This window comes from Mustela putorius, unplaced genomic scaffold, assembly GCF_011764305.1.
Source record: "Mustela putorius furo isolate JIRA1106 unplaced genomic scaffold, ASM1176430v1.1 tig00003853_pilon_pilon_pilon, whole genome shotgun sequence".
Taxonomy (NCBI): domain Eukaryota; kingdom Metazoa; phylum Chordata; class Mammalia; order Carnivora; family Mustelidae; genus Mustela; species Mustela putorius.
In genome coordinates, this window is record NW_025422005.1 from 2652187 (window position 1) to 2792752 (window position 140566).

General features: G+C 57.9%; 1 protein-coding gene across 1 annotated transcript; it reads left to right on the forward strand.

Moving 5' to 3' along the window:
- The first annotated feature begins 16544 nt into the window (after positions 1-16544).
- Positions 16545-119484, forward strand: AJAP1 (adherens junctions associated protein 1). Its single transcript, XM_004768703.2, has 5 exons — positions 16545-16714; positions 69451-70262; positions 115049-115136; positions 117344-117586; positions 119318-119484. The coding sequence occupies exons 1-5, from the start codon at positions 16686-16688 to the stop codon at positions 119388-119390; spliced, it is 1245 nt and encodes a 414-aa protein (XP_004768760.1). The 5' UTR covers positions 16545-16685; the 3' UTR covers positions 119391-119484.
- The last annotated feature ends 21082 nt before the right edge of the window (positions 119485-140566 follow it).

Genomic DNA, 140566 nt, shown 5'->3' on the forward strand with positions numbered 1-140566 from the left:
TGATGGACCTATCCGTGCTCCTCAAAGTCAGCAGGGTAGTATCCTTCTGTCTGCGGCTCTGACCCCAGCCTCCCTCTAAGGAGGGCCTCTCTGAGGCCATGGGGTCCGACCGCTGATCCAGGACCAAACTCGTCACCTCTACAAAGTCGCTTGGCCCTGGAAGGCCGTGTACTCCTGGGTTCTGTGGGTCAGGATGTGGTTATGTTTGGGGCTGTCCCTCAGCTTACCATCTACGTCTGTAAGGTACTTAGACACCAGACTAGGTGTCTCCTGAGGCAGGGACCTGCTCACGGCTGCACCCTCAGGTCCTACTAAGTGTGGACACGTAGTCAGGAATCTGCACAGCTGCGTGAAGGGAGGGACCCAGGCATGCTTGCTGCATGCCTGACATTGAGCTTCTCGAGAAGGGACAGAGGGAACAGAAGGAACAGACTGGACCACAGGGAGGCTGAGAGTTAGCTCCATGCAGGTGAGTAGATCCGGCGCACCTGCGGAAGATACTGGTCATGGGGGCTGGCGGGTCGGGTCACAGCCTGGAGACCAAACAGTCCCAGGATTGCTTCTGAGAAATGTGGACAGGTGGTCCCAGGGAGGGGGGGAGGCTACAATCCATCATGGAGGTTGGTTCTCCCACCCTTGTCTCCACAACATGGAACACAGAGCTACACTCCCGCTCTGGCTGTCCCACTGCCCCCAGGATGCTCTCCTAGCCAGAAATCTTTGAGACATGGATTACCTGGAACTCTGGGAAGGGCTCTGGCTTTGGGGAGCCTGACCCCCTCTTATAGCCTGGCAGCAGGAAGAGACCAGGCAGGACTTGGATCCCCCACTGTTCCCTCCACATCAGAGGGCTTAGGGGTGCCACTATCCCCAGTCCCATCAGTCTTCTCTCAGTTTCCAGAAGATCCTGCATCATTGCTCGTTGGTCACCCATGTGACCCTGAGTTGGGAAGGAAACATGGACAGTAGTGGGGAAGATGGTGTTGGTTAGTTCTAGATAAACAGCTGTGTCCACTACTTCTCCCTGGCTGAGCCCCCATGGCCTGTCCTTCCACAGGGAGCCCCATATCTCCATGCCCTGGGTCTCCCCTCTCCTGGAAGGTGGGCTTGCTTGCTTTTGGAGTGAATCAGACATCCTAAACTATTGTGCTTTGCTCTTCATTTGTTTTTAAAAGTCTCCAGAGCCCAAAATAGCATAAATTTCCTTGGGCACATAAAGGCAATTTATGAGAATTTTCCTGTTTTTACAATACCAGTGTCAGAGAGGCAGAGCCCCGTGGAGATCCTGTCTGCAAGCAACCCCTATCCAACCTCTCCTCTTAGTTAAACCAGCGTCTTATTCTCAGCCAGTCACTCCCAAAGTGCAGTCAGCAGCCTGATGTTTAGCAAAGTCTCTGGGTGTCACGTGCATCCAGAATGCATTCACCATTTATGATATTTAACAATGGAGGGAGATGTCTGCTCATTGGGAACCTCCCTAGAAATGACTTCCCTAGAAACGTAATAATTTGTCAGAGGGTTTTATGATGACATGAGGAGAGTGAGTCTGCTAGCTGACCCACGGGGCCTTTCTTGCAGGACAGAAAAGGAAGGAAGCAGCCCTCCCCCAGCTTTTGCAGGAATGACCCATGCTCCCAACTGAACACTTGCCCACACATTCACCACTCCACTCATCCGTCCAGGCATCCAGTTTACCGCCAACTCAGCATCCTCAGCAAGCCAGACTACGAGTGGCACTTCCATGCCATCTTTCCATGACCCCCGAGACACCCAGTGAAAGAGGGAGAGCATCACAAGAAGGGTGGACAACACCTTCGTTCATAAACCGCAAACTCTATGTTGAGGCTTATATGTTCCTAGTAGAGTCGGGAAGGGCATTTGTAAGGACCTGCTATTAAGACTGTCAGTTCAAGTTCTGCCCTGGTGGAAAGGATGGACCAGTGGGAGGAACAGCAGATGATGGTGATGATGATGATGATGATGATGATGGTGCTGGTGGTGATGATAATGATGGTGGTGGTGGTTGTGATGATAATCATGATGATGATAGTGGTAGAGGTGATGGTTGTGACGTTGGTGATGATGATGGTGGTGGTGGTGGTGATGGTGATGGTAATGATGCTGAGAATGATGGTGATGATGATGGTGATGATGATAGTGGTGAAGGTGATGATGATGATGGTGATGATGATGATGATGATGATAGTGCTGGTGGTGATGACGATGATCGTGGTGGTGGTTGTGATGATAATCATGATGATGATAGTGGTAGAGGTGATGGTGGTGACGTTGATAATGATGGTGATGGTGGCGGTGGTGGTGATGGTGATGGTAATGATGGTGATGGTGGTGGTGATGATGGTGATGATGATAGTGAGAATGATGGTGATGATGATGATGATGATGATAGTGGTGGAGGTGATGGTGATGATGGTGATGATGGTGATGATGATGATGGGCTTGAGGGAGAATATGTAAGAGAGGGACAAGGAGGAAAAGACCCAGCCATGGGTTGTGGCTAGGAAGAGGACACATGAGCACACAGGTGGCACATCTCATCCCACAGGGATGAGTTGAGGCAATGTTCCAGAGGAGGTGACAATGAACCGAGTCCTACAGGACCAGGGCAAGCTGGCCAAAGAACATGAGCATAAGTAGGGGGAAGCCTCCACTGGGGACCACTGGCCAATACAGAGGCCTAAGGACAAGGGGGATGGTGTGGGGCTGAGCTGGGTGGGAGGTGGGGTGAGTACCCAGGAGGGAAAGAAGGCCCAGACCCTAAGGAGCCTCATGTGCCATGTTGAGGGTCTGCATTGTATCCAAGCAGTAGGGAGCCACTGTTGGATTTTTAGCCAGGAAATAGCCTCGCCATGACCATCACCCATGTCCTCATAACTTAGAGGGTACCTACTTTGTGTCAAACACCATCCCAAGGGCTGGGCCTATGGTAACTTCATATGCTACTTTGAACTCCCAAGAGGTAGAAACTGGCATTCATCTCAATTTACAGAGGCACAGAAAGGTTAAGCAATTTGCCCAAGGATGCCCAACTGACATTTCCTGTGCAAAGCTGGTGGTGGAACCCAAGCAGTCAGGCCAGAGCTGCAGCTCAGCCGTGCCTCTCCACTGCAACATGGATCTGGTTTGTCCTTGACCTTCAGTGGACGCTGTGGCTCCTGGGAAGGGGACGGGCCTGAAGGGACAGAGTTGGCTGCAGAGAATTTCAGAAGCTTAGACATCCAAGGTCCCCATCTTGCAGCATGTGGGGACCTTTGGCCACTGACATCGATGCCCGGACCACACTTACCAGACACATCCCTTCTCAGGGACTCTGTCATCCTATTAATCATGCTGGATAGAAATCAGAGTTTTTTTTTTTTTTTTTTTTTCCCCCCATCAAGAGTCTGAAAGCTCCATTTTCAAAAGATGCTTCTCATTGTACAAATGAATAGCCATCTCCTTAAAAAGCATTCTGCTTTGAAATTCTGGGATGAAAGCGCTGGAGCACCAGTGATTGGAGTGGTGGGAGTGACGGGAACAATAATCATGATCATCATAGTGCTCGGTGATTTTATTTTTGAAGTTAGGGAGGGCTAATTAGTGCTCTCTGACTTCATGCTCGAGCCCTGTGCCATGCCCTTCCTAAAAGCCGGAATACTATCAGACCGAGGAAAGTGTCTCATGCAGAAATAGGGCTTTGGAAAATTAATGCTCTCACCTTGAGTTTTCTCTTCCTTGCCCTGGGTCTTTTGAAGTTCCAGCATAAATGCATTAATGCCATGCAGGAGCCCCTGGGACCACTGGGGACTTCAGTGTGTTAGAATCCAGGACAAATTCCATAGCAGCTCAGGGTCACATGTCTACCTGTGCTGCTGGCCTTGGGACATGGTGGTTTCAACTCTGCCCCAAATCCAGGGAAATCTCTCCCCTTGGGCAGGGCAGTTAGAGCCTCCAACAGTGGTGTGTGCGTAAAGGCTGAGAACCACCTGTGCCTGGAATGGGACAAAGGGGAGAAGTGACCCACAACCCCAGAGGAAGAGTCCGGCCAATCACACAGGATGCTGTTGGCCGCACCCTCTCCCCTCCCTGCTGTCTGCCTCCACGGCTCACTGGGAGCACAGAGGGCTGCCTGCGGGACAGGCTGGGTGGTGAAAGATGTCCTGAGATGCTTACATCAGTGGGCCATTCCGCTGTGAAGTGGGCTATGATCTCCAGCCAGGAAACACACGTAGGCAAGCCCACCATAGGGAAGCCCTGGAAAAGGGCAGGCAGGATGGCCCTTCGCTCTGAGCATTTCAGAGTAGGTGCCCCATCCCACTGGATTCTGAATCTGAGGGACGTGGCCAGTAGAGCAGGTAGCACCTGGGGAGGGCTGGGTGGACTCCCTGTGGTCCTGTCCCGGTCGGCTCAGACTGCTGCAGCAAACTCCACCCACAGAGGCTTGGAAACAGAACGGTAGCTCTCACAGACCTGGAGCTGGGAGTCCAGCCCTCTGCTCCTGGCAAGATCTCTCTTCCTGGCTTCATGCCGGGTCCTCGCTCTCCAGAGAGCATGAGCTCTGGGGTTTCTTCCATCCTTGTAGGATCGCTCTCTCATAACCTCATTTAATACCGATCATCTCTCAAAGGCACCACCTCTAAATACCATCACACTAGGGGGGTTATGGCTCCAACATATGAGTTTTGGGGGGGGGGGTGGGTGGACATTCAGTCCCTAGTACCTCCTAACAATCAGGAGGCAAATACAACCATCATTCTGATTTTGCAGGTGGGGACATGGGGCGTTGTCACTGGCCTGAGGCCTCGCTGCTGCTAAGTGGCTGGGCCATGATCTGGGTTTGGCAGCTGGCTCTTAACCACTGGACTACCTTACCCCCCATAGGCTGGCCAGCAAGCCAGCAGGAGCAAAACAAATCCATCAGGACGTGGGTGAGTTGGGCGGTCAAGCGGGTGTTCTAACTCTGTTCCCAGAACTACATTTCTGCAGCGGAGTCCCATCTGGAAGCCTGGGAAGGGGCTAGTGTTCCCCCATATTGAAAAGGCAGAAGGCTATGCCTCGTACCCAGGGCTCACCCTGGGCTGCCTCCCGGGGTTGATAATACTCTCACATTACAGCACTGCTATGAGAATAAACAGCTCTAGTTCACAGAGCACTTGACACATAGTTGCTAGTTTATACTAGGAGCTAGAGTTGATACATTTATCATCATCTTCCCCACCAGTCTGGCAGAGGGAGGGCATTCAGTGATTTTTCTGAAGGGATGAATGAATGCATCAAAGAATGAACAGCTGCATTAGGTCACTGATCAGACCACGCCCATTTTAGAGCCACAGCAGGGAGCCTGCCACTGGGTCTCCATCTCTTTCTTCCTAAAAAAAAAAAAAAAAAAAAAAGAAAGAAAGAAAAGAAAAGAAAAAAAAAAGAAGCAGTTGATGATGTAGAGAACATTTTGTGTTGAGAATACTATTTCCCAGTGGAAGATAAATCGCATAAGACATCTGGATTCTCATATCTGTGTCCTTATTCAGCCTGATGGTGGCTTTGGTTAAAGTATATGAAGAAAGCCTGACCTCAGGCATACACATAGTCAGGAAACAGTCTTTTTGGACAATTGTGGGCTTCTCGTTTGGTACTACACCAAAATTTGACAATTAACAAATTAAACATTTGTTGCAATGAGAAATTCCACATCCACAGCTTTTGCCCTGTATTAAATTAAAATCTGTTGGTCTGTCTTACCTTGGATGGCTCTTTCACCCAGGCATGATTTTTTAAATTAAGTTTTCAATTTTAATTCCAGGAGAGTTAACACGTAACAGCTTTATTGAGATAAAATTCCCAGCACCAATTCAGCCATTTACTGTGTACAATTCAGCGGTTTGGGGAATATCCACAGACACAGGCAGCCATCACCACAGTGAATTTTAGGACATTTTCATCACCTCCAAAAAAGATCGTTCCCTTTGGTTGTCGCTCTCCTGCCTTCCCCGGCACCAGCCCCACAGCCCTAAGCCACCAGGATTGCTCTTGGTCTCTACAGATTTCCCTACTCTGGACAGTTTGCATCAAAAAGTGGTATTTTTTTTTTCTAGCATAATGTTCTTTCTCTAGCTTTATGTTTGCAAAGTTCATCCACACGTTGAGGCACGAGTCGGAGCTTTATTCCTTTTGATGGCTGAGGACTGTCCCACGCCGTGGACCGCCACCTTTGTTTACACACTTGTCGCCGATGGACATTGAGGTCATGTCCACCTTTTGGCTACTGTGAATCATGTTGCCGTGAATATGCATGTGGAAGTCTCTGTGTGGGTCTTCACTCCTCATTCCTCAGACCTTCTGGTGATTTACATCCCCCAGGTGGGCTCTCCCAATGCCTGAAAGCTGCTTATGTAGGAGCGCTTGTTTGATCGGGTCAGCACAGAATACACAGTCCAAACTGGGACACTTTGAAGGGGAGATGGGGCACGGACAATGACTCCAGGACAACAGGCCCTGGCAGAGCGGGACATAGGGTTACCCTGCTTGCTGAGAGCCTCCCTCTGCCACACCCACGTCCCCCAGATTGACGCTTGCCTCCCTAAATACTGGGGAGGCTAACTGCCCCCTCCCCATTTTCAAGCAACCTGTAGATTTTATTTATTTATTTGACAGACAGAGATCACAAGCAGGCAGAGAGGCAGGCAGAGAGAGAGGGGGAAGCAGGTTCCCCGCTGAGCAGAGAGCCTGATGCGGGGCTCGATCCCAGGACCCTGGGATCATGATCTGAGCCGAAGGCAGAGGCTTTAACCCAGTGAGCCACCCAGGCACCCCTGAAGCAACCTTTAATAGTAGACACCCCAATCAGAGGGTTTCACAACTATTCCCCCGGATGTGTGGGGTTTGAGATTTGGCCCAGAGAATCTGGGCCTGGAGAATGTCCAATCTCACCAGCCTCTACTCCCAAGTCCAGGTTCCAAAGGGATGTTTGTCTAGTCTATGTTTTCTGGAACTCACTGGAATGCTCTAGAGAGCCTCCTGGGCAGACCTCACTTGCCTGATTCAGCAGTCACAGAACACATTCTGGCTAACTGAGCGGACGGATTTAAGAACGGCTGACCCTAAGCTTCTGGGCACTCTGCCTAAAGGGAAGCTGCCCCAAATGTGCGTGTGTCTCCTCTTCCTCCAGAGCTCTCGGGGCACGGGTGCCTTGACACCCCCCGCAGCTCGTAGCAGAGTGTTGTCTGCAGTAGGTGGGCGCTTGATTCCTGTTGAGGAAGGTGTCAAACTCATGGACACGCGAGGGCGTAGCACCTGCTTTCCGGCAGTGTCATTCTGCTGACTCTCTCCTGAGACCCGGACACCGTCCCTCCGCAGCAAGTCACAGCATCCTACCCTCCTGCAGGAAGGAGGTAGAGGGGCATCGCGCGAGGCCGTAGCCTCTGAGAGCAGGCAGAGCTTAGAAGGGGCGTGGGGCTGAGCACGGGATGGGGGCCAGCTGACGGCCTTCAGAAGATTGTCGCGGGCAGTCACACGTTTGTGTCTTGTGCACCTGTTAATCGTTAGGGTCCTACCCTGAGCTACAAGTCCCACGAAGGCGGAGATCAGGTGTGTTTAACTTAACAAACAACTGCTAGCTGGGGCCTTGCCCAGTAAAAGCTTGTTGTATCAAGAAAAGGTTAATAAGTCGTTGACGCTGACCATGGGCTGCTTCCTAATACGGCCAGTGTCCAACCCAGAAGAGCGTTCCAGAACTCATCTGATTTAACCTTCCTTTACACCCCACGTTCAGGACGTGAGGACCAGTCTGGGAAGTGGTGTGACTGGTGTGACCTCGCGCAGCGGGCAGGTCGGGGAGGCAGGGCCTGAGCTCCTCGTTTCTTCAACAGACAGGGCTCTCTTCTGACTACCATAGGCTTCCTCTCGGTGGATACAAGTGTCCGTGCCGATTTTGCAGATCTCAGCGGTGGGTGAGTGGGAGGGGCTGCGGGGGGTGGTGGGGGGAGGAATTCTAGTACAGTTGCTCCCCGAAAAGAGATCCTGGATTGCTGCCTTCGCTTTATATAGCCGGGAGCGATGAAACTCCTCAAGCTCATTTGGGAAGCCGTGGGCCTGATTCAGCTTTTAAACACCTGCTCCAGACACGGTAGGTCTGTGCTGCCTTCTCCAGAGCCTTTGGCTGGCTCTTGCAACAAAGGAGAGCTCGGGAGCCCCAGACATCAAGCCCGGAGCCAGGAGTCACTGTCTCCCAGGAGACTCGGCATTTGCCTGCTCTCTGAGTGAAGCCTTCGGAAGCCTGGAACAAAAAGCCGAGGAATCTACCCCCACCCCAGGTCAGAACTCAGCCGGAAATACCCGTTAAGCATTGGTGAGTTAGGCATGCCCAGTGGGTGACGTGAAACCCACGTGGAATGTTTCTGTTTAGCCGGCTGATTCCAGCTTTCTGTCCCCCTTTGACTGGGACATTTAGTGGGGTAGTAAAATCCCTCCCCAGACCATCGAGAAGAAGCTCAGCCTGTGCTGAGGGTTCCCCAGCCTTGCAGGGAAGCATTGACCTACTCCACTACATGGGTCCAAGGGTTACAGAAAACAGGAATAAATTCTAGCTTAAACTAAGACTGACTGACCTTTCTTGCCTACTAGAGAAGTCTATAGGTAGGTTCCCATGGACGTCCACGAAGCCACGGAGGCCCAGACTGCTTCTGTCCCTTCACTCTGGTGTTCTCTGCTTGTAGCTTCCACCCACATATCTGCCACCTCATGTTGAAAGCATGGCTGCTGCGTCTCCTGCATCCCATGGACATTCCAGGCAGGAGAAAGGAAGGCAAAAGTTGTGTGTGAGAGAGTCAGCCCTCTCCCAGAGAACTTTGCAGGAAGTCTTATCAAGCGGTGTCTGCCTGCACGTTGCTGGCCAGGACTTTGTCACCGGCCACCCCAGGCATGAGCGAAGCTGGGGCAGATGCACTCTGGCCTGGCATATTTGTCACTGCCCGCCCACCCCCAAGCACCACGGTAAGTTCTGTCAGTAAGGATGAAGGGGAGAATGGGTATCGGAAGGTCAGCTGTGGGTAATGGCAGCCACACTCCCCAAAAACACTAAACAAAAGTGCACGTTTCACACAAGCACAGTTTCAAAGGCGAGAATTGGAGACTGTTTTTAAGAGGGTCACGGCCCAGAGCCATGACTGGTACTCTTTGGATATTGCTGCCTTGAACCCATGTTACCTACCAGGTTCTGCTTTGGGACATATTCAGAAAGTGGGGAATAGAATGGAGGAGATGGGTTTTGCCTAAAGTACTGCCCATGTGATGCATTAAATAGACCCTTGGCTTGGACGCACTGGGGCTGGATCACAGAGCCATGCCTTCCCTGCTGGGTGATCTTGGACGATCATCTTTGAACTACTTCTGTGTACATACCTATGTGATCAGGCCCGAGATTCAGGAAGTCTGCCCGAATAGTACAATACTACAATGCTGAGATGTCTCCGTGTCGGTTGGAAACAGCTCCTGAACATGCCCTGCCCCACCCCACACTGCTTCAGCCCCTCACTCAGAACCCCTGCTTGGCTCCATGGCCATAATCCAGCCTCCTCCATTCCAGTGTTTGAGCTGCACAGTGCTTAATATTTTAAATGTTTGGCTCACCTAGGGTGATATTATCAACCTCTCTTCATTGTTGTGGTGGTTAAATGAGATTAGAAATGTAAAATTCATCATGGTGGCTGATGCTTATAGACTGGGGTGAATTTCAGGCCACAGGGGAGCAAGCCAGCTGAGTATTTGCTCTGCATCAGGGCACTCAATAAGTGACATGTCTTCTTTCCTCCTTGGCATGTTCCGGAAGCCTCTTCAAGCCTGAGAATAACAGCTTGGACAAGGCATCGTTAGAGGAAGTGGCTTTTCTGCTTGATTACTCTCTGGATTGGCTGTGAGCAGCCCTGACGTCACCTGAACTGCTGCTTGGGGGAAATGGGATCTGAGGATCCCTGGCCAGAAAAGGGGGCCTTAGAAGGGTCAGATGCCTTTGGTGTGCTAAGAAGGGGTCTTTCAGTAGATCCCAATCACAATAAAACTCTTAAAGTTGATGATTATGGTGATGACGACGGTGACGATGGAGATGGGGATGGTGGTGATGACGATGGGGATGATGGTGACAACGATGATGGAGACGGTGATGATGATGATGATGGAGATGGTGATGATGATGATGATGATGGAGATGGTGATGATGATGATGATGATGATGATGATGATGATGGAGATGGTGATGATGGTGATGGTGATGATGGTGATGATGGTGATGATGGTGATGATGGTGATGGTGATGATGGTGATGATGATGGTGATGATGATGATGATGGAGATGGTGATGATGGTGATGATGGAGATGGTGATGATGGTGATGGTGATGATGGTGATGATGGTGATGGTGATGACGGAGACGATGGGGATGATGATGATGGAGATGGTGGTGATGGAGACGATGGAGATGATGATGATGGAAATGGTGATGAAGATGGTGATCATTGGGGTGATGATGATGATGGTGACTACTATGATGACAATGACTTTTCTTGACTAATCACAGCTCTCCCCCCTAGACAGAAGCATAGCCTCCAAAGATACATTATCTGACCATGGCTATAGTTAGGGATAAGCAGATCACCCCACCCACCCACCCAACTATAGTTGGCAAGTGTCTGCCTCTGTGCTTCCAGCATTAGGTAGGTGCCTGACTCCTCAATGGATGATGCAATCAGGTCCAGAGTCCCCCCAGCCTCCCAAGTCAAGAATCTCTCTAGAGTTTGGAGGTAGAAAAGGTGTGCAAACTCAGTGTGTCTACCAGAAAACATGCTCCTTCCTTTGAACAGATTCTGGCATTGTCGAGTTTAGGGTCTCAGTGAAATTGAAATACAAGCGATCCTCCTGAATGACAGACATCTGGTGGTATCTGTAGGGGACTGTGGGAGTGTGCAACGTATCACTGGTCCCTCCCTGTGTGAGCTTTATGGAGGCTCAGCCTCCATTGTCAGCTTGGCCATCTTACTTGCTTTGGCCCATGAAATGTGCATAGAAGTGCCATGTGTTCTTTCCCAGTAAAAGCTTTAAGGGCCAGCATGAGCTTCCACCATGATGCTGTACCCTCGGTTATGGTACTGTTCAGGTAAGAGCAGCTTACCTGAGCTGGATGTTCCGGTAAGAGCAGCTCCTTCAGGCTGGGTCCCAGAATGAAGACAATGTGTGCAGCAAAGCTGATGGCAAACTATTGGTGGTCATGAGCAAGGAGTTGACCTTTTTTGGGTTCAGCCATGGAGCTCTGGGGGTTGTCTGTTGCTACAACATAATCTAGTCTGTGCTGACCGATGTGGCTTATGAATCACTTGAAAAGGGACATCAATAATGGAGCTACATTGGCATCCAGCTTTGCCTTTTCTGCCCAAGGCCAGCCAGCGGCAGCCACCGCTCCCAGGTCAGACCGCCTTCCGAGGGCAGTCGTCCCCATGTCAGGAGTTTCTCCACTGAGGCATGTTTGTTTCTGAGGAGCCTCACTCACGGGTCCTTTCTGTATGTGCTCAGGGTTTATTCAGCAGGATGAACTCATCCTCTTACGACCAGGGGTCAGAAATTTGGGTGCCAGCGAGGGACTCGTGCCCCAGAACAACCAAGGGTCTGATCTCCCACGTGCCTGATCTCTCTTCACCTCTTTCCCTTAATATCCAAGTGAGCCCCATCCCTAGGACGTTGTGAAGTCCAGCACGCTTGCCTCTCCCTCCCAAGGCCCAGTGTCTTCTGGAGTATGAGAGAGGATTGGATTTTCCTCCGATCTTCTGGCTCCACTGGCCCGCTGGCTGCCTCTTCCCAACCCTCACCTGCCCCACAGCAGAGACCACCCCTTCCATCACTCCCTGACATACCTTTAGCAGGAACACAACTGCCTCGGAGCAGAGCCACAGCCTGGGACAAAACCTGCAGACTTTGGTCTCAGCCATAGTTACAAGAAAATGTGAGGACTCCGCTGGGCACTACGCCCCTTCTGGGGTCACCCCAGTCCCTGACCAACCTCTGCCCACCTCAGCTTACCTGAGCTTTCTTCTCTCCACCCGCAGGCCCCCAATCTCCAGACTCCACAGGGCCAAGAGACTGTGTGCAAATGGTCACTCCATTTTACAAATTAGTCTTTCTCCTGTTTCTCCTCATCTTTGCCCATCTAAATAGAAGAAGCCGACCTGTCATCCCAGTGAATCCCCAGAAGCCTTGAAGTGGGGTTTTTCCCTCCATCCCAGGCCCGTTCAAATCCTCAGGCAGTCCCTTTCCCACCTGTCTTCAGGGTCCATCACTTGCACAGAGCGAGCGGAGGAAGCAACTGTTCCTCTTTCAGATACACAAGCCCCTCCGAACGGACCGGAGAGGCCTGGCATTGCTCTCTTGCTGTCCCCGGGCTGGGCTGACTGTCCTGTGAGTCATTTTGTCTGCGGGAGTCTCGGCTTCTCTCCCCGGCCCCGGACACGGCGGCCTCGCTCTCGCGCACCGCGCACCGGCTGGAGTTCGCAGCTGTGGGCCCGTCTCGCGCAGAGGGCAGGGAGGGACTCTGCAGCCCGGTGTCTCCCTCCCCCCCCCAAGGCCAAGTGACCTGGAATTCCTTCCCCTCCTCCACGCACCACAGGCAAGGTTTCTTGTGTGGGGGAGCCAGTAAGGCAGGGGGCAGAGAAGTAGTAGTGTGAATGCTTTAAAGAAACTTATAATAATTTTAATCAGCATTTTTCCTTCCATTTAAAATCACAAACTTAGCCACTTAATCAAATGTCATGCTTAAGACACATTTGCCTCCTTGGGAGAAAAATGAACAATGGCAGCTCAATTTGGCTTTGGATGGGTTTTAAAAATAGTCGACTGTGTGAAGGCCATTAGGTAAATGGCCTAAGAGAGCTTCAGAGAGGACCCCTGCAGGGGGTCCGCTGCGCCTTGGCTGGGAAAATAGGGCAGGGCAGGGCAGAGGCAGGGGCTCCCAAAGACCAGTTGGCTGCTCCAGGATTCTAAGGTTTCAGGGCGGGGTTTGCTCCCAGGGAGGGGGCGGGGAGAACCTTCCGGAGCAGCGTCCACTGAGAACTTCCCTTTGGCACTTGCTGAAGCCTGGAGGCCTGTGTGTGTGTGTGTGTGAGAGAGAGAGAGAGAGAGACAGTGTGTGTCGGGCGTGGGATGTCGTCCGCCCACCCTCCCAAGTCCCTAGAGAGGAGGAAAATGAAAAGGTCAGAGATGTGAGATGGTCTCCAAGTACAGAAAATCAGTTACATTAATGGTGACATAGAAGTCCTGGCTTTATTATTTTACAGCATGTAAAAAACCACAACGTTTTCGTCAAGAGAAAAATACAAAAACAAACAGAATATCAGGTGGGTGCTTTCTCTGGAGGGAGCTGCGCCGTAGTTATCAGCGCCCAGAGGGATGCTCCAGTCCTTACTGAAGGGCCGGGGCCTGGGGGTCGGAGGGAGGCCCCTGTCCGCACAGAAGGCAGAGCCTGCCCTCACTTGGTGAACACCGCTACCCCTGCCAGCTTCCTCCCTTGCTGTTTTCAGGACACTGTCCTCTTTAGCCAGGGGTCATACTGCGGTCCGGGGACCCCCAGGTTACCTGGGTAGAACCCAAGGGGTCTTTAGACATGGGTGGGGAAAAAATGATATGTTTATTCTTGCAAATTCCAACTGAAATCCAGGATTTCCTTTCATTACAAGGGCAGGCAACAGGCCGCAGGGGCACGAGGTCCCTGGGACCTGCTCTCAAACCCAGAACCTGCCGGCATCTCCCATCACGTGACCGACATTTCGGATGTCTCAAAATATCATTGCTGCGTGTCTCTCCTTCTAAATCGTGCAATGTTGTGGATACGCCCCCTCATTACTTGACATAATATTAAAGGACGTACATTGCTGTTTCAAAAATTTGTTTTAATAGTTTGGTGACGCATTGCAATATAATTGACTTCCTAATAACTCTTCTCAGTGCATTTTAGCGAATGTGTTTATGAACATTCTGAGACAAGGTCAACACTTTGCACACGGCTGCTGAAGGGGTCCCTGGAACAGAGGGGATCAGGACCTTCTGCGGCCCCCAGACCTTCTGGGGGGGGGGGCGCTACTTGAGGGTTATTCTGGCTCCTGAAAGGGCCTCCCTCCTGCAGCACCCTCACTGTGTCCCACTAGGTGGCAGCACTGTGGGCACCCCCTTCTCCCCTGACTATCCTGGGCCCAGCACCCCCGTCCCCCTTGGTGGGGTCTGTTCCCCCAGCTCTTCAGGGAGAAGGCTCCCAGGGAAGACCACCCAGGAAGTGCCAGGCAGCCAAAGTGCCGGCTCAGCCTGGTGCGTCTTTGAACCCTAATAGTGACGCTCTGTGTGAGGCCCCATCATTTACTCCCCAGGAAAATGAAACCCATTTTGCAGAGAAGGAAAGAAGGTCAGAGAGGTATAGCAGGCACCCCGGCCCCTCAGTGAGTAAACAGCACTGGCTGGTGTGCTCATGGCAAACCTTGGGTTCTTGCCACCACAGGTCTTTGCCTCCTGCCTCTGCCCTCTGGGATCTTCGTGGGGACGCCGGTCCCCCACACCTGCTGTCTGGGCCCAGCAGGCTCCTGCTTTCAAGACCCGAAGCCCAGGGATGAAGGGCCTGCCTGGGAGTCCAAGTCCCAGGCACACAGGCCCGATCTGCCTCCCCACCAGCTGCCCCTTCTCGGGGAAGCCCCACCAGTAAAGTGGGGTGTCTGTGCTGACCTTACAAGACTGGGGGGATTCCGGAGCTTGGATGAGGGAGGCCACTGCGTGGCTCAGGTCTGGTATTAGTTAACCTTCCTTCCGCTCCCGGGACCGGCTTCCACGGTTGCCACAGAAGAGCTGTGGCAGGTGACCCCGAAGGCCTGCGATGCTGCAGGGCTTTCGAGGGCACCGAGTGGATACCCAGGGCTTTGCGGGTGGTTTCCCGGAGGCGCAGAGCACGTCTGGCCTTTGGTCACTTCTCTCAGTGAGAGGCCAGCAGCCAGGGCCCTTCCTCCTCCAGCCACTGTCCAGCAAATCCAGCCTCACCGGCAAGGCAAAGGGAAGTCGTGGGTTGGGAATGGGGCCGGGTTACTCGCTGCGACGGGGTCTGGGAGGCCGAGGACTCGGAACTCTCCACGACACCTCCGGGGTGAGGGCCTGGCGGAGCAACGGCTGCTGCCTGAAGCTCAGCCCCAGAGGTTGCGGGAGCCTGGACATTCAGGTCCGGCCTGGGCTGGGGCAGAAAGTGCTGAGCTCTGACCTGGAACGCAGGGGCTTGTTCCGCCAGGGCCCAAGACGGGGGTGGGGGGCGAGGAGGCGGGAAGAGAGGGACCCCTAGCCGCAGACCCTCCAGCATCCCCGACTCTGGCGGCGCCTCTGGTGCAGCTCCGCCTGGAGGAAACTTTCTGCGCAGTCTCTCGCTCCAGGCGCCCCCCACCGCCAGTGCTCCCTCGGGAACGCCCCCTCCCCAAATTAGCTCTCCAGGTCCACCGGGCGCACCCGTAAATGGGTCGGAACCTCAAACTGCTTCGCAGGCCATCCGGTTACCGTGGCAACACCATCCGGCGGCGCCCGGCGGTCCAATCCGAGCCCGCGGCCTCTCCCGAGCCTTTCCCAAGGTGGGGACTGGGACGAGGCCGGGGCCGGGGACCCCGCCTGATGTGTCGCCGGGCCCGGCACAGACCCGCGCGGTGAGGTGGGGCAGAGAGCGGCAGCCGGCGCCGGGCAGGGGGCTCGGGCTCCAGTTCGAGGGGCGGGGAAGGCGGGTGACGTGAGCCGGGCCGGGCGGGCGGAGTTGGGACCCGCTCGGGGAGGCGGGGGCGAGCGCGCGGAGAGGCAGACGCGCGGAGGGAGGCGGCCGAGCGGCGCGGGCGGCTCTGCGGCGGGCGCGGTGGGCGCGGGCGGCGGGGCCCCGGGATCCCCGCGCGCCTCCTCGGCGCGGCGCCGCCGCCGCGCGTCCCCACGCCCCGCGCTCCACGGCGCCCTCGCCCCGCGCGCCTCCCGCGCCCGCCTCCTGCCGGCCTCCGGCGCCGCGGCCGTCTGCAGAGCGAGCGCTCAGACGGAGCCCCCGGCCAACTTGAGCGGTGCCGGCCGGCGGCGCACCCCCGGCAGAGCCCCCTGACCTGGCGGCGCGCGGAGACGACCCGCGTCCTTCCGCGTCGCCGCCGCCCGCACCCCCGGACCGCGCCGCCCCCTCGGCGCGGGGCTCGGACCGGAGGCGAGAGCCGCGCCACGAGACACGCACCGTGCGCGGCGGCGCCGCCCGGCCTCCCTCCCCACCGCCCCGGAGGGCGAAGCCGCGTCTCCTCCGACTCTCACCGCGCGGCCGCAGCGCCGGAGCGCGCCCCTCCCGGGCCGGCCGTGGGCGCCCCCGCCTCGCTGCCGCCTTCGCTGGCTCGCCCCCGGAGGGGCGGCGAGCCCCGCGCCCCGGCCGGAGGATGTGCGCCCCCGCGGGCCGCCCCGCCTGAGCCATGCGCCCCAACGGCGGCGGCGCGCCGGCCGGCATGGAGCTCCGCGCGGCCGTGCTCTGACTCGCTCTGCGCCCCGCGGCCGGCGGGCGGCGGGCGGCGGCGGACCGAGAGCCGGAGACCGGCGCCGCGGGACGGAAGCGAGCGGGCGCGGGCGCCGCGCAGATGGCCGGGGCGAGCAAGGTCTGAGGCTCCGCTCCCCGAAACGTGACCATGTGGATTCAACAGCTTTTAGGACTCAGGTGAGCGACACGGCCAGCGCCGGGGTGCGTGTGGGTGCGTGGGTGCGTGGGTGCCTGGGTGCCGGGCTGGGCTGGAGCGGCGCTCTCCTCAACGTTGCAAATAAAGGGACCCCTCCCCGCTCCCCGCTAGCTGCCAGGAGGGGCCCCAGGAGCTCGGTCGGGGTGCCAGTCCGGAGCTCGGAGCTCCGCGGCCCCGCAGGGAGCGGCCGGCTCTCCCGGGCTGCGCGCGTCTGGGTCCGGCCAGGGGCGCCCGCCTCAGCTCCCCGTGCGGCGGGGCTGGCCCGGCGAGTCCGCGGCTCCCGGCGCCAGCAGCGCAGTGTCCTGGCCTGCCGCCCCGGCGCGCCTCCTCCCCGGGGCCCGGCGGGCCGTGGACCCAGGGCGGGGGCCGGGGCTGCCAGAGAAAGCTAGAGCTCCCCCGGCTGCCGGCTCCCGGCTGCCGGCTCCCGGCGAGAGCTTGGAAGACGGAGTTGGAGGGAACCAAAATCAAACAGCCACTCCGCCCTCCCTTCCCCTTCCTCGGGGCCCCAGGGCTGAGCAGGGGCCTCCCGGGCTCCCAGCTGCCCATCCAGCTGTTTGCGGGTGACCTCTGGGCCCGACCGGCGCGCACAGCTGGCGGGCAGCTGGGGCGGGAGACGCTGGGGCTCTGGGGGAGCTCGGGCGGGCACCCCCTACATCCACACACGCAAACACCCACGGGAGCGCCCCGGGGCTTGTCTGAGTCCAGACTCCAGGGCCAGCTGGAACCAGGGGATCGAGCCCGGAACTCGCAGCAGGGGTACACAGGAAGACCCTTTCCGGCAAACTTTGCCCGCTTGCTGTGGGGCTCGGGCTTTCAATCCGTGCCCGGCGGCTTAAAGCCCCGTCGTACGTAGCTGTCCCCTTGGCCGGGCAGGCTGCCTGTAGACCGTCGCCCGCCTGCCGGTGGGGCGGAGAGGGGAGAGGGGGGCTTCGCGGAGCTGGTGCGTTTTTGGGTCCCGGGTTGCAAGCCAAAGCCAAGGAGGACATAGGCGGAGGCGGAGAAAGCGGTGCGGTTCTCAAGTTTGTCCACTGGGATGCACTGCGCTCCCGTGCTGGGGACGAAAGGGCCGCGAGGTGCTGGAGCGGCTGCCTGCGCCGCCCCCACCGCCGCCCCATCGGAGCTGGGGGGAGTGAGCCGTGGAGACTCAAGTGCGCGTCCTGATTTTGAGAAATCGGAAGCGGACAGAAGCACCACGTTCTCTAGCAGCCTTTGATTTATGAGACAGTCCCCCATCCCGGGGGTAAAGACTGTTTAAAACATCGCGTGAAAATTGCCAAATGTTATTATCAGCCTTTTTCTGGAAAGTGGCGTTCTTTCTCCTGGTGGCTGGATCTTGTTTGCCAGCGTGGGCTTTACAAGGTTAATGGTGGAGCGGATCTGTTGGGTCTTGGCGTGGCCTGAATCGATACTGTGTGCTTGGACTAGATAAGGTTTAGGCTCCTGTTCTGGGACGCAGACAAAATGGAGCGAGGGCCGCCTCTCTTGGTGACCCCTCCCGGCGTCCTGCCCTCTGCCTCTCAAGGCTTGGCCAGCCCCGGAGGGCCGCGGGAAAGATCCGAGGGTCCCCGCCCTGGCTCTGGGTGCACCTTTGGCTCCCAGATGCTTCTTCCTGAGCTACTTTCTGGCTGCCTGATTTCTGATTGACTGCTGGCAAGTTCTGTGGGGCTTTCTTTTGTTTTTATTACTAAGTTGCTAGATTGAAAGATTAGTACATTTTGGTAAGGGGAAGAGAAGAGTAAATACCACGGAAGGAAACGTTTGTTGGTTCAGAATTCACGAGAACAGTTCTCTAAAGCATCCCCCAGTGAGAGCTCCTTGGGATTTTGCTGTAGGAAATAGTTCTGTTGGTGATTTTGAAGTTTGACCTTTAGCTTTTTTTTTTTCCTTTCTCTTCAGTGTTAGCACAAGAGATTTTCTGTAAGTGTGCCTCTAAGGACGAGCTGTCACCTGTCTAGGAGGCTGACAGGAGAGAGCTCTGTCATGTCTGTGAAAGCCATCCCCTGGCCAGCAGAGGTGTCTTGCTGGGAGGGTCTGTGCTGTTCCCCTCTCACACCAGGCAAGGGTACTGGTAACAGAGCCAGGACTGCTTGCCCAGCCCTGGAAATGCACTTCTTCCTTGGAGAAAGCCCGTCAGCTTTGCTTACAAGCCCCTCTGTAGCTCCCAGGGTGAGCCCTGCACCTCCCGCTCCCGAGCTTCCAACCTGGTTGGAAGAACGCAGGGCCCAGGTCTGTGGAAGGCAGCTGGGAGCATTGCCTGAGCGACAAGCCCTCCGCTCGGGCCCCCGAGACAAGGTCCGGGCCGGGTATTTTGCTGCTGCGTGTGACGGGACCTGTGCATGGAGCCTTTTCTTCTCACGAGGCAGAAACAGATTTCCGTCTCACGGAGCTGTTTTCATGCCTTTCTGGCGGGGGTTGTATCAAAGCCCCAAGCATGGATAAAGGTATCTCTCGAAGGCAGCCCGGTCTCTGGACCAGCTGCTCTAGAGCTCAGACGGGAACGAGCGCCGGCCCGGCTCGCAGGGGTGCTTACTCAGCACGCAGCTCAGTCCGGCTGCCTTGCGCTCAAGTGGCCTCGGAGCCTGCAGCCCACAGCAGCGCGGCTTTGTCAGGGCTGGGAGCGTGCGAGGCCTTTGCTAGGAGTCGTCCGGCGTGCCGCGGCCAGCCAGCCCCTGCCGCTTCCCAGCCCGGGCTCCTGAGGGCCGCTGTGCCCATTCTCCTGCCCACCGAGGCCCCGGGGTGTGTGTGTCCATTCAGGGGTGGGTGTGTAACAAAGTCACGTGACTTTCTTTCTCCCTGGGGTGTTTCGCAGTCCCCCGAGCTCTGGCCAAGCGCGCGGTCCCTTGTTCGGGCCTCACCACCAGGACCCAGCTGGTGGGCTGCCACCATCCCCGCCTCTGAAGTCCAGCAGCCCGGGCTGTGCAGGGGTTTCCAGAGACGGACGGAGTCAGACGCTCTGTCCACAGACATCGCCCTCCTGGGGAGACCTGGCTCGTGCCTATTTCCAGCTGCTGCTACCAGATTGTTTGCCGCTGGAACCCACCGCGTGTCAGCCGCGGGGATGCTCATCGGGGACAGTGACGCTGGAACGAAGGGCCATTCGGGGAGGGAGCTCAGATCTTCCCAGCACTGGGGCATGTCCCCCTCCCCTCCTGCCACACCCCCCCAGGGGAGCCACAGTCCAAGTGGAGAAGGGGCTGTCGGGCTCCTCCTCGCCCGTCCCTTCTGTTGATTTATTGTCATCACCTGCTTGCTTTTCTTCTGTGTGTCCGAGAGGGCGGTGAGCAGGGAGCAGGGCCAGCCAGCTCACAAGTGGAGACAATTCCAGGCCGCCCCGAGGCGTCTGGCTCCGGCGTTCTGCGGGGGAGCAGCCGTGTCCCTGCTGTGGCCTGCATCCTCTACGCTGGGGTGGTTCAGGTGTCCGTGGCCGTGGTGGTCGCCCCGCCTGGCCTCGTCGTCCCCCAGCCTGCCGGCCCGGGCACCGGCAAGATATTCTGGCACAGGTGGGCTGGCCTGCATCCTGACGCCTTTACTTCCCAGGGCTTCTCCCGGCAAACTCCACTGCCCCGTCATGTGGCTAGAAGCCGCTCCCCAGGCCACCGCTGTGGGTAAACAGCCGGCCCCACCCACCAGGGGCTGCCGCACCTTCCAGAGCCCAGGGGCTCCTGTCTGGGGTTACGTAAGAGTCATCGCCTTTCCATATGGGTGGTTGCCAAGTTTTCTTCAAAGGGCTACAAGTCAGTAGAGACCAAATTGATGTAAAGATTAGCTTGGAAAGCCAAATATATCCTTGATCTAGATTTTCATGTTTGAAGTCTGGCTCGAGAGGGTTTCTCCTGCCCGATGCCAGTCAGACACAAGGGGGAGGCAGGAGCCGGGGCTGGAGCTGCAGCCGACAAGCCTCGGGGCCCACTGACTCTCTAAGACCCCCTTCCAGGAACTCAAAGGAGTCGGTGAGTCATAAGGCCGCCGAGTGGGGAGTGGTAGTTACGTAACTCAGATTAACTCTCAGTTAATAGAAAGTCAGAGACCGTGGCGTGCCCGTATCGGGGCCTTAGTGTGGGGGGCACCCCCAGTTCTCTGAGTTCTCTGTCCATGTCAGGACTGGAGCAGATCTGGCTGCCTGAGGAGGCCTGGCTGCTCCTGCCCCCTCCCTCCAGCACTCAGGGAGAAACGGTGGGTTTTTTTTCAATGCCAGCTCCCTGATGCCCCTTCTGGAAGAGGGTGCAGGCTTCAGGCCCTGCTGCTGCTGGGGTGGGGGCAGCTGCCTCCCTTCCCCCAGCAACATCTGGGGAGGCTGAGTTAATAATTGGGACGCCTGGCAGGTGCAGAGAAGTGGCCAGCTGAGCTGTGCAAGGGCCCCAGGGACAGTGAGAAGCCAGAAACCCAACATTCCTGGGGGGGAGGGAGTCTTCATCATTATGAGGCTGTCCCACGGGGCCGAAAGAGAGCCCCGAGCAGGGGCAGAGTGCTGGGGTCGCGTGTTGGTGGAGGCCAGGGTCTTGCTGCTGGACCAAGGGGACCTGGTGGTGGCGGGGGAGGGGCTGGGGCTCACGTGTGCGTTTCCAGCTCCTGCCAGCACCCTGCAGAACGGTGCTCACTTTATTTCTTCATTCGCTTCCCTCCCCCCAAGAGCAGATTGGTGGCAGCCGTGCTGCGCCCATCTGTGCGTCTGCCTTACCAGCCTGCCCTTCCCTGTGCTCATTCTGTCCACTCACTGGGACGCCTGCCACTTGTCGCACTCTCCCTTGGGTGGCCAGCCAAGAAGGGCTGGCATGGCGGGGCCTCCTGCCGTTCCGCCCTCTCCCAGTGTTTCCAGCCCGCGTGAGTGGTTGCCTGGGCCCTGAGGCTGCTGCCAGCCCTCCCTGTGCATGACCTCAGGGCCTTCTGGAGCAGGTGACCTCGGGACCTGGTGGCTGGTGGTGGAGACCCGGGGCGAGGGGGTGTCCACCGGAAACCTGTGTTCAGGCTTCCTGTCTGACGCTGAATAGGAGTGCTGGTCTCTGGACTGTGGGCCTGAGAGGGCAGGGACGGAGCCTCATTCCTCCTTAGCCCTGGAGAAGAGAGCGTGGTATAGTCCCTGCTCGGGAGATGTGTGTGTGCAGGAGCAAACGTGCTTTCTGCCCGGCGCACTGCCCTGGCTTCATCAGTCTTGCCCTGTGGTCACTCGTCCTTAACTCCACACTGAGACTTGGGCAAGGAGTTCCCTGCCGGGGCCCCCCTTGTGTTCAGGCCCTGTCCTGGCCCAGACAGACAGACAGAACGCTTCTTCCACCTCCCTTACTGGTGCTCACGTTTTCACCATTAGAGAGTCTTTCCTTTGCTGTGAGATTTAGTCCTGACTGGAATGCAGATGTGTTTAGGAAAAAGAATCAGTTCAGCAGGAGTGCAAGCAGCTGAATTTTAAGTGCTTGGGAGGAAGAATGGGTCTAGATGGGAAGAGAATGTGGAGGCGGGTGGCACAGGTGTGGGGTTGAGGGGAAACGACCAGAAAGGGAGGACAAGGAGGAGTGGGGGGAGGGCGGCTTGAAGCCAAATGCCAACTATCGGACTGAGTTCTCCCTTCCCTTTGGCTTTCTTGGGCACTGGGACAATTCCTACACCTACCCGGGACCAGGAAGAGGTTAACTTGAGACAGAGACAGTTCATTTGCCAGAGAAGGTTCTGGTCAGTACGGGAGTGCACAGGTGGGCAGGCGGGTAGACGCCGAGGGCAGGACAGGCAGCAACACGTCCCCACCTCTGGCACCTCTGCTCCTGCCCCAGACGGGAGCCCAGAGTTTGCATGGTATTCAGGGGGAACACGTCTGCGTTTCCTACACGTGGGGCTGTAATGGACACACAATGTTAAGGCAGTTTCAGGCGTGCAACCTAACAGTTGCGAGCTGATCGCCACGGTGATGCCTAGCTAGCATCCATCCCTTCACACAGTTACAGAAATTTTTTTTTTCTTGTGATAAAAACTTTTAAGATCTGCTTCCCCCATCGACTTTCCAGTATGCAAAACAGGCAGCAGGCTGGCGGTGGCTGCGATGGGGGGTGGGGCGGGCAAAAGGGGTGACCGGGCTCAAAAGACGCAGACCTGCAGTTATGAAGGAGATAAGTCACGGGGTGCCGGGCACAGGTTGGGGCCTCTGGTTAACCACACGCGTCCACTTCAAAGGTCTGTGTTGCGTGGAGAGGACGCTCTGATCTCTGAGTTTACTCATTTGATCTTTTAGACACACCTTTGACTCCCTGCTCAATTCTTGCACACCTGGGGATGGGCGACTGTGAGCGGATGTTGTGCAAAAACCCAGAAATGAGTGGGTTTCTGCCCTGGGAGACCCCGCCGTGCAGTAGTGGAGAGGGAATATGTGCGGGGATAAAAATGCTGTTATCAGAGTGAAGACCAGCAGTGGCCAATAGAAATAATATATGGGCCGCATTTGGGGTGCCCAGAAGCCTCGTGGGGTTGCTGGTTGTCATATTGGACACTTTCCTGAAGAAACACAGAAGTGAAAAAAGTAAGCGTTTTCAAGCCTGCTGCCCTCCTCCCAGCCAGTGTCAGGCTTGGCACCGTTGCTGTTACTGTGAGCTCCCAGAAGGGCCAGGCAGTCCAGCGCTCCTCCTCATTCAACAGTGGACATTTGACATTTGCTGAGTGCCAGATCTGTGCCTGGTCATGCCAGTGCCAGAGACAGAACATCGAGCCAGGGCTGCGGCCGCCTCCTTCAGGCCAGCGGTCTCATGCCATTGGTTCAGGCCAAGGCCAAGTTTCTTCATACCTGCTGGAGTAATTCTCAGACTGGGCTGTCATGAAGTACTTCGGGGAACTTGAGGAGGGAGTGGCAGAGCCTGCTCACTTACCGCACAGGTGTCAGAGGGCAGGGTGACAGTCAGTGGAGGGGTAAGACCAGCACATGGAAGAACAAGAAGCCAGGTCACCTTCCAGAAGGGAGAGCTGACCTCCTACAGGGTCGGTTCTAGGGTTCTGCCTCAGGGTGTCCCAGAGCCAGCACACATGCACCAGATGTGACCTGAGTGCGGGGCCTCCGTCCCCTTCCCTGCACTCAGCAGTGACCACCAACGTGATGCCAAGGGTCTGTGCCACCCTGGGCCTCATGGGAGTAGGAGAGATGTGAATTGCCAAGGTCTGATTCCCGTGGAGACATTTAGGAACCTTGTTCCAGACATAGGTGTGTGGGCACGTGAGTATGGGTGTGCACCCATGTGTGGTGGGCACTTTGGGGACCTGTGGACATCAGAGCACCTATATTAGGAGCTCCAAGTCTAGGTGAAGAGAACAGTCATTAAAACAAAACTCCTCCTGTAGAAGGAAACTTGCTGTGTTCACTGGAGCGAGAGTCTAAGTGAGAAAGGACGGAGGGCACCGCATCCGAACTTGGCTGCCGACCAACAGAAAATGAGAAAACTTAACAAAATATTAGCACACAAAATTCAGCAATAGATAAAAAGAAGCATATATCATGGCCGAGTGGGGTTTAGGCCATGGACACAGGGATGGTTCAATATTTGAAAATCAATCAGAGCAATCTATCAAATGAAAGGCTAAAGAAGAGATATCGTGGAATCCTTTGTGTTTGATAAGATCAGCACCTGTCCACAAGAAGGACCGCCAGAAAAACTGGAACAGAGGAGTACTTCTTCAGCTCGATAAAGGACATATCCAAAAGCCTACAACTATGTTCACACTTAATGCTGAGAACTGAAAGCAGTTCCCCCTGAGATCAGGAACAAACCAGGATGTCTGCTTTGACCACTCTTACTCAGTGTGTGCTGGAGGTCCTAGCTGGGGTGACAAATGCAATAAAAGACATCCAGAAAGGAGGAAATAGAACTGTCCCTGTTTGCAGATGATGTGCTGGCCTACATAGAAAATCTCATGTAATCTGTTAAAAAAAAAAAAAAAAAACTTCTAGAACTAATGAATGAGCTCAGGGAGGTTGGAGGAGACAAGATAAATGTGTAAAAATGAATTCTGTCTCCATCTGTTAGTAATGAACACATAGACACTGAAATAAAAAGTGCAGTGCCTTTTACAATCACCCCCAAAATGAAATATTTCAGTGTAAGCCTAACAAATCGTGTTATGCTGCTGACTCACATGCTTGGAGGTACGTGGTACTGGTGGAAGAGTACCACTCTGTGTGATGGAAAGTCATACCATGTTCATGGATGAGAAGACCCAAGGAAGGAGTCACTTCTCAAAGTGATGTAGATGTTTAACACAATTCTTATCAACATCCCAGTAAAATATTTGTTTGCATAGGTAAAGTTATTCTAAAATGCATATAGGCAAGCAAAGGGACTAGAAATACAAAAATAGTCTTGATAAAATTATAAAATAATAATAAAACGAGAGCAATCGGTCTGATGATCAACATATTACGTAGCTGTCCTATTGAGACGGTGTCACGTTGATGGAGGGATAGACAGATTAACGAGACAGCCGAGAATCCACAGATTTCTACACATATGCCCGGCTCGTTTTGGGTAAAGGCGCTAATCCAGTGGAGGGAGGATAACCTTCTCAAGAAATTGTACTGAAACGATGGGACGTTCTCAGCCAACAGCAAACAAACAAGAACCTCAATGTTAAGTCTCACACCTAATACCAAATACCAAATTAGTTCAAAATTGGTCCCATGATTAAATCTAAAATGTAAAACTAGAAGGTTCTAAGAAAAGAGAGAAAAAAAAAAAACAACTAAGTAGAAGGTATTCAAGATGTGTGACTAGGCAGAGAGCTCTTTAACTTGCCACCAAATCAGGATCCATAAAAGGAAGATATCTGATCGATTGGACGTCATCAAGAATTTATCATTTTCTCTGTGAAAGACTCATCCAAGAGGGTAAAAAGACACTACAGACTGGGAAAGAATATTTGCAGACTGCGTTGTGACAGAGGGCCAGCATCCAAAAAACCAACACTTCTCAAAACATAACCCAATTGGAAACAGGTGAAAGCCATGAAGGGACTTATCCCCAGAGGGGACAGTCAGGTAGTCAGAAAGCACATAGAAGGATGTTCAGTGTCATTACTCGTTAGAGAAATGCAGGTTAAACCCACAAATAGCACCACTCGTCTACAACAGTAAGTGGCTAAAATAAACAAAACTGACAGTACCAAGTGCTGGCACGGGTGTGGAGAACCTGGTCCCTCCCATGCTGCCGGTCACGTGGGAAGTGGGACCATGTAGGGGAGCTTCTCACTCCTGGGCATTGAGGCCAGAACCATGCAGACATGTTCACCCAATATCTGTACACACCCGGGTTGTATCAGCTTTATGGGTCCTTGTCTCAAGTTGGAAAGAACCCAGATGCCCGACAGTGGGCAGGTGCTTCCTTGACTCCATGGAGCGGTGCTCAGCGGTAGCAGTGAGAGGACTGTTGGGATGCCCAGAAACCTGGATGAGTACCCGGAGAACGACGCTAAGTAGAAAAGACGGTCTAGAAGTTTGTGCTGTATAGGACGGCTCCCTGATGCGCCTCAGGATAAAACAAGAGAAACGAACAGAGTGGTCGTTGCAAGGGGAGACGGTGTGGGTGCGTCAGGGCAGCACGGGGGATCTTCATGGTGAGGGGATCATGCCGATGTCCTGCTATATCTTCATACCCCAGTTTCCTAAGATGTTACTGCTGGGGGATCCAGGTTAGTGGTGCAGGACCGCTCTGCGTTACCCATTATGGGGCTTGTGAATCTACAATTAACTTAAAATAAAAATTTAATTAAAAAACGGGTATTCTTTACTTTTCTGCCAAAAGGTTAGCGTCCGATTGTTTGTGTGTGTGTGTGTGTGTGTGTGTGTAACTTGAAGGCACTGTGTACTGGGATTTAATGACAGTCAGGCACTGTGGGAAGGGGTAGGAGGTAAAAACATGGCTTTACTGAATTTGCTCTGTTGTGGCTCTGCCACTTTTTTTTTTGAACGGGAGATACAGCAGCATGTGATCGTTTGGTGTTGCTAATGTTGCCAGACCCACCACCAGTGACAGTAATAAATGACCTGGCACCTAATTATTGGATAAGAAGAGCTGTCCAGATCCTTCTATAAATCAGGTCAGCTCTGAAAATAGAGCAGCCTTTTTGGGGACAGGCCCACTTTCCTACCCCAGCACATAGGGTAGCTTCAAAACCGTGCTCTGAGGATTTTAAGTCAGATGCAGGAACAGTTGGCTTCTGGTTACTAGATCCGGGAGACACGAGCCTTGAGTTCGTGAAGGTCTGGAGTGTTGGTTTGTGGCTTTCCTGCCTTCATTTCCTTTTGGTCCTTATGACAAAAGACCTGCAGGGTGCTGTGTCTGCACACGTGTGTGCATGGACATGTGTGTGCACATGCTTGTGTATGTATGCCCGTGTATACTCTTTAAATGCTTGTTGGACGGAGCTGTTTACTGCAGTGGGAAGCTCTGCCTTGCAGTTGGCTGTGAGCTCCTGAGCTCACAGGACGGGCCACAGTAGTTCCCGACCCTTTCGAAGCTCTCGTACCCCAGAACTTTGTGCTAGGTATCCGGCCACGTGCCTCCTCCCTGTCCAGCCTCTGGGCCGTCACGATGAGCCCATGGAGTGGCTGCTGTAGCTCTGATTTTACGAATGCAAAGGAGGAAACTGAAGGTCAGAGAGGCTACGTGATTTCCCCAAGGTCACACAGGCGGTAGTGGACAGCTGAGGTGTGGACCCAGGGTTCGTGGACTCCCAGGCCCGTTCGTGCTCTTCCCACTGCCCTCGTGGCTCCTGTGTTTTATCTGAAATCTCCTCCTCACTTCTGTGGTTGAGCTACACACTGGCCTTTTGGGAAAAACAAACAAACAAATAAGGAAAAGACATGAAACCAGGAGGACCCGTTGGCTGGGATGTCAGGCCGGCACTTTGAGGGTCTGGTCCCGGTGTCCAGCTTGTGCTGGAGTCACAGGTCCTTCTGGCAACCAGAGTTTTCGGTGGAAGTTGCCTGGTCTCAAGCAGAGATTACTTTGTAGCAAAGAATTGATGAAATGTCAGGAAGGCATGAAAACATGTCTGTGACACAGATACTGTTACTCAGGCTACTGGATAATCAAAAATAAGTGTGTCACCAAATCCCCAGGGCCCTCTTGAGAACGCTGGTGGGATGATGCCACCCAAGGTAATGAATGAACACGGTGACGCGGCAGGGTTCACGTGACCCATGTTGGGGCTGAAGGGTCGGCGGCGGCGGGCACACACGTGTGTGTGCGTGCTTACTTACTGGAGGATGATTTATATTCCCTGACATTCACCCATTTTAAGTGTAGGATCCAGTGATTTTCAGCAAATGTGGCCTGTGTGCCAACGCTTTTGTCGTGCCCGCGAGGATCCCCAGGGGCCTGTACGGTTAATCCCGTTTCCGGCCCGAGACTCACGCAGCCGCCCATGGGACGCTGGTCTCTGTAGATCTGCTGGTTCCGGGCCCTCCCTGAAGCCGGGAGCACACCAGGTGGCCTCACGTCCTTGAGGTCTTCCTCACTTTCCACATTGTTTCTGAGGGGCCCTGCGCTGGTGGACGGACCGGCGGTTGGGCCCCTCCCTGGCTGGAAAAGGCTCTTGGCTCCTTTCGACTTGGCTGTTCGTGCACGCTGTGCACCTGCCGCCCGGTGTCCTGGGTCGCCGCAGACCGAACGGCTCTGAGGGGCTCAGAGGAGCCCTTCGCCTGATGAGGTCAGTGGGGGTGCTCGGGGCAGGGGCCCAGGACTCCACCTCTGAGTTTGGATTTGCTCCTTCTCTTCGCTCTCAAGGAAGAGCTGGCGACACACGGACCGTGGTCTGTTTGTTCATTTTTCATTTGATAAACGTCTACTGAGTGCCAGGGGCGTCTCGCCGTGGCGCTGCGTCGTGCTGAGATGAAGACTGTGAGGCTTTTTGTTCTGCCGCGGTGTAGAGAGGCCGCGAGTGGAGGGACCTTGGACCTGTTAGAAGGGCTCCGGGCGGCCCTGTGGGCGCAGTGCCGGGGCAGGAGGAGGGCCGTGCAGGGCCGGGGACCCTGGCGGAGGGTCCTGGCAGGGGGTCCTGCACACCCTCCCCGGCCCCTGAGCTCTCCCTGCTGCTCGAGGGCAGCGCGGCCCACGGAGCCCGAGGGAGGCCCCCGTGCCTGTCTCCGACCGTGGGCTTCCTTCCAGGGGCCAGTGGTGCCGGGAAGCCCACCCTCACGGGGGGCCTTGCAGCCGAGGGCTTTAGGGTGTCTTGTTAGATGAGAGAGTCCGTGCCGAGTCCATGAGCATAGGACGTGCTCACAGGAAGCTTCCCTGGGGGGTGAGGGTAACTGGACGGAGGATGCCCCGTCAGGGGCCGGATGGGGCTAGTTCCAGGGGAGCCGCGAGCTTTGAAGAACCTTGATTTGCTAAAAGGAAAAAGAATAAGGCGAGTATTTACCACTATGGGGGAGACAGCACACTGGCTGGTTATCCCTGAGCCTGGGTTTCAGGCTGGGCAGGAGGAGGCTGGGCTCCTGGCAGGCCTCCCGGGCGGGTCCCCCGCACAGGGACAGGAGTCGTGGCCAGGCTGCCCCTGGAGGGTCTTGGCTCCCGGGTGCCAACTTAGCAGCTGGCATCGAGAGTGGGGGCTTCCTGACCTGAGGCTGGCGAGTGGATGGGTTGTTCCTTCCAAGCCCCTTGTTGAGGAGGGTTCTGAGCTTTCCTGAGGCTTAGAGAGAAGAAGCGGCCTTGACCGTTTGTCGTGTCTGTGCCGGGATGGGTGCATCCGCGAACTCCCCCTCCCCCAGGGGGACGGAGGATGGGGCTGGGGAGCGGCCATGAGCGGAACACCCTCACGGAGGCTCCTGGGGTCACCGCGTGCCAGCACACTCCAACGCTTGACGCGCCGTGCTTATCCCTGCGACACTGCTCCGATGGCGGCCTTGAACGGCGTCCTGTGCCCTGAGGAGGCTCAGAGAGGTTGAGTGATTTGTCTGAGTCACACAACAAGGGGACAGCAGAACCAGGACTCCCACCCAGGCCGCAGGGCTCTGACGTCTCGGCCTTACGCCCAGCCCTTCCTGCTCTAGAAGACAACATGGATGTTGGGTGTATTTAAGGAGGGTGACGTCCACCAGGCCCCCGACAGGCATCAGGGCGGGGGCCTGGAGCCCCGCATGGAGGGCCAGGGGCCTTTCTGCCTGGCTCCGTCTGCGGTTAGGATACAGAGCTGGAAATGGCACGTCCTGACCTTCACAGGCCCTGAGCCAGGTAGGAAAGGTGATGCTTGTGGAGGGCGCAGCCAGCCAGAGGTCTGCCCATGTGCTTGGGGGGCCAGCGCCCCGCAGTCAGGCCTGCCTGCAGACCAGCTGGGTAACCACAGAGGAAGGAGTGCACCCTATCAGCTCTGCCCCACGGCTGGGCGCCGGACCTTCAGACTCTCCTCTTCTGCTGGGTGGGCAGGGAGCACTGGCCTCACACAGGTCAAGGAAGGCCTGGGGACGTAAGGGTGAATTTGGTGGGGGGAGCACCTCAGGTCCACGCCCACTTCTTTATTCCTAGAAAGCCTCTGGGGACACCCCACTTGGCTCGCTGTGCTTCCGTCGAGGCGTCGAAGCCACGTAGCTCACCTTCCGTGAGAGTCCGGTGCCTGCCCTCCCAGACCTGTGACCAGAGATAAACCTCCCGCTCTGGATTCCGTCTCCCACATTGTTGCAAAAAGCCGTATTAGGCAAAGGTGAAGAAATTGCCCGGGGGATGCCCGATAGGCTTCACTGACCTGTAACTACTATTTTTTAAAACAGACTTTTCCTGAAACGGGTTACCAGGCAGGGACTGTTCTCTCTCCCATATTGCCATGAACCCCCCCAAACCCCAAGGCCAACCCTGTGACAAAGGCCTCAGCCTCCAGACCTGCCGAGAGCCCTGTTCCAACCCTTGCTGAGGACTGCGTACTAACGAGGAGGGAAGGAGCCCGCCCAGGAGTCCTCTTTCCCTCGCTCCCCTCGTCCCCCTGTTCCGCACGGAAAAATGCAGGACTGAGCCCAGATGCTGAAAAAAGCTGCACTTCCTGCCGAGGGACACGGTGGCTTTCAGAATGCAAGGATTCTTTAGGGAGCCAATTATGCAAGACAAGAGTAAGCATGTTTATTTTTATGACACCGCGTTTCAAAATCCCAGAAAATGTTGATGGAGTGGCCCCATTAGGCGCCTGGGTCCCCCCTCCCCGTGCTGTGGTTTTACACCCCACAGGTTTGCGGGGGCATCTGCAGGCTTGCGGTTAGAGCTCCGCACTGGGCTAATTTACTGCCCGTTACTACCCCTGAGGTCTCTTAGCTCCCACACATCCAGGTTCCCTCTTCCCTCAGCATTTTCCAGGAGAATTTGATTCGCTTCACAGAAGCCTGATGCTCAGAAACCTGGAACCCCAAGCTCGCTCAGATGGCATCTGTCCCTCAGGTTCTCCTGTCTAGGGCGATGGGGGGGGGGTCAGGGCTATGGTTTCCCAGCGCCAACCCCCAGGGGCTGCCCAGGATTGCAGCCAAGGCTAGCTCTGCACCTGGTGGGGCTGATGAAGGGTCATTTCTGATGCCTCCATTGAGCAGACAAACATGGCACCCCCCTGCGTGCAGCGGCTGTGCTGGGTGTGAAATGGGAGGACCCTCCCCTGGCCCTGCAGGATCTTTTAAGGGGCTCGGGGGCAGAGGTGCAAATGAGATTTCAGGAGCCAAGGGAAGTAGCATGCAGCAAGTGTGCTGGAGCAAGCAGGAAGGCTTCCTGGAGGAAGTGACACTCGACCCCATCAGGAAGGCCGAGTGGAAGGAAGCTAGGTGCGCCCACGAAGGAGGATGCATCCAGGCAGAGGCAGCAGGGTGGCTGCTGTTCAGTGAGCGCCTCTGGTTCATGTGCCTCCCAGGGATGCGGAGGCCCCCAGCATCTCTGTGACCTGCTGAAGGCTTCCGGCCTCCTGGCTCAGCAGGGAAGCCAGGTGCGAGGCGTGGGCGGAGCAGGTGCGTTTGGGTGGGTCTGCAGGTGCCGCAGAGCCGGGGAGGGATTTGCCTGTGGAGCGCCAGAGGGAGGAGCCTGGACAGGCCGCTGGCTAGAGCGTGGGGACCTTATCTGCTAAGCCCAGGACTCGGGCTTCGGTCCCCAGGCTGGGAGCCTCCGGAGGCCCCGGGGCAGTGCCGCTCCAGTGCCTGCTGGGAAGGAGAAAGACCCTGGGGAGTGAGGTGGGGACGAGAGTGACCCGGGAGAGGCAGGGGGCCGGCTGACTGCAAAGCCTCCCCCCCGCCCCAGGCAGAGCCTGCTGCCCTGGCCAGTCTGTGGGGTCCTGTGCCAGCCCCTGCGAAGGCCCCAGGAGACCGCAGGTAGTGAGGGGCTCAAGCCAGGCAGACAACCTGGCCACATCCCTCAGTCAGAGAGGTGGCTGCCCGCAATTTTCTGCCGGTCCTCACTCGAAATTACTCTTGGGAAAAGGACTGACTGGAAACCACACAGGGGCAGCGCACACAACTCCCTCTAACCACCCACTCCTCTTTCTGTCCCTTTTCCTGCATTTTTTCCACTTTAAGAGACCTCTCCTGCCCCTCCCTTTGGAGAAACCCATCACCCACTTGGGGTGTGCCCAGCTCATCCTGCCCGCCCTTAGGGTGTACGCTTGCATGCGGAGAAAGGACCCCGAGACGCAGGTGATCAAACAACACCATCAAGCCAGTGTGGAAGTCTCGGGTAGAGCAGGGGGAGCTCTGGGGGTAGTTAGTCTCCCGTCCAAGTGATGTGATCAGGGTGGCAGCTTCCTCTCTCACCTCTGGTTCCAAACATGTGCAGTAGAAAACCTAAAGTAGCCTAGGAAGAGAGCTGTGTGTGCACGTGTGTGTGCACGTGTGTGCACGTGTGTGTACCTGTGTGTGGTGTGCACCCGTGTTTGTGGGAGAGTATGTGCACACAGGCGTGTGTCTTCATGTGTGTGTGGTGTGTGCACATGTGTGTGGGAGAGTATTATACGCATGTGTGTGCATGTGTGTGTGCACCTGTGTGGGGGAGTGCACACATGCATGTGTGTGTGTACACATGTGTGGGAGAGTGTGTACACACAGGCACCTGTGTGTGAACATGTGTGCACCTGTGTGTGGGAGAGTACCTACATGCAGGTGTGTGTGCATGTACGGGGGAAGGTGTGTACATGCAGGCGTGTATGTGTGTGTGTGTGTGTTGTGTATGGAGGTGTGTGTGTGAGTCAGTGACTATGTCTCAGTTTCTGGGTGTTGGTGTTGTATAGGTGTGTGTGTGTGTGTGTGTGGTATAATCAGGTGTGTGTATGAGTCAGCGTATGCTGTGGGGTAATTGTGTGTGTGGAGTATGTGTGAAGGTGCCTTTGTGTCGGTGTATGAGTGTCTGTGTATTGTGGGGCATGTATCAGTGTATCAGTGTGTGTGTGGAGGCGTCTGTGTCAGTGTGTCTGGGTCCGCATCTGGGTGTATAAGTGCATGTGTGCACATGTGCTGTGGGGTGTGGTGTGTGTGTGTGTGTCCAAGTCTGTGTTGTGGAGTGACTGGGGCAGGGCAGGTGTGGAGCATCAGGGGACTCAAAAATCACCTACGAGTAAATCTGTGTCCCGTTCATCCGTCAGCTGCCAAGTAGTTCGGAACCTTGATTAACAAAATCTCTTGATATCCCTCCAAGGTCAGAAAATGTCATCAGCCTTATGTCACAGATGGGTAAACTGAGGCACTGCAGGGCTCAGCAGTGTTTCTAAGGCCATGAAGGGTCAGCAGAGGGGTACCCAAGGACTCCGAGAGAGCCTGACCAGACCCCGGGCAGCCTGCTGTCCTGCCACTGTCCTGGGTGGGGACACCTGGGGAGCACGGGCACATCCTTCCTGTGTTCTGCATGTGGTGTGTGTCCTGGCGCCAGGTGCCCCCACCTGGGAGATGGGCTGTGTCCAGGGCTGATGTCCCTGGGGCACAGCCTTCACTGGCAGGCCTTCTTTCTGGGCTCTGCACTTTATTATCCCTCACTTATTTCTCAGTGACAGAAAATAGTCCAGGACATCTCTGAGAGTCAATGGGGAGGTGGGCTTCATACCCCCCCATAATCTCCCCCAGGCCCTCCTATCAATCTGAGACCCTGTCTTGTGTAGGAATTCCAGAGTCCTACTGAGTCACAGCAGGTGGAGTTCATGTCAGTGGCCATGGGCATATTTAGGTTTCCCAGGGACTCAGAATGATGGGGGGAGCCAACAGGAGGGACTCAGACTCAGCCAGCAGGAGGGACTCAGACTCGGCCAGCAGGAGGGACTCAGACTCGGCCAGCAGGAGGGACTCAGACTCAGTCAGCAGGAGGGACTCAGACTCAGCCAGCAGGAGGGACTCAGACTCAGCCAGCAGGAGGGACTCAGACTCGGCCAACAGGAGGGACTCAGACTCGGCCAACAGGAGGGGCCCAGACTCGGCCAGCAGGAGGGACTCAGACTCGGCCAGCAGGAGGGACTCAGACTCGGCCAGCAGGAGGGACTCAGACTCGGCCAGCAGGAGGGACTCAGACTCGGCCAACAGGAGGGACTCAGACTCAGCCCACAGCAGGGGCCCAGACTCAGCAGCAGGGACTCAGACTCAGCCAGCAGGAGGGACTCAGACTCGGCCAGCAGGAGGGACTCAGACTCGGCCAACAGGAGGGACTCAGACCCAGACTCAGCCAGCAGGGACTCAGGGCCAGCAGGAGGGACCAGACTCAGCCCCAGACTCAGCCAGCAGGAGGGACTCAGCCAACAGGAGGGTCCCAGACTCAGCCAGCAGGAGGGACTCAGACTCGGCCCACAGGAGGGACTCAGACTCAGCCAGCAGGTGGGATCCAGACTCAGCCAATAGGAGGGACTCAGACTCAGCCAACAGGAGGGGCTCAGAGTCAGCCAGCAGGAGGGATTCAGACTTAGCCAGCAGGTGGGATCCAGACTCAGCCAATTATTCTGTTGTTTTTTTTTTTTTTCATTGTGGTTTAATTTGCATAACATAAAGTTAACTGTTTTGAAGTGTGCCCATCAGGGGCAGTTTGTACATACATGGCCTTGTGGTGTAGCCGTCAGCACTTGCTCCTTCCAGAACACTTTCCTCTTCCTACAGGGAGGCTGGTATCCGTTTGCTGTTGTTCCCCACTGCGCAGTCTGCTTTCTGTGTCTGGATCCGCTCATTCCGGACAGCCCTGTGAGTGGAGACATGCCGCACGGACCTTCTGTGCCTGGCTTCCATCCGCATGCGGGCGGCTTTGAGCTTCAGCACACTACGGAGTATGTCCCCTTCCTCTGAGCGGCCGAGCACTGTGCCCCACCTGCGCAGACCGCAATTCGTTCCTGATGCGTCCACAGTGGACATTTGGGTTGGTCCACCTTTTGGCTGCCGTGAACGTGGGTGCGTGTGGATGCTGTGCGGTGCCTGCCTCCGTGCTGGTGCCTCCGGCACCGGCTCTGTCCACAGCCGCTCCGCGTGCGCGTGGCCTTGGGAGGCTCCCCTGCTCCCTCCCAGCCTGGCTTCCTCATCCGAAGGACGCGGGTGCAGGTGCCACCCCGCCCCGGCCTGGGGGGATGGGACTGCAGGAAAAGCACAGCCCGGGGCCTGGCGCGCAGCGGTGCGGTGTCTGCTCGGTGACAGCCAGCCCAGCCCCCCGCCCCGTCACCGCGCAGACAGGCCTCTGCTTTGCCTGTGGGCCGGGCGCCGCAGCGCTGGGTGAGGAGCAGCTGTTCTGTCTTTACTCCTAACACATCCCCAGGGAGGAGGCTCGGGTGAGAAGCGGCACTTTTTATAAGCTCTACACTAAAGAGGGATTATGAGCCATTTTGGGAATGGATTAAAGCAATTGCCCCTGGGATGAATCTTATTCTCGGTGACTTCTGCTTTCCCCTCTTCCTGGACCTCAAAGCTGAGCTGTATGGTCGACTGAAAACCACCTGAGCCGACGTTTATCCTTTTAGCCAGATACTGGCCCAGACCCCGCGGGAGCGTGGGACCTCTGTGACCCAGCCACGTGCCGTGAACTTGCAGCTTCTCCGGTGGCGGCCCGGTGTGTTGAGCCTGTCGCTGTTCACTGAGAGCAGCATCTTGCTGGCACAGAAGCGCAGTGCCGCGCCGCCTGCCGCCGGCTCCGGGGAAGCTGCTGCCCCTCCCCTCCGGCACCCGGTCCCCGCGGAGTCTCCCCGCCAGCCTCACCCCTCCGCGGTTTCCTGTCCCAGGAACCCACTGGGCCCCCTGTTCAGGAAGACATGTGAGACCGGGAGCAAACCCAGAGGAACTGGACACGGTTTTCCAGAATGTTCTTTTGCTCTCTCCCTTTTTGGAGGGGGGGGGGGGAAGAAAATGACCACAAACTTAGTCCCTACTGGGGATCAGAGTTTCTGGAAAGCAGCTCCCAGGGACGTCCCAGCACGCGCACCAACGGAGAGCACCCTGAGCTCCAGCCATCCGTACTTCTCGGTGGAGACGGTGGTAGTAGTAACACTTGCTGGCATTTCGAAGTGTGCATCACACTTCCCATGCATTGTTTCCGCTTGTCTTCACAGCCGTGAGGAGACTTGGGTGGTTTTGCTCACTTTATATGGTGGAAGAAACTGAGGCCCAAAGTCTACTAATGATACTAATGTAGCGACATCACGATGACAGTTCTCAGAAAAGCAGCAAAGCACCGGGACGCCTGGGTGGCTCAGTCGGTTGGGCGTCTGCTTTTGGCTTGGGTCGTGATCTCAGGGTCCTGGGTTCAAGTCCCGTGTTGGGCTTCCTGCTCAGCAGGGAGTCTGCTTCTTCCCTCTGCCTGCTGCCCCCCTGCTTGTGTGTGCTCTCTCTCTCTTTCTCTGACAAATAAGTAAATACGATCTTAACAAAGAAAAGTGGCACAACACTTAACCATGAGGAGGGATTTACAATGTACTGTGTAGTGTTCAGGCCTCTTCTCACTTTATCCGCAAACCCGCCCAGAGCACTGGAGCCTGGGTCCCCCGTCTAACAGGCATAGGAGCCCTGGGTTCAGGATGGTCTTCCCTCCTGAGCACACCCCGGGAGTGGAGGGACTGGCCCTCCTGTAGGTCCTGCTGCCCTTTCTGAGCACCTCTCCTGGTCTGTGCCCCGTCACATCCCTGTTCTTCAAGGGACGGTGGCATTGGATATGGAAACCCCGTTAACTGTGCTTCTAATCTAAAAGATATTGGCCCATTATTTTTCCTGCTTTTGTAAATCCAGAAACTGAGCAAAATTGAATCCCTGGGTAGCCAGAAAATGTAATTAATAGAACACAGACTTTCACAGGGAAGCTGGTTAGAGCCTGCTTTCATTGTAATGATCTAACCGGGGACCTGTGGTGTGGACCTCCCACCTGAACGCGTGTGCCTGCTAAGAGCGGAGACTTTCAGAAGCGAGTGCTCTCGTGAGCCCTGTTCTCCCGTCTTTGGTAAAGTCCTCAAGGCCCCCTCACCCTCTGTCCTGGGGTCCCCTGGGGTTGGGTGCAGGGGGTCTGGGAGTCTCTGGGCTGCTTGTCAATCAAGTGATGATGAGGGGGTGGTGGAAGGAGCTGTCGGGGGACACATGGGCCTTCCCTTATGGCTGCCGGTGTCCCGGAGGTTCTTAGACCCCCATCACTGGGACCTCCAAGCATATCAAACAGAGATGCACCAGCCTGGCCCCCAGGAGCCTCGGAGGGCCACACTCAGCCAGATATCTTTGTCTCGGGTACATGACAGATGGGGTGCCGGCGGCCCCCACGTGCCATGGGCATGCAGCGGGTTTGGGGACCCTGCCCTGTGCTTCCAAATGACGGTAAACCTCTCAGCCTAGGAGTCTGGGGACAGAATGTCCAGCACAGAGTCCCCAGGAGGCCCCAGAGCAGCCGTTGCTGGGGCCCAGAACCCAGAGGGGGGGGGTCCTCCGTCACAAACACCAGCTCTCTGCAGTCATTTCCGGGGTTGGGGTCACACCTGTCCGGTGCCTACTGGGTCCCTGTCTCATGGGTGAGGTGGTGGGTGGTGGGCACTGTGAACCCTGCATGGTCCTACCCAAGGTTCCTGTGTGCTGGCTGTGGGGTGACGCCGCGTCCTGAATCCATCCCCTGATTCACAACAGGGGCAGAAGCCCAAGTAATTAAGGTCACTAATCAGTTAATCCCCAAATAGGGAGATTATCCCAGATTATCGAGGAGGTTCACCGTGACCACATGTGCCCTTAAACCCAGAGAGAAAAGAGAGCTGGAGAGCTGCAGGGGTGAGGGCAGAGATGGCAAACACGGCAAGGATGGGATGCATCTCGGAGGGCGGGGGGCCTCGGTCCCGAAGCTGGAGGGACTGGAGTCGGCTTCCCTGGGGGCCCCAGGAGAGGACGCAGCTCAGCGGTGCCCCGACGTGAGTGCTGTGACCCCAAGCAGAGAGCCGGCCGTGCTGTGCTGTGCGGCCCCATGGACCGGGAGCTCGTGAGTGGGTGAGGCCGCTCTGAGCTGCTGAGTCCGTCGTCTCTTGTGGCCCAGCGGCACGTAACGGGCACAAACACATCAGTCAATGAGGTGGCCCTGCTCCTCTGTTTTCTCCCTGTCGCCTTTCCTCCCTCTGCACTCTGTGTTCCAGATTTGGGGTGCGGTGGGGGGGTCCGTGAGACCTCCCGGCACTGTGGGCTGTGGACACACAGCTGTAGCTGGGAGCTGTCCCCGGAGACGGGCGCGCCGGTGGCTCGTGGCCTTGCAGTGGCCCCACTGAGGTGTGAGTTCTTGCTCTGCCTCCCGCGTCGTCAGGGACTGAGTGGACGCCCCAGCCGCGCTCTGGCCTCTCCTGCCCCAGCCGAGGCTTTATCAGGATGACCGAGGGGGAGCCCAGAAGTTGAGGTCTCCGTGAGAAGTGTCAAATCGCGTGGCTCCCGGGTAGGCCTGTCAGACAGAGGACAGGACGCCCGGTTATTGTCATTTGTGCCCCGTTATCATTTAATTTCTGACAAACCGCAAATATTTTCTCGTGGCAGGTATGTCCCAATTTTTGCCTGGGATGTTCTTATGCTGGAAAAAAAAAATAAGAGGAAAAATAAAGGAAAAAAGAAAAGAAAGCCCTTGTTTCTCCGAAATGCAAATGGGCTGGGCATCCTGTACTTTGACTTGCTGACTTTGGCTGCCGTGTTCCCAGAGATGGCGAACTGGCTGAGAGGCTGGGTTAGAGCAGAGACCGTAGACAGGGAGCGGGCCCTGGGGACAGGATTCAGGGGAGCTGTGGGGTTATCAACCCTTCTCAAGGTCAGGGGTCAGCAGACTGTGGTTCGAGGGGCAAATGCCACGAGGGCCTGATTTTATAAATAAAGCTTTATTGGCATGTGGCCGTGTACACGCGTTTGCCTATTGTCTGTGACTGCTTTTGTGCTCTGAAAGACAGAATTGAACGGTGTGACTGAGACCCCAGCCAAGCCTGCAGAGCCCAAGACACCTGCTCTCTGGGCCTTTCTGGGAATATTGACTGGTCCCTGCTGTGTGGTCAGAAGTTAGCAGGAAAGCGTTTAAGTGCTGGGAATGGAAGGAAGGTCTCGAGTCCGATGCGGGGGTGCCCCGTCGGACCTGGAGGGCCCCTGGCTTGGCCTCCTAGGGCTCTGGGCAGAGGCTCCTGGCTGCTGGTCCCAGGGTCCTCAATCCCGGGGCTCCGGTTCGTGGGAGGCCCTCAGAGCTTCCTTTCTGGATGGCACGGGGACAGGGCAGAGGCAGTGGCCTCCACCCTTCTCTGCCTTCCCACCTCCGTATTTTGGGGTCTCTGGCAGAAAGTTCTATGCAAACAAAAGCCTCATTTTATCTGTGGCCTCCTATTTCTGTCGTGTTGCGCACTTGGGCTGTTCCTTCTCGACATTCAGCATTTTCAAACACAGATTCTGTGTGGGGCATGAATCACTGTGCCGTGTGGCTCTGGAGACGCCGTCCTGGGCGCCGGCCGAGCATCTTCCTGCGGGCGGGAGGGGGGCCTTCTTTCCCCAGGGGGCGTCGGAGCAGCAGGACCGGAGGGAGGGCACAGGACCCACACACAGCCTGCACCCTCCTCCCCGGGCCGCTGTCTCCCCCCTGAGCCCCGCAAGGGCAAGCCTTGGCCATGTGCCTCTGTGATGTCAGAGACAGCTCTCTCCCAGGGTACCCTCACTCTGATACCAACTCCAGTGTTCAGGGGTCCTGGGACATCACCTCTGACACCAGCTTCAGCATTTGGGGATTCCCAGGACCAACCTCAGGTTCAGTAATTTGCTTGAAGGACTCACAGAGCTCAGAAGAGCCCGTGCTCCTAGCTAGGGTTGATGACAGGGACAGATACAGATTAAAGTCAGCGAAGGGAAGAGATGCACCAATTGGGGCCCGGAAGGAACTGGACAGACTTCCAGCCCTCGGCCCCCATGGAGTCGGGACGCCTTGCTCTCCTGGTGATGCTGTGTGGCAGGGCCCAGCGAGGGCCAGGGAAGCTCAGTGGAGTCTTCGGGGGTGAGGTTCTCACCGCAGCGTGGGAGCAGAGACCGAATTGACTGCCCACGTGGCTGACCTCAGTCTCAGGCCTTGGGAAGCCAAGCAGATGCCATGTGACCCAAAGCCTCCACCGTCCGTCACACTGCTAGGCTGTCTGTGGCCAAGACTCCCAGAAAAATATGGACCCTCTTATCAGGCAGGACATTCACGGGCGTGGTCACACGTCCTGGTGGCCGAGGCCAAAGGCCAGGCCGCTTTGGGCAAAGTTAAATTCTTTGCCGCCCCGCATGCCTTCCACCGGGTCCAGGATCTCGCACAATCTTGTTGACGATGATGTTCAAACCAGCAGAACACTGCCCCAGAGGTCTTCCGGGCAGACAAATGGGCAAGAATAGAGAGGAGCCTCTCCATTCATCAGCAAGACATCCTGGGGCATTTGGCACAGTTGCTGCTGAAGAAGCATCTGGGCCGCTTTTCCCACCGGGACCCGGACACCTGCCCGGCGAGGAGGCCCGCCCCGTGGCTCCCGGCTCCGTGTCCTCGTGTGGGGACGGCCCGTCCCGCAGAGGCCCCATGGTGCCTGCCCTTCTGTGGCCTCTGGACACTCGGCGTGTGCGAGGAGAGGGTGCTTCTCCAGGCCCTTCCGCTGCCGCAAGCTCGGCGGGCCCGAGCGTTTGCCCCCCGCTTCAGTCCCGGGGCCTGTGCATTAGTCACGCTCCTTCAGTTTCCTCATCTCCCATGCACTTGCTCGTGGGTTTTTTTTTTCCTTTCCTTTTTTTTAAGCAGTTCCAAAAAAAGATGATTTGTGTGAAGGCAGTAAAAACTGAGTTTATTTACAACAAATGCAAGCTTCGGCTCAGGATTCCAGAAGAGGCCGCTGGCTTCTGGAATGTGCCTGGTTTCATCATCATTACACGAACCTGTGCTCCTACTGGCTGCGTGAGACCCTGTCCCCTGCCGCTGTCCCTCCGGGCCCCGCATGTGCACTCTGTGACTCTGTGAAGTCAGCTTCCAAGGGGAAGAGAGAGAGAGAAAGAGAGAGAAGGAAGGTGGCTCCTTGGGGACTCAAGTCCTCAAAGCTCCTGGACTCTGATCTGGGCCGACGGCGAGGGAGGCTGAGGACGCTGGGCCCCCACCCATCGGGCACCCAAGCTGCGGGGCAACATGACCTGGAAATGGGTCTCCACCAATGAACATGAGAATTTCAGCCTCTCGATGACTGTGTTATCGGATTTGCTGCGAGTAGGAAGCACCAGGGCAATGGTGTTGGCTCCAGGAGCTCAAGAAAATGCTAGGAAAGCTGCCCTCGGCAGACGTGGGCAGGAGGCTGGGCCTTCCCCAAGCCTGCGGGGGACGGCAGGCGGGAGAAGAGCTCTCTGGCTCACGGAGGAGTGGCTGATGCTGGGGTCCTTACCCGGTCCTGGCTCCTTGGGCCTGAAGACGCCGGTCCTTCCGCAGAGCGCGCCGGCCGCGGCGGTGGGCTGGACTGCATCGGGGAGGGATGAGCTTGCGGAAGCCCATCGGGGCAGGTGGGAAGATGGCTGTGGGGATCCCGAGCCACATCCACCCCCGCTGTTCCCTGGCAGAGACGAGCAGGCCAAGCCAGAGCCACCAGGAGCCGTGGAGAAAACGTCCTGGAAGCCAGAATGACTCTTGGGAGCGCCCGCCGCCCAGCGTGTCCCTCGGCTCCTTGGTGCTCACCGCTGCAGGTCCCTGTTCCGACGCCCGCGCCCCGCCGTCTTCTCTCAGAGGGCCTCCCCGAGACCCTGACACACCCGTCTTTGTGTGGCCTCTGAGACCTTCTAAAATGACCATGTTGGCCCTCTGGGGGCTTCCCCTGGGCCAGGTGTTCCAGGCCAGTGCCTGGCACAGACCCTGCACGTCCCAGTGTGTGTCTAGACAGTGTTTGCTGACCCCGTGGAGGGAGAAGGGAGCGGCGGATGGACTGAAGGTGTGGACACGCCGGAGCTGTCTGGTCATTCAGGGGCAGAAGATGCCAGGAGAATGGAGCTCACAGGTCAGGAAGGCTGTCTAGTGGTGCGTGTGGACGTTGGTTGCAGATGTCTGGCTGTGAGACAAGCCACCTGTGGTGAGAGTGAGTTCCCCGCCAGGAGAGGTGTGTAAGCCCGGGTTGAGTAACAGGTTGAGTGTCGCTGAGGGGACACCCTAGCAGAGAGTCAGGGTGGGCTGTGAACCGGGCACATTCCCGCTTCAGAGGCCTCCTGGACCCTGAGTCCTCTGACCCCACGCACCCAGCCCTGCTAATAGAGAGGCCGTCCCCGGTGCGCAGCCACCCGCCGAGCACGCAGCTAAGAGTAATTGCTTTCATTGTAGTAATGAGCTGTTCAGACAGAGGAGGGCCTCGCCGGGAACCGGCCCGAGCCTTCTCCCGCCTCTTCCCACTGGGGATCCGACCCTCTCTTGGCCTGCCGTGCTGTGCCGAGTAGCCGCTGAGGGGTAGAGACGGGAGGGAAGACGGACCTTCGAGACCGCGGCGCGCCGTCCGAGGCTGTGAGGCCGCCGCTGGGAGAAGCTCTTTCCAAGTCAGTCCGCTGACGGCCCCCCGGCTGGAAAAGTCGCTTCATGGAAACACCCCAAAGGAAAGTGCCTCAGAGCTCAAAAATAGATAAAGTAAAATAAAGCGTGTATGTGTGAGTCTGTGTCCCGGTCCTTAAGAGCCCGTGGTTACCCGTCGCCCGCGAGTGAGGAAATGGAGCGCTGCCCTCCTCCGACCACCGTGCCCCGGGAGCCCGCTGTCGGCTCCCACGGGAATGCCGGTTCACGCACGTTGAGAAGAAGCATAAATGTGTACGTATATTTATATATAAAGTAAACTTCGAGTAAAATCACGTAGAGACGTCTCCTGGAGCAGAGCGTGTGGGATTCCCGTGGGTCACGCGTTCTGTACCTGTGGGTCAGCCCGGCGGGCCGGCCGGCCGGGGCCAGGCTCCGTGGCCCTTCCTGGGGCCGACAGAGACATCCTCCACACCCAGGAGGGACACCCGGCCAGCAGATGTCCCTGTGTCCCTCTGCCAGCACTCGTGGCCACGTGGAATGACTCCCTGATGGTCTTCCCGTTGCCTGAAATTCACAGGATCCCCTCGGACCCAGCCGAGGGGCATGTTTATCAGTGACTCACTTAGGAAGGTGTCCGCCCATCTGTCCGGATTGTGCCCTGCGGTGCCGGGCTGTCTCTGAAGATGAGCGGCGTTTGTGTCGGTCAGTGACTGTGTACACTGCTGTGTGAGGAACAGCCGCAGCCGTGGTGGCCGGAGACCACACACATTCATTTCCTTTTCACTCCCACGGCCAGGGCCCGGGGACTCGGGATGTCGGGTAGGTCGGGAGTGTCAGGTAGGTCAGGGGTCTCCTCTGAGGCTGGACTGGGGAGGGGTCTCTGCAGCGCACCTGAAGTTGCTGGCCGAGCTGTCTTGTTGGCCGTCGGGTGCCAGCTCTGTGGCCTTCCCCAGGTGGTGGCTCCTGACACGGCTGCTCCAGTCCCCAAGTCGGCGAGGCGGAGAGCCCGCCAGCAAGACAGGATGCTGTGAGCTCATGCACGGTTATCCCGGAAGGGGCATCGCCCCCTTTGCTGCCTCCTGTTGGTCTAAGAGCATCCGGTCCCACCGACACTCAGGAGTGGCTCATAGACGGTGTGGACACCAGGAGGCAGTGACCTGGGGGACAAAACCACTGCTCACAGTATGGACTCAAGAGGACCACAGGCCGGGTGCACCTACCTCGGGACATCTCGTTTCATCCTCAAAACAGTCCAGAGACCTGCCATTACCCCCATCCCTCGGCCGAGGAGACCAGCCCAGGTGGGTTTAGGAGCTCAGCGGAGGCCGCACAGAGGATCTGAAACCCACAACCAGCTGTGCACACCCTTGTCTGCATCAGCCGTCCAGACCCGAGGTGGGCTGCCCGTGAGGACCCGGGCTCTGGGAGATGGTGTGGGGCCAGGCACCCTCTGCTCCCCAAGTCTCAGAAGAGCCTCCCTGTTTCAAACCCTCTCACTGCTCAGCGCGCCACGTCCTGCCTCCTGCCGCAGCCTTCTCCAGAGAGCTCATCACCCCCGGACCCGCTGTGCGTTTCGTCTGGTTTCGGTCTTGTCTGTCCCTAGCAGGTCAACTCCCTGAGAGCAGTAGCTTGTGTCCTGTGTTTCCAGACCCTAGAAGAGAGACCCTCTCACACTCAGTGGATGGGTGAATGAGCAGATGTTCCTCGTGTCTTGGACTCTGTGGTAAGGGCCTCGGATCCTAAGGACCCCGGATGGTTGGGGTCCTGGGGCTCCTGTGACAATGTACCACAGGCTGGGGGCCCATGGGGCTGCGTCGCCCCGGAAGGCTCCGGAGAAGAATCCGTCCTTGCCTTGTCTGGTCTCCGCTGGCTGCTGGCCGTGCTCGGCCTTCCTTAACTTGTGGCTACATCTCCGCAGCGTCTGGCTCTGTCTTAATGAGGCCTTCTTCTGTCTGCGCATCTCAGTGCGTTAGCCAGGGCTGTCCGGAGAAGCAGAACCAGGAGGACGTGTCTGTACACGAGTAAACGTGGATTTATTATAAGGCACTCGGTCAGGTGATTATGGAGGCTGCCGTCCGCAAGCTGGAGATGCAGAGAAGAGCTGATGCTTCAGTCCAAGTCTTAAGGTGAGAGGAAACTGTTGTCCCAGCTCAGCACAGTCAGGAACAGAGTTCTGGGTTTTTGTGCTTGTTGTGCTGTCCGGCTCTTCAACTGATTGGGTGAGGCCCACCGGCATCAGGGAGGGCACTCTGCTCTGCTTGGTCCACTGATTCCGTGTTACTCTCATCCAGAAACAGCCCACAGAAACACCCAGGATGACCTCTGACCGACTGTCCGGGGCCCTGTTGGTCCAGTCCTGCTGACACATGAGAATAGTCATCACACCGACCATTACGTGTAAGATCCAATATAATCCAATAGGACCTCGTCCTGACTACTTCTTAAAAGACCCTATTTCCAAATAAGATCACTTTCTGAGGTTGCAGGCGGACACTGATGTGGGGGTACACCGTCCTCTCACTACACCTTCCTTCTGCGGAGGGAAAGGCTGGGAGGAGTTGGGTTGTGGGGTCTGAGGGCTTTGCCTCCCTCTATCCCCGGACGCCCCGTGTCAGTAGGTGCTTACGAACGATCGACCAGCATGGGCTTGCACGGAGCCCCGTCCTGCTGGACCCCATCTCTGGCCACTGTTTGGGTCACTGCTGTCCAATCTGCTTCCTTGCAAAGCCACCCTGAGTCTGGTGCTCGCGGCAGGAAGAGATGACTGTCCCGGGACGGGGATCACGGCTGTGTTTTCAGGCGCACTGGAGTTTTCCTGTGTTAGACATCCGAAATTTGTTTCCATCCCGGTAAGAATGGGGGTGCTCCATGGTGCGTGGCCACTGAGCGGCTCCGATCCCAACCGTGGCCTCTTTCTAGAGGTGTTTTTACACAGTTTTGGCTGACGGGGATAGAACTGGAACATTTCTCTGCAGGGTTGCAATTTAGTGTCTTATAACCTATACGATCTATGAGCTAAATAATAGGTCTTTGACATTAGAATGCGAGAGGATTTGGAAATATTGCAAAGATAAACTTCTGAGGGAGTTCTGTTGGAAACAGAGTGTTTTCCAGCACCCATTATTGGCTTAAAATCCTGCGGGAAGAGTTAAATAAATCAAAGAGACAGGTGCAAGTTTCAGATTAAACAGCTAAACTCATACAAAATCCCTTTGTCTAGACCGGACAAGCACGAAGTGTTATTTCAGACGGTTTGATGAAACGCCCCACTGTTAACCCGCAGCCCGCTAAATGCCGGCAGTGTTTGCTTAAACCCTTCGGAAGCCCATGTTTTCGGCCGCGCGGACAGTGTGCAAAATCGCCACTGACTGCGGCAGACAGGGGCGTCAACTGGGCCACACTTTCGGCGTCTTGGTCTGCTCGCCGCGGCCGTGGGGAGGAGGCCAGATGCCCGCCCGAACCCTGCCCCGGGGCGGGCCTCGGGCAGGATGCGCCGGCAGGCGGGGAGGCGGGCAGGAGCCGGGAACGGCCTGTGGCCAGAGTCCGGGTGTCGGGCGCAGGCTGGGCTGGGTTCTCTCCTGAGCGTTCCTGCCCACCTCACCGGACAAGCCCATGGGGCAGAGGCGACACGCCCAGGCTAGGTGGCTTCCAGGGCCCAGGAGTCGGCGTCTTCTCTGCCTCCTGACGATGCTGTCTCGGCACCAGACAAGCAGGGCCTTTCAGTAATGGCGCGTCCTGAATGTGCACGTCCGGTCTGGCTCCCGCGGAGCCGCCACGTGCAGGGAGGTGTGCGCCGGGGTCTCGGGGACTGCCTGGGGAGCGTGCATCCGTTCTGCGAGCTGGGGCGGGTCCCTCAGTTTCTCCGCCTCGGTTTCCCCATCTGCGAGGGCCCGCGGGTTCCAGGCGCTGCTGGGCGTGCTGGACGCGCGCCAGGGGCAATCCTCAGCGCCCCGTGAGGAGCCCCGCTTCATGGACGACAGAACGGAGACAGAGGAGGGTCAGTAAGTTCCGGAGGCCCCACGCCAGGAGGCGCCAGGGCCAGGCCGCATCTAGGGAGTCTGGCCCGGAGTCCCAGATAACGCCGCGGTCGACGGGCACTGCAATGCCCTGAGTGGGCAACATGCCCCATCTGCCAGCTTGGCGATGCCGATGGGGCGGGCAGCACGTGTCTGAGTATCTGCCATAGGCAGAGGGCTGTGCGGCTTACGGACGGGCTCTCCACAGCTGGGGAGCCCGCCTCACCACCTTGGGCATCCTGGCTCCTTCTCCTTGCTCAGGGACACTCAGGGACGCCTTGCCCCCCCCCCCCCCCCCCGCTGCCTCCTTCCAGCCTCACCCAGACCCACGCCCGCCTGAGCCTCCACCCGGACCGCCTTTTTCCCGCTCCAGCCGGACATACATCAGCCCTTCAAGGCCCGCCTGCATCTAGACCTGCCCGTGGGTTCCTGGGCCTCTTCCTGGCTCACCTTCTCTGTGGTCTGTGGCATTTATAGGGTCTGGCTTTGCGCATTCTGGAACCCCGGATGGCCCTGCCTGCGCACTTCCTGTTCCCCCAACCCTGCGGCATCCAGAGCCACACTGAGCCCTCCGTAGGGTGTGGGGCACGGCCGTGCTGCGGGTGGTGATGAGCCCCCGGGTGGGTCCGGGTCCCCAGCACGCTCTCTGCTTCTCGCCTCGGCCAGTCAGGCTGCTATGGCTCCCGTCTGCACTCTAACCTGCTGTGTGGGCTGGGGCGCTGACTCACCCTCTCTGTGCCCCATGCCCATTATCTGTAGAACAGCGTCTAGTCCTTCAGGGCTGCGGGAGGATTGGGATGGCCGAGGCCAAGAGTGTCTGGCACAGAGCCCACCTGAAGCGGTCTGTGAGGGTTGCCGGAGACTCCCACCCGGCCTGCAGAGCTCCAAGTAGGCACCGGGAAGGCTTGTGGAATGTGCCTTCCTGGCCCCAGTGTCTGATACAGCAGGTCTGTGCCCAGGTAGGGATGCTGGCCTGGGGACCCCCAGTGAGAACCTCTGAACCCCTCCCTCCTCTTCCAGCAGATCTGCTGTGACCTTGGTGTGTAGCGTAAGCAGGTGTGCGTTCACCAACTTAGGACAGCAGGGAGACGGAGGACAGGCCCTTTCCGTGCGCGTCAGGGGCTGTGGCTTCCCGTGCGGGGTGCCCCCTGCCCTGGCTCTCCCTGGCCTCAGAGCTTGGCTGACCTCCACGAGGCACCTGGTGGACGTGAGGCCACACCCCTTCTCCCCACTGCTTCCAGGCATCTGAGGTCACAGCCTGCATGCCAGCCCCAGAATGGGTCCTGGGGCTGTGGGGAGAAGGCAGGGCTGTTCCTGCCCTCAGAACTGGGGGCAGGGGCAGGGGCGGAAGGAAGGGGGCAGGGGCTTGAGGGAGGGGTCAGGAGCCAGAACCAGAGGAGCAGAGGCGGGAGGCTGGCTGGGCAGGAGGCTCCAGGCACGGTCCACGAAAGGCCGGGAGGGGCAGGGCCCTTGGGGAGGCCAGGGCTGGGTGTGGCGGGCTCAGTGCCGAGGTTTAATTTCCTGCGGTCGGCAGAGCTCGGAGACGCAGAGAACGTCGCCTTTTCTGGGTAGAATCCTTGGGTGAGGAGGTTTTTGCAAGCGCCTCCGGCTCACTGCTTGCTTCTCAGTACAGCTGTGTGTGAACCGTCCGAGGCCGGCACACAGGTTTCACACGTGGGCATGCTAGGCCGGGGGCAGCAGCGGGCCAAGGGCAGCGAATAAATGGACAGTAGTTGCCTCGATGGAACAGAACGGAGGCAGGGTGGGGTCCAGCGAGCTCAGCTCCCCCAGCCTCCAGGCTGCTGGGAGGGTGGAGTCAGACCCCGTCCCTGGCAGCTGTGTCCTGCCTTCGTCAGCACAAGGCACCACGGCAGGAGGAAAAAAGACAACACGACAAAACCAGCTCCTGCGGCTGGGGCCTTCCCCTCCGAGCCGGGCTTTTCTGGAGGACATGCTAATGGCCTCGAACCCTGTCCGGCCGGCGGCCGTCCTGTGTCTCCGTGACAGCCAGCGTGCTGGGCACCGAGGCGCATGCTGGTGAGATTGTGTCCAGAACCAGGAACTGTGAAATGCTCCAAGCCCATAAATCATGAAAAACAAGGACATAACCTTGGTTCTTTCTGCACCATCAATACATTACCTAATTCAATCATAAAATGGAAGAGCAGTTCCATTTGTATAATTCCGTATGAAAAATCAGCAGATCTTTGCATTTTAAATGCCGCCTGCACAGCCTCTCCACGGGACGAGCGAGGCCTCCCTTTGATGGAGCAAGTGTCAAGCAGAAAGGATATAAACAAGCTCTTGTGTCACTACCTTCCGCAAGGATGCTTATTTAGGGGATCTTTTAATGCCTCGCTGCGATGGTTTATTTGCAAATGGTCTGCAAGCTGCTAACAATTTGTAGATCACAATTTGTGGGAGCCTGGCGGCAGCCACCATCCCAACTAATAACGTTGACAGATCACCAAACGCAGCCTCTCCGTCTTCAAGCCGATGCTGGCAGGAGCTCCTTCCTGGGACCAGAGATCTAGACCCCACTCCAGGCCTGCCACCCACTGCCAGGCAGGGGACAGACAGGCTCATCAGTGTCATCGTAGCATACACCGTGGGCACCTCTCTTCTCCCCCGGTGCACGCCCGACTGTGTGGGCAGGTGTTGCTGGTGGCCGGTGCTCAGCCATCTGGTCAACCCGAGGCCATAGGCTGAAGGTCTGTTTGCTTGGTTTCTGCAGCCTCTGCCAGGTTGGAGATGACAGGAAGTGTCAGGTGACAGACAGAGGGACTGGGGCAGCACACCTAATTTGGCAGGACCCATTCCTTTAGGGATGGCCTTCTGTTTTCCCTGGGTAAACCCAAACTGTGTCCTGGATGGCAGGGCCTTTTTCTTCTTCTCTCGGGTCCTCACCCACAAAGCAGATGCCAGGCACGAGGCAGCTGCTGCTTGCTCCTCGCTGAGCTGGCGGCATGATCTAACCTCACCTGCACTCCATCCTTATAGCCATAGGGCTGTCTCCAGCCCTCGACCCCGAATCCAGTGATCGCAGTGGTGTGTTTCCTGCGGCCGTAGGAACAACGCGCCATGGTCTAGGGGGCTCAGAATAACAGGAATGTATCCTGTCCCTGTCCTGCAGGCCAGAGGTCCGAAATCAAGGGGTCCACAGGGCCATGCTTCCTCCTGAAGTTTCCCGACAAACTTGCCTCGTCTCGTCTGGATGGCTCTGTTGCATCCTGGTTGGCGGTCACATCACTCCGTTCTTCACTTCTGCCTCTCATGGCCTCCCTGTGCCTTCACCTCGAAGGACACCTGGCCCTGGATTTAGGGCACACTCGGGTAGTCTGGGAGAGTCTCAACTCGAGATCTTTAACTTAATCACATCTGCAAAGATCCTTTTTCCAAGTAAGGTTACATCCTCAGGTTTGGGGGTTAGGATGTCGGGGTCTCCGGGGGCTGCCGTTTCACCCGCTATAGCAGTGTTGTCCCTCAGAGGCCCTACTGTGTGCCAGGGGCTTGTGTCCCTCACCTCCGTCCTCCTGAAAACCTCTCCTGCTGTTTGTGGTTGAAGGTGAAGACATAGCCCGCAGTGGTGCGTGTGCACCGGAGGCCGTGCGGAACAGCAGGGGCGCGGGCAGCTGAGTCCCTTGAACGTCAGGGTCCAGGTTCCTAGCCTCGACTGCTCTGTCTCCCTTCCCACGGCCAGAACCTCAGGGGGGGGGGCGGCCTCAAGTTCTGTTTCTTCCCCAAGACTGTGCGAAAGTCCCTTGATCCGTTTGTGCTCAGAACAGCCCCCTCTCCAAGACCATGCCCCGCACGGTTCCCGGCTGCAGTAAGTAGGTGAGATGCTAGACCTCCGTTCTCCATGGTCCCTCACCGGTTCTGAGGGAGAAGGCAAGGCATCGCAGGCCCCCACAGAGCCCTTCTCGTCACACGACGCAGTAAGGAATTTCTTCTCTCCCTGCTACTCTGCCAGTCTCAACGCCAGCAAATTAATAAGAAGATTGGCTGAGATGCTAATGTGGGCAGACCACATTAGCATGTCCCGAATGTTCTGCCTGCCCTTCCCGGCTATGGTCAGCGCACCATCCTGGCCCCAGCCTTTAGGTCTGGGGAAAGATGAGCCCCTTGGTCTGTCTGTCCCGTTTGTCCTTCTGACAGTCACCAGCCCCTCAGGTCCCTCAGTGTGACACATTGGCATGCGTCGGCCGGGGTTTAGGATTTCAGCCTCCAAGCAAAGGGTGGTCTCTGCTCTGCCCAGGGCTGAGAACAAAAGGTCGGTGCCCCTGAGCTGGACCAGCGTCCTTGCCGCACACTCCTGGCCGCTGAGCTGGCCGGGACAGCGGTCTCCCAGCCATCAGCCGCGTCCCCCACGAGGGCCCTCCTGTAAGGGTCAGGACTGGGACAGTGGGTGGGGACAGAAGCCGGGAGTCCAGGTCTTCCCTGGAGACCCTGGGCGGGGCGTCTTCCTCCTGAAACACAGCTCAGTGTTTGTCTCTCTTTTCTCTCTCTTTACAGAACCTACTCAACAAAGTAGAAAGTGTTTACTTTTTAAAACCATCATCAGAGTGAGATTATAGGATTGAGGGCTGGAAAACCTCATGAAGTCTGCCATGGGCACTCGCCATATAGCAGAACCCTTGGGGAAGCTCTTTGGGGAGACCACGGATCATTCATGCAATATCCCATGATTATCTGTTGTCTCAGCCGAAACTTGGCATTAGGTTTTCTTTAAGCCCAGCGCAGAAAACTGTAGAAATGCCAGCGCCACAACACAGCGATTCAGCCCTAAGACCCCATGCGCAGCGGGAGGGTCGACCGGGGCGGCGGCGGCGTGGTGACTGGCTCTGGATGGGGGGCGGAGCCCTGGGGTTTGTGTGCCAGACCTTTTCCCCGTGGTGCTAGTTTCCTCTTTGATTGGACATAAAAGACCTAAATAACATCTTCACTGCATTTATCGTGGTGGGGGCATGGGTTAAATGTTGCCAAGCGAGGCAAACACACGTGCGGTGGTGGCGGTTTCTGCCCTCTGCAACTATGGCTTAAGAGAAGAGAACATTCGCGCGTGGAATCGGCCGCTCGGCCACACTGCTACGTGCCGAACTGAATTAGGTGATGAGCACGGCTGTCACTGGAAGAAGGGAGAGCACCAGGGCCAGGGTAGTCGGTGCGGATGGTGAATGCACTGAGAGAGCCCATGAGAGGGGAGACGCGCTGGTGCCGTCCATCCATCTGCCATCCAATCCACCGGTCCATCTGTCTGTCCATTTGTCTGTATATCCATCCGTCTGTCTATCCTTTCCGTCAGCCATCCATCCATCCATCCACTCGTCTGTTCAATCCATCTGTCCATCTGTCTTTCCATCTGTCTGTATATCCATCCGTCTGTCTATCCCTTCCGTCAGCCATCCATCCATCCATCCATCTATCTGTGCATCCATCTGTACATCCACCTACACATCCTGTCCATCTGTCTGTCCATCTGTCTGTATATCCATCTGTCTGTCTATCCCTTCCTTCAGCCATCCATCCATCCATCCATCCATCCACTCGTCTGTTCAATCCATCTGTCCATCTGTCTGTCCATCTGTCTGTACATCCATCCGTCTGTCCATCCCTCCATCCAGTCAGCAAGTTTCCATCCATCCATCCTTCCATCCGCGTATCTGTCCATCCATCTGCCCATCATGTGTCCATCCGTCTACACGTCCGTCCGTCCATCCATCCGTCCATCCATCCATCCGCATTTGTGTGGCATCTGTGCATGGGCATTGTGTGAAGTCCTGGGGAGGCCAATAAAGCAGACACCTAGAACCCTGAGGCTATCAGCTGAGGGAAGGACTGTGGCTCTTAAGTGGCGGCTAATGAGGGGCTGCCCCTGGGAGAACAGTTCTCTGAGGCCCAACCTGTTTTGAGGTGACGGAACGACCTTCAGAGGAAGGGACCTTTATGCCAAGCGCAGGGATGCAGGAGCCGTGGCCGGGGCACGGACAGGGATGTGGGGCTCTGTTGGATGCGGCTGGAGAGGCGGCCAGAGCGAGACCTTGTGAGGCCCCCGCAGATGGCTGTGGGTCAGGAGAGGGTGCTGTGTGGCCCGGGGTACTGGCTGAGCCACGGCAAGTGCGGACGTGGATTCTAATTGGCCGTGTGTGTGCGCGGGCTGGGAGGAGGCCAGCCTGGCTGAAGCACGGCTCTTCCATTCGTGTGGTCGCTCGGGTCCCTGAGGAGATGTTGGGCAGGGGCACTGCAAGGACGTCCGAGCGTCCGGGCCTCGGTCGGCGTGCTCCCCACCGACGGTCCTCGTCTGCCGCTCCTCACCCCACGGCCCCCGGCATGTCTTACCCCAGGGCCAAAGGGATCCAGTGTGGAGCAGGCCTGATAGCGGATCGGCGGATGGACCCCGAGGAGAGGAGGGACGGGGGGAGGGGAGCAGGACGGGGAGGGGAGAGAGAGAGAGAGAGAGAGAGAGGGACAGAGGGGGACAGAGAGGGACAGAGGGAAGTCCTGGTCTGAAATGTCGCACGTGGGGGATTTAAATGCGCTGGTCGACATGCAAACACAGACTTATTTAGTGGAAACACTCAAGGTGTAGCTTCTCACTTAAAAACAAACAAGTGATTAACTTGAAAATGGAATTCTGGGAACAAGGGCCTGGATTTGATGTTGGTGGTCTCGGCTCCCGCCGCCGAGGGGTTCTCCCGCACGCGCTGGAGGCCCATCTCCTCGGAGGCTCAGGCCGCCCGGAGAACCTCGACATCCTCTGTACCAAACAGGTTCCCGAGACCGTTACGGAGAAGTCAGAACAGCCCTGGTAGGAATTCAGCCGGTTAAGGTGGCTAACGTGTCTTCCCTGGCCAAAGGCTTGCCCCGTCAGCGCCCAGACAAGGTGTGGGTTACACCAAAGTGCATGTTTTCTGCCGTACTGACAAGAGAGTGGGGTCTGGCCGAGCCCGCCCGGTGCCGTGGGGTGCAGAGCTAAGGCTGCCCTCCGGGCAGAAGGGGACGTAATCCTGGTGGCATCTTGCACACGGCAGAGGGAGTGCCCGATGCGCCGATCCTGAGGACTCTGGGGTGGGCTCTGGCTGGCTCCGGGACCAGCTCCATAGATTCCCGCAGGAAGTGGCCTCGGAGGAGGGGGAGATGCGGATCCGGGCGGCCCGGACACCTGAGGCTGGGTTTCCGCTCTTCTGTGTGGGGAGGCTCCCGGGCAAGTTCCTGGGCTTCTGACGTCGGCTCCCCGGCCCACAGAGCGGGACGGGGCTCCAGCATCCAGACCAAGGAGAATGCGGTTTTCACACTCTGGAGTGCTTGGCTCATGTGTGGACTGGGAGAGTGGTGGGGAGTCGGGCTGGCGGGAAGCGCCCCTACCTGCGGGTGGAAGCCCCTGGTGGTGACAGGTCTTTCTTCCCCGGCAGCTAGAGGAAGGCGTCGCCACCCACCAGGCCCAGTGCAGTCTCCAAGTCCCCGGCTGCCCGTTCCAGACAAGGTTCCAGCTTCCTCTGGGAGGCTGCACCCAGCCGGCCGGATCCCGCGGGAGGGTCTGGACTCCGCCCCGCTGGGCCTTTCCTTGCCTCCAGCCAGGGCTGCCCACTCCACTACTGTCGATAGCTACCGGTCTGGGGTTCTGAGCTGGGTCTACAGCGTTGACCTGAGGCGTCCGGACCTTTCCTCCATTATGACGGGCATGAGCTCCTGTTCCAAGGACGGGAGCCGGGTGGAGTGGCAGCTGGCTGTCTCCATGGCTGCATCCTCTTGTCCTTGTGGATCCAGATCCAGGCGCTGCCCCGTGAGCCCCGTGAGCCCCACGAGGGAGAGGACAACCCTGATTCCGTCTGCACCTCTGGGCCTGGTGGGCACGGGATGCTGCCTCGGTCAGAAAGAGACGTGGTTCCTTCCCGTTTATGGGTCCCCTACAGGAGGCTGAGTCCTAGACCAGCTGTTTCATTTAGTTCTCTCGGCAAAGTATTTTACCCCATTTTACGGATGGGCACACTGACAGCTTAAACAGCTGCGCAAGACCTCTTGGTCTATAAGGAGCAATGGAACTTCCCCAAGTTCTTGGGGTACTTCCAGCCGTTTCCGGGGGAAGGGCCGTCTCCACTCTGCGGGACTCCGCTCCTGTTAAGAAGGCGCGCCCAGGCTGCAGAGTGTCCAGTGTTCTCGAAGCATTCCATCCCTCCCCCAGCCAGGGGCTTGCTGACCACCTCCCTTGGTCCAGCCCCGGCAGCAGACTTGGCCCCTGGAGGCCACGGACAGGGTGCTCTGTGCTGTCCGCCAGTCAGCAGGGGCCAGTGCTGTGGGTGGACAGAGGCCTTGCCCCCTTGGTCCTCTGCTGACCATTTGCTCAGAGAGTGCCGGGCACACAGCAGGCCTGGGGAGACTCCTGGACACGTGTGCCGGAGAGAAAGATGGGGTGTTGGTTTTAAGCCCCACTTCCACTGGGAGCCCAGGAAATGCTGGGGTTAGCTGGTCCTCCACAGGTGCCCTCGGAGCACGGGCTAGCCAGTTAAAGAGTTAAGCAGCTCACTCAGGGCATCAGGCGTGGGTGTGGGAGGAAGAATCCAGACACGAGGACACGATGACCAGGTGCTCCCAGCAGGGAAAGAGTCACGGGCAAGGACTTCAAGGTCGGGTATGAAAACAGTCCAGGGCATTGAAGACCCACCACCACCTCCGAGCTGTCCTCCAGGATTGCCCAGAGCTGAATCCACCCCAGCGCGTTGATGGCCTGCCCTGCCATTTGTTACCCAAAGCGCATATTCCCCAAGTGAACTACACGCCCCTGACTCCCGCCTTCCTTCCTGACTGCGTTCAGTCCCTCCATCGTCAGTGACCGCCGAGGGGGCCCGTTTGCTAGCCTGAGCGGCACATAGGGTTGGAGAAGGTGAGGACGTTACCTCCTCATTCCTCAATCCCCAGCGCCCATCGTTGGCGTTGCTTAATCAATGGTTGCAGAATAATTGGATAAAAATTAAAATTGTGAAGCACAGTTAACGTTCGTATTAAAGTGTAATTAATATAAATAACAATCAAGCTTAATAAGCTCCCACCTCAGGCTGCAATTTAGTTTTCTGTGCCCTGTGTCTCCCCACCACAGCTCTGGGGCCAAGTTCCTCTCTTATTTTATGAGGGGGAAGCTTCCGAGGGAACCTCAGAGAAGCCCCCTTGAGGTTGTGGGATGCAGTACCCACAGGCAGATGTTGGTGGGGGTGGCCTCTGGGCATCAAAGGAAACCCCAGGGGAGAGCAGGTAGTCATGGAGGGCTTCTAGAAAGTGGTGCGGGAGGGTATAGGGGCTGGAGGGCACCCAAAGAGAAGCAGGGGGCTTCCTCGAGGTGGTGAGGGACATGGGGGTTGGAGGGTGCCCAAGGAAGGGCAGGGGGCTTCCTGGAGGTGGTGGTGGGGATTTGCGGCTGGAGAGTGCCCTCCTTGAAGCACCAGAGCCCCAACTCCCGCCATGTGCAAGATGGCCCTTCCTGCCCCAGTGAGGCTGACCTCTTCATCTCTGGACACCAAGAGAGACAAAGGGAATTATCAAGTTGTGTCCAGAATTAGTACCAGAGGGAAATGAGCCTCGGCCACTGGTGCGGGGAGACAGGGACAGTGTCTGGAGGAGAGCCACCGTTTGGCCGGGGAGCGGACAAGGTGAGGCCCCTCCCAGCTGGCGGGCTTGGGCTCCGCGCACGAGGAGGCGCGCCCTCAGCCCTGTTCCTGCACTAGTGGGGTCGGGGTTGTCAGACCCTGTCAGAGAGCCTTGACGATTAGGAGCCCCTCTAGGGACAGTGGCCACATGATGGTCTGGAGCTCGTTCCTCTGCCTGGCAGCTCGGGGACACTCAATCATTGGTTTCCCCCCGTCATTAATTCCGTCAACCAACATTTATGGGGTTCCTGCTCGGGGCCAGGAGCCGCCCTGCTCACGGGGGAGACCCTGGTGAGGAAGGTGGGAGCAACTCCTGTTCTCCTGAGGCCTCGACCCCAGAGCAATGATCAAACCTACGCGGGGAGCTCGTGAGCCCAGGGGGCCCTGTCCTGGGTGGGTTGTGAAGTACTGGGGACGGAGCGGGGAGGAGGCTGAGCAGGAAGGAGCCGGACGCTGTCCCCTGGAGTTCTAGCAGCGCTTTGGATGGCGAATGGAGGATGCAGAGCCCGTGGGAAGCCTCGGGCGGGACGGCGGCCCGAGGGAGGCGGCCGGGGGCCATGGGAGGAATCAAGCTGTGTCTCAGAGCACTGGCTTTCAACGGGCCGGGGTCTCCCTGGGGAAGCGTGCCAGGGTTGGGATACATTTTTGGTTGTCCCACGCCAGGGGAAGGGTGCTATTAGCATCTTGTCGGTGGAGGCAGCCAGCGGGCAGGACAGCCCCCGACCCAGAGCGGTCCTGCCCCAGCGTGCGTGTTGGGAGGCTGAGAGTCCCTGTGTGGGACGGAGGGAGGGCCAGGGCTCGCTGAACGGGTGTTTCTAGGACTTTTCGGAGGTGGGGGGAGCGGTTGGGTGAGCTGGCTGGAGATTTCCGGCCATGCCGCCTCCCGAGCACCCTGAGGGGTTCACCACCGCCATGTGGGCAAGGGTTTGGCGGAGGCCGTGTGGGGTTGTGTTGGGGTTCGCGGGGGCAGCCAGTCGGGTCCGGACTGAGGAGGCGGGCTCGCGTCTGTGAGGAAGCCCAGCCCGCGCAGGATCCAGACGCAGGGCTCCGGCTGTCCTGGAGACAAGCCCAAGGCGGCCCTGACCGCCTCCCGGTGGAGCTGAAGCAGGAGCAGCCGGGCAGGGACGGTGCATCACCTCCGTGTCCCCGTCGGTGCCGCGGGAATGACGGAGACACGACGCAGACTCGGACCTGCTGGTGGCAGGTGCCACGAGAGAGGGCCGTGGTTCCGGGGAGCTTGTCTGCAGGCCGTGGCTGTCCTTGCTGGGGCACAAGGTGCAGAACGTTCCGGAGAAGCACCGGAAACCTTCTCTGAGAGGACAGTCGGAAGTCCTCTTGGGAGGAGCCAGCCCCTGGTCAGGTCCTCCACATGGAGCCAGCCCCTGGTCAGGTCCTCCACACAGAAGCGACCAGAGCTCGAAGCCAGGTGCTTTGGGTGGGGGATTGGGGGCAGAGGCCTTCTTGGCCCTTGGTCTGTCAGAGCCCAGCCCTGGGGACTTGTCTTTCCCAGAAAACAGAGGGTTTCTTCCCCTTTCAAGCCACAGTGGCTGCCCAGAAGCTCTGGGCCTTCCTGGAAAAGGTCTTATGCCCCCCAGACATTCCGTGACATCTGTTTCTCCGGACAGGGTCCCGATGGGATGACCTCGTCAGGAAGAGCTGAGCTCTGACCCAGCTGGCCCAGCTCCACTGGGTTCTTTTGGGAAGAATTTCCGCAAACGACAGTGTTTTGTCCCCACGCCAGTGGTAGCTGTCACATCAGCTTTGTGCCAAGCTGTGTTTGCTGCTAAGTTCTGGACACCCCATGGGGGGACTCAGGCACGGCGGCGTGTGTCTGGTGGAGGTGGAGGGGTTGGTGCGGCTTCTCGCAAGTGTGCACGCACGTGTGTGTGTGTCTCTGGTGTGTGTGTGCGTGTGCTGGGCCACCTGTCAGTGGGAGAGCAGCTCAGGGACACCATCGGTCCCAAGGCCGCCACGGGATGCCCCCCAGAGCAGGGTCTGGCTCACGTGGGCTGGCTGCCCCACACCTGCCGTGGTCGTTCTGCAGAGGCGGTGAGCCCCCCGTCACAGTTTGTGTCCGGAGGCTGGGGCACCTCGGCCGGTAGTCGGAGCGGCGGTGTCTGGGTCGGGCTGGAGCTCCGGCCAGCTCTCTGTGACTCTGAAGCTGGCTGCGGGCTGGGCCCCGCCTCACTCTGCACCCAGGCCTGGGGGCCCGGGGTGGGCAGGCAGCCACAAAGGGGTCCCCAGGGCACCATGCACTAGGTGGTGGCCTTAGGCAGACCCAGCTCCAGCTCTGAAATGTCCTCTTCATTGGTAACGGGGCAGAGGGGCTGCCTCTCAGGGGGTGCGGGCGGGTAGACAGACGGGAGCTGGCCTGGGGGGCTGTCCTAGGGCCGCTGGACCCCCCCACACACACACACCCGCGGGGCACTTCCCCGGGGCCGCATTTCTGCGGTCTCACTGGCAGCCCCTTCCGGTGTGGTCAGGTGCCCTCCCATCCGTGGGCTGGGCCCAGGTGGGGCGTCGGGGTCGAGGGAGACGGTGTCTGTCCTCGTCACAGCCTCTCCTGAAGGGGACGTGCGCACTCTCTGGAGCTGGAGGCGAGATGGAGCCGTGACCTACATTGTGGGATTTGCATGGTGATTCACGCTTTCGGGCACGGCCGGCTTGTTTCCAAGTTACCGCTGCCTGTTTTCCCCGTCCGCGGGCCGACGCTGGGACGTCAGGGCCACGAGCAGGCCTGACTGCCCCTCCCTCCCTGCGACGGCCACTGCGTGAGCCCCTGGATGCCCTGCGAGGGCCGCTTCCCTCAGCCTCACTTGTGCTCAGGTGTGAAGGCCGAGCCTGCGGCCGTGGAAGGCAGCCCCCTGCGGCCTGACATCTGCACATCCCAGACGTAGAAGGGCTTTGTCTGCCCTTCCCAGCCCCCGTCGCTGCCTAACGGACGGTGGTCCCTGCTTCTGCCCGGCTCCGGGCCTCTCTGGGTCCCTGTGACGCTGCCTCCTGCACAGCACCCCCTCAGCTCCTGCGTCCCGACGTCGTCTTCCTCGGTTTACCTCCCGATGTGCAAGGACCCAGGTGCTCCCACCACACTGAGTCCCTTGGAGTGGCTGCCCTGGGAAGGTCTCCAGCTTCACCCCGGTATTTCCTGGGAGTTCTGGAGGCCGGAGATGGCTCTGAGGACCCCTCGGAGAGAGGGGTCCCAGCCTTGGCCACCCCAGGCCCTTTGCTAAGAGCTCTGCCGACATCTGGCCATCATCCCATCCCCTCACACAGGGTGGGCACTTGACCACCTCGGGAGGTCCCTGTCCCCTGTGCTTGGGGAGCTGGTGGCGGATCTGGGCTTTCCGCCCCAGTGGCCCTGGCTCCGGCTTCCGCTCAGGCGGCTCGCTCTTCCTCTCCCTGTCAAGCCCTCGGCACCACCATCGACACGAGCCTTGCCCTCTCTGCCGATCTGCGAACCCCGTGTTGCCCGTGATGCGCCTGCTTTCGGTGTTCTGAGAGGCGGCGACCCTGTCCCTGTCCTTCATCCTTGGGTGGCTCCCACGGCACCTTGAACGCACAGTGACTTTCGTCCGCGCCAAATAATGACGGCAGCGGAACCGAAAGGCAACGGGCCTCCCGCAGGTGCTGTGGAAGCCGGGGCGTTTGTTCTCAGGAGTGCACATCCCGGGGACGGGGACTGCCAGTAAGAAGCCGTGCGCCCCGGCAGCTGTGCGGGGAGCTTGGATGCAGATGTCCAGGCGTAGAGGGAGGACGCGGGCCGGTTGGAGCCCGGGAGGCTGGAGGAGCGCGCGCTGCCTGCACTCACTCCCAGGCTGACTGCGGGTCTCCTCCCCACTTTCAGTCATGTCGTGAGACCTTTTCCCAGAGAACACACAGCTGCTATTTTTGTGTTTCTCTTTCTTGTGCAAATAGTCTGGATTTCCGTAAGTGCATGTATGTACCCCTGCTCTTTCCAGGGGATTGCGCGAGAACTTGCCTGTGACCTTCAGCCTGGCCCGACAACCTGGCTGAGGGCCGCCGAGCTCCAGAAGGAGACAGAGTCGGGGCCGGGGACCTCTGTGTGCTGAGGGGTCACCCAGCACCAGGTGCGTGTCCGCGTCCCGCGTGCCTTCTTCCCCGCCGCCCTGGCCTGGCTTTTTCTTTACAAGTGCTGGTGATGTGAGACTGAACGGGGTCCACGTAAGGGATGGGCTGTGTTCTCGGCTCTCCATCCTGACCCCCGGGGGAGCCTCTCGAAACATTGCAGATGCTGGACTTGTCCCCCGAAGATGCCAGTTCGTGGGTCCACCGTGGGGCTTGGGTCTCCACGTTTTCTAACTACCCTCTCCCCAGCTGGGGGATCTTCACGTGAGGCCCAGGCTGAAAGCCTGCACCCAGGGGCGGTTTGCAGAGTCCACTTGGCCTTTCCAGGGTCCTTCCGAGCGTCCTCGCTCTGTGCTGACTTTGGCGTGGGGTTCAGGCACGAGGCAGCAGGATTCTGGTCCTGCGGCTGTTACTGCCTGGCTTAGCCAAGTCTTTGCCCAGAGGGATGCAACTTGTCCCTGGGATGGGTTGCCTTGGGCTGGGGGCCCATCGAGACCCTTGTCCCTGCCCGCAGTGGAAGCATGGGAGGTGGGGCACAGGGTACCTGACACGGTGGGCTGGCAGACCTGGGGAGGCCGGCCGGCGCTGGGGCAGCTGCTGGGCACTCCTGGGCACTCCCCAGAGAGCACAAGCCTGCGATGCAGGAGGGACAGTAGCTGAGCTGAGGGGACCTGCTGGTCCCGGATGGCTTGTGCCTGACGTCCCAGCACAGAATGGAGGGCACCGGGGACCTGGCCGCAGCGGTGGGGCTGTGTGTCAGACGTGCAGAAACCCTGCTCCCGCTCCCGGGGAGAGAACATTCCGCCCACGGTGCCGCCCACCCACTGCTTGTCACCACTTCACTCCTCCGGAACGCTTGCGGGCACGTCGCCCGGGCAACCAGAACGCCAGCGCGTTGCTATCCTTCGGTCTCCTTCAGGCACCTGTGAAGCCTGGCGAGAGCATCCCGTGCCTCCGGGTCCCGCAGACGCCCTGCGCCGGAGCTGCCAGGGAGAGCAGGGGGCCCCCGGGCACCACGACGGCCTCGAAGGGGGTGGGGGTGGGGCGGTGGCGGATGCTTGTGCGTGCTTCTGGGGACCCAGGCCCCAAGGACTCCCCGTGGAGTCCGATGATGCCCTGTGGGGTGGGGAAACTGAGGCACGAGGAAGGTATGAAGCCTGCATGTTGCAGTGCTTGGCTGGGAGCCAGGCGGCCAGCCCTGAGGCCCCTGTGTCTCCACCATCCTGTGCGGCTTCTGGAGCGTGAGTGGGTGGGTCATGTCTGAGCCTCTTTCCTCTCAGGATAAAGAGGCTCGTTTCCCATCACCAGGCCCCTGGAGGACCGAATGGAATGCAAGTGAGCCGTAAGGCTGCTTCACCGCGGCCCCAAGGTAGCTGGGCTGCTGGGGCCCGTAAGACTTTGTGGGGCCTTCATGAGCTCTGTGGGGTGTTCTCAGTGACCAAGCGCTCACCAAAGGCTGGCGGCAGCTCTGGAGAGTGACAGCCAGAGCCGTCTCCAGACCTCACTGGATGTCCACTGGGGCTGAGCTCACTCCCAGGGGCTTCGCTCATACATACAGGACGCTTCTGGGGCGCCCGTGGTTGTCCGCTCCCGCAAGAGCATGTGAGGCAATTCCTTGGGACCGCAGGGTCCCGCTGCTGCCCGAGGTCAGCGGGGGCGCAGAGCAGCACCTGCCGCCCACCCCGGCGCCTCCCCGCCGGGCACAGCCACCATCCGGCTGGTCCAGGCGGTGGGACCACCATGGCTCTGGGTCACGGAGGTCTTGTCTGCTTTCCTTTGCTTTGTACACCCTGGTTCCCCCAGGTCTGGGCTTGTTGGGACCTGAAGTCCCTGAGTCCGAGACTCAGGCTGATGCCGACTCCCTGTCACCGCAGGCAAGTCCCCTCGTGGTGGGTCTCATGCTGGCATCACGTGGGTACTGAGTGTTTGGGAGGGGATTGGTGATGGGCAGCCCGGGGCCCGTGTACCCCACCCACAGACGTTTCAGGAGAACCGGCATCGCCAGGAAACCGGTGTCCCATCCTGCCCACCGCTTGTCACAGCAGCCTGACCTGGAGCCCTGTGCTAAGGCTGGTAAACCTGCCCTGGTCCCAAGCTGCCCCTGAGAGTCCAGCTCTGGGGCGGGCTGGAGCCGAGGACCGTGTTTGTTCCTTCCAGCCAGGACCTCCTGGGATTTGGGGGCAGCAGGGAAGGCCAACAGGGTGGTTAGGTGAACACATGTTTGGGGCACACACAGGTTCTTCTCACACTTGCCTTGCAATGCCTTGCCCCGGGAGAAGCCCACATTACAGCGAGCGCACCACCTTCTCTGCAGGGCTCTGACCCGAGCCAGCAGGACGCACCACCCCCGGTCCACCCTGGGTGGGACCCAGGAGCCTGACCAGGAGTGGGACCCAATCCAGCAGGGGAGGGTGCTAAGAGACCCCAGAATCCCGCTGTGGGCCCCCCTGCACTGGGGGAGGCAAGTAGCCGGAAACCTCGTGCCGTTCCGGAGGTTTCTATCCCACGCAAATGAATGGTTCCTATGCGGCTCCTTCCCTGCGCATCAAATATCACGTGTGTGCCTGACATCCGTGGGGCTCCTGAAGATGAAAGCCTCGTAGGCAACCCAGAGCCCCGTTCCTGAAAGAGAGGGACGCTTTTAATCATAGTAAGTCATGGGGTAGGGCGAGCCAGGGGTGGCTCTTACAGGACATTAATACATCAGGAGGACATCCCAGGGAGTCACAGCTCCCTCGTTCATTAGGAAAACTGAACGAGCGACGGCCTTCCCGAAGGAAGTGTGTGCGTGCGCCCTTCCTGAGCGGAGGCCGGGTGTCCTGGCCCGCATGGGGAAGGGGGGTCTCTGCTCCTGCACCACCATGTTGGCGTTTGGGGGCGACAGGGGAAAGCCTCCCGGGCATGGGAAGGGGAAGGACAGGGCAGTTTGCCGGCCCCATTCTGGGCAGACCCGCAGCTCAGAGATCTTGGAGACGCAGGGGTGGGGGAACCCTGGTACAGGGGGAACCCTCTGTACCAGGAGCCAGAGTCTCCCCTCTCCTCTAAAGCCACAGTTCTCCGATGGAAACACCGTGATGAGGCTGTGCTCCTTCGCGGGTGCCCCCCCGGGCCACCCCTCGAGGTGGAGGTCCGTTCACCCGGGGCCCAGGGACCCCACGGAGCCCTGGTGGGGCCCCCCGCAACCCTCAGCATGACCCCCATGTCTACCGCACTTCTGTTGGGGTGTTTAGTTCCATAAACTCTCTATTTTAGGATAGTTTTAAACTTACAGAAGTTGAAAAGAAGGAAAAGCAGACAAATCCTGCATTCTCTGCCCCCAGATGCCCCTCACGTAAACCTCTTCTGTCTCCGTGTGCGTTGTGTGACTCCACTAAGGGGAAACGCCGCTCCTTAGCCTTCGCGAAATCCCGCACTTGGTCCACACTTCCCGAGTTTTTCTCCGATTTCCTTTTTCTCCTCAGGATGCCACTCAGGGCCCCACATGACATGTACGTCTCTGTAGGCTTCTCTTGGTGGTGGTGGTCGTTTTCCAGACTTTTCCTTGTTTTTGATGACCTTGGCAGTTTCGAGGAGGACCGGTCAGGGATTTTGTCGAATGTGCCTCCAGCGGGGTCTGTCTGGTGGCCGTCTCACGGTTTGATGGCGTGACGGGTTTTGGGAGGAGGCACAGTCCTTTCCCATCATGTCGGGAGCACCTGCTGTCGTGACTCACGCCGCGGACGTGACCTTGACACTGGCCAAGGTCCTGCGTGCCCGGTGTCTCCACAGAAAAGCACTCCCCTCTTGCCATGTGCTAATTTTGGGAAGCAGGTCACTAAGCACAGCACACGTGGTTGGGGGACACCCGCTTTTCGTAACTCTCCAAAACTCACCCGATTTGTAGCCTGGAGGAGGTGGGACGGGGCGTGTCAGAGGGAGTCACACCCTCCCGGACGGGTGTACGCCACTCATGCACGCTGTGGCTGGTGTGCCAGGCCAGCTGAGGACACGCCCAGGAGCAGGCACGCTGGGGCAGGGCTGTTCCTGGTAGTGCAGCACCGGGACGGGGTAGAGGGGCTCCCCACCGCCCGTAGAGAGATTCCAGGGCTGGTAGGATCTTTCCGCCCAGCCCAGGGTCTCACGGCCGTGGGGGTTCTTGCGCACGGAATCTGGGCACCTGCGGGAGGCCTGGCCTGCGAGCCCCTGGGGAACGTGGGACCCGAAGTGGAAGACAAGTCTTCGTGTGTGATGAGCCGCAGGCCTCTTCTGGGAAGAAAATACACAGAAGGTAGCAAATCCAGTCTCAATCCACAAATCCTATGAATGTGTTCTTAGGGGGAAAAAAAGATTTCAATAAAAATTTAAAAGGGGGAGAAGCCAGAAAGGCATGAACCAGAAAACAAAGCGGACGGCGCTGTAGCCCCTCTGTGGGCGCGGCAGGGTGGAGGTGGGGGAGCAGGGACACAGCCCTGCGCGGGGGGGGGGGGGGGCGGGCAGCCGGGCGCTCCGACCTCCGACGAGCCCCGGCCCCGGCCGGGCCAGGACCGCGTGCGAGGCTGAGGGAGCTCGTGCGTGTTCCCTGCCCAGTGCCGGCAGCTCAGACGCTGCCCCAGCTCGGGCCCCCTCTCCTCCGTCCCCGCTGCCGGGACCTGCGCCCAGAGCAGGACGCCGTGCCGCGTCCCACGCCCCAGGCTGGTCTCTCCGCCCTTGAACGCATCAGCTTCTTGAGCTACGATGTCGCCCCGCCAAGTCCCCCCCGCCCCAGTGGTTTCAGTGTATTCCCAAGGTCGTGCAGCCGTCAGCACTCTCAATGCCCGAACGTCCCTGTCCTCCCAAGAGAAATCCTATAACCATCAGCAGTCACCCCCCCAGGCCCCAGCAGCCGGGACTCTAGTCTCGGTCTCTGCGGGTCCCCAGGTTCTGGGCATCTCGGCGACACATGGCTTCTACGTCACCGATTGTGTCCAAGCTCTGTCCACCCTGCTGCGTATGTCGTATGTTTTAAGGCCAGAGGATGTTCCCCTGTGGGGACAGATCTAGTCGTCCTCATCCGGTCACCTGATGGACTCTGGTGGCTTCGGCTCTCAGCTCCCACGAGGAGGGCTGCCGGGAACATTCGTGCTCACGTTTTTGTGTGGACTTGGATTTCCACCCGGGTGGACATCGGGGTCAGCGGGAACTAAGTCTTCGAGGAGCTGCTGAGCCGTTCCGCATGGTGACGACACCCTCTTACATCCCCACCGACCGTGGGCGAGAGCTCCCGTCTCCCCTCGTCCGTGCCGACGCCTGGACTCGGCTTTGTGCCTGTCGTCGTCCTCGTGGGTGTGAGGTGGGGGGTCATGGCCCGCGGATGCCCTCGGGGGACTTGGCGTCGGCCCTGCACTGTGGCCTTCTGGTGTGTCCCGTGGCAACGCTGACAGCGCTGGGGCCGACGGCCGCTGGGCCTCCCTCCTGACCCTCGGAGGGGCCTCCAACCCTGTGGGGCTGACGGCGCCATGGCACCTTCCTGGGGCCAGAGGGCTGTGGGCGGAACTGAGGCCTCCACCCCCGTGCTGGACGGGCTCAGAGGGAACAGGGCTCCTGGGGCTGAGCCAGCCGGGAGGATGGAGCGAGAGGTCCCGCAGTGCCCTGCATGCGGTCCTTGCACGTAGGGCCGGGTCCCCGGACACCGGGACCCAGCGTCATCCCGAGTGCTGAGCGTGCACCCCCGGAGCCCGACAGTCCAGGCTTGGGAACTTCGACCCTGGAGAGGGACCGCCCGTCCCCGCGGGCCACAGGCTCGGCCCCCCCGACCTCCCTACGGGAGGGGCTCTCTCTGCCCCCGACACTGGCCTGGCGTGTCCCGGCTGCTGACTTGTCCCCTGCGCTCCTCATGGTCCTTCTCTGGACTGTCCGCCACTTTAAGAGGGAAGAAACCGGACTCGGAGGGAAGCAAGGCGAGCTCTCCCGCTCTGCGATCCGTTGGTTTTTCTGCATAGGAGCGGGTGGCGTGGAAATGAGGGGTTTCTATGGTAACGAATTACAGCCGAGGATTGGTGAAAAATGACAGAAATATCCTGTGTGTGAAGTTCTGCTGAACAGGCCGGCAGCACAGGCTGAAGTGCCGTGGTTTTAATTTCCTGGGGCAATTTTCTCCCCGGTGCCGACGGCATGTGGGCTTGTCTGGGTCTGTTTTCCATTCTGGGGGCCTGATGGGGCCATTGGGGACCTGGTTGTGTCTGTTGAGGTCTGGTGGGGCCTGGCCTTGCGTCATGGGACCTGAGGGGCCTGGTGTTACCTGGTGAGGTCCACTAAGCCTGGTGGGACTTGGTATTTCCTGGTGGGACATGGTGTTGCCTGGTATGATATTGTGGGACCTCGTTCCTGGTGGGGCCTGGTGCGACCTAGAGGAATCTACTGGGGCCTGAGGTTGCCTGGTGACCTTGTGGGGCCTCATGGAGCCTGGTGTTGCCTGGTGGGACCTGGTGTTTCCCGGTGGGGCCTGATGGGGCCTGGTGGGACCTGGTGTTTCTTGGTGGGACCTGGTGGGACCTGGTGGGATCTGCTGGGGCCTGAGGTTCCCCAGTGACCTTGCAGGGACTGCTGGGACCTGGTGGGGCCTGACATTGCCTAGTAGGACCTGGTGGGGCCTGGTGGGGCCTTCTGGGGTGAGGCACTGCTCTGGTGCTGGACTCGCATCCCAGTACGCAGAGTGGTGAGAGAACCTGGGGCCTAGACCGTCCATCCTCCCTGAGGCACCTGTGGCCGTAGACGCTGTGCTCGCCGCGCGCGGGATGTTTCACACTGACCTGAATCTCTGCGTGCGGTGACGGAGGCCCTGGTCCCTGCTCGGAGCTTGGCGGGCTGTGCAGAGAAATCGCGCACCGGCAGGAGCTCGGTGCAGAGGCATTAGCATAATGAGCGATTCCTAATTTCTGCAGCAAAGCACTTTCATTCTGATGAGAGAACTGGGCCCTTTTTATTTGGGGATTAGTCCTTTTTGGTAATTAGTGCTCATTAATACAAGTTTCTTCCTTTCCACATCCCGAGGACAGGCAGGGAGCGGCACGTGCCTAAGTACCCCCCGGGGAAGATGCGGCCCCGGGTACACGGGCACAGTGAAGAGCGAGGGGGGCTCACGCACAGACCCACCCACACACGCGCAGACCCCGCACTTAGCTGCAGGCACACATGAGTGTGCATCTACAATGATGGGCACACAGATGACCCCCACGGACTCACACTCTCGCACTCTCACACACACACAGTGACATGCAGACCCCACACTTAGCTGCAGGCACACACTCATGTGCATCTACGGCAGATGGGTACACAACTCCCCTACGGACTCACACTCTTGCACACTCAATGACACACTTATACATGCTCACTGGATGGACCCCATGCTGGGCCACACCCACACAGGCACACACACACATATGAAAAATGGGCCCACAGCCACCCCCAGTGGAGCCATGCTTTTGCACACTCAATGACACACTTACACTCACTGACATGAACCCTATACTGGGCCACACCCACACAGGCACACATGCACGTATATGACAGATGGGCACACGGACCACCTCACAGCAGACTCACAGTCTTGCACACTCACTGACACACATGTGTGCACCAACATCAGACCTCACGCTCAGCCACACCTGCATATGCACACACACGTATATGTGATGAGCACACAGGCACCCCACAGAAGTACACTCTTGTACACCACTGACACACATGTGCACTGACATGCAGATGCACACAGACACTCACACGCATATGTGACAGACACACAGACACCCAATGTGGACTCGTGCTCTTACACACTTGCTGACACACTCACACCCACTCTGCATTTGGTCTTTCACAGGCACTGGTGCACCACCACACGTCGGCAGTCGCCCACGCTGGCCTGCGGTCCCGAGCACACTCCCGTGCACACGTGCACACATGACTCACTCACACACCACACACCGCTCACTCACTGATTTCTTCCCTTTTAAAGTCATGCGAAGCCTCATAAAACTGCCTTGTACTCTGCGGGGCTGGTCTGGAGCCGCTTTCCAGGCTGGCAGCTCCGCGCACCCAACACCCCCGCCGCCCCCGCCTACAGCCGTCGCTGACGTTCTGGATCCGTGTCAATTTTCAGACGTGACGCCGGTGACGAGGGCTGGCTCCGAACGGTGCCTGCACCTGGTGCTCTGTTACCTAAGCTGTGGGAGAAGGAGTGTGGGCCCAGGTCCCCTGAGCCTCCACGTGGCTGCCAGTGCGCTGTCAGGGCCCACGCGACGACCCACGCACCCACCGGCTCGTCTTCCCTGGGTTGCGTGGCCTCTGCTCTTCCCCCAGCTATGCCTGAGTCGAGGAGTTGGACTGTGGGGCTTCAGACGGCACCGCGCTGCAGGCAAATAGGGGAGCCGGAGCGCCAACAGAGCAGTCTGCGCGCCGGCAGATTTCCCGCTCACCCACAGCAGATCTCATTTTCCTGAACAAATCCCAGAGGCCCCGAGTCAGAAGTGCTCCAGCGTGCAGCGCCCAAGGCCACAGCCTGCTCTGAGACTCGCACGTGTGCCTGGGAAGGGGGAGGGTTTGCCGACCACAGCCTGGGCAGGGCTCGGGAGATGCCCGACCTCTGTGCCCCCATGAAGTCGGGCGGAACCCCCGTCCCTCCGGGCCTCAGGAAGGGGAGGTTGCGAGCGCCGAGACTTGGGTCCGTAACTTCTGTGACATGGAGCCCTGGACGCACGTCCTCGACGTGTCTCCGTCTCACTCTGGGCCGAAGCCGAGTGGGGAACAGAAGGGGTTTGAGATCATCTTGTCGGCTGAGTTGGGGGTTTTGAGACCCAGTTTCCCTCCCGTGTCATGTCAAGCAGTCGTGTGTGTTGCACACTCCTGGGAAGAGATGTGTGGCGCGGGTGTGCGGAATGGGGCTGCTGCGATGCTGATGAACAGGAGCCCCCCGCTCCCCCCGGCCGCAGGGCTGTGAAGTCAGCTCATGCAGGGCTCTGGCTGCCCCTCTGAGGTGAGGGTCGGCTCTCCTTACCAGAAGTGCGCTGCGGCGTCCTGGCTGGCTGGGGGGACTGCCGGCACAGCCCCCAGGGCCCCCTGACCCTGCTTTCTCTTTTCCACACAGTTCCATGTCCATCCGCTGGCCGGGCTGCTCCCTAGGAAGCCATGCTTGGATACTTATAGCCATGTTCCAGCTCGCCATGGATCTGCCCTCGTGTGAGTCCCTCGGCCCGGGCCCCGACTTCCGGCTCCTGCCCCGGCCGCCACAGCGGCCACCGCGGCTGTGGAGTTTGAAGAGCGGACAGGCGGCGCGCCTCTCTGTGCCTGTGTGGAGCCCGCGCCCGGCCCGCGTGGAGCGCAGCCACGGGCAGGTGCCGAGTCCGCGTGCCAAACGGGCACACAGACCCAGGGACCAGGTGGCCGCCCTGGCGCCCAGAGCGGGGCTCGCCAAGCCCCCAGCTGCTGCCAAATCCAGCCCTTCCCTGGGCTCCTCCTCCTCGTCCCCGTCCCCCGCGGCAGGTAGCGGGGCCACCACGGACCCGCAGGCCCTCCTGCGGAGGGAGAAGAGGCACCTGCAGGGGGCCGGCTTCAGCGGTTTTGATTTCCGGGGCAGCAGGCCCACCACAGAGACGGAGTTCATCGCCTGGGGGCCCACGGGGGAGGAGGAGGCCCCGGAATCCAACACATTCCCAGGGCTTTATGGCCCCACCACGGCCTCCATCTCACAGACACGGAAGACAACGGTGGCCACCGCCACCACCACCGCCACAGCCACCACGGCCACCTCCACTACGCTGCAGACTAAGGGGGTCACGGAGCCCCTGGGCCCCAGGAATAGGATCCCGATTGGGGTTAGCACAACAGAGCCTTCCACCAGTCCCAGCAAAGACGACGGCGAAGACGGCAAGCCCCCGCGGATTCTGGGGGAGACCTCAGGTACACCCACCTCTTTTCTGTTTGGGGTTCAGTCTGGGGGAGGACACTCTAGGGTGGGGCTCGTGAAGGTGCCACACTGTGCCTGGTGACGGTGCTGGGCGGGACTCCCCGTTTCTCAGCGGCTACGGCAATGGCAAAGAGCAGACAGTTGGCCCCCCAAGGCGGCCTTGGGGGCCGCGGCGGCACACGTGTCCGTGGGCTTTGGGTCCTGGCAAATATAGGTTGTGCTCTAGCCAGACCCTTCTGGCTGGAAGAAGGGAGACGGGACAGGGTGTCTCCTCAGTGGTGGCCTAGAAGGGGATGCTGTGCCCACCTTGCCTGTGTCACAGGGGTCTGGACCCCACCAGGCGCAGGGCCACCTCTTCCCAAATGGTACTCCGGGCCAGCCTGGGGAGGAGATGCGGACACGCCTGCTGGTAGAATTAAGGCCCAGGTGGAGTCTCCAAATACCTTCCAGGCCGTGCCCCGTGGAAGGGTAACTGCCACGTTGGCCCAGAGTTAGGGATCGCGTCCAGCAGCAAAAGAGATAGAGCAGGTAGAAGGGAGAACTTCCTGTGCTGCCGGCTGAGGCTCTGCAAGCTGAGTAGGGCTGGGGAGTGTCTTGCCCGGAGACGGCGTCGCAGGTGTTTGGAGGATGGGAGTCAGAACGAAAGGCTCTCGTCCCTCTGCCCATCGCTCTGGGTGCCTCCGGACAGTTCCCTTGAAGCACCTACTGCAAAGTAGCTTTATAGTTTTTTCTCCTCCGCCTCCTCGCCCAGTGGCTTCTAAAGGAGCGGCCCTTGAAAATCTCCCAGGCCACAGCTCGTCCCTTCAGGGCCAGCCACAGGCACGGCCCCAGCATCACAGCTGGCTGAGGGCACACGCAGAGTCTGGGAGCCCTGTGCTCCAGCTGCCTCTGGCTCCCTGTGCCTCTGTGAACAGGCCACGACCCCAGACTCCCCAGGACCAGGATGTTCACAGATCAGATCTGGGCATGCACGTCTCAGAAGGGCCGCGGTATCGGCCAGATCTTAAAACAGGATGCGTAGTCCAGGGTGTCCACACGAAGTGGTGCAGGGGCCACGTGGCCTCCTGCGCACCATTTATCTGCTTCTCTGCATCCTAAGGCCTTGGGCTCCGCAGGCCCCGAGGGGCCCCTTTCAGGACCCTGGACAGACGAGAATTGCTCCCCTGGGTCTCTCGGCAGCACAGGTCTTCCTGAAGGCTACGTCCGCCCGAGGCTGCGTCTGGCTGTGGTTGGGAGTTGGACAGGTTTCCAGAGAGTGGGCGGCTTTTGTTCCATGACCTAGTTCCTTCCTTCACCTGGACGAGAGAACTGCGGTTTGTATATTCTGAGCAGTTCTTCCCTAGAGAGCAGCGTATCTGTGAAAGCAAACCCAGCTCCATCCCAAAGCCAAGGGCCGGGGCCAGGCCCAGGGACGGAGGCTGTGAGCTCGGAGCATGACGGGAGAAGGTCTGCAGGCAGTTGCGGGCATCTCCCAGGCAGCCTTTGTGCAGGACCAGGGCACACACGGCCTGCAGCCCAGCACATCTGTGCCGGATGCCCGAGAGCAGTTTACAGAAGCATTTGTCTTTACCTAAAAGAGCTCACAAGCCATCATCATAATAGAATTTAGTGCTGCATTCGTTTACTGTCATCCCCTCTACACACGTCACTTACTGTATAGGCACGGACGAGAAAACAAGTTCCCATTTATTCCAAATTACATTTGTTATTACTAAAGTTAAATGTTCGGGACAGCATTAGAAGGCTCAGCAAATTAATTCACAGTACATTGGAGGTTGCTAATCCAACTCGACAGATGCTTATCTTGGAAAAGATTTATGGTTCTTCATAATATAATCTGGTGCTAGATTAATTTGTTTAGCCAAACAAATTTAAAGGGGGGGGGGGGAAGGCGCGTGTTTGCTTTCAGTGCAGAGAGATGTTAATTCTGGGAAGTGATGCCGGATGCGGAGAAGAGACGCCAGCGGCCCTCAGCATCCAGGCCAAGGCAAGGCAAGACAGGAAGTGCTGAGATGACTCCTCTAACTGGGTGCGTCACAGCCCAGCTGATCCCACAAAAGCGACCCAAGTCACCGAGAGCCCTGATGGGAGCCCCATAAATTCCCCTTGTCCTAGCTGTCACCACACATAGACCTGGGTTCCCAATTCCTTGTGATGCACGACTTCTCACCCTTCTCAGATAGGATTAAAGCTGCAAGGGTGATCTTAGGGATCCCAGAGCAGTGGTCCAGGAGGCTGGGCGTGCCATACACACTTATAAGCCGCAGACTGCCTGCAAATCTGGGCTCTTCTGCAAGTAGCTGTCTGACCCTGGGAAGTTCTCTTCTCTCTTGGCTTCATTTTCTTCACCAGGAAAGTTAGAACTTAGAGACCACCCCATAAATGAAGTGATTGGGAAGTCTTGCCTAGTTTTAGTATGGTGGTTAAGGGTGTCTGCCTTCAAATCCCTGACTTCATCTTGTATTAGCTTTGTGAACTCAGGCAGCTTTCTTATCTTCTCTGTGCCTCAGTGGGAATTACATAATTAACCACCTTATAATGTTGCAAAGAGTAAGTGAGATAGTATGGACCAGGGGGTCAATGCCTGGTGCATAACTGCTGTTCATTACATGTTTACTGTGGTTAATACAGTGATGATGATGGTAGTAATAATGATGATGGTGATGGTGGTGATGTTGATGATGGTGCTGGTGCTGGTGATGATGGTGGTGATGATGATGATGGTGATGATGGTGGGTAATGATGCTGATACTTATGGTGATGTGATGATAGTGGTCATGATGGTGTTGATGGTGATGGTGATGATGTTGATGGTGATGATGGTGGTGATTTGATGATTATGGTGGTGCTGGTGATGATGATGATGGTGATGGTGCTGGTGATGATGGTGGTGATGATGATGATGGTGATGATGGTGGGTAATGATGCTGATACTTATGGTGATGTGATGATAGTGGTCATGATGGTGTTGATGGTGATGATGATGGTGGTGATGATGGTAGTAATGATGTGATGATGTTGATGGTGATGATGGTGGGTAATGATGCTGATGCTTATAGTGATGTGTTGATAGTGGTGATGATGGTGATGATGGTGTTGATAGTGATGGAGATGATGATGATTTTGGGGATGATGGGGATGATGATGGTGATGATGTTGATGGTGATGATGGTGGTGATGGTGATGGTTATGGTGGTGCTGGTGATGATGATGATGGTGCTGGTGCTGGTGATGATGGTGGTGATGATGATGATGGTGATGATGGTGGTGGTGATGATGATGGTGATGATGGTGCTGGTGATGATGGTGGTGATGATGATGATGGTGATGATGGTGAGTAATGATGCTGATGCTTATGGTGATGTGATGATAGTGGTGATGATGGTGTTGATGGTGATGATAGTGATGGAGATGATGATGATGATGGGGATGATGATGGTGATGGTGCTGGCAATGATGGTGATGATGGTGATGGTGGTGATGATAGTGGTGATGATGGTGTTGATGGTGATGATAATGGTGGTGGTGGTGATGGTGGTGATGATGGTGGCGATGATGATGATGATGGTGGTGATGTTGATGGTTATGGTGGTGATGATGGTGGTGATGATGGTGGGTAATGATGCTGATACTTATGGTGATGTGATGATAGTGGTGATAATGTGTTGATGGTGATGATAATGGTGGTGGTGATGATGGTGATGACGGTGATAGTGATGATAAGAATGATTGTTGTCCTTGTGATGATTTGCTACCACTAGCAGCTGCTACATTTCCTGTTCCATCGTGGGGTCATTTGATGAGGTCATTTGATGAGATCATCTGATGACGTCCCACATCCTCATCCCTGACCTTGGTGCTCTTTGCGGAGGTAGAGGTGGCACTAGCTAGGAACTACTTGGGATGGAAAATCACCTGGCTCAGGTTCACTGAGGCATTGAGCTCCAGCCTCACATGGTGCTGGCAGAGGGTGAGTGTCAGATGGGACAGGAGTTCACTCGAGGTCGAGAAAAGAGGACTCCCCACAGTGAAGCACCATCTTCCTGGGACAGCTCTCTTGCTGGTCATGTTCTGAGTGTGGAATCACAAAGTCTCCTGGGAGAAAAACACAAAGTCATTTCCTGGGCTTTAATCTTAAAACTCGTAAAGGGAGCTGTGGGGAATTCAAGGCAGCTGATTTCAGTGATTGTGTTTGCCCACTGCGGATCTCCTAGGCTGTGGGTGCATGGCATACAGCTAGTGCTCAGTAAAGATTTCTGGGACCCGATGTTCTTAGACTTTCCCTCTTGCCCCTGGACCCTGAGATTCTCCAGCCTGCTCAGGTACCTCTGATGCTTTCCTCAACTGTCCATGTTCCTAGCTTTCGAAGGTTTGCCACCAAGGAGGGGCTTTGAAGCCCTGTAGGGTCTCTGTTAATGGCCATTCATGGTGGGTTCCCATTTGGATCAATCATGTATTCGTGACACCCAGCAGCTCGAGGAGGGCTCCGAGGTCATCCCCGTCCTGCCTGGTAATTTTTACATTGGGATGCACTCAGGCGTTTCCAAGGATGATTTCCAAGTTGCTTTGTCTTTGTCACCAGGGGGCCTTCACTGTCCTTTAGGTGTGTCCCACTGCAAGCAGGAGGGACAGGCTGGTGTCCTCTTCTCTCACACCAATGATCAGCTGAACTGAGCAGCACAGCAACCTCGGGAGCACGTCTCATGTGGGGAAATATTTTCAAAATGCTGGGATAGAGGTGGAAGGGAGTTAGGAGCAGCTGTGACAGCTCCTCTCCTCTTTAAGGCTCGATGGCGGGTTAAATGCTGAGCCCCTTTTAATTAACTTGCTGGGTGTTTGCTACCAGGGAAGTGAATCCATCCCTAATTTAAAGATATTTGAAGCAAATGACTCATGAACTTCAAAAGTTTTGAATGACTTAATTGGGATAAGAGCATCCACGAACAAATGAGCATTTGGAGCTTGCTAAACAACCCGCCCTCTGTGGCTGGCAGGGCTGGGCTTTAGGACATTGGAGAGGATGCACCTGGATTCCCCTGGTGACCGGTTGTGGCACGGGTGGGAGGGCGCACGTCTGTCCACAGCCCTGTGCACCACCCAACCTCCCAGGGCGCCGCTCTGCTTTTGCTGAGCAAAGCTATGTTCACACCAAGTGGATAACTGAGCTCTGACGCGTTTGAGCCAGCCTCGAAGCCTTCTGGAGACGACCCTGCCACCGGCTCACCTTTGCTTCCCTTCCACGTGTTCCTTGCCCCAGTGTTTTGCATCTAGCACTTCTTACACTTCTTATTTCCACCAGAACCGCCTCCTCCCCCTGAGAGCAAGTCAGGGGTCAGGAAGCTTCCTTAGTTCTTGCGGGATCGCGATGCCTGTCCTGGTGCCCTTTCTCTGTTTCCCTTTTGCCCAGCGCTCAGGAGCTGCAGGAAGGGGCCTGAACTGAGGAGACATGCGTCTCCTCTAAGGCGCTGGGCGGAGTTGCTGGCCATGCAGGTGTCGGGGGAGGGGGCTGCAGGCGACCCCCGCCCCCCACCCCTGCAGAAGGTACCTCCCTGATATCCGGCGCTTCACCAAACGCCGGATGGATAACGGACGCGTTTGATATACGGTGGATTGAATTTATGGTTTTCATCCACTCGCAGGGGAATGATTCTAAGCGTAGAGATTAAATATTAGACAGAACATTATTTTTAGAATTATTTGACGATGTGAAGAGGACTGGTTTCAGAATTTCTAGCATCTGATCTGTTGTGCCCTGGCTGTCTTTCCAAGGGGTTTAAAATCTATCTGGGAAAGTCAGACAGGTAAGGACACGGCGCCGTCACGAGAGAGAAGCGACAGTTAAGGACGGGAGCGGAAATGTCAGAAAACTCCAGCTTGGGCGGCCGCACCGGGACTCTAAAAACCCCGTAAAAGGAGGAGGGGCCGGTCCCAGGGGGAACGGGCCCTGCCAGGCTTTCCGGAGAGTGAAGGAGGCTGGTCCTGACTGACGGGGAGGGTGTGTACGGACAGAGCACCGGGGAGGGCAGAGCACACTAAGCACTCTGGGCACCAGAAGCCCGGAGGCCTGCCTGGTGGAGGGCATCGGAGTAAGTGGCCAGGGACACAGTCTCCTCACGTCTAGAAAGACAGGAGGAAAATCCCTTGAGGCCCCCGAAGGTCCATAAGAAGGTTCGAGGCTCAGTGTTCCTTCTGCACACAGCTAGGAAAACGGCCTGCCCTGCCCTTTCGTCATCAGTGGAAGGAGAAGGCTGGCGGGCTCTGGCCCTCCCCTCCCTCCTGGCACCGCTCCAGGCAGGAGGGCAGCGGCTCCCGTGCACAGCGAGCTCAGGGCTCGGTGGCACAGGCAGCCGCGGCCAGGATTTCTGAGCTGCCAGGTGGGGGAGAGACGTCACCTTCCCAACTACCCCCACCCAGGAGCAGCCCTGCGTGGCGGGTGTCCGATGTGCAAAGGCCCCACATGCGTACACCTGCTGGGAGAGGCCTTGCCCTCAGCCCCGGCGCGGGTGGGTTCCAGCCCCTGGGTGGCCGCCCAGTTCCTGAGGCTCAGCCAGGATCACAGGCAGACACGCGACGGTTGTGCCGTATGATCAGACGGGAAGACAAGGCCTCCGGTCTTGGCTTCCCATGTGGTTCGGTGAATCTCTGCCTTGGATTGGAGTCTGTTGCTTGGAGGGGATGGTCAGCAGCACCCGAGGAGGACGTTTCTCTTCCAGAACCTTCTGTCAGCAGCGGGGATGCCCCGTCTGTCTCCGGAGCAGAGGCGGAGGTGTCTGCCAAGCTGACCGAGGATGGGACATGGGGCGGTGAAGCCGGTGCTGCAGCGTTGGGGGCGGGGAGCCCCTGCCCTGACCCAGGCGTGACCCAGGCCCTGGCTGCCCCCCGTCCCCGGCTGGTGGTGTGCCCATGCTGTGCCCTGTGACCTCAGGGAGTGCCGGCTTCCTTGACAGCAGACTGGGAAACCGTTTCCACCTCGCGGGGTGGTTTTGAGGCATGGCTGAGCTCACCTGCGCAGAAAGCTCAGCATACAAGGGCGTGTCAGAGGCCCTGGGCACGTGCATGCCCCCTCGCTCTGCCTCGGGGAGGGAAGGGCACTTGTGCTGGGCAAGCAGGACCCCTGTGTCCTTCAGCCTCCCCTGATGGGGCCGGGGTGAGCACATGCAGGTGCCTGGATTTCTCTGCCCCAGAAGGATGCACCAGTCAGACCCATCCAGGAAACCCTCTGCAAAAGCCCTGTAACCCTCCAGGTCAGCAGCCCCACGTGTGCCCTGCGCGGGCACCACGTCCAGGGGCCCGGCCCGGGGGAGGGCTGTCCTCTGGAGTGCTGGTCAGCGTGTCCTCTGCCAGGGGCCGGCCAGCTTCTCTGCAGACTGTCCCTTTGAGTGACCTGTGGCCAGACTCGAGCTTCACTCTTTGTGTTCTCAAAACTGCCCTTGGAAGGTGGTGGGGCTGACACTCAGGGAGGCTCAGCCTCTTGGGAGTCGAGGAGGTGGGCGGGGGACCTTTCTGTGACTCTGAGGGTCCGCCACCCCCAACACCCCTGTTGCCTGAAGCGTCCGGGGATTCTGAGTGGGACCTAAATCCAAGAAGAAGTTCTTGGCCCAGGTGTGAGATCCAGTGAAGAAGGAACCTTTTAGAAGCTCCACGGAGTCCTGTCCATCAGCAGAGCTCAGGGCAGGTGGGTGGAAACGTTGGATGCCCCCCGGCCCCTGTGCGGTTTCCCATGCTGAACAGAAAGATGTGGATGTGTCCTGGGGCCAGAGGAAGAGCCACACCGGGGTCCCCTTCCCGGTTCCCATCCCTGCCAGGAGACGTTGTCTATGGGGTGGGCCAGGAAGAAAGGCTAAGAAGCTCGGGCCAGCTTCCCGCCATCCCCTTCGACTGACGTGAGTGCCTCGTTTTGGAGAAACTATAACTGTCCTCCAGACTCATCTAATGCCCTCGGTGCGACCGAGAGGAAACGGACATGAACGTGTGATCAAAGCTGCCGCCTGCGCACGGCTTCACCGGAAGGCGTGGCGAGGTGGTCGGAGGCTCAGCCCCTGCCCCGTGCGGCTTCATCAGGAACCCCAGGGCAACACGCGCTACGACAGGGGTGCCGTCTGAGCGTGGGGGGCAGCTGGCTTTTGGAAAATGGTGAACAACTCCCGGCAACATTTGGGACCAAAATAATCCAGCCTCCTTTCGATCTACATGGTGGTGGTGTTCTTGGAAACTTTGGTGCTTATTAAAACCATGCAAAAAATACTCTGGGTCTGTACGTGCAACAGAAGGAGGCTCGCTGGGCTCGGAGCATTTATAGCAGGAGCGAGCAGAAGGATGCCGGGAGTCACGCAGAACGGAGGGCCGGCCGTGGGTGAGCACGTCTGTCCTGTACACTGTGGGGCAGGGAGCGTCCTGTCCCTACGCAAATAACGTCAGTCATTGTGACAACCAAGAACGTCCCCCACGCTCCTGGATGCCCCTGCCCCACGAGAAGCCCTGTTCTCGCCCTGGACATTCCAGAGGCAAGAGGCAGCCTCCCACGCCGGAGACAGGTGGCCTTACCCCCGGCCGCATGCTGCCCAGAAAGGACCAGCTTCCATCTGTCCCCGGGCGTCCTGGCTGGGGGCTGGAAACACCAGGCGTTTGACCCCTCCCAGTCTGCGGGACCGGGGAGGGTCTTTCCTACCTCTTCCAGCTGGGGGTGATGGCAGGTGTCCCTCGGCTCCTGGCCGCACCCCAGCCTCTGCCTCTGTGCTCACACGGCCTATCCCCTCCGTGTCGGTGTCTCCCCGCTTCTTAGGAGCACACTGGCCATTGCCTCGGGCCCAGGCTGAGAACCCGGGATGGCCTCATCTTGAGATCCTTCATATCATCACGTCTGCAAAGTGCCTGCTTCTAAATAAGGTCACACTCGCAAGGCCTGGGGTTTAGGACCAAGTCGTAGCTGTTCCTTGGAGCTGCCGTTCGGTCTGGGAGGGGTGGGGGGCCGGCATCACCCCCACTGCCTGGGAGTCGGCAGCCCCTTCAGATTTTCTCCGAAAGCTGGGAGCACTGTGGACCCTTCACCTGCCCGTCCTGCTGGAGCAGAAGGTGAGCCTGGAGAGGGCATGGCCCAGCCTCACCCACCCACCCTTCGTGAGGCCTGGGAGCCACTGGGGCTTGGAGAAAACACCACTTGCATTCATCAAAAACGCTTTGTATCTGTTGAGCCTCAGAGACAGGTCAGAGCTGAAAATGTCTGGCCTCCGGGTCGCCCCCGGGCCCTGAAGATCCGTCCTTCACTCATGTGCGTGTCCACCAGAACCGTTTCCTGAGCACCTACGGTGTGCAGGCCGTGCGCTTGCATCAGAAGACGACCGTGGTCCCTGTCCCCTCCAGGGGCAGCAGACGGACAGAGACACAGCCAGGACACGAGCAAGGCCACCCCAGGTGTGGGGCACGGTGCCTGCGGCTGGGGCGGGGAGCTGGTCTCGAGCTGAGATCGGTAGGTAGGAGGAGGGGGTCGAGGAGGAAGAGCGGCAGCCGCAGCCAAGGGGGCGGGAGTGGGACAAGCGACAGGGGCTGTGGTGTGGCGGGCCACGGGGCTGGGGCCAGGGGAGGTCCGGGGTTGGGCTGGGCGTGGAGGCCGTCGTGGGGGCTCCGGGTTTTAGTCTGAGGCGGGGAGGGATGAGCAGAGACTGGGCTGACCTGGTGAACCCCCCGGGAGCCCTGCAGGTCTGAAAGGACAGAGCTGGGGGGAGACCAGGTTGGGGGCGGGGGCATGAGGGTGCCTGGGACTGGCTGAGAACTCGGTGGGTGGCAGGAGGGAAAGACAACAATCTGGAAGGCCTCCTAAGTGTCTGGTCTGAGCAGCCCGTGCCTTCGACGTGGGTGGCGCCTGTCCTGAGCGGGGGTCGGCGTGGATGGGAGAGGGCAGCCGGCAGCCCCGTGGGCCCGGCTTCGCTGCAGTGGCCGCACCAGCTGTCCAAGGGGACACCCGTGGGCCCCCTCGGACTTGCATGTTTGCAGCCGGGGAAAGGTCTGGCCTGCGGTGGAGACCCCAGAGCCGTTGGGGTCTGGGTGGTGTCAGAGGTCCTGTGGCTAATTGAGATCACCTGGAGAGAGTGTAGATGGTGTGCGAGGGGGACAGGGACAGAGGACAGAGGACAGAGCCCCAGCGTGTCCTGAAGCACAAGGAAGCGTGCCCAGGGAGGAGGGGTGCGGAGGGCGGGACCTGGGAATCCTCAGAAAGCACCTCCCAGAGGAGGGGAGGCGGGAGAGAGGAAGGGGAAGGAGGAAGAGGGAGCCGACGGGAGGGAGGGAGGAGTGGGACGGGGAACGGGGAGGGCCTGGTCCTGGTCAGGGCTCCGAGGACACAAGAGGGATGAGTACGGAGGCGACCATCACCTTTGTCCCCACGGAGGTGCAGGCGTGCAGGCGTGGCGAGAAGGCCCGCCGGGTGTGCGGCGGGACCGGAGGCGGGACCGGAGGCGAGACCCTGGAGGCTGTGCAGGACCCTTTGCTGCCGCCCTCGCCCTCGAGGGAGCAGGCGGGCTTGCCCGTCCGTGTGAAGGGTCCCGGGCAGGATGAACGCGGTGCGGGCTGGACGCGAGCGAGGGCCTCGAGGGCCTCGTGCGGAACACCAGCGGCCCCGGCTGGCTGCGGGACGGCCCACGCCCGCCCGCCCAGCTGAGCTCCACGCAGGACGGGCTTGGCTTGTGGAGGGAGCAGGAGGCGGGGAGGAGAAGGCGGCCTTTCTGGGAACCCCGCTTTCCTGGCACCAGACGTTTCCCCTTCCACTCAGGAGCTCCTTGTGAGCTGGAGGCGATCGTGCCCCTGAGGGACAGCGCGGAGGGGCCCTGCCCTGCAGGTGGGGACAGGCCATAGATGCGGGTGAGGGCGTGTGAGCAGGGCCTGACCGGTGGGAAGGGGAGGAGGAGGGCCCGGGCGTGCGGGACATGCACAGAGGCCTCCTGGCATGGGGGAGCTGGATGTGGACGGGCAGAAGGAGGTGGTGGGGCTGGAGCCAGTGTGGGGGCCGCGGAGGTCCCGGCCAAGGGCAGGAGCTGTGTGTGTCCCCAAGGGCACATAGAAGCTGTGGGAAGGCCCGCCCCGAACGTGCAAGCCCGCTCTGTCCCCGCTGGCTCTGGCCATGCTCCAGGCCTCACGGAAGGCCCCTCATCTGGAGAGGGAGGCTGGCATCCTCACCGGGTCGTGCCACGGGCCAGTGGTTTGGAAGAACACCTCCCGACGCCAGCCTGCGCCTAGTCCCCTCCCCCGGGAGCCGGACCTCACCGGATGCACCGAGCATCGCCGGGCGTCTCAGCCTTCGGTCCGCCCCTTCCCAGGGGCAGCAGAGGCCTCTCCTCCTTCAGAGCCCCCGGGAGGCCGTGGGGACGACACCCGCCACCGTCTCTCACCCGAACCAAGGCCGGCCTTGCCCCTGGCAGACACCGAGACCCAGACTTGGAAATGCGGCTCCGGCTTTCCTGGGAGGGCATGTTCCGTCTGCCTCCGTGGGGACACGTGTGGCCGGTTAGGGTCTACGGGCCCCAGACCCAGACCCAGGCAGCTGGCACTGCCCCCAGAGCTCAGGTCAGCGGTCAGCTGCCTGCTCTCAGCAGGCCTGGGCAGGGCCTCCCGGCTGGCGGACGGCTGACACGCCAGGGGAGCAGGGCCAGAAGCCACGCAGTGTCGGGGTACAGGTCACCTCAGGCACCTCAGCAGGCACTCCGCTCTGCCCTGCCATTGTTCCAGATTTCCACGGAGCAGGGGACAGTGTGGGGCGCAGAGCCACGACGGGGGGCAAGGGCGGGGAGACAGGAGGTCTCGCATTTGGCATAAAGTCCTGAAGATTCATGCCCCACCGTCGTCCGGGCCACCCCCACTCTCGAGTCTTCCAACTGTACTGTCTTCTAGGGGCCGTTCGTCACTGTCCAGAGCACTTAAGCTCCCGGTCCCTGCCCCAAGGTGGAGAGGCACCGCGCTGGCTCCTGCGTTGAGAAACGGGCAGTGGGAGGGCCGACGGGAGGGGGCCTCTCTGTCTCTCCGGAGCGTCCGGGAGGCCTCTCCTTGGCCATGTTCATGCTCTCCCCTCAGCCGGAGTGGCCACCGCCCCCTCCTCCTTCTGATGCTCACACCTCCAGGGCCCCCTGAATTCTTCCTCCCCATGTCCTGGCATTTGCTCTGACTCTGGTCATTTTATCCCCGCTTGCCTGGACGTCTGTCCTGCCCCCCTCCCCCAGGACCAAGAGCGGCGCATACCGGCTGCGTGCTCAGCACTTTCCCTGGGTGACCACCCAGCCCGGGAGCTCCTTGGGGGGGCAGAAGCAACCCTCCTGCGCCCAGGGCCCACATCCCCCGCGCCCCCGGCTCCTGGCCCACAGCTGCCTCGCGCTGCTTCTCTGAACAAAATGCACTTCCGGGCAAATGTGTTCATCGGGGCGAGACACGCCAGGTCTTCGACGTTTGGTGAGAGGGAGAGAGGGAGAGACAGGGCAGTAACGCCCTGGGCCTTTGAAAGTCGCCCGAGCTTAGGCCGTGAGAAGGCGCCGCTGTCCTGTTCAGAGCCCCACGCTCTGGTGTCGCGGTACCTGCCCACCGGGGCTCACCGCCCACGTCCGCCGCCACACACGCATTCCGGCGCCTCCAGACTGGGCAGGGCAGCGTGTCTCGGGGAAGAGAATGATGTTCCTGCCGGCCATCCCCGCACGCTGGCAGCCGCGGCTTCCGGCCCAGGCTAATGGGTCCCCTGCAGCTGGGGTGCCGGCTGCGGTGGGGTGTCCCACCCAGGGGCGAGTTCCTCTTCGGCAGGGCTCTAGGGACCAGATGGGCCGGGGCAGCTCCCCACTAGCAGCAGCGCGGAGGGATGTCTTTTCTGTGGCACAGCCGTGCGCGTCGAGAGAGAAGGCTCTGGTGACCCTTTCCGTTCTCCGGAGGACGCAAGTCCCGCTGGCTTGGGGCCGCGCCCATATGACCCTGTGTATCCTGGCTTCCTCCTTAAGAGGGCATTTGGGTCCTGCAGGGGACACAGTTCAGTCCACGGTCCTGGGTGGAGAGAAAACACACTGCCGTGTGCGTGAGGGTGAAGAGAAGTGGGGCAGGCCGTGGAACCCCGTGGTGGACGCTGAGGAGGACTTGCTGTGTGCATGTGGGGTGCACGGCCCCGGGGCTGCGTCGGGAGCTCACAGCACGCAGGGCTGACGTGTGTCCTGCCCATCCCCATTCAGGGTTTCGCCTCCCCGTTTGGTGGGGAAGCGCCTCCCCAGAAGCCAGGAGGGGCTGGCGGTCTGCTTCCCGGAGCTCAGTGGGGCTGGTCCGTGGGGTGGGTGCTGGCTGGCGTGGCAGGTTGGGAGCCACGGGGGGTTCCTGGTGGACCGTCTGGTTGGGGGAAGCGGTCAGATTCCGTGTTTCCAAAGGTGCGTTTCAAAGGCTCGGTCAGCGCTGCTTCCCTTCCGTGATGGTGAGGGAAGATGGACGAGACGCCCAGCGGCCTCCCCGGCGTGTTCATCTCCGCATCCCCTGGGGCCGGGGTCGGGGACACTTCCTGAGAAGGGCTCCCGGCGCCCCTACCCCCAGAGCCGTCTACACAGCATGGCCTGGGACAGCGGGCCGCACCACGCTGAGCCCCTGCTCGGACCTGGGGTCCCTGCAGCTCTGGGGACACTGGCCGCCCTGTGGACGTGCCGATGTGACATGACAGTGCTCTATCCCTCTGGGCCCCGAGCCATCCTGCCTGGGTGACCAGCTGGCCCAGGTATACTAAGGTGTTCTCAGGGCTCCCGCATGCGTCACCCCCGTGGTCCTCCGTCCCCTGGCTGAGCAAACTCATGGCTCTCTTACTCATTGTCTCTGGCACAGCACACAGCAGGGACTCTCTGGTCGCTCCCCACCCTGGCCTGTCTGCCCCTGACTCTCACCCACCTTTTGGCAGGTGCTTCTGTGGGATCTTTGTGCCTGGAGCATGGACAGGGCCTGTGACTTGCTTCCAACCAGTAGAATAGGGCAAAGCAGACAGGTGACATTGTCCTCTGGTCACCTTCCATCCTACGGAATCCACAGACTCACGAGGGATGCTCTCATGCTGACCAGGACAGAGCAGCTGCCGTGTGCTGGGGCAGCCTTGGAGAGGCCCACAGGCCAGGGGACTGCAGGCAGCCTCCGGGAGCTGAGGACGGGCCCCAGCAGTGGCCCACAAGAAGCCATCTCTCTCAGTCCCATGGCCGCGAAGAAAAAGAATCTGGAATGAGCTTGTGAGCAGGCCCCTCCCTTGTTGGGCTTCCAGATGAGAACACAGCCCAGCCATGGGAGATGCCAGGAGCCTCAGATGGCAGAGATCTCAGGCACCCAGGGTCTCTGAGACCCCAAGCACAGGACCCAGCGAGGCCAGAGTGGGGCTACTGATCTCCAGAAACTGACTACATCAAGAGGTCGGCACCTCTGAGCTTGTCGTCACTGGCCGCTCAGGGTAGATGACCATTACCGCCGGGAGGCCAGTTTGTGTCAACAAGCAGGTTTGAACGAGTGTGAGGTTGGTCACGGGGGATGGGTCCAGGTGGGCAGTCAGACCCTCGCCTTCCTTCACTGGCCAGCGTGGAGAGAAGCTCCAACCTCTGGAAGCTTCTGTTTGGGGCACGGACAGTGAAGCCTGGGAGCCAGGGACCTCCTCCTCCTCTGACCCAGCCCCCCGGAGGCTCTGTTGTCAGTCCCCCTAGGAACCAACCTCGCTGGACATGTCACCAAACATGTGGGCTCTCAGGCTGGCCCTCCAGCCCTGGCTGCAGACCCCCTGCTGGTCTTCCCGTAGCGCCAACGTGTGCAGAGCCCTCCATACTCTTCCTCAGAGCGTGGGCTAGCACGGGGCCCACAGCTGCACCGTGTCCTGGGAAGGATCATTGAAAGGAATCACACACCCACTCCAGAGATGGGTCGTTGATAACAGACTCAGCTGCTCGGCTTCCCACCCTACAGAGCACCCGCCGAGAACGAGTAAACCACAGCCCGGCTCCCCGCCTGGATAGGGACAGGCCCTCCCTAGCCTTGTGGCAGGAGGGCAGGTCAGAGTGGGAACGACCCTCGACGGGGTGTGTGTCCCCACGGGTGTCGCTCTACTCACCCGGACGCCATGGCTGTCCAGCCTCGGGGTCCTGCCCGGGCCCTCGGGGAAGCACACGGGGCACGCTCAGGACCCTCCCGGACAGTGGTGTCTTTTGGCTCCTGGTCTCTGTGTCCCCCTCGCGATGACCTGCTCGCCCCGTGCTCGCCCTGTGCTCGCGCCTGTGTGCTGAGTCCCAGTGTGGTACCCCGGAGTGTCACAGGAGCTTAGTAAGAGCTCCGTGCGGTGGAGGGGCGGGGGTGGTCCTTCTGTGCAGGGACCTCGGAGTCTCTGTGGGGCTGAACAAGCAATACTTACTGTCCCCGTCCTGGGGCCTGAAGGTCCAAGAGGAGCTCTTCTGAGGCCGTGGGGCAGAATCCACTCCAGGCATCTCCTCCCCTTGCCTCAGGGCTCCCGGGCTTGTGGACGGCCGTCCCCTCCCTGTGTCCCCACGTGGTGCTCCCTATGCGCGTGCTTGTGTCCAAGTTTCCCCTTCCCATGGGTCACAGTCGGTCGGGGCCTCCCTGATGACCTCACTTGAACTTAACGACCCCCGTAAAGACCCACTTCCCAAGTCAAGCCCCATTCTGAGGTCTGGGGGGCTCAGAATTCAACACCGCTCTGAAGCAGGCCATGGCTCAACTCTTAACAAGTGCCCTCAGACTTAGGGCCCGGCCAGATAACCCGGGATAGCGGATCGGGAGACCGTCAGTCACATCTGCAGAGTCACATCTGTTTCCAAATACAGACTCTCCACAGGGTCTGTGCGGCATGACGTTAGCATCTTCGGGGGGGACAGAGTTCAACCCTGGGAGCACCCCCCTTCCTTCTGCACCCTACTGCCAACAAAACACAGCTCTTCTGGCTCGTCTCTGAGCAAAGACATTGTGTCACCAGGCGGTGCCCTCCCATGGGCCCCGAAAGAGCAGAGCCTGAGCCTGGGCACGGAGGGGTTCTTCTCCCTCAAGAGGAGTTTCTGGAATTTTCCCTGACCACACGTGGATCATTTAAGGTCTTATCTGAGGTGGAGATGTGGGGCAGGGGAGGCAAGCCGCTGCTGTGTCTGTGGCAGAGGTTTCTTGTAAAGTTTGATGTTATTGTTCACTTTGGCTTCGGGGAGAAAAATGACTCACGAGACCCTGAAAGGCAATGCAGACAGCAGCTCGGCAGGGCTGTTCCAGAAGCCGGCGGCACACTGAGCCGGATGCCGGGAGAGAAGGAGGCGCAGGTGGGCGGCGGGGAGGTGCTTACCTCCCTCTTGATCTTGTCTCATTTTTACAAGAAAAGCAAAAGCATAAGCTTCTGCTTCTGCTGGATTTGCCGACCGTGTGGATCGGTTTCTGCCATCTTTCCGCTCACTCAGACCTCGGGAACATTGTGACCCCTCCGTGCTCCGCTGCCAGGGGTGGCACCACAGAACCCAAGGCCTGCCTTTCAGGCCAGCGTCCAGGGGAGACACATCTCCCCTGGGGGAAAGCACCGGCTCTTTCTATCCTTTGGCACTGAGCCTGCGGCTGCTGGGCTGGGGCAGCCAGTTCCCCAGGGAGACAAGCATTTCTTGCACACCTGTGGTGCAGCCAGGAGTTGGGCACCCAGAGCTGCACAAGGAGGGAAAAAAAACCTCTCGAACAACTCTTGACACTCATCTTAATGCTCTCCTGTATTCAGTGCTTGAGCAGCTGGATCAAACCTTGCCTGCATCCCTAATTCCCCTCTAAGCAGAAACCATGTCACTTCTCCCCTGCGAATCTTCTCTTGGTCTCACCCAGATTCAACTCCCAAAATTAAAAGGCGATCGACATTGCAAAAGCTTTTACCCTGAGAACATCTTATTGCTTGCTTGTATTTTTTTTTTTTAAGTAACTGAAGAGCTGCCATGCTTTGACTCCTTTCAGACTCTTCTGTCTCTGAGCCCTGCTACAGGCCCCCCCTTTGCATGAGGAGATCAAAGCATCCTTTTGTTCATGTTAAATAGATACAATTTTATTTGTTAATTGTACTCCCATGAAAATGGTGGGAGTGCGCAGAGCCAAGCAAAGCAAAGCGTAGGATGGGGTCGGCTGGCAGGGGCCGTGGGGCGGGGGCCGGTCAGCCTGCGGGGAAGGCATCCATCTGGTCAGCTGTGAACAAGTCAGACTTGTGGGGACAGCTTGAGAAGGAAGAAGCAGAAGGTGACTTACGGAGGCCCCGGTGGAGAGGCCCCATTCTGACTTGGGTGCTGTTTGCCCAGAGGCGGGAGGGTGAGAAGCTCTGGGACACAGGCGGGGACCCTCGCACGGTGGCCTCTTGGCCTGACGGTTTCTAGACAGAAGCCAAAGCCACACCAGGCTCCTGGGAGGATGCCCTCGACCCCCTTCGTCCCTGGTTCCGTCTGTCGGGGGAGGCTAGGGACCCGTCACCCGCAGTGCTCCGTCCCCCAGTACCCTTCTTAGAGACCAGGGTGCCTCCCCTCCGATGGCGACAGGGGGGTGGGGCCCAGAGCCAACTTTGGAGCGACAGCAGGGTGTCCTTCGGACAGAGAGGCTCCAGCAGGAGGGGGGTGAACATAAGCGTGCCTCCCCCGCCCCGGCCTGCGAGCACTTCCACAGGCCTCTGAGGGTCCAGAGACAAGTCCTCTGCTGCCCTCCACACCCCACTCCCACTCAGAGAGCCCCTAACACATGGGGAGGGCAGGTAACTGCCTTCCCTGGAGAGCCTGAGGAGGCTTGTGGGTGGTGGTAGGACCCCAGGGTCTGAGCGGACTGAGAAAACCACGCAGGTCTGGGAGCAGCACAGAGGTGCTAGGGACAAGGGTATGCACCCCTGCCCTATGGTTCTGCCCCATCCGGGCCTCGTCAGCCCCCCGAGAGACCTGGGGCCAGCTTCTGTCGCGTCTGTAATGTGGGGTGACCCTTGGCACACAGATCAGGGAACTTTCACCTAGGGAATCTTTGTGGGATTTCCCAGCCCCTGGCCATGGGGCGCCCCTCCCCAGTCTTTTCTCTTCATTCCTGTTAAGGCCGGGAGACAGCAGGGCCCCCCAGACTTGGCTCAGCGTTTCAGTGGATTTACTGTTTATAGGAACAGTACGCTCTCTGCACGCTCCCTGAAGCTCGGATCACACAAGGGAAATATGGGTCTGCACTTGCCCCAGGCCCCACCTGCCCTGAGAATCATCATCTCCAAACCCCGGGTCTGGAAGCAGTTTCCACAGGAAGGAGAAGCTGCCAGGAGAGTCCCGTAGGCTCGCTCGTCTGCTCCGTCCTTCATTCATCCAACCAAGGAAAATCGACCCGTGCCCAGCCCTGTGCTGGCAGCTACGGCCTCCTGGCCCCTCCTTGTCGCCGAGACACGTCCAGCGGGAGCCAGATGCAGCCGGACAGCGGCCTTCCCCGCTCCTAGCCCCTCTGATGCCTGCATGGGACATCCCCGTGGGTGCGCCTCAGGGGGAAGGTCCAGGGCGCCCTGACCCCCCCCTGCCCCGCCCAGGACAAGCCCCGTCCCCCTCGGGTGGCAGGGGCAGGAGGAGGCCACTGTGACTTGTGCTCTTTCCCAGAGACCAGAGAAAATTCTGGCATTCTGATCTGCCCACACGCTGGCGTGTGTCAGAGCCAGAAATAGAACACGGAAGATTCTTGCTCTGATTTCTGTGCTCATAATTCTAGGGCAAGATGCCCTTACGAAATGTGGATCAAAGATCTGGTGGGGGAGAGCGCAGGAGCGGTTCACGCGAGGTCTGCACAGTGGGAGCAGGGCCGGGCCGCGCTCCAGTTAGCCGCGTCCGTGGGTGGTCACGTCCCGCGCCTGGACTTGGATCAGCCCCGGAAAGACGGGAGTGGTTTGCAGACGTCCCCTTGGGTCACGGCAGCTCCGATCCAAATGCAGCCCACGGAGCTCCTGAGCCCCAAGACCTGTTCTGGGTGGAGGGAAAAGGCGGCTGCTCAGAGGCTGCATTCTTAGAAGGAGCACTGTCCCCCGAGCCCAGCAGAACAGAGGGCGGTCGGGTTTGTGATTCCTGCCTGCCTGTGGGCGGTTACCTCGGCCGGCGGCGTACTCCCCACAAGCCCGGTTCATGCACGCATGCAACGCTTCTGGGAGACTGGAACAGTGTCCTGTTCAGCACTGGCAGAAGCAGAAGCACAGAGAGGTTAAGTGATTTGCCAAGGTCACACAGCCGGTAAAGGGTAGGACTGCGATTTGAGCCTGGCTTCGAGGGTGTCACTGTAACGTGCTTCTCTGCCTGGGCCTTATCTTATTGAGTCCTGGCCACAGCTCCTTGGGGTGTCTAGTATATATATATGTATTTTTCAATTATTTTACACATGAGGAAGTAGAGAACAGGAGAGATTAAGGTGCCTGAGCACCTGTGTTGGGGCAGAAGTGGCTCCCCAGGCACAGTGTTCCCAGCTCCCCGAGGGAGCGCACCCTGAAGCCTGGAGCGCGCCCCCGGGAAGTCCTGTGCCCCCCGCTCCCACCCACACCTGTCTGGTGTCCCTCACTCCCGCTCACAGCTTCTGCTGCTCCCCAGGGTCGCCCGCCCTGGGAGATCGGGGACCCTGCTTAAAGCTTCTGATGCGAAGGGGGCAGAAATAATGTGAGAAGCAGGAAAACCACCTGCACCCCGACATCACGGCACCCCCAAGTCAGCTTTGGGAAACACCGTCTCTTCCCAGCAGCCTGGGGACGCAGCGGGACATCCGACATTAGCTCGCATGGGTGACCTTGCCACACGCCATCTCAGACCACGCTCGACTTGGGGGAATGAGCCCCGGGGGTGATGCTGGGTGCTGTGTGAGCCGAGGTCGTGGGTGTTGTCAGACGGGAAAGAAGGCAGCTCGAAGAGAGCCGCTGACGGCGGCCGGGCAACTTTGTGCCTTCCTTCTGTACACAGCTTCCGAGGCCCGGGGCTGTCCTCTGCGTCCAAGGCTGTGACAGCCTCACACGTGGCCTCCCGGGGTCCTCCTCGTCCTCTGCTCTGCAGTCAAGTCAGCCCTGCTCCTTCCCGCAGGCCGGCCTCCCCTGCCCTGCTCCAGACCCTCCCCCCCAAACAGCCCCCCCCCCCGATGCAAATCATCCCGAAGCACCTGCGGCCAGAAGGAGGCCCTTCCTTCCCTCGAGCTCCTGACGAGCTGCAGGTTCCAGGTCAGCCGTGTGCCCGGGGTGCAGGCGGGGGGACTTTCTACCCTTGGGGTATGCACAGCTCCGGCCCCCCCCCCCCCGGGTCCCTCCCTGGTGTCCGAGGGCAGGCTCTTGTGGTGGAATGAGGCCTGGAGGTTCGTCCTGGGCTGGTTGGTGGGTTTGCTCCGGTCAGGTCATCCTGAGAAGGACAGGATAAGCCTGCCAGACCCCAGGTGGCGTGCACTGGGCAATTAGGGATTATTGCCCGTTTTTGCACAGTTGGAAGGAAACAGGGTTATTCTAAGTTGTTTCTTGAGCGGAGCTTACCCCCCTCCTCCCGGTAGTTCCTGCTGGAGTGGTAGAGGGAGCACCTCTGAGACTCAGGGGCTCTCATCGGAGCCCAGGCCTGGCGGGGAGCGGCGGCTGGAAGGCAGAGCCCCAGGGTGGGCCGTGGGGAGCTCTGCTGCTCCTCGCCACTGCAGGGCACCCTGGCCGACCCTGCCTCTCCTCCGGGCAGCTTCTCATGTCTTGTTACGGGAACGGAGCCATAGTGATCCCCTGGCAGGGGTGGGGTAGGAGGGGTGCACACCCTTCTGTCATGAGATGCACAGGGATATGGCCGTCGGTTTGGGTGTGCTGCGGGAGGGAGTCAGGCTAGGGTGCGGGGTCCTGGCCTTCTAGGGACCGTGTCCATGGGCTTGGGCGTAACCAGGGAAACACCAGCTGCCTGGTTGTGCCCAAGGGCCCAGGGGAGCTGAGCTGGGGACTAGGAGTCAGGCCCCATTTGGGTTCTGGCGGGAACCCACAGCGCAGCATCCCAGAGCTGGCTGGGCTCCGGCCGCCTGCGGGGTCCACACCCAGGGAGACGAGAGCCTTTCCCCGGTGCCGAGGGCAGAGTCCGCTCAGTCCTGAAGCTTTGCTTCTTTCCTCACCCAATCCTTGTGATGTGGGTACGTGCTGTTGGTCAGCAGTCCGGAGGAAGAGCCTAGCGGGCAGCCTAGAACCCGGCCCCCGGGGCAGCATGTGGGGGCGGGGCCTGAGGAGGCCTCTGTAGTGTGTCTGAGCGTGCACGGGGGCCGTGTGCACGGGGGGTTGTGTGCACGGGGCAGCAGAGAAGAGGGAGGTGTGAGGGGGTGGTAAGAGCCAGCACAGCGGGTGGTTCTGAGGCATCTAGAGACCAGGAGAAGCCTCCGGAAGGTCTGAGCTGGGGAGAGACCGGGTCTGATTGCTGCTCTCAGGGGTTTTGCCGGCTGCTGTATTTCAAAGCAGCGGGGCCCAGGGCAGCCTGCTGGGATCCAGAGGGGAAGATGGGCAGGACCCGCACACAGCCCTGTGACTCCGGAGGGTCTACCGTGATGGAGGCCCGGGGGAAGGACAGGGAGGACGCTGAGGTCCCGCCGAGCCGTGGGCTCGTGAAGTGGGGCCCACCTCAGTGTTCAGATGCGTCCGGGAACAGAGCTGAGACGTGGGGAGGCCACGGCTGTCTGTTCCCCTCGCTCACAGGGGGCCAGACTCCCCTCTTCACCAGCATCCTGGTACCACCCAGATCTGAATGACCGAGGGCGCTGGCGAGGCAGGCCGTGCTGGGCCGCGGGGTCCGCCAGCTCAGGAGCCGGTCCGCGCAGCCCCCGCCGCGGGGCACAGCCTAGAGCCCGGTTCCGGGAGCGCATCTGCGATGGGGTCCCCACGCTTCGGTGTCTCCCTGCGAGCAGGTGAGCCCGGGGTCTCGCTGCTGCCTTCTCGAGCTTTCTGGGGAAATAAGTCAAAAAGTTAATTTGATTTTGAACAGATTCTTAAATCAACTCCCAGGAGGCAGAGACCGATTTGCATTCGGTCTTTTCTGACTTAGTCATCTTGGCTGGTATTTCACACGGTTCTTGGTATTTTTCATGTTCTCTTGCTGCACAGACATGACCCTTACCGCGTTTTCTTTTATTTAAAGACGCCATCTGAGAGACAGGAGGAGGCAACAGACTCTGAGTTGCTCTGTGTTGCTTGTTCTTGGGGTTTGTTTTGTTTTGTTTTTTCATTTTTCCATTTTCCTTTGTGTGTGGAAGTGGCTTATGCATCAGCCCTTGACCCTGACCCTGACCTGCGTATTTAGGCAGATGCACGTTTCCTTCTGCTCCACAGCCAGAGTCTGGGCTATCTTCCTGGGTGTCTGGCTTCCCAGTGGCTCCTGAGGGTAGGGGTCCCCCGCCGCACAACCCCCATGCCAGGGCCCCCAGCCCCGACCCTTGAGAGGGCTTCCAGGCCAGCCCCCAGCCCTGCGGGCATCCCCGTGCAGCTCCCAGACCCTCGTCTTTGCCCAAAAGAACGGGACGCAGGGACTCAAACGTACGTGTCCGCCCGTCGACACATCATCCTTCACCACCCCTGAAACGTGGAAGCGGCCCACGTGCTGGTCGCCGGATGAATGCATAAACCAAATGCGGCAGAGCCACATGATAGACTATCACTCAGTCTTTAAATCCAAACCAACCAAACAAAAAACAAAGAAAGGAAGGCGACTCTGCCTCCCCCTGTAGCACGCAGGAGCCGTGAGGACAGGACGCTGGGCAGGGTGAATGGCCACAGAAGGACCGATACCGTGGGAGTCCGCCCCGCTGGGGTCTCTAGAGGAGGCAGTCCGTGCAGACGGGCAGGAGAAGGCACGTGGGCACCTAGGGGCCGGGGAAGGGGTGGGCCGTGCGTGTTTAACGGGGTCAGAGCCTTGGGCGTGCAGGATGAGGAGAGATCTGAGGGTGAGAACAGTGCCCCCAAAATGGTCCAGGATAGACTCCACGTGATGTGTATGTTTTATCACAATTTTCTCAAATTAAGGGGGAAAAAAGCTCTGGCAGAGCTCTGTGCAGTGTAAGGCCCGGGGGTGTCTCGCTTCCGGCCCGTCCTTTGTCCGCAGGAGGAAGCATCTGAGCAGAGACTCTCCAGGGGTCCCCACGGCCGAGGAGCGTCACCTGCAGGCCGAAGGCCATCCCACTGTCCCGGGGGAACGTCAGAGCAGGGCAGTGGCTGGCAGAGCTGGAAGGGCGGATGGCCGCTCCCAGGGGGTCAGTAAACACAGCGAGGGCCAGCAAACACCTCACGGTGGCGGGCTGCCTTTGGAAGTCACATTGCTTTCCTGGGGCTTCTGCACCAAAACCCTCCAGGCTGGGGGCTTGAAACATGGAAGTGTATTTTCTCCCTGTCCTGGAGACCGGGAATCCAGGACCAAGGCATTAGCGGGGCCGGGTTCCCTCTGGGGTGCTAGGAGACAATCCTGCTCTGCCACTTCCAGTGTCAGGGGCTCCAGGCATCCCTTGGCTGGTGGCCACATCCTTCCAACCTCGGTTCTGTCTTCACACAACGTTACCCCCGGTGTGAGTCTTTGTGTCCTGTCCTCTTACAAGGATGCCAGTCATTGGAGTTGGGGCCCACCCTACCCCAATATGGCCTTGCCTTAACTCAGTCTTGTCTTAGAAGACCCTACTCCAAACAAGGTCACATTCTGAGGTTCCAAGTAGATGAGTTTTTGGGGGGGGGGGGCTAGGTCACTGTTCAACCCACTGCACAGTGCTGGTGCCCACTCATGGTTTTTCAGATGCGTGTTCATAGAGATGTTGCCTGGTTTTCCAACAGAGGGCCTGGGAACAGACACCCCAGGAACAAGGGGAGTGACGAACACTCGGGCCTTGGTTCCTGCATTCCCTGTGATGGACCAGAACTCTTTGGAGAAGTGGCCAACTTCAGGGCTTAGGCAGGGAGGTAACAAGTCAGGCCTGTAGCATCTTGTCTGGAAAGGAAGGAAATAGTCGAAGAACCCTGGGGACATGGCTCAGAGACCAGATGCCAACATCAGGGGCCCCGCTAAAGGAATCGGAGGTGGTTTCAGGCACAAAGTAAGAATGGATGGTGTGACCCAAGGAGTAGAGTAGGGATCCCTGAGTGAGTAAACATGTGACAAGGAGAAGGCCCTCTGGACAGCAGGGAGCCCACTAATGGCACCAGTGTGGAAGGATTAGTGAACCCCCACCACAATCACAGCAACTAAGTCAAGCAAGAAACACCAATGGGCAGTAAAACCAGTGGGTGAGAGCTGGGCCAGGAGTGGGCTTTATATCTCAAGTTGTCTCTGGAAGATACTTCTTTCCACAAAGAGGGGATATCGCTTTGCAGGAAGATACGACTGGGACCCACTAGTCCCAGTGACCCCACCCAGGAGGCAACAGGTTATCCATATGTTCCAGCTGGTAGGAGCCCCCAAGAACACAGCCTGGCTTCATGGATTCCCTTCCCTGAATCCTCCACCCATGGGGAAGCGTGGACAGATGTACAAATGACTGGTACTTCTGTAGTGCTGAGGCCGCAGAAGTCTAGGAGAGGCTGACAAACAGGATGTGTGGTCTGGGTTGGGTAATGCTGAGACCGTTAGCAAACCTGGGGCAGGGGTCTCTAGCCACCCTCTCTCCTTTTGTCTAAGTTTGACATTATTTCAAAATACAAAGTAAAGTAAAATAAATCACAACATCTAAAAGCCCATCCCCCTTTTCAACTCCTCCCTAAGGCCAGCTTTGGACACGGGACATGGGACAGAGACTGTAAAAGCAAAGATCTGAATATCCAGCTTTGCCAAGATGGAGCCATGTATGGTGGGATCTGGGGCCGAGGTAGGACTGAGCTAAAGGGCAAGAGGGTACATATCAAACTGTGGGAAATTCAGAACAGAAAGCTCAGCTCAGGTACAGAAGCACCAAAAGCAAACTGTGGAAGCCACAGCTGTCATCTGTGCCTACCCTCCCTGAATACCCACTCACCCAGTTTTTTGGGTATCCATCCATACTTCAATCCACCTGTCAATTTATCCATCCATCCATCCATCCATCCATCCATCCATCCATCCGTGCCTCCATCCACCAACCACCCATCCAGTCATCTATGTATCCACCCACCCACCTCTCCGCCCATCCATCCATCCACCCACCCATCCATCCGTCTGTCCATCCATCCGTCCATCCATCCGTCCGTCTGTCTATCCATCCACCCATCCGTCCATCCACCCATCCATCCGTCCGTCCGTCTGTCCATCCATCCACCCGTCCATCCGTCCGTTCATCCGTCCATCCACCCATCCATCCGTCCGTCTGTCTGTCCATCCATCCACCCATCTGTCCGTCTTTCCATCCACCCATCCATCTGTCCGTCCACCCATCCATCCACCCATCCATCCGTCCATCCATCCATCCACCCATCCATCCGTCCGTCCTTCTGTCCATCTATCCACCCATCCATCCGTCTGTCCGTCCATCCATCCACCCACCCATCCATCTGTCCGTCCGTCCATCCACCCATCCATCCATCCATCCGTCTATCCACCCACCCATCCATCCATCCGTCCATCCATCCATCCATCCATCCATCCATCCATCCATCCGTCTGTGCATCCATCCACCAACCACCCATCCAAGTCATCTATGTATCCACCTACCCACCCACCCCTCCGCTCGTCCGTCCACCCACCCATCCATCTGTCCGTCCATCCATCCACCCATCCATCCACTCATCCATCTCTCCATCCATTGATTTATTCAGCTACAGGCCATCAAACTGATAAGAGGCTTTGCCAAGAGTTCACAGCCAGATAGGCCTGAATGGTTTCCTCATTTCTTTCTCTCCCTGCCCCCCCCCCCAGTGAATTTGTCTTTTACATTTTGACCTGAGCCCTTAAACGCTCAGTGCAGCCGGGACCGATTTGCAAAGTGAAGGTCAGGTTGGCTCAACCTCATCTATAGGAGGTCTCGCCAAGAACAATTCCTGACTTACCTACTCGAAATTGATTGGGGAATAATTGGCCTCCTGACTTCAATAAGGCTCATGTGCTGATTCAGGTTTGATGATATAATTACAGGAGAAGCTGGGCTGCGGCGTGCCCTGGACAATCAGCGTGAGGCTGGGACTGAGGTTGGGCGTGGGGAGGGAATGGGTCTGTGCGGACAGGTAGGGGGCTGTTGAGAGGGGTTATAGGCAGGGCGTAGGGGAGAGGACACACAGAGTCGCATGGTCAGTGCCACCGTGACTTCAAGGGACATCTGAGTCCAGATGGGCCCCGGGCGTGCCTGAGTCATTTGTCAAGGGCAGCGAGGCCAGGCCAGAGCTTGGAGCGCACGGTGCAGCCCCTTGTGTGTGGGTTTAGCCCAGAAGGAGCCTTGGCTCCAAGTGCTGGATGTGGCCGTCCCCCTGTTTTCAGCCTCACACGTAATCCTTACATTTGTATCATGCTTCACGATCTTTAAAGGACTCACATTTTTTCCCCTCTAGCAGATGAGTAGGCTGAGAATTTAAGTGATTTGTCCAAGGTCAATGAATCAATCAACAGAGCTATTATTGAGCTCCATCAGAGAGCATGGTGCTGAGTGCCATGGGAGAGGCCCCGTGGAGGGAGACTCAAGCCTGGCTGAGCTCGGCCGGAGGCTGGATCTGAATGCAGACACAAGCACGTGTGTGTACACACATGCGTGCACGCTGGCATGCTCGGCTGTATGCATGCAACATACACAGGCATGTATGTGCACACACATACACATGTGTATGCATTTAGGCGCACATGCCTCCCTGCTTAGCCATCCACACGCAGCACACACACCGTGCGCACACACAGATTCCAGCTGCCAGCCAAGCGCAGTGCTTTGCCTTGGGAGTGGTGATGGCACCATGAAGAGTTACCGAAAGCAGAAGTAAGATCCGTGGGTTACGGGAGCTTTGGGAGAGAGGCCGACCTACACGGGCCCCGAATCCTGCCCTTGGTAGCTCTTAAGGGACCCAGGGGTCCAGACCCTACCTGCACCTCCTCCATCCCGGGTCAACACCACCACCACGCCCAGGAGAGGGCCCTTAGACGGAGCGTCCTGGGCAGGGAAGAAGCACGGCGGGCCCGGTGGGACTTGCAGCTGTGTTTCCCCCTTCGCAGCTGGAATTGAAATAATCACACGCGACCAAGCTAAACAACAATGGTCATTAGAGACGTGCTCAAGCGCTGGCGTCTGTTGGAGAGTCCGGGATGACAATTTCCTAAGTTAATTGCCCCAGGGCCTCCGGCTCCACCGGCACCGGGAAGCGGCGGGCGTGGGCTCTGGGGCTGAAGCAGACTCGGGCGTGACTGCGGGCTCCCCGCTGCCCGAGAGGCGCAGGTGACCGGACTTTGCTGTCTTCTTCACCCCATTACGAGGCTTTGGCTGCTCCCTGTGCCTCTGGGAGGAGCGCCTCCCCCACGTCCCGGCTTCGATGGCAGCATGCGCAGGTCTAGGTGCCTTGGTGAGACGGTGAGAGGCTCAGCACGTTGGGCAGAGAACCTGAGGGAGCGCCCCGCGGGGATCCCCCGCCTGCTTGGCCAGACCCACGCGCCACCCTCCCTGGCCAGTCAGCTTCCCGCGTTGATCCAGCTCCTTCGTGAGTGACGCGCGTCTCGGAGCTCCCCGAGCTCCCCTGGAGGGTGGGACGAAAGGCCGTCTCCGAGAGCCGGGAGGTGTGCGCTGCGCTTACCCAGCAGAGACCACTGGGCACTGGGATTCACGTTCTCTGGGAGAGTGTCCCCCTCCCGAGTCCCCTGCTGCTGGGGTGAGTGGCCTGCCTCGGGGTCTGGCTGGGACTTGAGCACGCGTGGAGAGAGGGGTGGTTTTGGAATCAGGCTGTGTCTATCCTGGGCTCTGCCCCGTACGGGACTACAGGGGACCTGGACGGGTCCTCCCTACACAGTGAAGACAACAGAGTCTACGTATGAGCTTCCCGGAGCCACCAGGAAGCTTCCTGCCTCCTCCTTTGCCTGGGGGCTCCCGGGACGTGGCTCCAACCTCGGTCCCCGTGTCTCTGTGTGTCCTAGTCCCCCTTCTAGTCTCCACCCCACGGGACTGAGGACCCACCCTAAGTCCCCCGGGGATGGAGTCCTTAGTTCATGACACCTACAAAATCTGTGCTTCCAAATAAGGTCACATTCAGAGTCCAGGGAGTGAGCACTCGGGTGTGTCTGCGCTGCTATCCGGGCCTGCTAGTGGAGTGGGTCTCCCTGAGATTATTACCACACGGTGAGCAATACCGTGGGTCGCGGGCCCCCACGGCACCTGCGCTGGCCAGCACCCGGGGGCGGGCCATCACCCTCTGCGCAAGGACTCACCTGGCCAGCGCTGACCCCGCCAGGCCTGCTCTGAAGCTCATTGGACACCATGACGGCGAAGAGGTCTATGGTTTGGGGTGAAAACAGTCGTGTTCACTACACACTGTTTGTATTGCTTTTGGACTTCGGAGTTTCCGTGCTTCGGCGGGCGCCGGCTGCGGCGGCGGTCCGGCTAGAGGAACAGCAGGCTCTGTGCTGTCTGTTTGCTTGGTTCTGCCCAGTCTGGCCAAGCTGCCACCCACACATTGGGATTTGAGCTGGGGAGGCAGCTGGTGACCTTTAGCGTCTCAGAGGAGACGCGGTGCACGGCAGTCACCTCACACCACGGCAAGAAGGGGCTGGGTCCCCACGGTCCCTGCGCTGCTGGTACAGATGGTGCAAATTGTCTACAGAGAGCTCTCGCTCCGCAGGGTGGGCAGGGTGAGGCTGTGCTGGTCCAGCCCGGCCTCTACCGCAGACAAGCCCTCCCACAAGGACTCGGCCCCCTGACCCCACGGAACCCAGTCTTCACTGCTGTGTCAGCCTCTCGGGCTGTTGTGACCAAGCCCTGCGTGCTGGGGGCTGGAAGCAACGTTGGCCTGTCACAGTCTGGAGGCCGGAAGTCTGGGATCCAGGTGTGGACGGGCCGGGCTCCCTACGGCGTCTGGGGGATGATCCTGCCCACCTCTTCCACTCCCGGGGTCCTGGGAGTCACGCTGTCCTCCCTCTGTCTCGTGCGGCTTCCTGCCCTCTGTGTGCATCTCGGGTGTCTGCTCCTGTTCTTATAGGTCCCCCAACACCCTGGGCTGGAGGCCTCCCTGCCCCGTGCGACCTCATCTCTGTGTACAAATGAGGTCACGTTCTGGGGCTCCAGGGTGGGGACTCCAGTCCGTCTCTTAGGGGCCCCCAACGGGTTGACAGTGCTGCTCTCCTCACATGTCCCTGCCCCCCCCAGCCACACCCCCCTGTGCCCTTGAGCCTCAGAGCTTCCTGGTAGCTCCGTCCCAGCAACTTGGTATCCCCAGCGTGGGTATGAAGACTGGGGGGAGCTTGAGCAGCCGACAGGACACCCCCAGGCCCCACACCTGTGCCTCCCACAGGCACAGGGCCCAGCGACAACCACAAGTCGCGCTGTGCTCCCGCTGAGGGGTGGCTCTGGAGAAGTCACCTCGTCCTGCAGCCGCGGTCTTCCATCGGGAAGCAGAGATGGCATCCGACTCCCCACCCACGGGGCCTCTGCGAAGAGCAGAGGGAGGCAGGGACACTGTAGTCCCAGGGCGTGGGGCCCCGCGGGGAGGGCAGGTGCTTCTGTGCATTTGAATCTGCCCTTCCCAGAGCAGGTTCTCGGAGGACAGAGGACGGGTGACCTGGAGGGAGGGCATGTGGGAGGTGCGAGCCCTAAGAGGCAGTCCAGGTACGACAGGATTTGGCAGGTCCCCTCCACCACCGGGGGCGTGCGCACAGGGACACAGTGGCCAGTTGTGGGAGGAGTGCAGCGGCCTGTGTGTAAGGAAAGGGAGTGTGTGCACACGCCAGCAGCAGAGGGAGTCGGGTGTGTAAGAGGGTGTGTTCGTATGTGCGTGTACTTGTGTTTGCCCGTGTGTGTGCACACGCCTGCAGCAGAGGGAGGCAGGAGGTATGGACGCACATCACGCTGTCCAGGCTGGACTGCTTCCCTGCCCTTGAGAATCTGTGCTAAGGAAGGACACAGGAAGTGGCCGAAGGGACCTGACAGGTGCCCTTGCCACCCTCATAACTTAAAAATGGTTTCCGAGAAAGCCTGGCAGGAACGGCGTACCTGTCATCCCCCGCGGCCGGGACACGTGGGTCCCCTGAGGATGGGGCTGAAGGGGGGCCTGTGCCGTGGGAGCGGGGGGCCCAGAAAAGCTCAGAAATCGCCTGTGAAACCCCCTCAGCCTCCCTTCCTGCAGCGGGACCCCTGCTGTCGCCTCGGGAAGAGGGCTTCGCGGCCCCCGTTTGGTCTGACCGGGCTAGAGAGGCAGGGATCCAGACCTCCGAGAGAGGGACAGACAGAGACAGGGACGGCCAGACAGGGAGGAAGCGGGGGAGAAACGATGCGCGTGCTCCTCTCCCACAGCGCCGTCCGTGGTCCCAGGGAGAAGGAGACATACCCGGTGGGGCAGCCAGGAGGCAGGGATGAGACCCCCAGCATCCTGACCTGGGCTTGGAGGGTGAGGAAGGCAGCGAACAGCTTTTGCGGATTCCCATTCTAGAACCCAAGTCTCTAATGGTCCGCCGATCTCCTTGCCCAGGGTCCCCGAGCTGGCGCTGGCCTCCATTGCCCCCAGGGGACCTCCCATGCCTGTGCCCCAGGGGCTTCTCCTGCACACCACCCGTTTCTTCCTGGTCACAAACGTTTCTTCACCGTCCTCCAGGGATGACGTGGTTACGGACCTGGCCGAGCACTGTGTGGCCTGGGAGAGACGTTGGATCCGGGTCCGTCACAGCCCGGGGCACAGGGGGTGACTGGGAGTGAGCACTGGGGCTGCCGCGGCTCCAGAAAGTGGGCTGTGTGAGGAGCCTGGGGGCAGCGAGCTCTGCCTCGGTGCTGGGAACTGTGGGAGCTGAAGGAAAGGGCCCCACCCCAAGCCACGTGTGCCACAGTCCTCACGGCTCTGCATGTTCTGCCTGGGGTCTGCTCCCCAGTTTCACCCAGGATCCAGCCTGTCATCCGAAGACAGATGGGTGAGCAGACCGAATGGTGACGCTTTAGCCAAGAGGACAGGATGCAGTGGAGATGAAAGCAAGGGAAGAAGCATCCCTGCCCTCTGCAAAGCGTGTATCCCTTTCTAGAATGATAAGAGTGGGTCACTGGGCACGGACACACAGCCAGCCCTGGCCAGGAGCCGGGTGCACAGGTGACTGGAGACACAGGGCCTGAGGGGCTTGAAGGGGGGCCTGGCGACTGGACGGGACCTCACCGACCCCCCTTCCTAGTGCCACCAGACCCCCTCCCATGCCATGTGCCTGCCATCCCCCTGCGTGGTGCTAGCAGTGCCCACAGTGAGACAAGGCAGGTTAGCCAGGAAGGCCACTGAGCAGACTCCAGGGCTCAGTGCATGGAGGACTCTGTCACAGACACATGAGGAGGGTAAAGCCAAGGGTGTCTTGAAGGGAGGGGTTGAACAGGCAGGAAGAGGAGAAGGGAGCGGGGAAGAGGAGGAAGAACACTGGCATGGGGGGTGAGGAAGGAACAGGCTTGCTTGTGCTTGGAGGCGCAGTTACCCCAGGGGAAGCCCCCCGCAGACGGGGTGGGGGCAGCCAGTGGGAGGTTCCAGCAGGAGAAGATGCTGTCGGGTTAGAGATGGTAACCCTGGCTCTGAGGGTAGGTGGGATGGCCTGGGGGAGCCCAGGACAATCACCGTGAGCCCATATTTCCCCTCCTACAAAGCTGGGAAGGCTGTGGTCCATGTAGCACATAGTCGGTGCTAAGCTAATAGGATTATTATGTTGCAGAGTGTAAATCAGACACATAAGCAGAGCCTAATAGAGCTTCTGCATGGAGTCCTCTGGGGGCGGGGGCGCTAGCCTCTCGCGGTCCCTTGCTTCTCAGCAACACCACTTGCATCAGGACCCAAGGTTCTCTTGCTTTTTTGAATCATTCAGCCAATAAGAAGTGATCTTGACTTCCCACGCCTTCCCACACACCACACCCCGTTACAGTGTCACCTGAAAGATTTATTCTTACAAGGAGTTTGCCTCTCAAAGACATCTATAAAACCAGGACCAAAATGGCAAACTCAAGGCACGAGACAACAGCAGGAGCACTGGGAGGAGGGAGACTTCAGTGGGGCCCACAAAGACCTCATCAGGCCCCTGTGGCTCCTTGGCCATGTGGCCCTTGTTCTGGCCCCCAGACAGGTCCTCCTCAGGGGTCCCTCCTGCTTGTCCCTTCCCTCCTCTGAAGAGTCTAGCTGGGGCCTATCACAAACCTCCTTCTTTGATAGAATCATGCATCGTTGCTGCTGGAAAGACCCCCCACACTGATCCATCCAAAGGTTTTCACGGTTCTTTTTAGGGAAATCTTGTATACCTGGCATGGAGAAGAGGTTGAAGTAGGGCAGCACAGTTAAGGTTGGAGAGGGGACCCCAGACTGCCCTCGAGTCTCCCACGGCTCCTGAAAGCACAGTGTCCAGGTTCAGGAGGATGGTTGGAGGACCACTAATGCAGACTGAATTATCCATTACGTGGGTGGGGACACCAGGACCCAGAGAGGGAACCGCAGCTTCCCGGGGCCCATCCCATGGGAATTAGCAGGAATCGATTCTGTTTTCCTCAAAATTACCTAGACCTATGTGCATTATCCATAGACATGATTTATGTATAAGATGTTAGTATCTGTGTAAGCCTCCATTGTAAAGAGACAATCTAGTCTCTTTACTCTATTAACCACCTTGAATTTTAAAGCTCGCACCCGATCATACCAATGCCTGGTGATTCTTTTGTCATCTCTTTTCTTCTGTCATCTCTTTCCTCCTGGATTTTGTTCTTTGTTGCTGTCCCCTGGTGTGCCCGGTAAACTTCGGTTCAATGCTGGACATTGTGGATGAAAAGCTATAGACAGAATCTAATGAGGACACCTGAGTGGCTCAGTCAGTTAAGCATCTGCCTTTGGCTTGGGTCATGATTCCAGGCTCCTGGGATCGAGTCCCGTATCAGGCCCCCTGCTCAGCAGAGAGTCTGCTTCTCCCTTTCCCTCTCTTCTTGCCCCCTGCTTACACTCTGTCTCTCTCTCTCAAATGAATAAATAAAATCTTTTTTTTTTTTATAGAGGTAGCACAAATCAAAAGGATGGTGTTTCATAACACATGAAAATTGTTTGAAATTTAAATGTCAGTGGCCCCAGGCAGGGTCTTACTGGGACGTGACTGCACCCATTTCTTTTTCTGGATCTGTGGCAGGTTCAGAGGTGCAGCGGCAGAGGTGAGTGGTTGTGGTGTAGACCCTATGGGCCTCCAAGCCTAAATTCTGACCCCTGGCCCTTCACAGGGAACGTCTGCCGATTCCTGCCCCAGAAGCTGCTCCTCAGCCAACTAGGTTGGGAGCATGAGAACTGGAAAGCGGGTTTCCGTCGTTCTGGAAGCCCCATCCTCCTCGGAAGTCTTCAGCCCCCGTTTCTGTCTGCAGCCTGCACACGCCTCCTTGACTCCAAACGGCTGTCCTCTCGGGGGTGGGAGAACAGCACCTGTTCTGTTCTCCAAACTCACAGGGGGCTCTTGGCTTCTGGTCCCGCAGGCTGAGCTTGGATGTTCTGTTGGTTCTTGCTTGTCTCTCTTTGATGGGGCCTGAGTCTTGGGCCCTGAAAGGCTGACTTGCCAACATGGCTTCGGATGTCGTAAGGACCACACGCCAAAGCCAAAGGCTGATGTTACCCCGCCGGCCTCCATCATCCACCACACCACCCCTCCCCTGCGCCTCCCACTCCTCAGGCACTCCTCCCTCCTCTCCTGACCTGGTCCTGGAGCCACCACTGCCCAGACCTGCCATGTCTTGCCCTTCTCAGCTGACCCTCCAGGTGGCCCTGCCTTGGAGCTGGGGGTGAGGACAGCTGTGATTCTCATCAAAGGCCCCTCCCAGTGGGATAAGGGGGATCAGACAACTGTCCGAGGGCAAAGAGAGGGCCACACAGGGCCTGTGGGTCGGAGAGGGAATATTGGGCCTGTTAAATGTGTCTATTTGCCTGTTTATTGTTTTTAATAGAATGGCAGCTAGCGGCATAAAAACAGTGGTTGCTGTTGGGATCAAGGATATTCCCCACCAGGAAGCTTTTAAAAAGGGCTCAGAGCACCCCTGTGGGAAGCTGCTAGGCACTCCCACGTTTCCCTTTCTCTGCCATGCTCCCCACCCCATCAGAATTGCCTCGCAGTTTCCCCAAACTCGAGGGCTTTGCAGGGATTGTAGTGGAAGGCAGGGATTGGCCTCCGCCTCCTGCTGGCTCCGTCCAACCATCAGTGAACTTTGAGGGCAGAGTTGACCGCCAGCTGAGCCCCCGGGCTGTTTGCAGGCTGCACAGTGCTCTGAAGAGACCAGGCTGGACCCTCCCCTCTGCCCCTCAGACTTGGTCAGTCCAGAAATTGGACTGGGAGCTTGCCCGGTCTCTGGAAGGTGGCTGTTGATGGGTTTCCATAGCTCCATCGGTGAGCGATGCATGAGCAATGCAGTGGTGAGCTCCAGCTCTGGGCGTGCAGAGAGCAGCGGCCAGCACGGGGCCCCAGTCCAGATACCAGCAGTGGGGAGAGACTTGGTGGGGGCTGGAGGAATAGCCAGCTCTGCACGTTGGGGACACCCAGCTCGGAGCCCAGGACCAGTGCTCCGGGATGCTCTGGGGGACCTCGTCATCGACATGCGCCATGGACAGCCCTTCTCTGACCTCTGACCACCGAGGCAGGTCTTGTCCAAGTCATGGCCAGGCAACAAGGAGCAGCTGCCCCAGATCCAGGTCTCCTAAGTGGAGTTTCTTCTCTCCACTCCATAACTGTCTGCTGAGGGGTGCGGGGGCAGCAGGTGGATGATGCCCTGGGGGAACCGAGGACAGCAGGCCCTCAGGACAGGGGACAGGGGTCGTTCCTCCCCTGAGCCTGCGTGCCACCGAGCTCTGTGGAGAGCGAGCTCTGCCGGGGTTTAGACGAGCACGTGCTGCAGGGGGAGAGTGCCTGCGTTGGACTGTCCGGGCTGTGCTGGGTCACACCAGCTCCATGAAACTGGCTTCTCGGACGGACAGTTCTCAAACTCGTGCATCAGGAGTCTTGAGCAGGGAGCTAAGCTTCCAAGGACAGCACAGAACTCCTGCTTTGGACACTGCGAAGGGTTCCCAGGCAAGGCCACGGCCTGCGTCCATCAAAGCTCCTGTAGGCAGGTGCATTCATTCTGCTCCAGCCGCCTCTACAAGAAAACCTGGTCTGCCCCACTTCCTCCCACGTGTCAGAACTGGGTTCCCACAGGGAGACCCTCAGACCGTGGCTCAAGTGTGAGAAGCCGCTCGGGACTCGGCAGCACAGGAAGTGGGCTGTGGCACCTGGTGATGTCTGACACTCTGAGCTCTTGGGACCTGAAGCCACCAGGCCATCCTGCCATGAGGCCCCCTTGGCGGTCTCCTGTGACCTTCGTCCACGGAGCTCCTTCTCTTTGCCTGGAGGACTGTCCCCTCCCCTCTTCACAGAGAGTGTCAGTTAGCTGTGGGCCCAGCAATGACAGCACGTAACAAACAGCCCCAGACCTCAGGGTGAGCGCCTGCGGAAGGACACCCTCGGGGTGGCCGTCTGTCTGTCAGCTCAGAGGGGCCGGCCGCCGTTCCACCATTGAGGCTGTCCGCCCTGCTCCCGCATTTGGCCTGGGTCTCGTCTCCTGTGACCCCAAAAGTCCAAAGGAGCCAGGGGCCCGACGTGCTCAGGGCCAACCTCTGCCCGCACACCACCTATGTAGCAGGAGTCTCTGCCCTCGGCGCACCCACGGGGCACTGGGTCCTGACTGGGAGTGCGACGGCCTCACTGGCACATCCTCTTCGGGACAGGAACATCCAGGTCACGTGGCGAGGACACTCGGAGAGGGAGGCGGCCGGGCTGGAGGGGTGCTGCACCGTTCGCTTGCGGCGTGGCCCATTCACCATCGTGCGGGCTAAACACGGACTCCTCACTGGTGGTGGGCGCCGGCGCTGCCGGTGAGTAGTCCAGCCGCTGACTCGTGGGACCAGAGCCCTGGCCACGGCGCCCATGCCCACGGACCATGCTGCTGCCAGAGCCGAAGCCCCTCTGCCGGCCGGAATTGCTGGCTGAGGGGCACCACGGGGTGTCCCTCCCCTGCCCCTGACGTCTCCTTAGCCCGGAGTGAGGCTGGCTCCGTGCACACTCGTTCCTCGCCTGCCGTCCTTTGTTGAAACCTCCCAGTGCTCTTGGGAGTTAAGTGAAAGAAGTGGGTCATTTCCATATCGGCTACTGAGCTCCAAGCTGAGCAACGGCAGCGTCTGTTCTTGAATGAGATGAGCAATAAAGTCAGTGTGTGTGCCGCGTGTGCACGCATGTGTGTGTGCAAATGTGTGTGCTTGTGTGACCTGTGTGCACGCATGTGTGTGCATGATGTGCTTTGTCTGACCTCTGTGTGTGCATCTGTGTGTGCCCACGTGTGCGTGCATGCAAATGTGTGACCGTGTGTGCATGCGTGTGTGCATGTGTGTGCATCTGTGACCATGTGTGCATGTGCACATGTGTGCCCCTATGTGCACGCATGTGTGCAAATGTGTGCATTCGTGCGTGTGCCCACGTTGCGTGGGTGTGTGGTTGTGCCTGTGTGTGCGTGGGTGTGTGGTGGCTTATGTGCGTGTGTGTGCACGTGTGCCCCTCTGTGCGTGCCTGTGCACGGAAGGGAACAGCAAACAGAGCAAGAGAGAGGTAGAGGCAGAGGCGAGGAGGGAGCCCCAGGGCTCAGGCTTTTTCACAGCTCCTGAAGTCGAGCATCTCCTCTCTGAGGGGTTGGGTTTCCAGCCAGGACCCGCCTTTCTGCTCAGAAATGACGCTGCCTGTGAATGAGCAGGTCTGAGCCGGCCTCTGGGGTGTTCCAGGCCCAAAGCGGGAGGCATGTTTCCGGGGCCTCCATTCGACCACCTGGTTGCTGCTGCCTGTGAATGTGAGTCCAAGGGACCAGATGGACGGGGTCTGGCCTCTGTGAGTAACCCCCTCTCCTAGCCGTCAGATTCGGCTCAGAAATGCAGACCCCACATGCACCCTCTTCCACGAGGGTTGACTGTGTGTGGTCCCGCGGAGGGAGAGGCCCTGAGACAAGGCGGGGGTGGCAGGGCCACGGAGGGCCAGACCTCTCTGTCCCCAGCCACCCCAGCCCCATCTCTGCCAGGCAGGCACAGCAGCGACCACTGGAATTCTCGGGGACCTCTGGGGCAGAGGCCCCCAACTCATTCCTGAAGGGACAGAGAGCAGATATTTAGGCGTCCGGGCCCCACGACTGAGCCCTTCCCTGGTAGCCCTCAAGCAGCCTCAGACGTTCCACGTGCCCATAAAGCGTCCGTTACAGAGTCGGGGGTGGGGCGCTGCCTTTGGCCTTCAGGCCGCAGTCTCGGGAGCTCCCGGGCCTTCCGACTCAGTGTGGTGTTGGCGACCCCAGGGACGGAGAGACACAAACCTCAGTCCCAGTGGCATCCGTCCGAGAAGGCTCGTGTGTGTGCAGGAGCGGAAGCAGGTCTCCCGAGGCCCGTCCTCACGGCCGCATGGAGAAGACGCCCGCCGGCGCAGAGGCCTACTGTGCGCAGGTCCTGCTGCTAACGATGTTCCCTCGGCCTCCAAATAAATTCTCCTGGGATCTTATTTGCAGAGAAGTCAAGTGAGACAAGGCAAGTGTGCAAGTCCCCCGGGTCCGCCGGGGGCCGAGTCCCACAGCCTCGGGCTTGAGACAACAGGAGTTGATTCTTGCCAGCTTCTGGAGGACTGAAGCCAGAAGTGAGACGCCCGCAGGGCCACACCGACTCCGAAGGTTCTAGGAGAGGGTCCTGTGGCTGCTGGCGGCCCCGGGCTCATGGCCACGCGCCTCCAGCCCCTGCGTCACCGCCACATGGATTTCTTCCACGTTTCTCTGGGCCCACCGCAGGCTTTTATCAGGGACGGCCATTGCCCTGACCACCCACTCCGTATCCGAGGCCGTTTCATTTCAAGGTGCTTAGGTAATTAATTAAACCGCTGAAGACCCTATTTCCAAATCAGGTCCTATTCTGAGGTGGGGCAGGTGGACGTAATTTGGGGTGGGGGGAAGACCAGGTCACTTGCCCGGGGTCTGGGCTCCCAGGATCTGGCGCCCGCTGTCTCGGAGCTGGCCGAAGTCTGCTGGGTGGGGGACGGTGGCTTGGCAGAGTTGAAGGAGGGCGACGAGCCTCCGTGACTCTGACCGACCCCCATAGCTCCTGGGCCCCTGCAGAGCATGTCAGCTGAGGAGCGTGAGGTCCGAGGGCTGGCCTCGCAGCGCACCGGGAGCCGGTGGGCTCAGCACCAGAGTCGCCGCCTTCCACACTTGTGGAGGCCAGAGGAGGCCAGCAGAGCCGGGCCACGTGCCTCCGACGGCTCCCGGGAAGGATGGTCCGGCCCCTCTCCCGGCGTCCGGTGGCTCCTGGGCTCTGACAGCGCAACTCCGCTCTTGTCCCTGTGGGCCTGTGTGTCTCCAAATCTGCCCCTTTTATGAGGACTCCGGTCATGCAGGGTTGGGGCCGCCGACCCGGTACGAGCTCCTCTTAACTAGTCACGTCTGCAGCAACCCCGTTTCCGGAAATTCCAAGTCAGTGGGTTAGGACTTACGCGTGGGAGTTTTGGGGAGACACAGCTCAACCCATAAAACGACGACAACACCACTGGTGTGGGTGGAGCTTCCCAAACTCTGCACGGGCCCCTGTGCATTTGCTCGGGGTCTGGACCTGGCTGCTGGGCAATCTTTTGGGCCCCCAGCTCCCACTGTCTCCCCACCAGGCTCTGTAATGCAGGGAAGTCTCCACTGAGGTTGTTCTCGTCAGAGGAATTTGCTCCTGGATGTGGCTGACCTGTGGGTAGGACAGCTTTAGTGAGCATAATGCTGGCGGAGCGAGCCCAACTTCAGGTCCCTTTCGGAGCCCCTTTCGGAGTGAGGTGTGCGTGCTGACCCCCACACTCTCTCCAGATCGTAGCAGCACGGCCACTGGCCGTCCCCCCAGGGTGGAAGGACCACTGCTCTCCAGTGGACCGGGCACGACCCCAGCTCAAGGCATGGCCCCAGGGCAGGCCTGCTTGCGTTTGAGTCACGGCTTTCCTGGGTCTTCACTGCTTTTCTTAGCAGGAAAGGGTTATCCTTGCTCAAAGAAACCACCTTGAGCCCAGGTCCTGGGAAATCAGTGTCTTGTCTGATGAGAGGGTCTTGGACTAATAACGGACTCATGGTGGGGGCCTTGTGCCCCAGGGCGTCCGCTCCACCTCTGGTTGGGCTGGAGGTACGACCACCCTTGGTCTCTCCTGGACCCTGCCCCCTCACCTCGTCCCGGTGCAGATTTCAATCCTGTTTCTACGCTGTAGTAAACCAAAACTGAGCGCAACAGCTCAATTCCGAGTCATTAGAGTGAATCTTTGAACCTGAAGGTCGTCTCGGGGACCGCCCAGCTTGCGCCGCGCAGCTTTGAAAAAGTCCCCTAACCTCCCTGGGGAAATGGGGAGCGTCTCTGCTTGAGATTGCGGCGAGCATTACAGACGACTTTGCCAAAGGCAGTGCGGGACACCTGCCACCCCTCCCATGTGCCTGACTCCCTTCTGGGGGCTGACTCAGTCCTGGGCCCTCCGCCGGCCGCACCTCGCCACCAAGGAGGAGGTGGCTGGAGGGGGAACGGGGCGTGATGGGCAGGGGCTGCGTTCCAGCTCTGGGGCCACAGGGGCTGTGGTCCGGACATTTCTGACCCACTGCCCACACGCTCCACGGGGATGGCATCGCGGCACGTTGGTCTGGATGGTTTGCGATGGGGACCGTCTCCTCGTGTCATTCACGCGTTCTTTTTGTTAGTGAATGACGTTTGGGGCCAGGTCACTCCTTCTTATGGGGTTGTCCTGTGCACAGGAAGACAGAGCCGGCGTCTTCAGCTTCTATCCCCTCGATGCCAGGAGGACCTCTTCCTCCCTGTGTGACCACCAGAGGTGTCTCAGATAGGGCCATGGGTCGCCGGCTGAGGACACTCTGACGTGAGTCCTTGGGGGGATGCCTCGAGGACTCAGCTTCGCCTTCCCCATGTTACCCTGAGGTGCTCGCACGGCTCCTTCCAGGCTGGGGCTCTCTTCTCTGTTCAGGGGAGCCCTGCCCTAAGCCAGAGAGCGTCCCAGTGGGAGGCATCTTGCTCTCACGGGGTCCTGGCCCCGGGCCCCCCATCCCCCACTGCATGGAACACCCAGCAGGGTCCCTCAGGAAACGACACGCTCCTTCGTCTCCCCCGCCCCAGAAGCTACCCTGTTTCTCTGAGAACACCCTGGTCGGGGAAGACATGTTTTTCCTCAGCAGCTCCCTGTCCAAGGAGGTGGCCCAGTGACTCAGAACAAGCCCCGGCCTCAGAGGGCATCCTTCTCCGGAGAGCGGGGCCGGACTGCCCGGCGTCGTGCAGCACACGCGGCAAGCTTCCCGCCTTCCCCCGGCCGTTGGTCAGAGACGGGCCGCGAGCCCGCGTTCTGCAGCCTTTGTGGGGAAGGAATATCGTTTTCACCGTGTGATTGGTTCTTTGGGAACCCACTGTGCCCTCTCACCCCTCAAGCCCCTGAAGACAGACATCCTTGGACCCCCCGGTCACCGACCTTGGTTCCCAGGGTGCAGGCACACGAGCTCCCCGCTCCGCGCGATGAGCTGCTGAGGTTCCTCTGCCTCGGCACGTCCCAGCGCCATCGCTCCTGCCGTCGTCCCAGCGCGCCAGCCCAGTGCACCACGCACACGCCCCGGGCACTAGGCGAGAAGGCTCTCGGCGGGTTGGTTTTGCATGGACAGTGGCCCGCGTTCGATTCGGCTTCCTTTCATGAGAAAGTCATCCAGCCCCAGAGATGGATTACCAGCTCCCATCAATCTCCAGGACCTGATCTTATTACCAACCCCCACAAATATAACCATAAAAGCCCTATTGATTGATGCAGAGTTTGCTAATCCATCTGTCCCCATCCATTATTCCAGGTATAATTTTTCATTATCTGGATGGCAGCTGATTCCTCGCACATTAGTATACAGTGGCAATTACCAGGAGCCGAGAGAGCCCCTAAATTAGCAGGAGCGGCAACACCTGTCAGGAAGGGGAAGTAAGAACCCCCCCACGGCGTGCGGTGCACTCTGGGACCATGACTGAACCACAGAGAATTTGAAGACGGATTTGGTACTGACCTTGTCAATGGAGAGGAGAAGTTTGTGTTTTCTGCCCTTTCCTGGGTGTACCTTCCCTCCAGTGACATCATTGTTCATCGGCCACAGCCTGCCTGACAGCTGGCAGAGACACTGTTCAAGCACTGCCTTGCCCGGGGTCAGTAGGGTTTGTGGGACAGATGTTCCCACCTGCACTGTGTCATGTCCACAGGGGACCCAACCTGAGGGAACACTGTTGAAGGTGTGAGTGTTCGGAGAAGTTAGTGAGGAGGCAGAGATCGGGGGAGGATAACCTACTAAGAACCCTGCTATTTGCACGGGGCAGGGAGAGCCAGTGGCTGGACACACCAGTTCTGAGATCTGCACATTCTTGTGCTTTTGCAAAATGCAGCTCCTTTTCAACCTTTATGGAGAAAATTGAAAGACATGTGGCTGAAATACTTCTGAGGGTCCTTAGAGGGACTAAACTGATAAAATTCTCCCTGGAGTTTGGTTTGCAAAAATCAAGAATTCTGTCTCATTGGATTCTCGAGGAAACGGTCACACAAAGTAACCTTTTCTGAAGCCAGGCTCACGTGGACAAAGCCAGCAGGACGGAGCTGCCCGTTGCTGACTGTGACTGTCCGGCTTGCCACGGTAGAGGCAGTGGCTGTCCTTGAAATCCCCTTGGCAGTGGCCGGTGACATTCTCAGAACTCAGGAAACCTTTAATGATGGAGAGGGAAGGTTCTAGTCTTCAGAACCAAAGGCCTTGAGTTTGAATCCCAGTTTTAATAGATCTTTCAAAATAGATACATATTCTATTTCATGTATAAGGCAAACACTCAGCTATTCACCTAAATTAGTGGCCAGCACACTGCAGCCTGGGAGTCACATCTGGCTGAGTCTGTTTTTATAAATAAAGTTTTATTGGCACATAGCCACGCCCATTTCCCCCCCATATTATCCGTGGCTGTTCTTGCCCCATAATGGCCGGATTGGGACGTGGCGACAGAGACCACACTGCTCACAAAGCCTCAAATATTTACTCTCTGGCCCTTTGTGGCAAGGTTCGCCCACCCGGCATCACACCAAGACTTGAGGGATATTCGCAGATGAAGAAAGGACTCTTGGCCCTCGGGGAGGACTGAATAACGGGCAGATGATTGGAAGAGGACGCCGCTTCTCACCTGCGGTTCTGTCCTCTGCTTAGTAGCCGACCTCCCCGAGACAGGAAGCCAGGAGTCATCCTTACGGGTTTTCTGTCTTCCAACCTGCTTCTTACAAGTGTTGCTCTTGCCACATGTCCAAAGGCCTGATCCTTGTCCCACCGTCGTGAGCATGGGGTCTGTGAGATCTTCTTGTAACTGTGGAGCTCCCATGCGTGAGCCCAGGGGCCCGTCAGCACTCGGGGGCCAGGCGCTGCAGCAGAAGGCTGTTTGCTTGCCCTGCAAGTCAAATACGGGAGGGGTCCTGGGGTGTCCGCCTCTGGCAAGTCTGCCGACCAGGAGGCAGCCACAGACGGGGTAGCTGGGCATCCGATGCTGGGTTTTCTCGGAGGCTCAGAGCAAAGAATTGCCTTGGGTCCTGGCTCTGCCGGACGACGGTGGGAAAGTCGCTTTACTCCTCAGCCCAGGCTCCTCGTCGGTCAGGCAGGTGCGAAAGTGCAGGATGATGATGGTGGTTTCGACGGGTCACAGGGAAGCTTGGCAAGGTGCCCGGCACAAAGAAGTCCTTCTGGAACACATAGCCCGTGACCTTGCCTGGTTATTAACCCGGCTCTCGTTGCTTCCACAATTCAACGTGGTGACTTCTATAGCTGAGGATTCACACCAAAGGCAGGAGAAGGGCCTCCAGGATAAGGCAAACCTTAGGACTATATTGTTATGTTTCTCGCTGTTCCGCTGGTTTTTCTTTTCTCCTTTTCAGGTATAAATGTGATCGGCCACAGAGCGACAGTCAGAAGGGGCTGTGTTAGAGGGTGTGCAGGGCTGGGCAGGTATGCAGGGGACGAGGCCCCTTTCTTGGGCCAGAACCGGCAGTAGATGCTGTCGTTTAATAAAAGGGGGGAGGCTAGATCGCTTCTCAGGCTTTGGCTGAGATCAAGTGAAGAAACGGGCCCTAGGGAAGCTGAGCTGCCGAGCTCATCGAAGCTGAGAGCGTCTGCATGCAGTAGGTGCTCCGTACCGGCTCTGAGTCGGGGCATGAAGGAACACCTGAAGGGCTCTCCGGCACATCCGTGTCTTCTCCTGTCTTCCTGGCGGTGCTTATCCTGTGGGCTCAGGATGGGAATCCCTCACGACCAACAGAAATAGCCCTGAAGACGGGCACACAGGAAGAGAAAGCTTGTGTTCTGGCCATGCCAACTTTGAATCATGTATTAGCAATTTCCCCACGAGGATCGTACTCAGTGGAGAGGTAACATCTGTTTGCGAGACTGTGTCCTTGGGAGACCACCAGGAAAATCGCACATTTCGAAATCCTCCCCGGCGGGCCGCGGGCACCCGTCTCATTCTCACCCAGGGACCCGCCGGGCTCCTCGGGAGTGACAGGTGCGTCTCTGCCGGGGGCTCTGGGAGTGGCGAGAGGCAAGTGCTTACAGCTTCCAGGTGTGAGGACACGGGGAAATTAGCCCTTTGGTGAGACAGGGTGCTGCCCGCTGCAGGGCTCTGCGCAGCCCTCCCCCACCCCCGGGAACCTTATGGCCCAGCTCCTCAGGTAGGAAGCGTTCTTCCTGGTCGGAGGGGGCTTTTACGGACCCGCGGCGTCTGCCCGGCATGTCCCCAGTGAGTGTCCGTGCTCCAGGAAGGATGTGACGGGTGCGTGGTCAGGGGGAACGTAGCCTGGTGGAAGACCAGAGCCGGGAGCCTCACCTCCCACCCCTGCCTCTGTGCTTAGTGGAAGGTGGTGCAGGGGTGGGGTCAGAGGGACAGAGTAGGAGAGAATCCCGGGCCTCTGCTATCCCTGTGTGGGGGTCCCAGATGGCTCTCAGACGGGGCTCAGGCCGCCCTGCTTCTGTCCCTGAGTTGCCCCCGCCAGGGCACCCCTGAACGCTCCGTCCCCATGCACACACACAGCAGACACAGGCCAGCGAGGCTAGACTGCGGGTCCCTTTCTAGGCTTTTGAGAAGCATCAGCTTCGAGGCCCGGACCGTTGATTCCTGGAACCGCAACAGGCAGCGAGCCGCGTGGAGAGGACTCTGGAAAGAGGAAGCGTTCCTCCAGGGAGCCCCTGCCAGGAGGTCAACGCTTGTCCACCCTCTCCTTCCTCCCCAACAAATCCTGGGCTGCCTTGGCCCCTCTTGGGTCAGGCCAAACCTGCTCCCACTTAAAGGCCTAGTGCTCGGAACGGAGAACTCACCCAGGGGGGAGCAGGCGGAGGAAGGGTGACAGGTCCTGGGGGCGGGCCTCAGCCGGAGCTTGCCTGGGCCAGTGAGGGGCTTGGCAGGTGCAGGACAGGACACAGCTGCCCGTGGGCTGGGTGACAGCTGGGGAACTAGGAGATGCCAGGGCCGGGGCCTCCCTGCCTGGACTCCAGGGGACCCAGCTCCTGCCGGCCCCTGCCGTGGGCAAGGAGAGACCGGAGCGCGCAGGAGCCGGCCCCGCCCTTCCTGAGTTCCTGTGTCTCGTGCCCGGGTCTCATGGCTGCTCCCCTTCCTCTTTTCCAGGTCTGGCTGTCCATCAGATTATCACCATCACTGTCTCCCTCATCATGGTCATAGCTGCTCTGATTACAACTCTTGTCTTAAAAAACTGGTAAGGCTCCTCGGCCCCTCTGGTCTGGACACGGGGCTGTGGGGGTCCCCCGGGAAGTGTGCACAGAGCGTTTCCTACTTCTCAGACGCGGTCCTGCCTCGCATCCCAGGGCGTTGTTTCCCTCATCTGGGCCAGAGAATCGGGGGCAGCTCGTGGCCTTGCCGCAGCGCGCTCGCCTTCAGCCCCGGGGCAGCTCGACCGGCCGTAGGCGCCACCCTGCCCGACACAGGCCTTGGGCGGGGTGTGCCCCTGACCGCGGCTTTCCCTGTGAGGCGAGCGAGCCCCGCCTCCGTCACAGTTCTCAGGCAGCCCGTGTTCTGGTCTCCGAAGCCTGTGTCAGCCTCAGGCGTGCCTGCCGACGCCGCCCAGCCAACTGGCCAGCGGCCTGGGTGGGCCCGCGCCCACCCCTCGCTGCCCTGGCTGTGCAGGGGCCGTGTTCAGCCCGACTCCTTCCCTCCTCCTGCGGCCGCTGTGTGTCTGTCGAACTAGGTTATTGCTTTTCTCTGAGTAGCTGGTCTTCGCCTGTTTCCTCCTGGAAACTGGCCTACTTTGAGGTTGGCCTTGCTAGGTGAGCACACCTGCTACACCCCGGGGAAAATCGGGCAGTGCCGGGTGACCCTGCCGCACACATGCCTCTGAGGCCCCATCTGCCCGCAGCCACCCCTTCAGCAAATGTGTTCACTTTTAGCATCAAAGGTCGGACTCCTTGTAGAGTGGTACACCCAGACCATCCCGTGGTCGTCGCCAGGAGGTGGTCAGAAGTCATAGGGGGCTGATGGGGGCAGCTGCTCCCCAGTGTCCCGATGACAGCGATCCGAGAGAAAGCCAGTCTCCTGGGTTAGCAGAGCTGGGACTGGCACAGCCCCCAAGCAGACCTCACAGCAAATGCGTGAGGCCTCCCGGAGGCCAGCAAACCCGAGTCCCACAGCATTTTCTGGGGCAGGTGATGAGGACAACTCTAAACTCGCCACGAGGCATCTTGGGCAGGGCCTGGCTGGCAGGAGAAGGGGCTCTGGGGCCCAGGATCCCATGGAGAGCTGACGGAAGGCCCTCCCCGCCCTGGACGCTGCCTGTTGGAGGCCGAGCAGGCGTCCTGTCTGGCTGGTCCTGTTGGAGTCTCCGCAGGGGGTGGGGACACTGTCCCCTCTTGGTTTCCCACATTTGGGTCTGCAGCAAAGCCTCAGAGAGTTCTTCTGGGGACGACCACCCAGCCGTGATGAGGATGTCCCATGACATTGGCGGGGGGGGTCCCCTGGCTTTTGCATTGCTCTTCCCACCCTCATTTGTGGGGTGCGGCTTCTGCACCAGGAAGCAGGGCTCCTCTCCTTGGAAAATGAGACAGGCCACGTCCGTGACTTGCAGGAAGATGGGCTCATGGACCCTCACCGGTCACAGCCGCATCCTTCCGCGTTGGCTCTGAGCACAGCAGGGAGGGGGGAAGGGGAACTGGCTCCCCAAGCTGGGGGTCCCCACACTTCCTCCTAGCTGCTCTCCTCCGCTGGGCTGGGACTTCCACGTATCCCTCCTGTGACTTGCTGGAAGTGCCTGGGAGAGGTCGCCGAAGGCCCCCTCCCCCAGATCCCTTGGCTGACAAGGCCGGGATTCCCACGTCCATCCTTGGCGATACCGAGAGGGCTTGTGTGGCCCCGAGGAACGGGGGAGCCTCCGTGGGGCACGCGGACCAGAGCTCCCCGTGGACCGGATGGCCGTGAAGGGTGGACGATCCATGTTCAGTTCCAGCCTGGGCTAGGGCGGGGCTGAGGACGCAGGGTCCCCCGTGTAATAATTCTCCCCGATGACGGTTACGTAGCCCCTTCCAGAAGGAGCCGCCAGAGCAGCCCGACCTGTACCCATCCCTTCATGGGGAAACCGAGTCAGCCACCACGGCCCGGCTGACATCCTTCGGGCAGACGAGGCCTCAGCTCTGGGATAGCACAGCTCAGACACTTTCTTCATCATCCGCCCTGCGATAACGGCCACATTAATATTCAAATTTTACTAACAAACAAACAAACAAACAAAACAGGGAGAGAGAGTGCGCGAGCTGATTGTTTCATTGTGGTCCGTCTTGGCGAAGAGGCTGGGAATCACCATCTAACAGGAAATGACGAATAATTAATGCCTGGAGACGAAGGTGCCCCCGTCTAAGTGCTGGGTTTCGGCCCCTGTGCCCACCGCACCCCCAGCCCGACTCCTCTCTCTTCCAGCTGCGCCCAAAGCGGGAACACGCGTCGGAACAGCCACCAGCGGAAGGTCAACCAGCAGGAGGAGAGCTGCCAGAACTTGACGGACTTCACCCCCGCCCGGGTGCCCAGCAGCCTGGACATCTTCACGGCCTATAATGAGACCCTGCAGTGCTCCCACGAGTGTGTCCGGGCGTCCGTGCCCATGTACACCGACGAGACGCTACACCCGACAGCCGAGTACAAATCCACGTTTAACGGGAACCGGTAAGCTCGGGCATGGGCCAGACCCTGACGTCCCAGCATCGTCACCGGGCGCTGTTGACCTGGGGGGGGGGGGCACCTTCCTGGGTCCTTAGGGGCCCGAACGAGTGCACACGGCTGGCCTGGCGGAAGGAGGGGGCGGGGTGGACGGAAGGAGGTGTGTCACCAGCCAGAGACAGAACCCGTGGAGGCCGCGGTCGCCTCTAGGCCGCACCCTCGGAGAGCTGACGGAAGGCCCTCCCCGCCCTGGACGCTGCCTGTTGGAGGCCGAGCAGGCGTCCTGTCTGGCTGGTCCTGTTGGAGGCCGAGCAGGCGTCCTGTCCGGCTGGTCCTGGGCCTCCGATACCAACGCGCTCCCCGTCCGTCTCTCCGAACGCCCATCAGGAAGATGTCAGCGGCGCATCTCAGGAACTATCAAATACCAGCCAGAGTCCTGGTTATTAAATGCTCCTTTTTATTAATCATGGGTAATCCTTCAAAGAAGACATGGCCCTGAAACCATCCCTGGGAACATTTAAGAAACCCTCGAGTCAGCTTCCGAGGGTTTATCTGGAATTAGATGAAAATATCAATAAGCTATTTTTTTTTAAGGCAGCATACACATATGCACCATTTTGTAAATTTAAAAGAGAAATTCTCCAACCCCCTAAACATCTTAGGAGGAAGCGAATAGGAAACCAGGAGGACCCCAGGGACCCCCGTCAGTGGCAGTAGTAGCGCGAGGGGGGAATGCCCGAGGGGCCCAGAAGCGTTCCTCCCAGAACCAGGGTCGAGGAGACTCAGGGTGACGTTCAGCTGTGGTGCCCATGGTTAATGAGCCGTCCTCCGGGCCGTCATCCTGGCCGTGAGAACGGGGGGCCTTCCTTAACCACACCCCCCACCTCATCTCCACGTTGGTCTCCGAATTATTCCCTGGGATGCTTCCCTCCCAGCTCGGGAGGGTGGACAGCAGGGACTCAGGACTGTCCTTCCGGCCCGTGCTGCCTTGACTGTCACGTCTCGGGAGCTCCTGGTGGCATCCCAGGCTTCCAGAAGGCCCGGGGCACAGAGAATTGGCGAAAGGTTTTCCAACCATTTCACGGAGGCGCGTGTGTCGGTTTGGACGTGAATCCTGGCCAACCAGTGCTTCAGTTTGGGGGAAGCGGGTGGAAGGCTGAGCGGTCACATGGCCGTTCCCCCCTGGTGCCCCTCTGGCCCATCCAGGGGCAAGGTGGGCACCGGCAGCGCCCTTAGACCTGGCTCGGAAGCATTGGGTGGAACGGGTTCTTGCTTTTTGGCCTAAGGCAATGCTCTGTTGGCTCTCCCTGGCCTTTGGACGTGGTAGCTTAGGTCTCAAAAGTGACAAACCCCAAGAGACCCATTTCAGGAGTCAGGCCCCGCCCACTCCATGGTGGGCGCGCAGCAAAGCAGGCGGGATCCCTGCCCTGGGAGGGGGACACCCCAAGCTTTCTGCTTGTCCCGCCAATTAAAACACTGAGATCTGGAATACCAGCTTCCTTCCGCCCACGGTCCCTCAGGCTCCGTGTCCTCCAAGGCCTTCCGGGGTGCACGTGGGTGTTTGCGGGCCGCAGGAGAGGGTCCCCTGCCCGCCGAAGGCCAGTGGGTCGGGGCCGAGCATTACCTTTCTGGGTTCTTCCCAGCTCAAGAGGCCAGGGTTGGGCGGCAGCGCCAGCCGGCCCGCCGGTCAGCTGCTCCGCAGATGCGCACGCGAGCCTGACTTTCTGTTTGCCACAGACCCTCCTCCTCTGATCGGCACCTTATTCCTGTGGCCTTTGTGTCTGAGAAATGGTTTGAAATCTCCTGCTGACTGGCCGAAGTCTTGTTTACCTCCTGGGGGCAGGGCAGACGCCACGTGTCTGTATCATGGTACGTACCTCTCCTTACGGACATCGATTGAATTTTTTTTCCCCTCTTTGCTTCCCCTCCCTCACCCCTCCCCCTCCCCCCGCGTCCACGCTGGGACAGCTGGGAGCCCTTCTGGACACGGCAGGGCAGGGGGAATTCCGATGGTGTTGCCACCCCGAGGGCAAGCCTGGGGGGCTGGGCTTGTGGTCTCTCTGCTGTACTTGTTAGAAATAACCCCCATGGAGGCAGGACAGACACCCAGGAACGGCGGCACCGCCCCAGCCCCGGGGAAGGCCCCAGCCCGGGTGGCCGGCTGCCAGGGAAACCCGGGGAGACCCGGGAGGGGGCTATGTGGGCGGGCATCACCCCCGCGTCGGACGTCTGTACATCGGGGTAGGGGATGCGAAGTCGAATGAAAGTACAATTTTGGAATATAAAAATAAGAGATTGGAAGGGAAATGATAAAGGAAGAGTCGAGGCATCTACTAATTTGAAGCCAGGGACCGGCACCAAAACAGGATGAATTTTCCACGCTCTGCTGGATAGGAACATTTGGTTTGCTTTCAGTGATATTAACTTTAATGCTAACGTTAAATTGCTTTCTTCTGCACCGAGAGTCCAGAACACTCGGGCTGCTGGGGGAGAAAGCGTCTGCCCCCAGGACGGCGCGCGGTCTGCGCGCAGTCGGTACAGGCAGCCCGGGCTCTGGGCTCTGCGTTTGTTTTCCTTTTGGACGTGGGTTTTCTCAGGATCTTTGTTTTCGTCTCCTCCGCGGACGCGCTGTGACGTCACATCCCTTCCCTGAGAAGGGAGCCCAGTTTCTAGGCTGCGTTATCGGTATTTGAAAATACGGCTTCTTCCTTCTGCCCGCCTTCTCACGCAGGAGTTGTCGTCGGGGTGGGGGGGGTGGGAGGTGTTTCCTGGCAGCCCCCGTGTGCCCCTCGGGGGCTGGGCCCGCCGCGCAGAGCCAGGGCTGGAGGAGCCCACGGCTTTCGGAAACAGGAGCGAACGGGTCAGTCCTCACCCAGCGCTAATGAAGCAGGTGTCGGCTCCAAATCAAATCTCCAGCCCTCGCTTCCGGTCCTGAAGCCAAAATGACCTGCTTAGCGTGACATTCCGCCATCCGGCCAAGAAATGTGATTAGAGGAGAACAGAAAGCACTCCTCGCTCCCCTGACAAAAGGCCTCCGTGGAGACCCTGCAGGCAAGTTAGGTGAGACCTGACGGGTCCGACAATGCAGGGGTCAGAGCCTTTGTCTGCCTCAGCGTGACTCACCTCACTAAGGCAGGGCAGAGTTCCCTGGGCAGTTCTAGCCCTGCTAGCAAGGAGGAGCTTCTCACTAGCTGCCCAGTTCCCGCCGGCCCAGAGAACCCTCTGCAGGGGGGCCCAGGACCGCCAGCATCCCTGTTAGGACTTTTAAAATGTGTAACCACACAAGACACTGATCTGGCCCTGCATATCGCAGCCTCCGCTCCCTTCCTTCAAGAGCTCAGGCTCCTGGCCTGGAGGCGGGCACGCCCTTCGCTCCAGGGTGCAGGGGCTGGGGTGAGGGGGCAGGTTCCCTAACGTAGACTTTCCCTAATGGGCACTTAAGAAGACCTCTTTACATCTGGGGACTCCTACCGTCCTCCCAGGAACGCGGCTTTACAGAGGGGAAACTGAGGCACGAAGCCATTAAGTGACTTGCCTGAGGTCAGGTTGCTCGGGTCAGTCCAAGGTGGCCTGGCTCTGCCCATTGTCAGAGAGCCACCACCCCGCCCCCGCGCTATGCCTCTGTGCCCTGCGCCATCCCCAGCCTCGTCCCGGGCAGGACGAGAGTCGGTGGTAGCCGGAGGTAAGTTTTCCCCAGTCCACTGGCATCCTGGGATGTTCAGCTCAAGTCTGCAGAGCAGGAGACCAGCTCCCACGCACCCCACAGCCTGAGCCACCAACCCCTTCAGCCACACTCTGGAACTAGGAGCCGCAGCCCGGCCTAAAACAAAAGAAAAGAAAATAGTAAGAAAGAGCTTTTATGGAGCCCTCTGCTGCAGAAAGGTTTCCTGTTCCAGTTCTCTCCTCTAGCGACACAGGGCATTGGAGGACCCCACTCTGTCGGTGGGCACTCCCCGTCCGCCACTGGGACCACGTTCCTCTCAGGGTGTCTGCGCCCCACCTACCAGGTTGTCCAAGGAGTGGTCTCAGGACCACCTCCGTTCGCAGGAGGGGACACAGCTGCCCCCGAAGATCTTGGCCCCCTCCCTGGGGCTGCCAGGTGGGCCGTCTGGGAGCTGAGGAGATGCAGCAGGACCGCCGGAGTCCCGCAGGTGCAGCCGCCACAGCTGGGAGCGCTGGTCCTGTTCCCACAGACGCGGACCGGGAGGGCTCCGCACAGTCTCGTTAGCCTTGGATAAATGCTCGCAGGTTCCTTCACCGCGTGCCGGACAGACCGTTCATCACGCCCTGCGAGGGAAGCCTTTGGATTCTAAGTATCCCTGATTCTTGCAATTAATGCCTGGACAGCAGCATCGAGCGGGGAAAGGCCAGGAAGACGGCTCAGGTGTACTAGGTACTCATTGTCCCTTCAATAAATACCAATTAATACGAAAACATTTAATTAAGGTTGAAGAGCCAGCGGAGGTGTTTGTCTCGTGGATGGCTGCTGAGTCTCTCCAAATGCACGTTGAACGATGACAGAGGACACTGTTGCCACGTCATCCTGTCTGCTCACGCTGACCCCACGCACATGGGGGGACCCGGAGTGGCCACGTTCGTTGCCCTAGGGGCAGGGAGCTGGCGGTGCCTGCGTTCCCGGACACCGGCTCCCGAACCTGAGCAGACGTCCACCCGGTCTCCCTGATCCGGCCTCTGTCGTCGGTTCCGGCAAATTCCTGCCGCAGACCACCTCCACAGGGGCACCCCGTCGCGCTGACTTTCCCGCACACCCAGGACAAGGGGCTGAGGACACGCGTCTGCCATTGGCTCTCGGGCTAATTTCCTGTCATTTTTCATGCAACAGGTAAGCTCCTGAAAACCTCATTAGTGTTCAGATCTTTGCATTGGCCGAGGCCACTTTATTCCCAAGAGCCCGAAAAGTAATAAAAGTTCTCGCGTCTGAAGCCAGTAAGAAATAAATCATGTGTTATTATTATTTTCAAAAACACACTGAAGACATAACTAATAAAAACCGAGAAAAACACCTGAGCCTTCCCGCTTTGTTCTAAAAAAAAAACCACATTAACGGAATACCCAAGCTTTCGCAACTCAGAGGATCGCCGTGTTCAAAGCGACATGCAGAGCGCGTCACCGACCCATCTGTCTCAGCTGAGCACCAGCCACAAAGGAAACCTGGTGGCGAAGTAGCCCCTTCAGGACGCAGGACATTGACTGCAGTCCCTGGCTTTGGGGAGCTCTTGCCACAGGCTATTGTCTGTTCTGCAAAAGCAGACGCTGATCTTAGAGCCTGGGACGCGTGTGGTCTGCAGCCGGTGGGGCCCAGGCGAGCCCAGGATCTCCTTCCAGGCAGCAGAGGGCACTAGTTTCTCCAGAGTCGGAACTCATCCCAGGTCCCCGTCTCTCAGACCACTTGGCAACACACAGCTCCCCTTTCTGGCGGGGACCAGGTGTGTATGCCTGCGCCATGTTTCTCCAGCCAGGTCTGGGGGGGAGCACTCGCTCCTTTGCTTCTCTGGTCCCTCTCAGGGTTAGCGCCCCACCGAGAGGTTCATACACCGAGCCTTGGGAACAGAAAGACGCAAGCCCTCCCATGAGCTGGGTGTAAGTAGCAGGAACGTTGGGCAGACGTGGAAAGTGGCCGCGGGTAGCCCTGTGCCCCTGCTCCTGGCCTGAAGGGGTGATGCGGCCCTGGCCACAGCCCCTTGCAGAGAAGCGCTCCGCCTCTGCCAGAGTCAGCATGGCTCTCCAGGGCACAGCGTGGGAGCCGTCTCCCTGCTCCTCTCCCTCTGCCTCTTTCATCCTGGGTACAGGATGGAACTTTGGGTACAGGCAGATGCCCGTAGGTCTGGAAGAGGCTCCATCCCCGGGCAGTGCGAGGGCCCCTCCGCCAGTCCTCAGATGTGGCCGTCCTAACCCACCTGCGGGCAGCACCTGGAGGTCGTCAGTCTCAGGGGCCAAGGACAAGGCGACCTCCGCACGGACGCCTCTTCCCCAAGCGGCGTCCAGTACCGATGGCCCACTCCGGACAAGGCACAAGCTGGAGCCTGGGCAGACCTAGCAGACAGCCATGACCCCTGCGAGGACACGTGGGCATGCACACACGCGAGGAGAGCCCACCTGGCTCATCCTGTGCCTGCGGAGTCCCACAACAGCACGCTCCAGGATGAACGGAGATCGCATTTAGCAAAGCAGGGGGTGTGTGGGAAGGCCTCCCCAGAGAGGTGACCGTCTGCGGACCCTCGAAGGACATGGAGCCTGGAGGCGGAGGGATGCCAGGCGAGGAGGCAGGACCTTGTCCCGGGTCAGAAGCGCTGAAGACGCCCACTGGGACAGTGACCACATAAACCTCGAACAGAAAACCACTCACGAGATGGCGGGCGCGAGAGACGGGTCGAGGCAGCTCCTGCCGCCTCCGTCGGTGTGGAGACCGTCAGAATAAAGGAGGGGACAGCAGCCTGGTGACCGTCCTCGCAGGAAACCTCCCTTCCTGAGGGGACAGCCGTCTGACCGGTGCACCAACCCAGGACCCTCTGCTGGCGAAGGAGGGGGCGCTGCTTCCCCCAGACAGGGTCCTGGGCCGCCCGACCTGGGCTGGCAGTCACCAGGCACAGGCTTCTCTGTCCCCGTATATTTTTTATGTATATTTTTTAACTTTTAGAATGGCGGTAACCTGTAACGGACATGAGGTGGACCGTTGTCCCCGTTCTGAGCGGTGCGGTCCGCTGGCATCAGGCCCCTTCGCGACGTCGGGCATCCCTCGCCCGTCTCCAGAACTCCCTCCTCGTCCCAAACCGGAACTCAGCCCCCATGACACGCGCCCCGCGCCCCTCCCCCGCCCCGTGGCGCCCCTTCTCCTCCCAGGCTCTCTGCGCTTGGCTGCTCGCGTGGGTGGGCTCGGGGGGCACTTGTCTCCACGTTTTTTAGCTTTCCAAAAATCAGAGTGAGGACAGACATCCAGGAGGGACAGTTCTCTCCGTTTCCATAGCTTCGTTTTTTACCACCCCCGCCCCGCCCCGCCCCGCCCCATCCTGGAAAGCCGCGGTGAGCAGGGGCAGGGCTCCGTTGGAGTAAAGCTGCCGCGGGCGGTCTCGGCACCCGGGTTCTTTACAGGGGGGGGACACCCCGCCCACAGCAGAGCACACGGTGCCGTGGGAGATGCGCGGACGCTCCGCGTCGGGGCGGGCTAAGTGTGTCCTGTGCAGTACAGGGGACGGTGAGGAGGCAGCGGGGGCCCCGCCTTGTTGTCCAGGCCAGGGGGGTTCCCAGAGAGGAGACGAGCCCCCTCGCCCCCGACCCGGTGGAGGAGACCGTCCTGGTGCGGACGGTGCAGGAGTGTGTGTTTCCGGGGGGCTCCGCCGGTGACTAGGACAGGGCCAGTCTGGCCACGGTGCCCGGAGCCGCAGTGGACACCCCAGAGCTCCAGCCCGTGGCTTCTGGCTTTCATGTCAGAATGGGTGTCACCTGCCTGGTTGTCCCACCGGCGTGGGGGAGGGGCAGCATCCTCCCATTGTGTACCGTTGGGAGGGTTCTCGCGTCCCGTAGTTGTGGGCTGCAGGGGCTCCCAGTGACAGCAGAGAGAGACCGCGCCCCGTCCTTCCAGCAAGAGACCCTCCGGGCTGAGCCATGGCGTGTTGCCACACCCCTAGCCATGCCCAGAAAGGCCACAGCTCTCTGTCGGGGAGATGCTGACCTCAGGGGTCCGTCACCAAGGCAGGAAGACTCTGGGGTTCCTATCATCCGACCTCTGCTGGGCTAGGGAAGGGCCGCTCTTCTTCGCAGTCAGCCGACTTGGCTTGTGAGCACGAGGGACGCACCCCTTTCCCTCTTCAGCAAGATCATCCCTTGGGGATCCCCCGGGTTGGTTTTTCTGATGCGATCCATTCATCTCTCCGAGTCCTGGCCTCAGGGAGCCTCCAGCTGACCAGAGGGTTGAAGGGGACCCCATGGCTTCCTGCCATCCAGGAATGGGGTGGGTGTCCCCTCTGCTCCTGGTGGGTCAGAGCTGGAAAGGGAGTCAGCAGTGGTGCTGGATGCCTCAGTCCGCTGCAGGCTTGGGGGTCAGGGCCCCCTCAGCAGAGTGAGTGCACGGGTGGTCCCAGACCCAGCTCCTCCATCTGTGACTGATTAGCACAAGGTCCGGGGACTCCCAGCAGGCGCTCCAGTCCCCAGTGCCCAGGGCAGGAGACCCCGCCCTCTGCGAGCCAGCAAGCAGCCTGGGGCTCGGTGGGTCGCGGAGGCTTAGAGGGGCCGAAGACACTCATCCTGCCCCCCGCTCCCTGCTAGCTAATCTTTTCTTGTTTTCTTTCCACACAGGATTCCGTTGGTGAACCTGTAAAAAAAAATTTAAAAAAAAAATTTAAAAAATTTAAAAAAATTAAACACACACACACACACACACACACACAGACAAAACCTAATCTAGACTCTCTACGGGGAGGGTCCCCATGCCTACCGCTTCAGTTTGCCGGTGGGGAGCTCAAAGAGCAGGACGCTATAGGCCAAATATATTTTTATAAAAATGCTCACGCCTATGGGGGAACTGCCTTCTGCCAGAGTTGTCTTTGGAGGACAGAGAAGAAAAGCAAGAAAGCAGCGGCAGACGGAGAAGAAAGGCCAACAGGAAGCTCCTGGAGCCTGGGATTTGGACTGATTCTGAACCTTTGCCAATAATACCATTATGTGCCATGTAGTGACCCGAAGGACTTGGTGACCGCAGCGAAGCCAAGTGAACCACGTGTAGAAACCTGACCGCAACAGGGGGCGGGAATCTTCCAATAGAGTCGCTATTTCTGGTTAATATACATATATAAATATTAAATACACCAGACACACACACACACACTTTTTTTGTACTGTAGCAATTTTTGAAGACCTTCAATGTTCCTTTTTAAAAAAAAAAATGTTATCGGTTCCAGAACCTGGTTTATTTACCATGCTTAGTATGAACAGAATAAACTGCTGTTTTCTACTTTGGCAACATATCACACACACAGGCACACGCACACGCGGGCCCACACGCGTGCGCACACGCACACACGCATAGAGACGCCGACACTGGAAACGCGGTTCCACGAGTGAGCATACCCCCTCCGGCGACCCGGCCTCCCGTTGCCGCCCGTCCCCGGGGACAGCCGGGACCGCGCAGACTGACCCCTCCCAACACCCTACCTTGGCTGGTATCTGGTGAGTGGCTCTAGATGCAGGCTTTCTTGTCTCAGGCCAGAGTCGAGAATGCCATGGTTGTACAGACCTGCATGTAGGAGAGAGAGAGAGAGAGATGCGTGAACGTGACCTTGTTTTTTTTCTCATTGAGGTGTTTGAAGGAGCTACTCACAGCCACGCACACGTGTACGTACGTGGTCGGCTGCTTACAGATGGGCTGAGCATCAGCCCGGGCGGGGGGCGGATTCTTAACCATCCTTGTGTTACACAAGCGTAGACCGAATTAAAGAAAATTTTCCAGTTCCACAAATTAAAGGAATCTATCCTTAGAATGTGTGTGCGTATGTCAGAACAGAACTCAGACATCTACGAGGGCCCCCGTTGGTTGGAAAACGAGAAAGAAATCCGTGTGCCAAGGATCCAGGCTACTCCCACGGGGGCCGTGCCCTGGAGCGCACCCCACATTTGTTTCACGCATGTTGGGGGACAGGTCGCTGCTCTTTCTAGAGCCTAAGCACGGCCTGCAATCTTGGTGAGGACTGGCGCAAAGATGCTGTCTCTCGCTCGTGCTGGTTGGCCAACATCTGTGTTTTTGCCATCAAGAATCCTACAGTGGGGTTTCCCAGTGGAAAGAGGGGCTCGAGGCTGAAGCCTCGGGGAGAGGATCACGAGCCCATGGGATTCGTGAGAAACACTGCCATGTTTGGGGAGCACAGCTCCCTCCCCAGTGGTGCCCCAGTGCCCCATTGTGCCCTGGGAGTGACGGGAGGCTCCGTTGGATGCTGTTTTCTCCTCACGGGGATCCCAAATTCAATGCCTGTGGCCTGCCCTCTATGAATGGCCCGCGGGTGATGGTGATTTCACCAGGAGGTTGTGTGAACCCATCTCGTGAAATGCCCCGTAGACCAGGTCAGAACGTTGCCGGTCAGGTGGGCAGCTAAGCTCGTGCCCCCGTCCTGGCCAGGCTGGTGACCTCTTTCTTCCATCAGGCTCAGTCTCCCTGTGCAACACCCTGAAATATGCTTCCACATCTCTTGGAATGTGGGAGACCAAGTGAGTCCAGGGGAGGAAGGAACCGTAGTGCTAGGTCTGTATTGTTGGGAATCGCCCGCCACGTGGGGAAGCCCCATTTGGGGGCTGGGTTTGGTTTTGTCGCTTTCCCCCAAAGCTCCGGCACACGCCTGCTGCTGGCGTCTCTGGTTTCCGGGGCTCACCTGCATGGCGCTGGAAGGCACACCTCTCTCCATCGGTCACCCCGTTCATCCATCTCATTCCCTGCGGGTTTTTGGAGGTGGCGCAGGGGCCTTCCTGACTCAGGTGGGCACAGCTCGGTGTGAGTGCAAGGCAAGGGCTGTTGGCGCCCGCCGGGGCAACAGAAGCTGCGCTCTGCTCCCCAACACCCTGAGTTCCAGGGAGCCCAGCTGAGGAGGGGGTGGCGACAGGGGGCCTGTTTATTTACCGGCAGCAGGAACCTGGGATTCCTGATAAAGCCACAGTTTGGTGCCCACACCTCCTGTCGGACTGCTGCTCAGCCCTTTCCTCGGGCCTCGGGCTGCACTCCCGACACCTGAATTCTTTCCAGAGCACCACGGGATGCCCAGCTTTCGAAGGATGCTTAGAGTCACCAAGTCCCCCAGACACACACAGCCCCCTGGGCCGGCTCTCCGGGCCACACACACAGCCGACAGGGGCCCACACGTTTCCCACCTGGGAGTCTGCTTGCAGTTCACATCTGTCAGAACAAATCCATCTCGGGGAAGGCTAGTGTTCCAGGATGCTCGACGGAGTGTGTGCATGTAGGGATTTTGGTTTTTCCATGGTCCCCGAGAAATGTGGAAGCACCAGCTCTGCACAGGGGCTGGTCAAGGAAGGCGTGCAGGCGTAGGAATTCCGCTCTGCCCGTGAGAACGTCCGTAACGTGAGATCGTGCAGGCGTTCCCAGAGTCAGGCCCTGTGCACGACGCTGTGTGGCCAGGCCGTCCCTCTGCAGCCCAAGGCCGAGCTCCGCGTTGGCCTCCGCTCTCCTCGGCCTCCCGCGGCTGCAGTTCCCTCTGGCAGGCCCTCACGTTTGCTGTAGATTGTCTGTCCCTCCAGAAAAGCAGTCGGAGGAAGAGCGCTGTAGTTTGGTGTGTCCCCCAGCTTTCGTCCACCTCCATCTCATCCCTTTGGTGGCGGAAATCCATGGCCGTGATCTTGCTGCACGCAGACCTCGGTCCGTTGTTTACCAGTAAAGCTTTCGGAGCAGCTGGGCAGGGCGCTGGGCACTCTGCCGTCCAGGCCGGTCTCTTTCTAGACTTAAGTACTTCTAGTCTTCGTGAATTTGTCACTTTCATGTGGTTGAAACAATGGGTGTAATTACTTTTGTTAACCAGCTCTGAGTGCCAAGGGAAAGGGGCCCCAGGCTTGGCCGGGAAAGCTTCCGGGTCATTCCCCGTCGGGCTCGGATTCCAGCAGCGTCCAGGGCAAAAGCCAGGCCATGTGCCCACCACATCCTCCTGCTTGGTTACAGCCTGCCCACACACAGTATGGAAGTGGAGGGACCCCTCGGGCACGACAGAGGGCTGTTAGTCTCCCCAACCGGTGTCTTTCTTGTGCAGGAAGGAGACGACACCTAGAACGCCTTGGTTCCCCCACATCTTTCTGGTCCTTCTCCAACCGGAGTTTGGGTGGACACCTCAGGCTGCATGTGACTAAATGTTCATCTCAGTCCCTCACGGAGCGTTTGAAACTTAGGAACCTGGACTTAGAGCAAATCCCACCAACTCTGAATGTCACCCCCAATGTCTGAATGTCACCCCCAGGAACTCGGTAGTTCGTCCCGTGACCTTGACGACTTCCAGCCGCCTTCCTTCTCAGATACAGTGCTCCGTCTCAGCCACATTTCCGCATCAGGCAGAGTCTTCTGCACAGGCTTTAATCTTCAGGAATTTTGTGTGAGGATGCCCATTCCCATTTGTCATATTAAGAAATGCACACCTCAGAGAATTGACCCTTTTGCCTTGTAAGGTCTCCCTTTGAGTCTTGCTGCCCGCGGACTTGATCCATCTTTCCTCTTCCTCCTCTTCCTCCTCCTCTTCTTCCTTCTTCTCCCAGATGGCTCCGTATCATCAGCAGCTCAGGAAGCTGGGCTGATCCAGCCTCTTAGGAGATAAGATGAGGAGCCAGGGCTGAGGTTCCGGGCTGGGACCTGCAGCCCTATCGGTTCAGGCTGAGTCTTCCCATGACTTTCATCTCAGTGCATGGGCATCAGTACATACCTGTCTTTGCCCATATTGTGACCATCATCTTGTCTCATCAGGGAGGTCCCAGCACGAGTGAGTGTCAGCACTCCCCTGAGCTCTCTTCCCTCCACCCCATCTCTACCGAGTCACCCCACACGCCACAGTGGGGAAGGCACTGGGGCCATTCTTGTTTCACTGCGTGGTTCCCGAAGACACTGCTCACAGATGCCGTTGGAAGTGATTCTTTGTGACTTGCCAGAACTGGCCATTCATCTGCTCGTGCAAAGACTTGAACTCCTGTCATGTTGGCCACATGGTCCCGCCCTCCTGGGTTTTCCTTTCTATTCTGGGAGGAGGCAGATAGTTAACGTAGAAGCAAAGAGTAATGATTTCCAGAGAGATGGATACATGACAGGAAGAGAATGGGGCACAGTGACAGCAGGAAGAGAAGAGGGGCTGTCCGCATCTCCCGGGAGCTGTCACTTGCTCAGTGAGGGCTGGTCTGGGTGGAAGAGACTAAGGACCACTTGCTCCTACCTCCTGGGAGAAAACGCAGTGCAGTGTCACGGAGGAGATGCCTCGGTCATTACAAACCATCCACCTTGTTACCGAAACCCTCATCATTCTAGCAGGGGGTGACTCTGCCGGGGAAGCAGGAAGGCCAGGTGATGAATTTCGCTGTCCTCCAAGGCCTGCCTCTCTCCATGGACCCCTTCCGAAGCACGCAGGTACGTTGTCAAGTCGACCAGTTCTCACGGAAGGCAAAGGAGTCCTAGGACAGAGATGCAGCCCGCAGGGCAGAGTCATCCCTCCTGGTGAGAGAAGAGTAGGCAGCTGCCTTTTCCAAAGCTCACCCTCAATAGTGATCACACTTAGCCACGCACTTAAACAACATCTGCTTTTAAGGAAGCAGATACTCCAAAACACGCCATGATTCATGTAATTTTGGAATGGTTATTTTGGTGCCATTTGTCAATTTGCTATGCCGTCCTGTTTTTTGATCGTTTGTTTGTTTTCCAATGTAAATAGCACAGCCCACATAAATGAGCAAAACTCTCGCCATCTGAGAGTTCTTGATTATTCTTCCTGACTTATTTTTCATGGATGTGCTTCCGGCAATGAAGACAGACCTGTTCTTTGCTGCCTGCTCCGAGCCAAGATTTGTGTGTCCGTTGCATTCAGCATAACGTGCAGGGTTTGGGCGAGGTCTTCAATAGCTGTTTGACATTTTGAAATGTGCTGCCAGCCCTTCCTTCCACAACATGTGGTGCGTGGCGGTGCGTAGTTTTGCCTTCCTGGGGTTAGAGTTTGCATTCGAGTAAGGAGTGGGTGAATGGAGGTGTAGGCAGAGAACCACCATTGTTTAGGTCACCCCGGCCAGCGAGCAAACAGAAGTCAACTTTTCGACCTCAACTGATTCTAGAAAGATCTCAGCAAGTACATGGTGGCCAATTTCTGGAACTCAAATCGGTCATACTCCGGGCATGCAATCCCTGATTAGGAATTGAATTCTGTACAACCTCCCCTTCTGCCAAAGGACCATTTAGTAGTGCTTGCTCTGAATCAGAGAAGCCATCCCACCAGAACAGACAGTCGGGCTCTCATGTGCCTGCGTACACTCCCCTCCGCTCCATCTCACTTTGGCTGGAAGGGGTTCGATGCGTAGACTGTAGCCGGTGAGAAAGCTCGGCGAGCCGTGACAGCGTGAGGTGTTACGACGACCCAGGACAAAGAGGACAGGTGTTTGTCATGGGTTCTTTAAGGCAGCAGTGCATGGACAATGGAGGCATGGAGGCGAGGGGGCTTCTCTCCATGGATTTTCAGACCCGTGCCAGTGACAGGTCTACACTCCACCCTTCTAAGTGCACAGCCCATGTCCACGTCCAAAGAGAATAGTCAGCTTGGTTATGTGATGTGTCTGTGTTGGAGCTGGAATGCTAGAACATATCTCCCCAGGAGCCCCATTGCATTTCCCCCTCAATGGAGTGCTTGTTAAGTGCTCCAAGAGTTAGGGTGCCCAGAATCAAAGGAATAGTTTTGAATGAATCCATAGATCTAAGTCATGTATGGAATGACGTCAGCTTAAGAGATGTGGTTTAAACTGGCCAGCCTTGCCCATCTGGGACATATAGGTTTATGAGGACTTGGGTGGGGGTAGTTCAAACAGCTAGTGAGTCGTGGGGCGAGGGTCAGTGGGTGTATAAATAGTCATGTTATCTCTTCTGTGTTGGGTAGAATCAGAACACACTTGTGCCATGAATAGTATAAATCAAATAGGTTAAGATAATAAGCCTAGAGAGTTGCTAAGACATCTTCTGGGGCTGAGTTCACTCTTGCCAGTACCTTGGATCTCACAGCAAAACATCTGCTGAGTAGTGTGTGGTGAGAATGATGCAGAGGATCTGATCGTAGGAAATTTTGGATGAAAGTTAACTAGGTTTGTCCCAGGTGGTCTCGCTCCTAAAATAGGACCCCTTGGAGACCCGGGTTTTCACACGTAATTCAACATCTCTGCAAGGCCAAATAACAAATCCCTGCAAGCTTCGTTCTTATGTGGACATTAACTCAGCCAGTCACAGTGGTTTTCATCAGATTTCTGAAATTCTGCAATAAATGCTTTAGTGTTGAAGCTGGTAGCTTTGGGGCTGGCAGCTGTCAGTCTGTGCATCAGTCTGTGCATCAGTCCATTCTAGTCTTGCTGGATCTGGCAAGTCATTGCTTCCAGAGAATCGGGGAGAACTTCAGCCATGGGAGAAGCAAGAACACTATGCAGTCCTAGCATCGACTTTTTGGCACCATCACGTACCATGGAGACTTGTGGCTACAAACGTCTAGAAAGGGGGAACCCCTTGAGGGACCCTCATATAATTATTTCAAATCATTATTCAGGGAACCGTCAAGGCAGACATATATCACCCTCTTGGGCCACTGTCCCATTTCTAAGACAACCATCTGTCTGTCACTCTGCAATCATCGCAAGCCAAAAGGGCCAATCTCAAAGCCATTATAACATCCAACCTCCATTTCCAAACTCTGGGGGACCATCAGGAGTAGGAGAGAGGGGCTTTGCTGAAGTCATAGGCTGCTGAAATCCGTGGAATGGTGTGACGGCATGTGAAGTAGCTACTGCCACGGAAGGGACCCTCACCCTCTGCCTCCGAAGTCTATTTTGGTCTGGAAACTCCACTCAGCTTTTCCTCTCTTACACATACTGATTTCTAATGTGTTCTGTGAGTGCCCACAACTTAAGGTCTACAAGGCAACATGAGTGTTTCTCTTGATGAGTTTACAGCAGGAAAACACGAACTTACATGGAATCCCTGGAGAGGACGGGTCTAAGGTGCTCTTGGGTACTACTCCCCTTCTGCATACAAGCACAACTGTTCTCCCAGTGAAGGGCATTAAATACAGGCATGGGCAGCTGGTTTTGAAAAGTCAGCAGGCATAGCAGATCCCCCATCTGGTCACATCTCCTTGATCTGAACTGTCCTGACTTACAGACACATTAAAATATAGACCTTTTGTTTGCTTTTCATTTGCATTTGGTTTGCTTCCTCATAAGGGTGAAAGAGCCTTAGCAAAGTTGGTCCTCAGTCAACTGACTGTAGAATTGATCCTTAAAGACGAATTCCCAGCCCAAGATGACATGGAGTAGCTTGAGGTTCAGGGCGTGTTTCAGAGACCCCCATGTTTGTACTGCTTGGCGGGAAGACAGAACAACATCCATGACATCTGTTCCTCCCTGAAACACTCACCAGTCGTGGTGAAAGGGACATGTAGGAACTTGTGAAGTTTTAGACTGAAAAGGAGATTTGGGGGAAACAGGTGACCAGCTTTGAGCTGAAGGTAGTTGTTTTCTTAGAGACTAGAGTTTTGTTTTGTTTTCCATTACTTCTGGCAGCCCCACTTGGATCATTCCCTTCTCTTGCCTTCCCTGCAAAAAGCAAGATGGCGGGTGCTGGAATCCAGACTCGGTCGTGAAAAGCAGAACATAACAACAAAGCCTTCCCTAAGCTTAACAACCTTAGCTTCTTGTTTAAGTTGTGTACGTTTGCTTCTGTTGTGACGGAGGTGTGAATCAGCGAGAGGTGAAGTCTCCCTGCCCATGCTATCGATCAGGACTCTTCTCAGACATGAGTTGGGCCCAGAGAGTGTTAACCTGGACATTGGAGGAAGCATGGACGATATTCTTACATTATTTTTACGTTTTTTCCCCAGAAGGAGTCAATGTTTACTGCAAAACATTTAGAAACTACCAATAACCAAACAGAAGGGAAATATCTGAAACCCTTCGATTGTCATTTCACTTATGGAAATTGTTCAACGCTGAACCCTTGGGGGCCGGTTGCAGAGATCTGTCCCTGGTTGCAGAGTTGACAAATCTGGCTCCTAAGTATGTTTTATACAAAAAGACAAAGAACAAAACAAAAACAAAAATCCAATTAGCTTTTGAATGCCTTTTTTCTGGTTTACCCTGTCACTGACTAAACTCATCACCGGTCACCAGGGCGCCACCAGGAGAGGGAAAGGCAGTCAACCATTTGGATGTTTTGCTCTCACGTCGTCAAGCCGCTGGGCGTCCCTGGGCGTTGGGGTGGAATAAACAGAACAACCAGAGAAACATCCAGATTGTTGGCTGGATTTTTCACATGGGGCGTCTTTGTGACACGCGGCTGGGAGACAGAGGGATCCATTTCCATTCTCCACATTCCTAGTGCGTCTGAATCACGCTTGAATTTGCCAGGTCTAGTTACATAAATTTAAAGACGAGCCCATCTCTCTCCTCCTCCTCCCCAGCTCACCCGTGGAACTGGACAGTCCACACACCATGAACCCGAACCGCAGGACGAGCAATTAAATGCTGAAGGCCACAGTGGCCTATTTTCACAGGTTTTAAGTTAAATGTTGTAGAACTTTATTTTTCCCCCTTTCCTCATGTATAGTAAAGCTGGTTTTTATTTTGATTTTCCTAAATTATTTTCTGATACAATAAACTGTTAACTGTTTATTTATACTTTTACATGGAGCACTTGTTATTTTTCAACAGCAAAACGAAAGCCTCCCTGTTCGAGTGTTATACATATATCTATACCACAGCTGTCCTTATAAACGTATTTCTATGCCACCTTCTTGAAAGTTAAACTATTGTAGTTTACTGTTGTGTTTTTCTTTCAATGCATACCATAATCATGTTAATAAACAGAAATGACATGATATATTTGAGTGGGGGTGGGGGGCTGGGTGTGATTTCCATACAGGTGAACTTTTATTCCAGATTTTTTTAAGTTGTTTCTGTATCTCAAAGCGATGTATTTGGAAAACATTGTACATGCAACACCTATATCAACTTTCCTGTGTATATTTAGTACTCTGATGTTGCTATTAAAAAAAAAAACATAATATGGAAAAAAATATGAGAAAAGAATTGCCATGAGTTGAGGCCATGACCTCAAAAAGGGCTTTTTAAAAAAAAAAATTATTTGTTCATTTATTTATTTTTTTTTAACCAATATTATCTGAGATCAACTCCAAGAACATGGGCATGTGTGTTTCTATACCATCGTTCTAGATTCTCCGATCTCCCTGGATCTGCGTTATTTTCAAGACAAAGCTTTCCTACTTCAGCGAGTGAGAAAACATTTCCGGGTCTCCATGTGGGTCCTGAGGTTGGGTATGACTGAGTCGGGACCAACTGAGACCCCCCCACAGGGTTGTGCTTGAGACCGCAAGCATCTGAAGAGCAGGCCTGGGCATTCCCGCTGGACTTCTGTGAACATTCGGAGTCCAGCTCATGTCTGCAGAAGAAACCACCTCCTGGGGAAAAGATGGGTCCCAAGCTTATAATTGTGTGCCTGTGCCCAGGCAAGAAATTCCAAAGGCATCCATTATTGGAAACAGGGGATGCCTAGAATGCACAGAATTCACAGAGGGCGAAAGACAGGTTCAGATGAGACCATTTATATGTGAGTGAGGGTCCTGCAGCCAGAGCAGAGGTCCTTAACCACAGGCAGTGGAGGCCCGCAGGGACACCCCTAGACCAGCCAGCACTGAGGCTTGGTCTAAGAAAGCAAGAACAGAAACAGCTTCTTCTCCCTGAAGCCCCAGTGCCTTCTGCATCTGCTCAGCACCTTTCGCTGGTGTATTTTCTGGTGTATTTTCGCATATTCACCGCATTTCACCACCAAAGTCACATGCATCATCGATTATCCCATTTAATGGGTGGGACAGACCAAGACACCACGAGGGCATGTAGCTTGTGAACCGCCTCTAGCCCGGGATGGGTGGGGCCGTGCTGGACCCAGGATCTCACCGAGGCCACCCGCATTCAGCCACCACTACACCCACCCCACCCAGCCCCAGAGAAACGTGTCTAAGGCACGATGAACTTGTTGCTAAATTTTCTGGTTCTCTTTATTGGGTGACTCCATGGCCAAGGCCAAGGCCCAACCCAGAAAGACAAGAAGGCTGAAGCTGGAAGTCAGTCCAAGGGATTAGTCCACACAAAAGAGCTGGTGTGCACATCGGGACCCCCGCCAAAGGTCTGCGGAGTGGAGAAAGAAGGCCTCAGCCGTCTTCTCTTAGAAGGAAAACATTTAAAGATGCAGATAGGGCAAAAATGAAAGCATTCCTTACAACTGGGACTGAACATTCTTTCCCCCTAATTAGCTCAGGAAAGCAGGTGGCACTCTGTCTCCTGGCCCCATCCCAGAATCCCAGAATCGATAGACAATTTACATGTTGCCTTCACCAGCACACAGGACCCATGGTGACACACAAGCTTCCTTTCCGTCTTAGCTTGGAGTGGTGCCTTTGTCTTACACTTTGGGAGCTTCCATTTGCTTCTGAGCCTGGGAGCTGGCAGATGGCTGAAGTGACCACGGGCTCCCCAGGGAAAACCTCTCCTGAATCAGTGAGGGGCTTAATGCCCTGAGACACATTGATGAATGGGATACATAACTGTCTTTAACAAGCAGAAAAAACAATACCACTTTGGTCATTTAATTGATTTAAACAAATCAACAGCCTGGATACCATTAAAATAAACTCAATTTGCTCACCATTGAGAGGGAGAAATTGGGATTCTAGTATCCATTTCCCAGTGCACAGAGCTCTTGCTTTTGAACTGAAGCCAAGAAAATTAATGTGGGGACCCAAAGTGGCTGAATGAATTTGGTAGAGTTGACTGTGATGTGTTTCCAAACACACAAACTCAGTAGTAGCCTCTTGGTGCTGGACAATGGCTGGGGAGGGTTCCCTCCAGGCTCAGGGAAGATGGGCTGAGCATCCCAAGGGTGTGATGAGCTACACAGGATCTAGTTAGCAAGTGTCCCCACCAACTCTGGACCAAGAAGGCAGGAACATTGGTTTGAGGGAAGCTGGGGATCCCCATGTCACTTCTCTCAAAAGAAAACCAATTCAGGAGTCTAATAATCAAAGGTACGTGTTGGGTCTGCTACAAAACCAGACAGAGGAATGACCCAGGCTGAGAAAGACTGCATGCTTCTAGATCCCACAGCCTACAGGGGCTCTTTAGTTCATGCCTTAGCTTCAGAAGCAAGAGCATGGGGTCTAAGAAAGCATGATAGGCTCCTTTAGGACAGTGTTCTCATTCAGGATCCCCCCACAGCACCCTAGGAAACATCTGACATTGGTTGTCACAGCAGCTGGAGAGGGGTGTGCTGGCATGTAGAGCCCAAGGATGCTGCTACACCTCCACCATGCACAGGACAGTCTTCCTGCCCCCAGGAAAGAATGATCTGGCCCCAAATGGGAATGGTGCCCATACTGAGAAACCCTGTTAAGGGGAATTATAGTTTGCCTTCTTGCTGCAGAGGATAATTTCAGATAGACTGGATGTTGGCCATTCAGGACATCTGGTCTACCGTGGTTGGCTCCCAGGACTGGTCCACGCTGAATCTCCCCTAAAACAGCAACTTGGTCAGGAGGCAGTTGAGGCATCCCCGGAAGAGAAGCATACGCTTCCTTTCCCTTGTTTTTGTTTTTGTTTTGTTTTGTTTTTTTGTTGTTGTGGTTTGGTTTGGTTTTGGGTTTGGGGTTTTACCCTGGACTGTTGATTCGCTGTGGCAGCTGGAATAAAGTGCCGTACACTGGGTGTCCTCGAAGAACAGGACATTGTAGTCTCAGAGTTCTGGGTGCAGAAGTCCAGAAGCAAGGGAGGAGAAAGACTGCTCCCTCAGAAGGATCTGGGAAAACATCTGACCCGGGTTGCTCTCCTGGCTTCTGGTCTTTCCTTGGCTCGTGGCAGCAGAACTCCAATCTTCCTGTGGCATTCTTCCTGCGTGTGCATGTGTGTGTGCCTATGTCTGTGTCCAAATTTCCTACTTTCATTAAGACACCAGTCATTTTGGTTTGGGGCCCCACCCCACTCCAGTATGAACTCATATTAACTCACTACAGCTACAGTACCTCTATTTCCAAATAAGGTCTAATTGTGATCTACTTGAGGCCAGGACTTGAGCATGTGAATTTGATGGAGACATAATTTAGCTCAGAGCACCGGGGAGTCAGAGGGAGATGCCACCATTAATCTGAAATCTGTGCTCCCTTTCCTTGTTCTGTAGCTGCCCTAAGAAAGAGTAGGGGGGCTGGCTGGTGAGCCCAGAAGGAGGTTCAAGCTCCTTCCCCTCCCCCTGTGAGGCTGGGGGCTGGTCCAGGGAAGACTGGAGCAGTGGTGGCCCCACCTTTTTGTTCTGTGACAGCTGGGTTTCTAATTGGGGGCCCAGCTGGGCTTCAGAAGGAGACACGGTTTCCTTTTTAAAGTAACTGTCCCCAGAATAGTGTTTTTGTTTTTTACATTGCCAGATACAGGTGAAGCAGCTGCCACAGTTATATGCAGGCATAAAGCTTAGAAAAAGGGCAACTCTGAATCCATCACCTTGCATAGGGAGCAGCTGCCAACGAGGAGATGTGCCTGGTTTTTCCCCTGTGTCTGCATCTGTGGTTCCTTATTTCTTTTCTCTTCATCCCCGATGCTCTGAGCCCCTTTTTGCTCCTGCACGCTCCATCCTGCAGCACCACGGTACACCCCATTAGGATCTGCTGCACTGATCAGAAGGAGGCAAACATTTCTGTCAATTTTGCCTGTGATCCAGTGCTCTTCCCCACATGTTCACCGTCGGCAACAGAGTCTGGATAGGGGGAGGACCCTCTCCTCCCCGTCCTGTCCAGAACAGGGTCCACGTCTCTCTGTTTCCTCACTCTCAGGCTTTGAATGTGGCAGAAATGATGTAGTCAGATCTTTGGCCTTTTAAGCTGCAGGGTTCCAGGCTTGCAGGGTTTGGGGAGGGAGGCTGGAGGTGCCAGAGCCAGAGGCAGGGGTGGGATGGTGCGGAGGAAACTGTGTCCTAGCTGTCGCACAGAGTGGGTCTCTAAGAGCTGCTCTGGTTCTTGCCTGTCTGCCCCATCACCCATCACCCATCCAGGAGGCCCCCGGAGCTGTCCTTGGTGCTGGAGATGCTAGGGTCGGTTCACTTGTTCTCTCGGGTTTGACAACGCATCTTGGCAAGAGCTAGCTGTGTAGACATCTGCTGATTGCTGTCCACACGATCCACCAGAGTGTGGTCACTGAGAACTCTTCCATACAAATAAGAGCTTTTGAAAAACTACAAGATAATGGGTTTTTGATAATGACACTGAATAAGCTGTGTACATGGCTAGATCTTCCTATGAACACAAACCACCTCTAACGCATCTCATTAATACCACCAAGCTTGGAGGGCTTGTCATCACAAAAAGCAGCTGAGTCAGGAGGGCACCCAAGCATTTTGAGAATGCTTCACCCCTGTCTTATGGAAGTCTTTGTTGTGTGTTGAGGTGGTTCAGTCTGTGACCTGAGGTATCATGTGTCCTCCCCAGTCAGCAAGGGGCCCCCATTACATGTACTATATCGCTTTGGGCCATGGAGAAAAAAAAAATAATGAAGTGCTATTATGAGCTAAGCTTTATTCTTCCCATGAGAGAAGAAATCAGACCACAATTTGCCCCCCCCCAAGAATGAGTTAGACACCTGATTCCCTAAACCAGACCCCCACAAAGCTCCCAGACCAGGCACTATGTATGAGTAATGGCTGGGGTGTGAGTGTCCCTCAGCCCAGGTCCTTATATATGATAACATTATGCAGAAAAGTAATGAGAACCATTGAAAGGGGCTGCTCACTCTGGGATTGAATTACCGCTTAAATCAAACTGACAGTGGGCAGGGGCTTGTGGAATGAAATTAAAGAGGAGGCTGTATTTCAGTTGGGAAGCCCTGGGTGCTTTCCAGGAGGCCGGGGCTCCTCTCAATGAAAAACAGCTCTGAGCTCCCCTTCCATTCTCGGTGATTTATCTGAGCCGGAGAGGCTTGTCTGAATGGCTCTGAATGCTATTTTCAAAGAGCAAATGAACATCTCATTCTGGAATCAATGACACAGGAAACAGACTTGGAAGGATATGGCACTGGGAGAGAGCATGGGGAGCAGTGGGGAGTTCTGCATCTTCCAAGGAAGCCCCAGCACAAGTCGATCTGGAGGGGCATGTCGAGGGGAGCTCCACGGTCACAGTGGATGGGAAGTATGACACCAGGGCTTTTCCTTGGGATGAC

Bases quoted from the DNA above. Each gene is read 5' to 3' on its own strand.
- AJAP1 (XM_004768703.2), top strand. From the start codon at position 16,686: ATGTGGATTCAACAGCTTTTAGGACTCAG. The intron at 16,715-69,450 runs GTGAGCGACACG...TTTTCCACACAG, and splicing joins CAACAGCTTTTAGGACTCAG to TTCCATGTCCATCCGCTGGC. The intron at 115,137-117,343 runs GTAAGGCTCCTC...TCTCTCTTCCAG, and splicing joins ACTCTTGTCTTAAAAAACTG to CTGCGCCCAAAGCGGGAACA.